This window comes from Pholcus phalangioides, unplaced genomic scaffold (genome assembly GCF_987345545.1).
Source record: "Pholcus phalangioides strain wild (caught in Gottingen) unplaced genomic scaffold, Ppha-v1.0 ptg000017l_1, whole genome shotgun sequence".
Taxonomy (NCBI): Eukaryota; Metazoa; Arthropoda; class Arachnida; order Araneae; family Pholcidae; genus Pholcus; species Pholcus phalangioides.
Window position 1 is genome coordinate 44,074,716 of NW_028301610.1, and position 144,179 is coordinate 44,218,894.

Here is a 144,179-nt window from a genome sequence, read left to right on the forward strand (position 1 = left end):
TTAACTAATAGTGACCAATTATGGCAAGTGTGATATTGATATTGACTTTGATCAAAGTAGAACACATTATATTTTTGCATTACAGAATTTTTCATTGAGAGCATCCCATTTTTCAAATGATCAAATTTTGTTTAATAAAATAAAAATATTTTGTTTAGTAAAATCAAAATCTCATTTCATAAAATCAAAATTTCTCGTTTGATAAAATCAAAATTTCTATGATAAAAGAGATTTTAATAAGGATTAGGCACTGTGTGTGCATTTTGTACCAAACAAACAATAGGCAATAATCAGTTTCAATAAAAGATTTTGACAGCCCAGAAACCCATTAATAATTTATTTGCCAAAAACTTTAGAAATAACCGATAGAGATAATTATGATGCTACGAACAGAATGATGAGTGACAAAATGGGGTATTGAACAATGCTCAATCATAAACAACATATTGGGATATTTATCGGTGAAATCTGAAAATAGTACATGTTATTTCGAAAAAGTCATAAGTTACAATAGGAAAGGCAAAGAGCCCTTGGTGAATCTGTCCACTATGATGCAGAACCAACAGGTGACCAGCGATGTAGTAGCAGCACATAAATGATCGAAAGTCATATTGTGAGTATGCTGGGTAGATGATATTCTTCAATTCTGTGAGTTTGTTTACTAAATTTATATAATGCCTCCGTGATAAAAAAAAAAATTGATTAATCCTAAATCCAAAACATTAAATGTTAGTTAAACGGAATGTTAGAAATGAGTCGAATTATGAGAATTTTCGCAATGAGCCGGTTAATATTTTGATAAACGTCCATTGTTGTTGCATTTGATGAAGATTTTCACGGCGGCTTGCAGGGATGCAGCTGTTTGGACCGCACTGGTAAAAAAACGCATCCCAGATGCCAAATCTCGTCAACTGAAGAGACGTTCCGGGACCAATCCTCATCTACTTTCACGCTTGCAAGGTGTTTTAAATTAAAATTTTTACGTCCCTCCACGTCTCCAGGTAACAGTTCTTGGCGGGGATGGAATTTATAAGGTTGAGAGAATGCAGAGTTCTCCGCCGAATTCTCGTAAAATTCAGGATTACAGCTGGGTACATGGTCAGCCAGGGAAAGCACGCGTTAGGGCAGCCCCTTGTGATGTTGAACGAGTTGTTAAATGGTTAATTTACAGCGTGTTTCTTCTGGTTCGGAATCTGGAGCTGCAGACCCACCTGCTCCCCACTAGTTGTTGCCCTGTTAGCAATTGTTTATCTAACAATTGTTTGAAGATCCAACATCCAATCGCTTTGTTATGTAAGTATATCACACTTCAATCGTTCATACCTCGATAACTATATATGAGGCATATGAAAGTTCTATTTATATGGATGAATCTTGTTTAGACAAATCCAACAATGCTTCATCAGTGTCGAATATGTCTACAAGTTCGAGTATGAAACCATATCGAAAACATGTCACGCTATATCACAGTAGGCCCTACTAGATGTCAGTGGTACCTGGTAATGGATCTCTTTTTTTCGACAAATCGTATTCCATATATGTGGATATATACTTTAGGTTTGACATACCTATTCTCGAAAATCATAGTATCAGATCTCGTGATGTAGGCTGCAGTGCCGCCTTAACGCATGGGCCCTCACGAAAATTAGATCCGGTTGAAATTTTCTAGAATTTACTAGGTAGGGCCTCAGAAAAACCACTTGGCCCGGTGGCCCATGATGCTCTTAAGATGGCCCTGGTAGGCTGCGTTCCACGAGTAATGCCCAGATGAGCCCATCAGGTGACCTTTCTTGGTTCTCTGGGCATTTCTGCTAGTTGTGATCACTTTCTGCCTGAAAGTGATCACCTATACCTATTACGGTTTTTCTCACCACTAATTAAAAAAAAAGCCTCGTATTTCTTCACATCTATATATTTTTTCAGTTTCTTGGGACCACCCCCCTCCCCGGCACAGCTTCTTCCGTGATTTTCACCCGTGACTCCTTAGAATATCCCAGAACCGCTAAAGTACCCTTAGTGCAAAGGGAAACCCGTTTATACGGCTATCATTTATATGAGTATGGCTTTTGTCGATATATACTTCCCTATACTCTTGTTTTTGTGTTTTAATCTATCAATTTGTATTTCTGTGTTTTTTAAAGTTTTGTATGTTTAGAATGTTTTCATTTCAATTTTAAAGTTTTTTAAAGTTTTTGTGTTTTAATTTGTATATTTTTATATCTTTCATTTTGCTTTTAATCTTACCTGATTAGCGTCATTTGCTTTCAATTTTTAAGTCCTAATGTTTTTGTGTTTTTATTTTTGTTAATTTACTTCATATTTATATCTTTACTTTGAAGTTTTATATGGTTTGTGTGTGTGTGTGTGTGTTGTTAACTTCTATTAAAACTCAGCGTATTGTCGGAAGTGTTGCTTATTTATATCGCGCTGTCTCGCTGCGTAATTATGATTGCTGCGCCGAACTCACCTTGCCGTATGCAAAGGTGGAACGTATTGGATATATGCATCCCTATGGATTTTAATGTCGGAATATTTCATTTATGAGACGCAAACAATTTTAGTAATTTGACGTTTTTACCTTGACGCGAGCCATAAATCTTCGATTTATCATTTCGATCCATTGAACCTACGTAATTTTTCTGATGTTAAAAACGCTTGCTGATATAGTTTTTCTTGCAAATTTTCACCATAAAATATATTAACTTTGATTGATGATTGCTCACAGATACGAAAATAATCATCGAGCCGGATTATGCCCAATTTTACAATGGTTATTTAAAGTGATTTGTTTATTGGACTCGGAAACCCCAAAAGAAAGATTTCAATTGTTTAAACTGTGCCAGAAGCATGAACGTGCAAATTTCTAAACACGGGAGAGGACATTTGAATGTTTGCTCTACCCATGCTACTCTATGAGTGTCATTTTCCTCAGATACTTTATAACATGCGTTTCAATAAGTGTTAAACATATACGTTTCTGACAAAACTTAGATAGCAAATTAAGGAATCCAACCAGCTGAATATCCAAAAAGTGAAAATTTCCATATTCATGCTTCTGGTATGAGGTGGACGATATGTTCTTTTAAGAATTTTTTCCAATATTCACAAAGTTATTCTTAGCGGGTAGAAAAGTTCACTTAAAGCATTTGGGAGGGTACAGGTACAATAGGAAACATGTGAAGAACATAGGTTCTTGCTTTTTGAAAAATTTTAAAGAACTGGACTCCATGCGTTATTTGCTTCACTTACAGAAATTAAGAAACCCCTAGAAAGGGGAGCGGTCTCATCATCCCCTATCTTTGAACAAGAAACTGGTTTTCCCACTCCAAGTGACGTCCAATAATAAAAAAAAAAACAGGATCGGGAACAGTGGTTTGCTGCAGAGATAATACTGACGCCAAACTTCACTCAAATACATAGATAAGATAGCATGGGATTTCGAGGAGCTCTAATATAAACCAATCAGCAAAACAAACAATATGATTTTTTCAAAAAAGTTAAACCTAAGCGTTGCTTCTTAAATCTTGAAAATAATACCATTTAGGAACTCTTAAAATTTGAGGAAAGGAAATATGTTATAGTTTTTTTGAGCAATTTATCTTATGGTTTTTTATAAATTAAATTCTCTCTCTCTCTCTTTCTCGTATCATTCTTTAATAACAACGTTTGAAATGTAATAAAACCATTGAATTATTTTAATATTTCCTATGAAGTTTCAGTTGTATTTAAGCATACGACATTTGACGTAGCTTCTTGACCATCGTATAATCGGCGTTTTGTATAAACCACAAAAATTTGGGAAATTTTCTCTCGAATCCAATATCGTAAATGGGGTTCAAAAAATGTAATTAAAGCTATCTAAATTATTATGAAGAAAAATATTTCATAGCGATTAATAATTTTTAGTTAAATTAGTTGAGTGGACAATACTTTATGTAAAATTAACAGAAAATGCTCCAACGTGATATAATCCAGTCGAGCATAAAAGCAAAAAACTGCATCGTTTCACTAAGCTTTTGTATCCTTTGACAAGAATTTTGCACGTATTTTCTTTTTTTTTTGAATCAATCAATAAATTTTGCAAAATTTTTGGGCGTATATTTTAAGTTCATTTAAAGAAGTCTTTAAAATAAAAATATCAAAGATATTCACTTAATCATCTTGTGTCGTTTCATGTGCGATAATTTGCTTGTTATGCATCATTATCTCAGCTTTTTATGTATTAGTCAAGAAAAAACAACATGATAGATGACGTTTTTTTTATTATGTAGACCATTTTTCAACAACATCTTGCTTCTGCTTTCAGATGCTTTATACACAAGAATACGAGTTCATAATAGCCGGTATATTAGCACTACACTAGGTACATTCACTGGGCACGTTCACATTTACAATATTTACACACAAAAATTATCCACTAAGCACAGAATTTACACTACTCATTTTTTTTTCCTTAAAGACTTGCATGTTTGTTTGTTTTTTTTTGAAAACTGTCTATGTACGACTTTTTGATTTTTTTTCCATTTCATAAACAATAATACCAACAAATACACACGTATTTCAAAAATTATACAAATATTTAAGAGAAAAAAACAAGTTTGTTTTTTTCACAGAGACACACACGCACACACATACACAGGGCTTGTAAACTTATTGAATTTTTTTTTTCCAAAATCATATTCAAATTATCGCCTTTTCATATTTTTAATGAGACGATTTTTGGAATGATATTATCACTGTTTAAAAGTACATAAATGTTACAACGTTGCGCCACGTCTCTGTCTAATCAGTGTTTGCTTTAAGTACGTATTTTCACGTGAAGCCAATTCGTATTTGGCCGTTATACACATTGAATTACATATTCGACATTTCTCATGAAGTACACAATAATGGATACTCATTGAAATGTGATGATAGTAACTCTTTCTTTCCGCATTTAAATCACACTAAACCAATAAATTTGTGGTATATTGCCGTCGACGCGCGATGCAACTAAAATATATTTTTTCCACACACAACGATTATATTCATACAGAGTATTATACATAGATCAAATTTTAAAAATATTTTACTAAAATAATAATATAATTTCATGAATTTTTGAAAAAAATTTTCATGTAGGTCTGATGTCAGTTTGTCTTGATTCTCCAAGGGGTTTAAACTTGAAATACAGATATATATCCTGATTTATACATATATATTTTTTCAATTTAATCATTAATTTCAGCAATAAAATTACTTAAGATATTTTATATCGTATATATATATTTTTGAAAGATATGCTTTAAAAATGATATTTTTGTAAACTTTACAAATATTAGTTCCAGATGGAAGGACGATGGAAAATATTCAAGTATTCGGCATGTATTTGAGTTTCCAGGAAATGAAGCAAAAAACAAATTAAAATTCATGGGAAAAGTGGAAATTGGCAGAAAAAGAAGCAAGAAACGAAAATAACAGAATCTGTGCTTGCATTCAGTTTCTATTGGAAATCAATCAGACTTGAGTAAGAAAAAGGAGAATTCTCTTACAACCATGTTAGAGTTTGAAAATGGACTGACCACAAAATTACTTTTTGGACAATGGGTTTTTCTATCTTTGTAGGTCATTTAAAATCATTGAAAATATATATTATGGATTTTAATAACATATTATGCAAATTATTATTCAGTTTGAGGTCTTAAAATTTTTTGTCATTATTGAATAGAAATTTGAAATTAGAGGATCATTTCAGCAAGAATTGGATACAGAAGATATATTCAGTGCTCTTTGTGAATTGAATTTCAATATTACAACAGTTGCCGTTCCCAAAGGCTTTTTTAAAATAATCATCAAAATTTTGAAAAGCAAAATTTTACTGAAAATTCAAAAATTCGTTCGCATAATTTAGATAATTATGATTATTCCAGAAAAGTGGATAGTTATGTTTTTTTGCGCATACTAGGAATTATCTATGTTTATAGTATTTTTCATTTCGTAGACGGTCCCCGTTATTGCTGTCTAAATTGAGACGTAAAATCTCTGGATAAAAAAATGGATCTTTTTAGCTTGACAGCCAAGGACAGGGACTTCTATTCCATCACCTTAAAGACAACTTCCGAGACTTTTCAAATTTTCTTTTACGTTTGAAACTAAATTTCTCGCTCTGTGTTTGTATCTTTTTCATTTTAGTTCATGGCAATATTTTTTCATATACATATTGCAACCGATGCATGTCATAGACAATGGTTAAATGAATTTGATCTAGAATTGCATCCATTTCAGACAATTAATCGACATTTTAGTTGACAAATATTCGTACATAAAATGAAATTAATCTATTTATTATGCTTTATAATACGAATGGTAATGACGAATGTATAGAATTTCGTCGAATATATAGAATTCTTGCAATGTATTGCATGATTACCGTGTATTATCCCGGCGTTAGCCGGCATGGCAGGAAACAGCAATGTAAGTCAGCATGCCGGGAAATTCGAAGTCACAGATTCCGGATAATTCTTGAATTTCTGGACTCCTTGCAAATTCGCTGCATTTCAGGATCCCTTTTGTTTTGCGAAAGACGTTCAGATAGCTTTATGTTTGCTTTTTCAACTGCAAATCATGATTTATTGACAGTCTCATATACTAAGCTTATTCGTTTACGTAGATTACATGAGTTGAATGAAAATATATGTAGACTGTGAAGTGTTTTTGTAATTCTGCGGAAAACTAAAGAATTGCGCTGCAAAAAATGATATTGCAAAACAAAAGTGGCAGCATATCTCTTCAATCTCTGAACATTCAGAGCAGAATACAATATCCGTATTTTGTATTGGGTTATGATTGCTTTCAGAATGATGCCTCGACCGTCATTTGTACGTGTTACGTTACAGCGTTTGCTTCTGAGAAAGCTATGCCTATTATTTTATTTGGATTCACTTATTTAATATAAATTGATTTTGGATGTATATTGAGATTCCCGCTAAAACTAAATTTTCCCGGCATGCCAGGAATGGACTTGACTCCAACATTCAAAACGCTGCTGTTCCCCATTTTCTGCGGCATGCCGGCTAATCCGGGGGAATACGGTAACTCTGTGAAATTTACTAATGGGAAAACTGCACTTTTAAACTACGCAATGTCTCGTTTAAACTTATTTTTCCAACGACAGTAAAGAACGATCTTTAACAAGCTTTCAGATGAAAAATAACAAATGTCAAGCAAGAGTCAGACACGTTGTCACTTCCGATCAATCCATCATAGCGCTTCACTAACCAGTGTTTGCTCAGTTTGCTCCATCCACAGCAGTTGCTCATTATAACTTATCCCGACACCCAAAAAAAAAAACAAAAAAACAATAATATTATTTTTCACGTGAAGTTTTCAAGTCTATTTGTATCTCCCGTCGAAAGCAATAGGTTTATTTTTACTAGATGAGTAAATCAAAAAGAATTGAAAACTCTTGTTCCGGAAGACAAATGTTTTTTTTTTTTCTCTCTCCCTTACGGATACCAAAAAAAATTTCCAAGATCAAGGAAAAAGAACTAAAATGGAGAAAAAATAGGAGAAAAAGGTAAAAAAAAAAAAATTGCAGACAAATTGGTGGCGTTACTTGTGGAGTAAAAGTAAAAGGTGAGGGAGCACCTCGCTGGTACGTTGAACACAATCTAGCTCTGTCTGATTGAATCCTGAACCCCTAATGAAACAGGAGCCAATAGTTAAAGACCTTTTCTTTCTAGCACTCATTCAAGATCTCTCATTTTTTCTCCTTCGTGCAACTTCTCCATTTCCTAAGATTTTTTTTTTTCCGATCTTTTTTTTCTTACGACGTTTAACAAGCTCTATCTTTATATATAAATGTTTTTTTCTGAGTTTTTCTCTCTTTCTTAAGGTTGATATTTCTATCCAGGGTAGAAAACAAGATCAATAAAGTTCTACTGTGTAAGGTAGACGGGAAAATACTTCCGGGAAATTAAAGCTGGAGACGAGGTAAAAAAACAAAAATATTAAAAGCATTTTTTTTTCTTGGGAGAAAGAGGATTATAACGTTTTTATGATGCTTAATGTTGCTTTTTTTGGATGGAGATATGTTTTTTTACACAACAAAACATGCATTTTTTTCCATTTTTTTTTGCTAAATTTTGAATTTAATATTTTCCTATTCAATTAGTTTTGAATACGATACATTTGAAAAAACAAAATCTTTACTGGTAGATAGTATATTTCGTATGTAAATTACAATTTGATATGTATTTCGTAACTGTATTTTTTACTTGATTTCATAATTTTCAAGAATATTTCATAATCATCAGGAGTTGATTAGAATTTGAATCTCAATACTAAAATTTAATTTTTTAATGCTTTTAGATATTTCGAGAACTTTGAGAATATATATGGTTGCTTTTTGATTTGTTATGATTAGAGCGCGAATTATATGCAAATGAATATGTGCATATGAATTTGCATGTTTGTGCTTTTTTTCAACATTAACGCATATAAATGCATAAAATCAAAGAATTTTCAGGATCCAGTGCACATTTTTGAAGGTTTATTGAAGCTCAATCATTTTTTTTATAATTTTTCAAATGAATATTGCTCATAATATTTTTGTTCCCCGCAGGTGGGATTAAAATGATTGTTATTTAGAGGATATTGCAAACATCTCTATTATTTCACGAAATCCCATCTGCAGAGGGAAAGAAACCGATTAAAATGTTATATGAGCAATATTCATTGAAAAAATAATAAAAAAAGTGATGTAGCTTCAATAAACATTCACAAATGTGCACTTATTCTGAATTTTTTTTTTCATTTTATACATTTATTTAAGCCTTAATGCTGAAAAGGACAAAATGTTTTCTAGAGACATGCCGTCAAAAGTGTTTAGCTTTTTTAGAAATAACATCGAAATTCGTTTGTTACTGGTAATTCATTACTGAGCAGCTATTACTAACTAGAAATGAAAATTTCTAAATAAAAAATATGTAGAATTCATTTTCATATGCAAATATATACATACGTGGGGATATTTTTTTAAAAATGAATATGCAGTAAGAAATAGAAAATATACATTTTAAAAACATATCTGCTTTTTTTGCACGATGATTTTTTTTTTACGCATCTTTTCTCATTTTTACTACGTATTTTGAATTTTTTAACTTTTTCGGGATTTTTAGTGCATATTTTGCATATTTATATTTCGCCACTTTTTCTAGTGCATATAATCCGGGATTTAGTTATGATCTATACCTGCGTTTCTCAACCTATGGCATAAGTGGTGGTCCACAAGCAGATTTAATAATAAATCTGAATAAAAAAAATATTCACACAGTTGTTTTAATCGATATAAATAATATCCATATGGGTTCAAATAAAGATTGAACTGAGGAAATTGCAATGCTAAATACGGGATATCAGATATCACTGTATCCATAACAATGCACGTATGACGAATTTGCTAATTACTGCAAAAATGGGTGAGCGGAAGGGGATATAAAGAGCTGCTACAAATCGCGGTGAATAAGAATGTAATTGACGGAAAAAACATTCAAATGGCTGGGTGACTATAGGCATACTTCATTGAGAAAAATAAGGGAAACTGGAATCTTTTTTTTTAAATAAGGTAAATTACGAACGACGCCAATTGCCATGAAAAAAAATTTCCATAAATCGGCAAAATCACCAACTGTAGTTAAAATTGTTGAAAAATAGAAAAATCGTTGAACCTGACAAATATGTGAGATGAATATTTCCATTTATAGCCATAATTATCATAATAAATTATGAAAACGCTGATTATTTACGATTTCAGTAAACATAAAAAATTCAAATCAGCATCACTGAAAAAACTGGACAAATGTATAAAAAAAATTCTGAGCAACTAAAAATACGGGAATGTTTCGTAATACGGGACACAAGTGGTCTGTCGAATAACTTCAGGCATTTTATTGGTCCTTGGATTCAGAAATGTTGAGAGAAACGCTGATCTACGTTATATACTTTTTTAGTTATATTATCATATACTTAGATAAGACAACTATAATTTTTTATGGTCGGTATATTATATTTTCTCATAATTGTTAGTATCAGCACTTTTATGGGTCTCTGTATTTTAGATATTTCTGACAACCATATTTTTATGGGCATCTTTTCAGCCACCTCGTTGGGCTTTTTGCCTGTTATGGCCTGTATAGTATTTGTATATTTGAGTATTAGTAACGGGGGAATATATATATGCTTTATTACCTATCGGTTTATTACTAATTGAATCATTTTTATTCAGAAGCCTGTATAGAGTGCAAATGAAAAGAATTACAAAAGAATAGTTCGGTATGCCTTTCATACTTTGAGGAAACGATATTTTAGTTTAGAAAATGACCGATAAGAGGTAAATATGCATATAGAAATTTATTGCGTGTAGCATAAATTAATGAATTTCATGATCTGAAAATAGTTTAGCAACATTATTTTACGATCACGATGGTGCTGTCATGGCGTACATGCGTAGCTGGACGTCGGTAAATTTTTTGATTAAAAAAATATGAAAATTTAGTAAGTTATTGTAATAGGTCCAAAATTGTTGTAGATATACTCTCTCTTGCACGTTTCCAAAGTTGGCTTGGGCGTAGATGCATAAAATGTTTAACTACACAGGGGCGTAAGAGCCCTAAATGCCAACCTGCGTACAAACAGTCTGAGCGAGTTTTACAAGATCGATGCAAACGTGCAATATGTCCGAATTGCAGAAATAAAAAAATAGTCTGCAACAATATTCATGAATCATCAATTTTTAATGGCATTCACCATTTTCCCATGATTTGAGTGCATATTACTCAAGATTGGAACAATTTCGTGTACACTGGTTCTCTCTCCAGTTAAATATATAGTTCTGAATATCGATACTTCTGTCTCTCAACTCAAGGGTGCTCAACATTTTAGAGAATGCGGTCCACTTCATTGGTTTGGAATCGTGTCGCGGGCCACATAAGTGATGGGTGTTGTGAAAGGAAAACTTTTTTTTGCTACGTAAGTGTTATTAAAGATATGAAAATACTGTATTCAATGTATAATATTGATTTGCTAAATATATTCATAGCATTTCTGAGCTTCTTGAGTAATCTGTAAATGTGTCGCGGGCATCATGAGTAATCTGGAACTGCGCTGCAGGTCGGTAAAGTGACCATAAACATGGTCACTTGAGTGATTTATAAATGTGCTGTAGGTCACTCGAGTGATCTAGAACTGGCATTCACATCAGATAGCCGCAACGGGGATAAGCACTGTTTAACCTAACAATAACCGTGTGAACAATAATTAAGTGCATTTTTAGAAAATTATGTTTGAGCTCAAGGGTCACATAAGATGACTTCGAGGGCCATGGATTGAGCATGCATGCTTTAATTAAATTACCCTATATATAGGAGAGAGAGAATAAAATATATAGGCCTACACTGTGGATCCCACTTATAATATAAAAAAATCCATCACGGAAAAACGTTGCAAGCGCGAACACGCTTCAAAAAGGAAATCTTAATGAGAATTAGTTAGAGTTGAGATCACGAAAAAATTAGTCGCACTAAGAGGGAAACATTCTAAGTGAGAACATTATAAACTGGATCGACTATAATCACTAATCCGATATTCTCCACCGTAAAAATGTTTCACTTAAAATAAATTCTCTACTTAAAATACCAAACAAAAGATCACAAAAAGTACGGGTAAAGGAAAAATAAACTGTTGAATCTCTCGTTAAATACTCCCGATGTTTTTCGTTTTATTTTCTTACTTATTCCTATTCAATTCCGATCTTTATTTTTATTTCTCCTATTTTTTCCGTGTAACTGACGTCACTAACACATGCCTCCATTTCCTCCATTCATTCATGAGAGACTTTTATATTTATTTATTTTATTTTTTCTACAGCCAATTTTTTTATATTCAGTGGAAGTAGAATTCATCCACGTTCTCCGAAGATTTCCGGAAACTCAGCAAAGGGCAAGAACTAGAAAGAGAAAGAAAAACATATAAGATGAAAGAGAAAAGAAAGAGAGAGAGAAAGAGAGAGAGAGTGCTGAAACGGCATAGAAGAAGAACGGACGAAATTTTGGCCTGGAAAGCCGGAAAAATGCCGAGAGAGGCAAGAATATCAAGAGGCCAGTCATGCAGAATTTCTCCTCAGGAAATTTTCGCTCCGAGTAAATTCATCACTCCACCCGGAATACCGAAAAAGGATGGGAAAAGTAGGAGTTGTCCTGGATCTGGAGGAAAAAAAATAAAAACGAAAAGAAAGAAAGCGTAGAGAAAACTGTCGAAACTGAAGAAAAAAGAAATAAAAAAAAAATGTATTAAAAGCAAACTTTTTGAACACTTAAAAAAATAAATAGAATCCTAAGACTTTCTTAGCTGCTTTTTATTCTTCGATTCTGGCTCTTCTGTCGTTAAAATTCTTTTCACTTCCTCCATCCACAAAAAAAGGAGGCGTCTGAATTTCTGAAATCGTATGGTTCAAGAATTGAAATAAAATGAAATGCATAAAATACCGATTTTCTTTAAACATTCTTTGAATTTTTGGAATGTTATTTGCACAACGAGTATTGAAATTCTAAATCCGAAAAAAACAAAAATTTAATCACCGGAAGAATTATCGAAATTTTCAAATTGTAATTTCGTGTTTGTGAATTAATTAAATTATTGGATAATCAGTTTTTTTGTTATCATCACAGACCAATGTAATTAAAAACATGAAATTATTAAAAATCTAAGTCAAACTCGGTTATGACGTGAATAATTGTCGTTTTGGGTTGAACACCATAGATAATAGTGTTAATGCACTTTGCTTATAATGTTGATGAAAATGCCACAAACTCGGTTATAATTTTTTAAGAACATATTTTTCGTGGTTTTATGACATTTTTGATACGTAACGATGGAAAAAAAGGATTTTTAAGAAGTTTTGATCTATATAGCGTTTTCCTAATTAACATGGCCAGCATATGGGACAATACTGTATTTCCAGTATAATTTTGCCCTTTCCGACTTTTTCTTTTACAAAAGTGGCCCGTTTTCTACGGGATTTTTGGGCGATATTTACTTCAATTATTAATCTTTAGTAGAATCAGAGATCGAAGGTGTTTTGCATGCACATCTCACATATTTACCAAGTTAATTTTTCCCCTGAAATGCATTTTAAATCACTGCATAATTTTTAATACTATATTCCTCGCCAAGGGTTAATCGTTAGCCATAATTGGTGATTTCTCTGATAGTTGATAATCCCAATTTCTCGTGTTTTTCTGGATCAAAAATTATCACGTTAATCTCATGATAAAATAACATAATCTGGCACAACATTTTATTGTATTTGATTACATTTTCTGTCAAAAAAGGTCTCGTAAACGCCAAAAATTCACGGAATCTTCGATATCGTTATAACCAAGTTTGACTGTATTCAAACACAGAAATGAATTACGGACAAAATATGCCATAAAGCATTTTCTATATGGATATTTTTGTACTTTAGGTTCAATAATGAATTTTCAATACCATTATTGTGAAATTTTGAGTTACCAATATGAACAATAAAGTGTTTTTCAATGAAAAATGAAAGAAAACACATCCGTCAAGATCATTGTTTTTCATCACCAAAACTGCAATGATGCGTCATCGCACACGGGAAAAATTCCAATAATCGTAACACACATTTACAAAAAAAGTAAACCACGCCCATATTACATACTAATAAATCTCAATTATACAAGTCTGCCAGTTTTTAGCAGTTCCAATCATGTAGCGGATGCACGTGCACTGACGTTATTATAAATTCTACAATTGCCACGATGTGCTTTGAAGCAATATTATGTATGGTAGCGCATTCAATTGCAGTGACACTGACGAAATACCATTTGATAAATAATAATGTTTTTTTGCAGTTTTGGGGAGGGCTAACCCAGCCTTACACAGCAAAAATGTCAATGTTTTCTCCGTAGATGTCACCAGCGTCTGGGAGAAAAAGGGATCATGCATTTGACACCTTGACGTGTTGAGGAAATAACTCGTGGACATGAACATGAACACAAAGTAAGAAATGATAAACCAGGATAACAAAAAATAACATTTTTGTTAACCGGGGGGGGGGGGGGCATCATCAGAGATATAGATAGAGATATAGAGAGTGTGAGTGTGTTGTGAGAGAGATCTCCTTGTTACCGGGGTTGCCTGTTGTTTGTTTGTTGTTGTTTTTTTTCCAAGTCAGTTTATAGCCCGAGAGGTTGGAATCTCGAGAATAAATCTACGCCTTCGTTTCACCGTGCAAGTGGTGCGCGTGGTGTTCGGCCATCACCTGAGGTATCTGAGGAGGAATGGTAGATGCCATCTTGTGCTCTTTTTTCCATTTCATGCGACGGTTCTGAAACCAGATCTTGATCTGACGCTCGCTGAGGCACAGGGCGTGGGCGATTTCAATCCGCCTTCGCCTTGTTAGGTACCGGTTAAAATGGAACTCTTTCTCCAGCTCCAGTGTCTGGTACCGCGTGTAAGAAGTTCTTTGCCGCTTTGCCTCACCCATAGAATTGACTCCATCTGATAAAGAAACAAGAAACACGGAATAAAATTAGAAGAACGTAAATCAATGATAAAACAAATATATGTGCAGTAGAAATTGGTTAATTCGAAATTTGGATAATTTGAAGTTTTACGAACTACCCTGGAGAGTTTTCTATCTAATTTAATGTTAAAATTTCTTGTTTAATTGAAATTTTTTGATAATTTTAAGTCAGAGGAAAGAAATCATGAATGTTTATGAGCAAATTTAGTTTGGAAAAATTCAACATGAAGCCCCAAACTTTGGTTTTCTCGATCAAGTTATTTCACAACAAAATTTTAAAGACTAATAAAAGTTTAAAAATTCTGTTTTTTTTTTTTTTTGTTTTTCTTTTTGCTACTCCTTTGTTTGTTTTTTTGGTAATTTTAATGTCCATTTTAGCATTGTTCAGCTGGAGTGCATCGAGATTTTGTACAAGGGCTGGACAAATCGCAACAAAATCTAGGCACCAGAACAATTTTTTAGGAACCAAAAAAAAAAAACCTGAAGGAGAAGGTCCAAAAATAATGCTGACGTTTTTGAGACGAATCGAATGAGAATTTGCTGAAGTAATTTTGACGTTTTTAGGGCATAGTGACCCTCTTTGACGTTGGCAGATATGCTGCTATAAATTCCAAACATTTTGTGCTGCTCTCAGCCAGCAATTTAGAAACAACACAAAGGAAATTTTAGGTGTCAATACCAATTTTTTATTCGCCATAGAGACCAGGGTCTGGGATTTGTCCAGCCCTGCATTATACCGATTATGCTTTCCAACCTATGGATCAAGGTATAACATTCAAAATTTGAATCATTCTGTCGTCATTAAGAGTAGACCTATAGAAACTATCGGGAAGGTTTGTGTGTGTGTAATACGTTAATGAAAGTACATTTTCCAAGATAGAATAAGAACGATAAGCTAAATTTTGGAAACAGTTTCATAACAGATGATCATGAACTGTTTCCGTAAATCAGGCTTTGAACATCGTCAAGAAATTCTGCAGTGATGCTGATTTCAAAACAGTGGAATAATGCAGTAGATAAGATCGTTATAATTATAAATTATTAACATTTAAGAAACAGTTTCGTAACTGGTGATAAAAATTTAATAATTCATAATTATTATCCTTATGTGAACGTTGATGATTAAGTTGCAATTTGCTGTCATTTTACAGATTCCGCATAGAAAAATTAGATAGTTCGAGTTTTTTTTCCAGTGACTTAAGACTTCGAATCAACCAAGTTCAACTGTATTTCATTCGCAACAGTGTTTCTTAACCTTCTTTCGCATTTCAACCATATTTTCTTCTCTTGTCCCCCCCCCCCCCATCTTATAGACCCCATTTAGATTGTAATTTAGAAGATTTTTTTTAGTCAATTTATAGTGAATAAAACTTTTATGTATAAATGAAGTCTCGAGACCGCTTCGTTGGACTTCAGTGAGGTTCTCTCTAGTTCTGGTTCTATACAGACCCGTCTCAAAATCGTTTGTACTTGGGCAAAGTGAAGTTCCGCGGCCAATACTTAGCAGGGAGTATATATATATATATAACAGCTTACACATTTTTGTAATTATTGTCGAAAATCATAGTATTATAGAACTAATCACGTAGGCCAAGGGCGCTCATCATTTAGGAAAGTGTGGTCCCTTTCATTGGCTTGAAAACCTGTCGTGGGACACTTGAGTGAACTGGAAATGTGCCAGTTAGTTTTTTGTAACAAAATTAGGTTGATTAATCACAATTTTCTGAAGGCCCATTAGTAACAGCTAATATGGTTGCATATTTACATTCTTTAAACTCAAAAACCATAGTACCAGATCTCATTATGTACTTTTCCTATAGACATGAGGACCCCGGGCCATGTCTGGATGGACCCAATTGATATGGATCGAGTTCTATGTGCAATTTCTGTTGAATTCTGAAAATAATCAACTTTCCCCACCGTTTAGAATATTTATTTCTAAACAGCTGGATTATTTAACAGCTCTCTGTTACCCCATTAATCACCTATCGTGTTTCCATTATCCTTTTGACTTTTACCCGTGGGCCCCCCTTAGAAATATCCCAAGAGCACAAGAATTCCATATTGTTTAAGGTTGAGAACCACTGGTTTATACTAATATTTATTTGAAACAAAGTTCCACCAAGAATTAACTACCAAGAATTCCACCAAATTTTAGCGCACCAAGAATTTTTTATCATTCTTGGTGATGGAATTCCATTTTCTTCACTACTCATAAAGAACGAAATATTTACCATGGATTGTGTGCTGCTCTAGAAACAAATAAATTTCAGAAACAAAAAAATTAATTAAATTAATATCTTGTATAATATATAAGGTATTGTATTATATATGTCATTTCAAAATTATTAGAAAAAAATTATTTCATAATTTCAGTGAATAAAAACCGACTAGTTTTACTATTTAAGATAGAAGTTCTACAAGTCCAGGAAATAGCTGTGTATTTCTCTCTTGAAAGTATTCGAGACCAAATGCTAATGAGTATATACATAATAATAGTCATTTCTAGAAGGACTTTCCTTGAATTAAAACAATATAATCTATGTGTCTATTTTTCCTTTTACGAAAAAAAAAAGTGCGTAGAAACCATTTTTTTTTTATTCTCACTAGCTTACAAATATGATACTATTCATATTTTTCTATTGCTAACCTCTAAAAACTCGTGCTGAATAAAACTACGTTATTTTTAAAATGATCAAAAATACTCCTCAAATTATAGGTTACCAACACTATAATCATCTCTACAATTACTTCTAGAAGAGGAACAAGGTTTAAGGAAACGAAATATCCCAGAATAAAAGTAGCCATTGGTTCATTTATATTGATGAATATTTTTGATTTTAAAGTAAACATTTCTACGTGTAAAATGTAAAAAAACTTTGTTTTTACCGATGTTGTTTTTGTAAAGCATATAAAATCCGCAATCGAAGAGATGCATTAAATTTGATTTTAAAAAATGGAGTTTTTGATGCATAATAGAATATTTTCAAAATAAAGTTGTCATTTTCTCCGACGAAAAAACCGAAGAATTTTTTAGAGAAAATCGTTTTTTTAGAGAAATTTCCGGAGCGTATTAAACAGACATAAAAATATTTAATGATTTAATCAATAACGTATCGATCGCTATTGAGCTTCTCACGAATAAAGAAACCTCCGAATTTTTTTTGGAAACATAAAAAAAAAAAGAAATTGAAGAAATCGGTTTTCTTTAGAATAAATTCCCGAATTTCTTTAAGATTATTCCATAGACATATATCGGCTAAACTGAAAGAATTATTATTAGTTTTTTTTTTTTGTTCTTAAAAATCCTCTAGAGTCGTATTGATTCATTATAGATTCCTTAAAGATGCAAGAGCCGTATTCGATAGGCTTTGTACTGAAGTACTATCTTTCCAAAAAGACGAACATTCAATCTAATTTTTAGTTTTCTTCAAAAGATTTCAATAAAATGATTTTTCTCACCTTTTAACAAATTCCTACCTGTAATTTTCACAAAGTTGTTTTGAACGAAAATGTTATGTTTTTGAAATACGTCCAAATACTTTTAAAATAAAAATATTTATACTCGAAGTACAAATATTTTTCAAATTTTATTTTGGCAGGAAACTTGCCGTTAGTTTCGGAAAAAGAAATAGAAATAAATACTGCATCTTTTTAAATTGTATACGGAATTCTAAAAAATTCAAGAAACTTGAAAGCAAAAATATTTGAAAAGAAAAATTGGCTTATATTTTGTAAGAAGTAATAATAAAAAAAATAAATATATATACAAAAAAAATGGCGCTTGTCTGTCTGTGTTTTATTTTATTTTATTCATGTTTTTGGTATTTTTATTTTTAAAAAAATGTGATGCTGTGTGTTTGTTTGCCTCTAAATACGATCCCTTCCCACGTTTTTTACTTTTTTTCCAATTTTTACTTTTAAAAGGCAAGTATTGAATTTCGTTTTGTGGAAACGTAAGTGTTTTCAGTGTTTTATTGAAAATGAAACATTTCCTTCTAAATGTGAATCGTTAGTTTTAAAAATATTTCAGTTTTTCTAACGTTATAGTACACGTTTCGATTTATTTTTTGGATATTTGAAACAAAATATTGTAAAAAAATTACATTAAAGAAATATTTCGATTTTTTTTTTTTATCGATCATAATTTCGATCAGATTATCGATCATGTATTGATCGATATCATTATCGGAAACTTCGATCTGTTTATGTTTTTTTAGTCGCTATAATTTTCATTTTTGAATAAAAATCCGACTATTTGATTAACTTGATATTTCTAATAGCAATGAAAATGTATGTTCGAATACTCGTTTATTGCTAATGAGACCAATAAATTAAAATACCGATGGTTCGTTCCTTACGTTCTACGAATCTTTGAGACTGATGATTAATATCTCACAAGTTTAATTAAAATTCTGATAATAACTCAACTACAATTTATCAATCGGATTCATTCGGATCTCCTGGCTCCTGGCAAGGATATCGATAATTTCAAAGGCTACGGATGCTTGGATTTGTTGTCGAGAGTGTGCGGGAGAAATCTAGAAACTGATAATTGAAGGGGGCGAAGGAAAGGAATTTTCAGTTTTGGGATTTCCCAAATTTTCCTTCCATTTCCAGTTAGTTCCGTGGTATGCTTATCCTTGATAATCTTGATCCTAACTCCGGTCAGTGTTGGAAGAATTCACTAGAGAGTTGAATCTATTATATCTAAGATAGATTTAAGATAGGTTTAGAGCAATCGTAATTTATCACTACATACAGCCGAAGCAAATTTTCTAGAGGTTTCGCATCTATCAATAACTACAGAATAATGTGATTCGGAAAGTGAAATTTGCTTAGTAAATTGTGTTGAGTTGATTAAATGATGATGTTTCCTCTTTGAGAATTTATACATATTCGAAAATCGAAACTGAATTCTTCTGCGAAATATTATGAGAAAATCTAGTTATTCTTAGTATAAAATTGCTAGTAAATGTTGGTTATAAAACACTTTATCAAAAATTAGCTATGGGATGTATTGAAAGACTAATGCACCTTTCGTAATATTAAACTAAGAATAGATCTCTAATTATGTTTTCAAAGACTATCTCCTGGAAATGAGCGAGTAATTGACCATATCTCCGTATAATCGTTGTCTTTAATCTATTCCAACGAATTTCGGTTCGTCACTCACATTATTCTCATTAATCCTCGTATCTCGGCCGTCAGCAAGTAATCAACTTTCTTAGAATAATCAACGTAAATTCGTTGAGATAGTTGTTTAGTGAGGGTCAACGATACGTATGATCAGTACTAGTTTTTTGAGTAAATATTGGATTATAAAACTCAAGAAAAACTGAACAGTAGTAATTCGAAGAATACGTAGATAAGGAAAATGAAATTCGACGGAAGTGATTATCCTGAAATAATTGAGTATGACCTATATATTACATTTCTAGGTCAATAGTTAGTCTGCCAGACCACACCTGTATTTGTTGTGAACCGAAATGTAATAATATTGTTGGAACAGGGAATGAATTTTTCTCGGTCTAACTGTATGACAGTTTAATTGACTTTCATAAAAATTTCCATTTGTGATTCTAAAAATACATACAGTATAGTTCTTCTTGAGAGTAAATGTTATTAATTTTCAACTCTAGGCATTTTCCCACGTACCGTAATTTGGGGCTACTTTGCACTTGGAGGGGTAACTTTGCACCACTATTGAAAAAAGGTTCATCGTTGCCTGGCAGCTATTCTAATGAAAATTTCCAAACGGTTTTGATATTTCCAGAAAAGGAGACATTATCGGTCAACTCGTGTATTTGAGTTTGTGATGGATCACATATTTTAGATATCGTATGCGAAACATCTGTGCAAACTGACTTCACCTGTAATTTTTGTCAAGAAAAAGTTGTATTTTGCTGTAAAAAAAAACGACTTGATTAGAAAGTAAATGCTGCTTATTTACATGCAGAAATTAATTGTGTTTTAAATCATAAAACACACAAAACCTATAAAGTTGGAATTCACTGATTATTTATCATTATATGCTCGATAGTAATTTGATAGTAATGTTCTTGGAGAAACTGAGGCTACTTCGCACCACCTAAAAATTCGTCTAAATCAACACCAAATTAGTCTTTTACTTTGTTTTCGGGTTAATTCAGCTTAGTATCAATCCTATTATGTTCAAAATGAATATTTCTTGTTTCTTGTTTTTTGATAAAATAATACCAAATTTTTCATTCATATATTAATTGCTTTTTTGCACGTTAAAAAGTGAAATAAGTACTTTTAGGAATTTTGACCATTTTTTCCATTCAAGACCAAAAAAATCCCTATCCTGTCAATTTCCCGCATTACTATGTGGTAGCACAATAAATTTTAAGTGGGTCGACAGTAGGCTTACTCCAAAACGTTGTCTTGCTAAGAAATAATCAATATATAAGGTGGTGTAAAGTAACCCGCTTCTATATGGGTTACTTTGCACCAATTTAAAAAAATTCATTAAAAAAAATTATGCCATTTTACGGCAACAGACTTGATCTGACATCATCTTAAAATATACTGTATTAACATCATTTTCAAAAATCATTTTACGTATTCGACATGCCTAGCATGAATTTTTCCTAATAAACTCTCAAAGACGACGCAAAAGTAGCCCCGTGTTGTTGTTGTCTCATTTAATACCGCTATAAATTTCTATGAGACACTATTCAATAATTCAGCGATCATTTTTTTAGGATGGGTTTGATTTCAATATAGAGCTTATATGAATAGAAAAAAAAAATGGGATTCACCCTCTCGTTTCGAAAATTACCCTCGGCAGTACGGTTATCCCGATTTATATGATCCCCCCCAAAAGCTGGTGGCACTCTAGGTTTTGAGCTATAATGTTGCAAGAGCAGGCGGTTGAAATTAACACATTACGCTAGAAAAGCCACTCGAGTCAAGAGTATCAGAGAGGGAGTGGGCAAAGAGCCCCCACTTCGCGATTTGCCCCAAGAACTTGATTGATGTGCTCGCGATCCCCAGAAGGTTTCGCTCACTTTACCGCTGAAGTATGTGCAGTGTATGAGAGAGAGCGAAGAGATGGGAGAAATGGGGCCCGGGTAAGAATGTACTTTCACCTATGCAGAGAACATTCCAAAACAAGTGAAGGATGGATACGACCAAAAATTAACTCCGCTAAGCCTACAGACAGTCAATTTTCTCACTGTTTCTCTCAAAAAACGTTCAATTTTTTTTTACCCTACGTAGTTTATTTCACCCTCTCTAACATTAAAACCTCCGGATTCGCGATACTGATAATTCTACTGTGATGATTCTTGTCAATGATAATTATCTGCAATATCAGTTAATTAGAAAAATATCTCTATAGTAATATTTTTTCCGATTGTTATAATTACTCACACATCGTTTTGACATTCGAGAATGTTTTGAGACTACATTTTGTTCTTCCGATTGCCTATATATATAAATCGCAATTCATCATTAACTCCCGCATTCCAAAAAATAATCCATAATTTTCATGAAATCCCAATATTTCTATAGATTTTATTGTAAAAAATACTCATAATTATATAAAATTAAATTTCTTGAATATTTACGATTAGTTAATAACTTCCAAAAACAGAGTGTGTATGTGTAATAAAGGTAATTTTTTGCACCATTTTTATGCTGTATTTGTATACTGTAATTTCCCAGCTATAGTTTTCACGTTCAAAAATATTTTGAGACCAAATTTTGTTCCTCCGATTCTCTAAATCAAAATTCACCGTCATTAATATCTGCATTCTCTAACAAAAGTTGATATTTTTCATGAATTCCCAAGATTTCTATAGATTTTAGGCTAAAAAAATATTCATAATAAAATAAAATGCTGGTATAAGATAATTCATATCTATTGTAAATGGAAAAATTAAATTTCTGAACATATAATGATTAATTAAAATTGCAATTAAAAACTACTAAAAACACAAAGGTAACACAAAGGTGTGTGTGTGAGAAAAAAATTCAACTTTTCTCATTTTGATACTGTACGATGTAGGCTACTGTAAGTTTCCAGCTTCATTTATTGAAAATATTTTGTGACCAGTTTGTTTCTCTGATTGTCTAAATCTGAATTTACCTCATTAATTTGAATTTTAGGCTAAAAAATTCATGTAATACATTTCCTCTCATAATTTTTCAACTAACATTTCATACTGTGCATTCAAAAGAGAATTGATTCAATACGTATTAACCATTTCAAATATTGAAGTTTATTTTTGGAACGCTAAAATGTGGTCTTTGTATTCGTAAATATTTATTACCGTTGTCATTGGCAATTATGTTTTTATATGCAACATTTTCTAATTTTGTGTAACACATGATCCCACTTTCCGATTCAGTTGGTGTCTGATTATATTTCCACTTTGATTTTTTTTTTCTCTTTGTTTTTTACTCTAACATCCATACTCTACAGTGCCACTGTTTTTGATTAATATTTTGTTTGAAAACATTGTTTAAATATTAACCGTATTTAATTTTATTCTGGTGGCCGGTTCGGGTAAGATTTTTACTCCTTGACCCCTCATAAAAATAATTTTCGTTTTTGTATTTGGAATTCTAATCATATTTCTGAATTTATTATTTATTTATTTGTGTCTAAAAATGAAAATATTTACAATAAAGTAAAAAGCCTATATAAAAAATTTAATTCCTTCAATACTTATTATTATTTAAAATTACAATCAAATCTACTAAAAACACAAATATTGTGTACACAAAAATTATGTGCTTATTTTTCAAAGATGAGTACATTAAAATAATATATAATAGTAAAATAATAATATTATATATAAATATATAATAATAATATATAAAGATAAATAATATTAATATATAAAGATAAATACCCGTATTTTTTTAAATCATTTCTAAATTATTAGAGTATCGAAGACAGCGATAACTATCAGAATATTGCCGATAAATGATGATAATCAACCAAAAACATCATTTTTAATCGGTTCCACGTGTATGCCAAATTGAAAATTTGAAAAAAGAAAAAAATTAAATTATAAAAAAAAAGCACAAGATCAAAAAAGGAAGAATACCTGGATTTATCTCGTTATGAGCTCAAATTGACCATATATTGGAAATTCAAAGATTAGTCGGTAAAATATATCACTTTTGATATGCAGAATAACAAATGGACAACATAATAGTATTCTGCGGTTTATCACGATACCAAATAGCAGCGCCAGGATGTCATTTAATTTGTACACGTGTTCATAAAAATGCTGACCATCACAAAAAAAAAATGCTTGCAGAGATTACAGAGCGGATGAAACACGCTCTGTTGCACGCCATGTCCATCAATGTCATTCAGTTCTTCAAGCAAAATGATACTGTGTAGTAGTACTATTATATATGTTTTCTTCAACTAAGGTAAAGTAGAAAAACAGAAATTTTCGAGTGTCATTCACAAAAGCAAGTATTATTCATGTAGCCAATTTTCACTCGAAAAAAAAGGCAATGACAATGAGAAGCGAAGCGTAGCAAACACAAAATGAGTTTCAAAGAAAATTTGCTACAAAGTTGCACACTGAACAATGTTGCTTTTTTTTCTTTTTTTCAATACACAGAGGAGTAAAACCACCACTGACAGAATGCGTGATCACAGTAAAAATTTTCCAGTTGCGTGTTGCGGCATCAGGTAAATGTACTTTGCCCTGTAAAGCGTGACCACGTTTCCAACCACGGCGCCAAGAAAATGCTTCTGAAATAATTGATTAATATTTCTGTTTAATTTTACTAGTCTTTTATTCCTATTTATTGTTATATACTTGGGAATCTAATTATAATTTGGAAGAAACAGCTGAATGAACCTGGGGCGTTGCCGGTCATTGAACAGTCATGATATAGCCCGTGAAAAATAATTCTTTTCTACAACCGATTTGTTGAGATTCGATTGATATTTTACTGCTTAAAAAATATTTCGAAAATATTATGACGTCATGATTGGAATTCTACACGGTCTGTAATATATAATTAGATAATTTTTGAATTAGGAGATGAATATAAATAACGTTCTTATCTTTTTTTTTTATCTGCTGTAAGATATTGTAGGTATAAAAATTAAATTTTTTTGAATATTTATTTTAGGGTTAACCAGTAAAATATACCACTTTCGATATGCAATATAATAAATAGACAATGTGTGTTTCGCGGTTTATCACTATACCAAAAATACATTTTAAAAATGTTTGATAAATGTCGTGATTGGAACTTTATGATTAATTAAAATTACAAAAACACAATGTGCAAAAACACAATTTATGGAAGCGGAATTTGTGCGTTATACTGTAATTTCGCAGCTATAATATTCGAAACATATTTTGAGACTAAATTTTGTTCTTCTGATTGCCTGAATTTGAATTCTGATTGTTCACACACTAATCTTCGCATTCCATGAAAAGATCAATTTTTTTTTCATGAACTTTCAAGATTTCTATAGATTTTAAACCAAAAAAAATATTCCTAATAAAATGTCAGCAGGCTTGTATAAGATAATCTGAATCTATTATAAATATAAAAATTATATTTCTCTCTTGAACATTTATCATTAAAGTTACAAAAAAACTACTACAAATGCAAGTGACTTTGTATAAAAAATGATTAGTGACAAGTGACAAGTGTGGTCTGATAAGTGACTTTGTATAAAAAACTAATTTTTGAAATACTTTGAATTGATTTCGTATTTTTAACGAATTTCTAAATGAGAGAGCATCGAAAAGACAACGATATCCATGAGAATATTGCCGATAAATAATGATGGTAATCAAACAGAAACATCATTTTTATCTTCTTCACATGGATGCCAAATTCAAAATTTAAAAAATTTTAAAAATGAAAGCATAAAACTCTGAAATTATTAAAAATGAAAAATTTTGAAATCATTAAAGTTTTAAAATTTTAAAATTATAAAAGTTGTAAATTTTCAAAATTTAAAAAAGCACAAGAAGAAAACAAATACCTCAAATAAGAAAGAATATCTAGATTTTGCTTGAAAAATTTTAAATGCAAAAAATATTTTATGGGCTAAAATTGACCACATCTTGGAAATTCAATCAGTAAAATATATTGCTTTTGATATGAAACATAATAAATAGACAATATAGCGGTACTCTGTGGTTTATTACGATACCAAAAATGTGTTTAAATAATTATTATACATAAAATTGTAATTATATATATATATAAAATTATATAAATTTTATTATATGTTATACATATATTATATTATATATAAAATATTATGATATATGTCATGATTAGAATTCTACACCGACTGTGATATGTAATTAGATAATTTTTGAATTATGACCCGATGATATATAAACTTTTTCATTTTATTTTGAATTGGCTGTAAGATTAATTGAACAAAATAAAAGTTTTAAAGTAAAAATATTTTTTAGGCTATAACTCAAATATTTGAGAACACAATCAATTAGAGTTTATTTTAATTATTTATATTAAGTCGCGTTTTCATAACGATAGAAATACGAGCAGACAAATGCAATTCAATTTCTATAATAATTGACAAAAATTTCAAAATTAATCATCTCATTATATCTCTTCCGCAATCGGAAATTCAACATAATTGAAATCCGCGGATAATTGATGACTGTCTAGAAGCATTTTCTGTGTATAACGCTTTATAACGAGCGTCAGAAAAGATTATTATTTTTTTTGAAAAATTTTAAAATATGGCCCTAATTAGCACATGCAATTTTAATACCATTATTGAATATTTTCAGCTCTTAGTAATTTTTTTAACGAAATAATTCTTCAACTAACCTTGATGAGGGATGGTCCAATGACATTATGCCCTACGCTAGGAAAAACCTGGTCTGAATAACCATAGGACACAATGAAGGGCGTTACTGAGGTATTCTTAAAATTTCCTACAGCGAAATTTTAAACCGGACTTCAGATGTAATTGTTGTAAACATGAAAAAAAAAGTTTCTTAGCTACAATATCATTATTGTTTCCATCATTAACCGGCAGTATTGGCAACACTAAAAAAATTAAACTAGAGAATTTTTTAAATTTGCATTAAAGAAACTAAAATTGCGATAGCTAAACAACAAGAAAATTTTGTGTCAGTAATATTTCAATTATATAGTTATGTAACTCAGTTTGCTTTGCAACAAGATGGGTATTTTCCCCTACTAAATAGCCTGAAGATAGGCCAAATCTAGTTGGAAAATAACGAAGTTTGCAACATTGATTACCAAAATGGAAGTAAATACTTGAAAAATAATTTATTTGGCCACGTGTGTAGCTTTTAGTGCATTTACCAAAAAATAACAATTTATCAATCTCTATCCTCTGGACAAGACTCGATATAGGCTACTTTTTTTTCAGCAGGCAACGAGCCGTATAATATTGACTAGAATATCAGTGCGATCCTTATGAACTAACATCTACTGTCTACTACTAACTAGCTTTTGATCATTTCCATCAACGGGTCAATTACAGGTAATCTTGATAATATTACACGATGTAATTTTATGCATCATGGACCTCGTAGTCTAAAAACGATTTATAAAACTCTCATCAAGTGGTTCAGCAACAACTCTTCAAAAAAGGGTAACCAGTATCTTTAGATTGATCAACGTATTTATAGGAAATTCAGCTCTTATAGATTTCGGCTAGCGTTTAAGTTGATAAAAATAATGGATAACATTCTGACAACGCCTAAATTACTTTACAAAAATACTCGCATACAAATTGACACCGGAGGGAATTAACGTGAGACAATGCGTTCGGTTTTGGAAAAGAGTGAGCGTTTCCACGATCAAAACGTATGATATGGATATTATTAACTGAACATGACAAGAAAATGTGACTCTCCATATCTTTTGTATGTTGAGACAGTTATAAATTTAACGTCGTTGTCAAGATTAACAACGCGTGTTTTCATACAACGCTAAAATCAATCTTTCGGATTTCTTGAAACATATTTTATCATTCACCGATCTTGTAAAAGTCAACCCAGCAGCCTAAAAATAATCACTTTAAAATCAGGACAAATACAGATTTTCTATATTTCTATCCTGTTGTTGAAGAGAAAGAAAACGCCATTTTCTCCGGAACCGTAGGACGTTAAATAACGCTGTGGCGCTTCCTATTAATACGTATTGTATCTGATGTTACGTATACAAGATTGCAAGACTATTATTCTCGCTTCCCATACATAACAGATAGAAAAACAGGATTTTTAAGAAGTTTGGGACCCGTATACGGAACATTACTGTATTTTCCGTGATTTTGTCCTTTCTGACATTTTCCATTACAAAAATGTCCTTTCCCACCTACCTGTTTTTTTCGGACAAAATTCACTTCACTAATTAATAATTACCAGAATCAGAAGTGAAGGTATTTTTCGTAATTTATAAATTGCGTAAAAATGAATTTCACTAAAATATTCATCTCACTCATTTGCTACGTTGATTTTTCCCCCATACATTTTAAATTACTGCATACTTTCAATTACTGTATTTCTCGCCAAGGGATATTCGTAAGCCATATTTGGCAATTTCTTGTCAAGATTAGCCGAGCGTGCTTTCATACAAGCTAAAATCAATCTTTCGGATTCCATGAAACGCATTTTATCATTCACTGATCTAGTAAAATTCATCCCAGTAGCTAAAAATTGATCACTTTAAAATAAGGACAGATACAGATTTTCTAGATTTCTCTCCTGTTGAAGAAAATGACATTTTCTCCGGAACCATAGACGTTAAATAACGTTGTGGCGCTTCCTATTAATACGTGTTTTATCTGGTGTTACATGTACGAGATGCGTATTTACATGTCGGTGAGTACATTGTGTGAGCTAATTCCAGTTCACACACACTCTTTCTGTCTCGCTCGATGAGTGACGCCATTTTGCGAAATTTTCCTATCAGCTCGCCATTCCGCTTTCTCACTTTGTTGGGAAGTCCCCTTTTGTTTCGAATTGTTGCTTGTCAGAGATAGATGACCATCCTCAGTGTTACAGCAAAGAACATTTCGACTTATTCTCGCTTTCCCTACATAACAGTGACTTTTCCTAAAAGACTCCTTTTCGCACTTTACCCTCTTACCATCCACATATCTGCGCCTGTATGTATGTATGTACTGTGCATGTATGTTTGTGTGAGTATACGTATACCTTTTCCCATCACTTTGGAGGTCTTTTCCCTTTCTTCAAAAACCTCTCTCTCGCTTATTTGGTTGGTACAAGCTCTACGCCTTACACACATTTGCCTTTTCGGTTATTTGTTTAAGACCGTTTTCTTTCATTCTACTGCCAAAATGGATTAATCTGTGGGCGCCGTCTGTTCCGGAGGTTTGACGTCGTGAAGTTTAGAATTTTGTCGCGAAAAGTTTCATCCGTATTTTCCATTAATCACGCTCAAACTCATTAATTGCCTTCAGAATCAGGATTAGCGGCGTTTTTAGTGGAATTCGTAATTTTCTAACTCTTCCCCCCCTTCTCCACCCATCTCATTCTCTCTTTCTCTCCATTCCTTTGCATTTTCCCATCCACTTTTCTCACACCCACAAGCACATTCCCAGCATCACATCCTTTTCTCTCCTATTTTCCGAGATGCATATCTTAAAACAGCAACTTTTCTCTCAAAGTTTCGAATTTCTTTTTCTAATTTTTTTCTGTTTTAGTATTATTAGTATTTTTATTTCTACCTTTCATTTTTAGATTTTATTTTTCCCCATCCCTTTTCCTTTAATTTTCCTTACTTTTTGAAGGATATTGTGCTAGAGTTGAGAAGAAAAATTTCTTAAGAGCGATTTGTTTTTTCTAGAGAAAGAGATAGATGATACACACGTTTCTAGTATTAGTGTAATATTTAAAGTTGGAATTTTAAAAATAAACGTGGTGAGTATTACAGTGCGGAAACTAAGTATGGTTATGTTTGATTTGTATGTGATGACGTTTTTCCAGTTATTTCTGTTAGTATTTTTGTATGTATTACGATTTTTACTTTAACATTTACAGCTTCTCAATAATCATCACTTTTTGGCTCAATTTTTAGTGGTGTTTGATGTTTTTGGTTGAGCCATCTATTAAATTTCGATGTCACTACTGTACTGTGGAAAGTCATCTCACCCCTGAAATTTTTGTATTTTGCAATTTGCATTCAGTTGTTACTGTCATTTATTTCTTTTTAGATTTTTCACCTCGCCAGTTTTTCGATGAAAGCAGATATGAACAAATTGCTAATAAATTTTGCTCCTTAAACGACAAATACGGGTAACAAACTTAAAACATGAATTGTGATGATAGCTTATACCGTTGCCAAAGATGATGCAGCTGTTATCAACCCGGAGCTCCCGAGCAACCTGACACCTTTCACGCTTTTCCTTTATGAATGGAAATGACTAAAAAATTGCTATGTTAAAAACAGAATTAGGAATTTTTAATATAAATTTTGGCATTTAAACCCATGCCATCGGGGGAAATTAAAACGTCTTCGATGTGTTCAAGTACACATACACATTGACAACCACAAAACTACATTATACTAGTGCCTTTTTACCTTTTTGTATGCGGAATTTACCGTTTTGAAACAAAATTTGATATCAGATATCTTTATGCAACATTCGAAAAAACCTCAATAAGAATCAACTTAAAACTGAATACAAATATTAAGGGGCTTAGGCAATATTTAAGAATACCTAATGCCATCAATGTTCAATAGATGGCGCAACAAACAAGACTATAAAAGAGTCGGCGAACATCTCGCACGGATATTGTTTCGCCTACAATCGAATTACAGATGCTAATAACTAAACTCGAAATTTATCTTAAAAGTAAATTCAAGGTTGATTATTATACAGTTTCTTATCGTGGAATAAAGTTTGGAATTTATAATCTGTGAGGAAAAATAAATGTTAGGTATATAAAGAGAGGAAAGAGGGCGTGGCTGCTGGAAAAGAATATTTTATGTCATCGTTACACCCTCTCGAGAACCAGTCAGAGGCTGTCATTCGGTAAGAAAGTCCGGTCTCTGCCCAATGCAAAAAAAAAACCAAAGTTCATATCTTGAGAAAATTAAGTCCTCACCCTTAAGATGACCTGAAGAAAAATAAAATAATATATTAAAAAAAATAATAATAATAAGAACAACAACAATAGCACAAAACTGGTCTTTGGAGTTTGCAAGTTTTTCGATCTGGTGACAATTTTGACAGTCGTTGATGATGATAGATGTATGTTGCTTGAAGAATCGATCTTCTCGCCAAGATAATAATTCTTCTTCTTCCTTCAAGAGAAGATGGGGGGGGGGGGCGAAAAAAAAATAAAGGGGGGGATGCTGTAAGAAAGAACAAGAAAACAAAAAAACACTAGATGGGAAAAATTGTGAAAAAAAAAAAAAAATAGGAAAAACAATTTTTCTTGTCCCTCTTTTCTAGTTTCTTCTTCATACGAAAGAGACTAAAACAAGCAGCGAAAGAGTGTTGTTTGTTAAGCAAAGTAAGACTTTTTTTTCTTTAAGTTTCAGTAGCAACAGTAAAAAAATAAAAATAAAAAATGTCGCAAATGCTTGTTTTTTCCTGGAATCCGTATTTTTTCCCCCCTGTTTTGTTTTTCCGTTTTTTTTGTTTTTTTTTTCTTTCTTTCTTCACCAAGTTTGTCAGTTGGAAGATGTCCAGTTCTGATCGAAGATTCCCGAGGTTAACTCAATTTTATGTCCCGCAACAGTTCTCTTGAGATTTCTCAGCTTATATAAAAATCATGAATCCAGAGAAATAAACAAAAAACTTCAGTTTTTCTTCTTTTTTTTTTTTTTCTACTTCTTATTCGCTGTTTTATTGCCATAGAACGCGTCGAAATTAATAAATACAGTCGAAAACAGCTACAACTTGCATTCCCAGCCAATATTCATGGGCAATGATATACTGTACGTCGATTTCATGTCAATTTTTTTCTCATTTTTGCTATTGCTTTATGACGTTTCTTCAAGAACTTCTTGGAGTTTTGTCTATTTTTCTTCCATTCTCAACAAAAATAAGATTTGCCATATGATTGTCAGTTTCCATCGATAGTATTAGCATTATTTGTAGAATTCCGAGAAGTCGTGGATCTCCCATAATGATATGTTTTTAGGATTAATAGCAAGCGTACTCCAAGAATCTATCTTTTGTATGAAGGGAGCCTTTCTGGAAATTTTCTTTTCATTTCTTGATATGTTTTAATATCACAGAATATACTTGAATTAAAAAAGTGCAGCCAAAATCAGCTACAACTTGCATTTTAATCCAATACTCATGAAAAATCATGTTGATGAACCTCGATTTTATGTCAGATTTTTATCATTTTTTCTGTCACTTTATGGGATTTTTTCAAAAACTTCTTAGAGTTTAATCTTAAGACATTGATATGAAATATTTTCTGTACTTCTATACAAAAACAACATTCGTCATATGATTGTCTCAGTTTCCATTTATTGTATTTTGGAACATTTTCAGAATTCCTAGAAGTCATGCATCTCGTAATGATATGTTTTCAGTTCTAACAGAATGCATAGCTCTTTATAGGAATCCAGCTCTTGGTTGAAGGGGGGCCTTTCTGAAAAACTTTGGCTCTGAAAAATGACTTTCCGGTTTTATTATCGTGAAATCTACAGAAATTGATAAGAATAGTCAAAATCAGTAACAACTTGCAGTCTCAGCCGATACTCATGGGAAATAATGTTGATGAACCAAAATTTTACGGCTAACTTTCAGCATATGTTTCTCCGAGAACTGCTGGGAATTTTAACTCAAGACATTGATGAAATGCTTTTTTGCCCTTCTCAACAGAAACAAGATTCATCACATGTTGTCAGTTTCCATCTATTGTACTTAATATCATTTTCAGAATTCCTGGAAGCCGTGGATACCATAATGATATGTTATTCAATATTATAGCTCTAGGAATTCAGAAATCCATCTCTTGTTTGTAGATGGCTTTCTAGAAAATTTTGCCTCTGAAAAATTTCTTTCAGTTTTTGCTCGATGTTTTATTATAGTAGAAATGCACCTAAAATAAATAAAACAGTGGAATTCGGCTACGACTTGTATTCTTGGTCGGCACTCATGGAGAATAATGTTGATGAGCCTCAAATTTACGTCAATTTTTCACATTATAGGTGATCCGCGATGATGTTATGGCTGGTCTACAGGCAGACTTTATAATTTAATTCCATCTCTGAATAAAAAATTATTCAGTTGTTGTAATTGAGAGAGAGAGATATGAGTAACATTCATATTATATATAGGTTCAAATAAAAACTATAGGCACCTTCATCTATTTAAGTTCGTCATTCCTGATCGAGAAAAATGCAGAAAATTGCGATCCTAAATACGAGATATAACTAATTGTAGACAAAAAATGCTATTAGCGACAAATTTGCTAATTACTGCTACAATGTCCCATTGACAGTATTTGATTGAGAAAAATACGGGGAACTACGATATTAAATATGGTAAAAAACGGGACATCGCCAGTTATCATCAAAAACGATGTCATAAGTTGGCAAAATTACCAATTCATTGTTATTAAAATTGCGTAAATAACGTTGAACCTGACAAATGTGTTTGACGAATATTTACATTTATAGCCATAATTATTATAAAATAATTTATAAGTTATGAAAATGGTATTTATTCCTGATTTTATTATATATTACAAACTAAATATTAAATATTACGCACCGTTAAAACAAAACGGAACGACCAAAAATACAGGAATGTCCCGTAATATGGGACGCAAATGCTTCGTCGAATTGTTTCAGACATTTTATTGCTTCTTGGGTTCAGAAAGATTGAGAAACGCTGAGATAATCAATTAAAATTTTTTGCTGCGAATAAATACATAAAAGCGCATTTCATGTTGGCACTAACAACGTCGATTTAGAAAAGATGTGAATAGCAGCATATGAATTTCATTACACATGATGATATTGTTGCCCCTTGATATAACGAAATTCCATCTACAACGATTTTTTTTTTTGGTCCACATATTATCGTTATATCGAGGTTTCACTGTATATACGTATGTGGTAAACACTGTTTTTCTTGTTTGATTTCTCATGAAAGTCCTTGAAAACAACTAAATTGTATTTTAACAGAAAAAATTGCGGAAGTAGGATTTCCCTAATCAGAATCATGTTTTCTACTTACGAAACTCCCTCAAGGGTAAAAAGATAATGAAAAAAAACCCAGATGGAATGATCATAAGAATTGTGAGGGAAGAGATACACAGACTGGTCCTCGATCATGGTGAACAAGATCTTAATGATGTCTAATTTGAGGCCACCCCGGCAGAAGATTCTTTTTCTCTCTATTTCTCCCGAAGGCGGCCTTAATGTGCTTCCAGTCGAAATAAATAATGATTTAGAGCTCTAATCATCATCACTAGCACAAGAATGACAAAAGACGTTTTTTTAACCAGAAGGTTTTTTTTCTTGGTTGAAATGCGAATGAAAACAGATGTGAAAATGCCTATCGCCTGGAATGGAAACCGGATGCATAATCAACCTGTAAATAATTTAGCATTTCCACCTTACTTTATTTGTAGCATTTGTTCACATACACAGATATTTTGTACCATTTTTATACCATATAAAAGAGGAATTTTGAACAGTTCTTCGATTTCCCTTCGTGCAAAAAAAACGTCAGGGAGCACCGTGGTGGTCCTTGACATTTCATTCTGAGTAATGCATTTAAGATATAAAAGTGTTTTTTGTTTTGAGTTATCGAAATATAGAAAACAAACTGGAAATCAGAATTTCAACTCCAATTGAAGTCATTAAAATTGTTATGTCGGTGCTCTTCCGGTGATTTTAGGCGTATACGGTGCTCACGACTCGACAAAGATTGAAGATTATGATCTAAGGCAGTGGTTCTCTCCCAAACTTTTTGAAGCTTGATCCCCTTCTGACAAGTTTTAATCGACGGCCCCTACCATATGTCCCGTTTTCCGGGACATTCTTGATTTTTTTTATTTTTTTTATGTTAATGAATGTGCTTTAATTTTTCCGTAATCAGTGATGAATGAAATCAAATTATTTCTTAATATTTAGTTGGCAGAACTGATCTATTATGATATTTTAACTACCCACATGTTCTTTTAGTGAACGTGGAGTGTGTCATTAAAAGAGCCGCAAGTTAGGACGGAATGCCTATCTTACTCGTCGTAATGGTGTACAGTGGTATTCAATGTCGGGGTCACCATTACCAAACGCTGGGCCCAGTGAAATAATATTTTCGCGATCCTTTCGTAAAAAGAATGTTTTTAGTTCAGTTATATTATTTGAATATATTCATATACATAATATTTTTTCGTGGTTGTGGCTCAGCCACCCTTGCTTTATTATCCAAAACATTTTTCAACTACAGGAGTATTTTCTATTGTAGAGAGTATCCGGTGTACTCCTCGCAATAATTTTAAAATCTCCGTCCTCCCTCTTCTCGATCTTTTAAGCCCTCCAAATATTTTGAATGACTTCACTTCACCATCAAAGAGCCTCATAAACGACACACTAGCATTATTAATTGTTAATAATATAAAAAAATGTAGACATGACCCCTATACATTTACACACTGCTCATCGCGGGTTCACGTTTTGTTTTCAATTTCTAAAAATATCTAAAAATCGGTTGATCTCCTTGAGTGCCCCTGTAAAAATACTGACTTGATTTATTGATTATTGTGCATGTAGAATTTGATAAAATTGCACTATATAATACATACAAACATACAAACATACAAATACAAATACAAATACATCGCCCTTACAACTTGCAGCCGGGCCCCTAGACTGGGATCTTTGACGAGCCACTCTAAAATGAATTTATGATGTGAAAAAAACAAGAACCAAAATGATCAGAATCGTCACGTGCCCTAGGGTTAGAGCCATACCAGCCCTGCCATTGTGGTCGCCATGGATATACGTAAAATGGTAAGTAACTGTTCAGCTGAGTTGAGGTATTTATTTAGTTTGAGTTGAGGTATTATGTATTTAGTTTTGGCATGCTTTCACTTACGTTGCGAAAAATAATTTTTTTTGTTCAGACATTTACATTTTTTAAAATCTCTCGTGACCTCTGGGGGAGGAGGGGGGGGGATCACGACGCACACTTTGGGAACTACTGATCTTAGGTTTGTTCAAAAGAGATGAATATTAAAAGACATTTCTTGGATCAATGGTCTTCAAACTTTCTTGCGGGTCACGAAGCCCGAGGGCCGGCAATTCATTCTCTGGTATCTAGATTCATACAGTGGAGTCTTAAGGGTGAGCCCAACATGACCCACGGCTTCGAGTCAAACAGGAGAACCTACATTGCTCGAGAATTTTGTTTTATTTTGAGATTCTTTTTTCGTCAAAAATTAATTTCATTAATTCTGAATTTATTTTTTCATCAAACATGAATCTTGATTGGTTCTGAAATTATTTTTCATCAACTACGCATTTTTATGAATTGCTAATTGTTTATGAACACTATTTTTTAACAAATTCTTTCTAACAAATTCTCCTTTCAATAATTATGAAATTATTTCTCTTCAATTCTAAGATTATCATTAATTCTGAAATGTTTATTTGATATTCATTAGTTATGTAAAAGTTATTTCTTCCAGAAATAATTATATTATATACGCATTATATTAATATTGTTAATGGTTTCAAACAATTTCATTAAATTCTGGAATGAATTTTTTCATTGAGATTTTTTTTTTTACACACACAGCATTTCTTTAAATTCCGTAACATTGTAAGTTTTTTTCGTATATGGGCAACTGCTAAAAGATTTGAGGGCTACGGGCCATGTGTTGAAAAGATCCCGTCTTATATAATAATATTATATAACACGGGATCTTTTCAACACATGGCCCGTAGCCACAAATCTACTACTTGTATTATAAGTAGTAGATTTTGATCTTAGAATTATATTATATAACTTTAAACTAATATTAGTATTTCATTTTACAAGGTTAATTTATTTGATTTAGTCTATTTTTGGGCAATAATCACGGGAAAAACAATATTTCACAATTCCATTAATTTTATCTCCAATCAAGGCCTCAACAAAGTTAGTTTTATAATAATAATCATAATAAAGGAATGTTTAGCGTGTAATTTAACATTTTCTTTTTGTCTAAGATTATTGATGACTTGAAAGACTAGTGTTAATGGATATTGGAGGCTATTATAATGTTTTCTGATCGACAGACAGAGCAGGAAAGAGAAATGCCAAGGAAAAATACTTTATCTGATTTCGTTGTTTCTGATCACCTGTAGTAATTGATCGACACTAAAGGTCACGTGAATCATCAGCGCACAATCAATAGCCTTTTCCCCTCTATATCCTCGAAATGTCGATGGAAAACAAAACGCGTTTTTGTGATCGAAACATGGTTTTCCGTGAAAAATGAGCCAAAAAATAATCATGCGCTGAATGCATGAAAAAAAAAAACCAATTAAATCTCACTAACGTTTATATTCAAGTATTATTAGGGAGAATGGTGACCAACTGTGCATTTCTGTAACCTAAAGAAATATGACCCATGACCATAGGGACAATGTCCTACATTGGACATTCAGATCAGATATCTCTTGTTTTGATCTAAACGTTTCTTAATGTTCTGATCACTAATCGAACCAATTATCTGAAGCACCATTACGGAATATAGAGCGTATTCCTATGGACCAGCAACTCATATTTGCCATTATTTGAACTAATTTGACGTTGAGAAAGAAATAATGAAAAAGAAAACATAAGCAATAATATTGTGTTGAAGGAATATTTTATTATAACTATAGGTTTTTTGTACAGATTAAGAAAAATGAGGTTTATATGCAACACACAATTATAACTAGTAAAAACGAGTCGATAATATATTGTAGAATAGTTTGTGCAAAAGTTCTACGGTGAAATATCCAGTTTTGGGTCCGAATTATTCACACGGGTTTTTTTTTCAGTTTTTCACATTGTTTTTCCGGTGAAAACGCCCAGCACAAACGAAAAAAGGGGTTTTTTTACTTTGTAAAATGTAAAAAAAAATTGACAATACCTCGTAAATATCCTTTGAAATGCAAGAAATTGCATTCCTCTTGCAAGTTTTGAGTAACATTAGAGACTAATTACCTTGTCTTAATAGGTACAATTTGTTTTCTCTCGCTGAGAAAACCAATCCAGAACATATTCCAAAAAATAGTAAAATATATAATTTTCCGATTACCCAATTGACTAAATTCTTCCTGAAGATAAAGTATCGATGATATATTATGGTATTTTTCGAGATAAGAGTCACAAACAGAATATTTACAAAATATGTTCTTAAAATTATCGTTTGTAGGCTAAATCATTTTTAAATACTGTGACGGGAAATTGTTACCAAACAGATATATTGACATTCCGATATAGATATATTCCATGGCATTCCGACTTAAATTCAAAATATAGTAATTAAGGATTCCCACAACCTCTGTGATACCCATCACACAAACTTATATACAGAAGTTACACCCCAAATGAACGAACCCCTCTTAACGAACACCCCTCCCATGAGGTTGCCCCTCGTTTACTGCCGAATAATAATTTTTCCTTGTATAAAGAAAGTATGCATTTCAAACCCCTGATTAACGGTCATCCCTCTTTTACAGACGAAATGTTTTGCCCCGCCAGTGTCCGCCAAAGTAGGTTCTACTGATACAAATGCAGAGGCGTCAGAAATGTGTTAGACCTGTGGGTGCTCGACTTGGTATTTATATAGGAGATGTTGATTTCTGAATTAATTCTGAGAGTGCTCAATCGGGTGCTACAAAATACTGTGGGTGTTTGGTCACCCACTGCGCCTAAGCTCCGACACCATTGTGCAATCGCAAGCTTTCTGACATTTCTAGGGATATGCACGCTTTCTGAAATTTCTAGGGATATGCACGCTTTCTGACATTTCTAGGGATATGCACGCTTTCTGACATTTCTAGGGATATGCACGCTTTCTGACATTTCTAGGGATATGCACGCTTTCTTAGCATTTCTAATATGCATGACATTTAGGAATTTCTAGAGTTGGACCTACGGAATTCCACGGAATACCCGTCGCGTTTTTATGGGTAAGCGCACAGAACACCTACCTCTTGCGCATTTCTAGGAGTTCGAAATGTTCGTATCTTGCGCATTTCTAGGAGTACAGAATGTCTGCTTCTTGTGCATTTCTAGGGGTACATAATGCTTGTCTTTTGCTCATTTCTAGGGGTACATAATGCTTGTCTTTTGCTCATTTCTAGGGGTACATAATGCTTGTCTTTTGCTCATTTCTAGGGGTACATAATGCTTGTCTTTTGCTCATTTCTAGGGGTACATAATGCTTGTCTTTTGCCCATTTCTAGGGGTACATAATGCTTGTCTTTTGCTCATTTCTAGGGGTACATAATGCTTGTCTTTTGCTCATTTCTATGGGTACGCTAGTATTGTTCGAATTTATAGAAGTACGCTAGTATTGTGTACGTATATGGGAGTAAGCAATCCTCGTAGGCTTTCCTAGGCGTAAGCGAGCATCTTTTGCATTTCTAAGCAGTTGTTCACAGAGCATGAAAGGCTGGGAACCACTGGGCACTAGACTATCTCTTAAATACATAATTATTCATTCTACATCCATTAAAAAATAACAACCGAGAATATCCTTCATATTTCAGAAGACGTAGTGTTGAAAAGACAAGCTTTCGTATATACATTAAAAAATAACTGCAACACGTGTTTCTTTTGAAACACGCCGGTGTCAAAAATATGATAAATTCCTAGTAAAAGAATAAAAAAAAAAAAAATTGGTCATTTTTTTTCGGAGACAGACAGTGAGAGATATTCAAGTGTTGCTTAACCTCACATAGCTAGTCAAATCTGATTTTAAGTGGCAGGAATGAATTGGAAAATGTTTCTTGGTTCCAACCTCCCAGCCACGTCAAAAAAAAAATATGAGATGCCACGTATTTCTTAATAAACATCTCGGCACTTTTTTTTCGTTTTTAGTAAGGGATTGGAACTAATACGTTGTTCAAACCCTCTGCATTACTAACTCAATTCATTCTCTTCAATATATTTTATTCATTTTTTTTTTTTTTATTCTCTCTCCTTCAACTTGATCTTAACACACAACAAGAAAAGGAATAAGAAATAAAAGAGAGGCAAGTTCTATCTCTGCACCTGGTTTGTTGCTCGGCCCTCTCTCTCTCTCTCTCTCTCTTTCTATATTCTCGTAGTAGTAGAATACAGTGAGAAATAATAATAGGAAAAAAAAAATTACTGATAGAAAAGAAATGAGGAAAAAAAATATAGAATGAAAAAATGAAGAAGAAAAAACGCGTCATTTCCCGGCGCGAAAAAGTTGATAAATGAAGACAAGGCTTCAACTTTCTTCAGACTCATTATGTGCAGTTGGAAGCCAATCGAGATCCTCTTCTCACATAAGAAAAAAGTACCTTTAGGGCCGATCTCTCAACTTCAGGCCAGAGAAAAGATCTTATCTCACTTTTCTCTCTACTTGCTGGTATTTTTATTATTATACACTACCTTCTCCCTTCGGTGTTTTTGCTTTTATTATTATTATTATTTTCAATTTTTTTCGTCTTATATCAGTGAGAAAAAAAGCGGGATTTTCCCTTTAACGAGATGTAAAAAATGCATTTTTTTTTACACACGTATAGATGTAAAAACCACAAGCCCCCCCATAATGTTGTTGTAGACTGACATGAAATCACCCTCCCACATACTTTTACGAGAAAAAATGCTTTTTTGGTATTTTTCTGGTATTTTAGAACACACACGAATTTCCTCAAGTTTCGGGAAAATTGTAGTTAGGAATCTTAGATCTTCTCCAAAGCTTCAGGAAGATATGATTTTTTTTTTTGGGAATAATTTTTCGTATGTGATAGAATAATTCTAGTCCATCTTTAGGACTTATCGCCAACGTGTATCATGATTCATTCATTTTCCTCCGCTACCAAAAAATTCTGTTTCTGGCATGTTATAAATTTTCGAATATTTCGCCATCAGTTATTGTTAAACGAAATAATATTTTGGTATTATATGGATTCTCACACTAATATTGATTTCATTCAACGATGTGTGATTTTTCATTGCCACATGCTGGCTTGTTGACTTTTGTTGTTGAATATTAAGATAATGTTTTCAAGCTTTCAAAAAAATGCGTACTGATTTTGACACTATTGATCATCAAAATTACATTGTAGAATTCATATTGGCAATGATCAATTGCAATCTTACCGATGTGACATTGACATATATATATATATATATACTTTTTAATTAGATGATCTTGTCACTCATACACGGGCCTTTACAAAATAAAGCAATATGCTAGAAAGTCTCGAGAAATTCTAGATAAGTGTTTTAGGTAGTCTTGATCAAGTATGCATGCCAAATTTTTTGATAAATGGGTACTTATAAATTTGTTTCATTGGCAGCCATAAGCAATGTATGCCTAATATACGGTATATATTCCATATTCGTAATATATTATAATATAATATATTTCATGTCGTATTCTCTTTTATATGTTTAGCGCATCATTCGCGAACGTCTGTATATTTCCTCGAATTACACAAATTATAAGCTGTTGTTATATACTGACAGGAAATCACCCTCCCACATACTTTTACGAGAAAAAATGGTTATTTGGTATTTTTTAGAACGCACACGAATTTCATCAAGGTTCGATAAAATTGCAGTTAATCTTAGATCTTCACGAGCTTCTAAGATATCCATTTTTTTTTTTTTTGGACTAATCGCGTGTGCGATGAAATAATTCTAACTTTTGCACTTATTACCAAATTGCATCATGATTCATTTATTTTCCTCTTGCTACCAAAAAAATTCCGTTTCTGGCATGTTACAAATTTTCGAATATTTCGCCACGAATAATTCGGCTTTCAAACGAAATAAGATTTTAGTATTATGGATTAACACAAACTAATATCGGCTTTATTCAGCGATGCATGATTTCCCATTGCCACATGCTGTCTTGTTGACTTTTGCCTCCAAATATTAAGTTATTGTCTTTAATATTTCACAAAAACGTTTAGGGGAGACCGGGGCTTTTTGTCACACGGGTAGGATATCACATGTATTATTTCTCAGAGCATAGACGGTGCCCAGTGTCCATAATGGTACAGTTTATTTATCTGGTCAAAAGGATTCTTCTTATTAATATCCATCTGCTTCGAACACTTTCGTAAATTTTTAGAAAGGTTTTTCCGAATTTTGACTGTATTAGACATTTTTCATTGTCTCAGTTTTTGTTATATTTCAATGGCATGCCTTTATTAATAGATTTTATCGAGTATGTTTATTATAAAGTAATGTATAAGCTGTTATTTTGCATAGTTGCAAATCTCCTTGTTAAAAAAAAAAAATGTTGGATTAATTTTTTTAGACATGGATCTGAGGGTTAGGTGTCTCTTGTGACAACACACCCCTTTGGAAATTACAGTGTGTTAGTTTGCCTTCACTTGGTTGATTTCTTTCAATATGTATTGTATAGTGAAATTATAGTACTATATTACAATGATTGAACAATTTTTTTCAATGTAGCCTGAGAAATTACCTTTTCACAGAATATTCTGATATATACCCTAAGCGTTGATTCCAGGAGAGAGTCTGGTTCCATGGGCCCCGAGCTTCTTTTTTTTTATTCTCCCTTGAATTTATTTATAAAATGTTGCATATGTGCATTAATAAAAAAAAATCGTTATAATTTGGAGGCTCTTAGTTCACTCTGTGCGGTACGAGATCCATTGTAACCCCTCCCCTCCTCCCCATGCTAAGATGCCAATGTGTACAAGTGGCAACGCTTGCCACAATACCAAAAAGTACTATTCAAAAGCGGCCATAGGTGAAATTTATACAAATTGCAGTTCAATTACGTTATCAACATTCATAATTTTTGAGTGTAACAACCAAGAGAAGCGAGATACATTAAAAAAAACTATATAAACTTAAGTGAACAATTATTTCAACGTTTTTTCCCCATTTTGATGGACAGATCGATAACAAAATAAAGTTGATCATTTGTAAAGCTCATTTTTCTTCCATTTTCGATGTTTTATAACGAGTGAATACCTAATTAATGTTATGTGACAACGTAACCCATGGTCTGTGACAACTCTCCCCATATATGGGGTTGGTTGTCACACTTGACAAAAATTTTTGATAAATTTATAATTGATAGAAAGAGTGATTTTTATGTTCTCAAAAAGATCTAGTGCAGGCCGAATGTTTAAATTTGATGTAGATATTGCAAACATTTGAATTAGTTTGAATTACATACCCGAAATTAATTCAAATATAAAAAGTGTGACACATCCCCGGTCTCCCTTACTGATTTCGTCACACACAGCGCAGATCATCAAAATTGCATTTAAGCAATGAGGAATTGAAATCTTGCAATATTTACTAAAACGTTATATTTTGACTTTTTTTTTCAATTTAAATATTTTGTAGCTTCCGATTATTTACACCAGTGGTTCTCGACCTGGGGCTACATGATCCCTTTGTGGTCCTGAGATATTCTAAGGGGGCACGAGTGGATTTTAAATGGGAGTGGAGCCATGGCCTCGCGGAGGTTAAAGACGTCACAGAAAGCTGTGAAAAAATTACTGATATGAAGACTGGTACCACGAGCCTCAAAAGAGACTGTTTTCTTAATCTAGGTCATAGAATCTTGACGTATAAGTAGCAGAGGCTTCCGAGATGGGTCATGCAACTCCACTTACAGTCCTGTTGTGAATGTACTTATGGTGTCACTAATTCCCCCCCCCCCCCGAAAAATAAACAGACCCGTGGGTCGCGAAGCTGATGTTGTTGATCTCTTGTTGTAGCTAAAGGAAGGTTAAAAACCCCCTGGTCTAGCTGAATTTCCCATCGAACCAGGAGATTACCTTACCACAGGGATCCATTCCGGCATGGCCCAGGGAGTTCCGTGTCCACAAAAAGCCTACATGACGAAATCTGGTGTAATTTTCGAGAATAAGTTCATTAATATGTAAGTCATTACTTCCAAGTATAGGACCCCAAAACATATCACTTGGCCCGACCCTTGCAAGGGTTCCTTGCAAGAAGCTCATTCTAGTCCAGGGGTCCGGAGATCGACTATCATTATTATCATTTTGTACTCAATTTAATAAGTAGAAAAAGTGCCTCGCTTTTTGATGAGGGCAGGAGGACCACGAGAAGAAAATGTTATTATGGGAGCCATGGGAGAAATAATGGTTTGTATCATACATGCTCAACCCATAGCCCACGGGACAAATATGGACCTCGGAGTCATCTCATGTGGCTGTGGGCTGTGATTTCAAACATAATTTTGTGAAAATTAACCAAGTGATACATTTTCAGATCAATAAATGACTCGCTGTGCAGTTCCACATCATTTAAGTGGCCAGTGGCATATTCCCAGATCATTTAAGTGACTCCTGGCTCATTTATAGATGACTCAAGCTCCCGCACCACATTCATAGATCACTCAAGGGACCCGCGGCATGTCTACAGGTCACTTAAGTGATCTGCGACACAGTTCCATAGCACTTAAGTGGCACGCGGCATGTTTACAGATCATCACGGCTCAGTTCCAAAAGATGTATGTGACCCGTGGTAGTGTTCCAGATCCTTCAAGTGGCTCGCGGTACATTTTCAGATCCCTTAAGTGACCCACGGCGCAGTTTCAGTGAACTTAAGCTACCCCCGACACATTTATATACCACTTAAGTGAGTGGCCCGTGATTCGTTTTCAAATCAATGAAGTGCCCCCCTCCCTCCACTCTGCTAAAGGTTGAAAACACCGTTGGTTTACACCAGTTTCCCAACCTTTTTTCTCCCATCGTCCCTTCTTCAGAAATATTTTCCTCCCATCGCCCCCAACTCAGTCTAACCCATAGAGTCCTATGTTTCACTCGTAGCTTCTACCGCCCTCCCCGGAACATTCCACCGCCTCCTCCCAGGGAGCGTTAACGCCCACGTTGGGAATCACTGGTTTACACTCTGGTAGGTCTTTGCAGAATGAAACGAATAAATTCTCTATACAAGTCTCAAGAAATACGCAGCTAGAATATACATAGAATCTCAATTCAGAAGAATAACTGTTTTTTTAGGATGCCTTGACTGAGTAAATTTACCGAATTGTCAGATAAATGGCTGCTTATGGAATCTGTTTTATTGGCAGCTGAAAACAATGCCTACCAAATATAAGGCATTTTTTTAATATATGTCCTATTTTCTTATGAAATAGTCATACCCTCTTACGTGTACCACGCTCCCACGTCCATATATTTCCTCGAATTACACAAATTCGAAGTGAAAGCTTTGTAATAGCTTTAGCATTTTTGGAGGGTCCACGATCAGATGTTTCCCATATGTAAGAAAAGGGGGAATGCGTGCTAAACATCCTTGAGGTAGGGATCTCACCGTGGGTGAGCTGGAAGATTGGTATCTACAATCTTGCAGCACACATTCGAAACCGGTAGCCTATCTTTCCTATCGCGAGATAGCATCTCAAGATGGATTTCTTGCAACATTGTGCTTGAAATATTTTGGGGCTGAATATTTTGAAATTACAAATATTCATTCTGTAGTTTGGAATGTGACTGTCTGTGAATTTGCAACCGGAAATGTGTGAATTCCGTAGGCCTACTCAACTAGAGTCATGGTTACACTGGTTCCTATTTTGTTTTATGTTAATGTATGAAAATCCCAAACTTGGCATTTACGTAGACGGCAGCAACTGTGCTCAACCTTTTGAAGACCGCGGGCCACTTCATTGGTTTGGAAACAGGTCGCGGGCCGCTGAAGCGATCTGGAAATGCTCTGCGAGTCACTTAAGTGATCTATTAGTGCTCCTCGGTTGACTTATCCTTCAAGCGGCACAGCAGAAATCACCGAACTGCCTTCGAAATGTCCTATATTTTTTAATGATTTTCAGCAGGTGTAAACTAAGGGTTAAAAGCGGAAAAGTATTCCATTGAGAAATCAGCTCTTTACAAAATATCTGTGCTTGTGAATGCTAAAGTAAAAGGCTTCTAAGGAGACGAGATAATTCGTCAATGCCGCTTGAAAGGTTAAGTGATCCGGAAATGCACCGCGAGTCACTTATGTGATCTCAGCATGTGCGCGGGCCATTTAAGTTATCTGGGACTGTGCCGCTGAAGTGGTCTGGAAATGTGCCGCTGGTCGCTTTTGCAATCTGTTGATGTTCCACAGGCCACTAAAGTGATCTGTTTTATGTGTCGCGTGTCGCTAAGTGATCTGGGAATGCGCCGAGAGCCGCTTTATTATTTGGACCTACACTCAGTGTCATCTTAACGCACGGGCCCACCCAGGTACGGCACGGGGTCTTCCAAGGGAGCCTCATCAAAATTAGATTTAGTTAAAATTTACGAAATTATCCATGTCACTCCAGGTATGGGGGGGGGGGGCTCACAAAAATCACTTTGCCTGGGGGGGGGCATGTGGCTAGCTCTTAAAACGAACCCGCATACACTGCGAGTCACTTTGATGATCAGGGAATGTGCCGCGGGCCATTTAGTCATTTAGTGATCTGGATCTGTGGCACTGATTGCTGAAATGATCTGGAAATGTACCACGGATCACTTACGCGGGATCGTAAGTAAGGGTTTTGCCACCCGGGACAAACATTATTCAGCCGCCTCGGGCAAACATTATTTTGCCGCTCCCACAACTTTAAAATTCGATAATTTTGGGACGGTGTTCTTTGTTCCCACCTAAAACCACTACCCCTAAATTTTTCCGCCCGGGGCAGTTACCCCCCCCCGCCCCCTCTAGTCCCGGCCCTGACTTAGGTGATCTGTCAATGTCCCACAGGCCATTAAATATGCCAGGGGCGATTAAATGCTCTAGAACTGTGCCGCGGTGATCTGTAAATATGCTGCTGGTCAGTTAAGCACTCTGAAACTGTGCCGCAGATGCTCAAGTCATCTGTAAATATGCCACGGGGCCACTCAAGTCACGTGGAACTGCACTGCTGGTCACTTAAATGATCTGAATATGTACCACTTGGTTAATTTACATAAAATTACGTTTCAAGCCACGGGCCGCATCAGATGAATCCGAGAGCCATATTTGTCCCGCGGGCCATGGGTCGAGCATGCTGATTCTACAGCGACGTAAATTACCCGAATTCCATTCTTGTGAGAAAATAACTACTTCTAAAAAGAAATGAGTATTTCTCTTGTGGTACTCTTATTTTGATCGGAGGACGTGATTGCAGGAGTAAGTGCTACTTTCTTCCAAGGGTTGGTCATTTTAGCGTCATGAAAAATGGAATAGGAGTCCGCGCGTCAAAGTGCAGCGATGGACGACAATCATTCACCTGTGACCGGCACAACCGGTGGTCAACATCAACCACCACAGAAGGTCGAACCAGTCATCTTCTAAGGATCAACAAAAGCAGACAAAAGAAGAAGCAAACGTTGTCAACCAAACAAAAGCTCAGAGAAATATGGAAGCCGGACAATTTTCTGGTATTTTGTTTGTTTTGTCTTTGTTTTGTATCCCCGTTGTTGTGTTTCTCGGCATTTTTCTTAGGAATGATGACACGGAGAGATCTCTCATGACATTAATAAAATAAATATTACGGTACTTACCGCTAAAATTTTAGTTTAGATATATTCAGTAATACAGGGTAGATGAGAAGTCCTGGGTGCATTTTAAGAATAACTAACAAGTCAACCAATAGTTTGCACGATACTAATTAATTTGCAGCGGTTTGCATATAAAATGCAACATAACGCATAAAATGCAACATAACGAATAAAATGCAACATAACGCATAAAATGCAACATAACGCATAAAATGCAACATAACGCATAAAATGCAACATAACGCATAAAATGCAACATAAACATAGCATAATTAATGCTATTAATGTTTATATCACGGAAAACTATCATATTTCAATAGGAGAGACCTCTTTAGCTTGGGCTACGTCTAAACGGCTGAAAAAGTGTTCATGCTGAAATATTACGTAGTTTTATGCAACGCAAATTGTCATAAACATTCATTATATTCTGTTTATGTTGCATTGTATGTGTTATGTCGAGTTTTCCGTTTCACAGCGTGACCTGTGAGTAAAAAAAATTGAAATTTATTTAATTTTTTTTAAAAAAAAGCTGTAAGCCATGATAACTATTCTAGTGCGAACCGCACCTTTTTATAACTGGGATTACACTATAAAATTTTTATAAAAATTCTTTTATAAAACTTGAAAAACGCAACCGATAACGCTATTGCTTGGATTTGCGAAGTTTTATGAAAGAACTATTATCTAACTTTTATAGTGTAATCCCGGCCTATGTGAATTGGCTGATTTGCTGTTAATTTTTGAATGTGTCCAGAACTCTCGTCTACCCTGTATATACAATGCCCTCACAACCACGGGAAACGTTGTTATAATGAACGTTATAAATGAATTAAATTTTTGACTCTATGTGGTCAAAAATCAAAATGTAATTTCACCCCGATCGTGGACTTGACAGGATCGCATCGGGATAAAACCCGATCATCATTGTTAAAACGGCCCCTTATGATTACAGGAAGTTCGCTGTGAGTTCGGTTTCTCAGCAGAACTCATGAGATATTCAAAGAAACCGCTAGAGTAAGCATGCAGGGGCCTTCCCTATTGAGGAAGGGCTCTTTTTCTAAGTACGAAGTGTACCAATGAAGTATACCGAAAAAACCTCTGGACCGCTAAAAAAATCTTTTGATAAGAAATCTTTTCGTAATCGGAAGACTTTTTCAGCACGACTTATAAGCCCTTCCCGTACTGTCAAATAAATACTCACAGTGTAGGATGACAATGGTCTGTCAGTCACTGAAAGTAACGAAAATTGAAAGTCCCATGTCCCGTATGTATTAATAAAGCTTAAGAATAGCAAAAAGAAAGCAAAAAATTAGCACAACTGTACCTATTGTTAGTTAGAATGTACCTCAGAATAATCACCAGGGACAAGTGTGATGATAAATGGTATTAATATATCCTTAAGATCAGTGGTTCTTGAATTTCTGTAACCAGCTGGGCTCCCTTGCCTAATTCAGGGTTCCTCTGCGGCTCCAAATAGAAGAGTTGATATTTTCACTTATATAAATATATATATAGAAGAACCACTCAAAACACATAAATAGGCACGCTAATCAATATCTCCAGCTACTCGCGACACTCCTGAGAAAGGATGGCGATGCCTCCAGGAGTCACGACGCACACTTTGAGAATCACTGCCTTAGATTAATTCTACAAGAGAAAAAAATAAGAAGTGGTGTTTTTTCGATAAATCACCCGACGTTATAGCGAAACTTCCTAATTTTCAACACACAATGAAACAGGCGCGGATTCACATTCAGGACGATGTGACGGGAGGGGCGAATTTTGTAAGTTCGTTTGATCGTCCCGTATTTTACGGGACAGACAAATTTTCCCCTTTTGACGGATCCCCCCTTCTGGATCCGAACCTGAGTTACGGCAGACATCTTCAGCAACGAATGAAGCCAAGGAAGATATCATCAGCTGTGAATAGAGCGGAGGTAAATTATCTTTAGCTACGAATAGATATCGGTCCAGTGTGCACCCTGTCTTTTTGTGTAGGTGCATCATATCTTCAGAACATCCCGTATTCTACAGACAGACAAATTATTGCCATAATATTCGGCTCTTGGAAGGGGGGGTTGCCCCCTCGCCCCTCTCTCTGGATTCATGCATGATATATGACCGCATATTTTTCGTAACTTTAACATTAACTAATATGCAATCACTAATAGTGACATGCTGGTTATCATAGGTGTACGCAGAATTTTCTCAAGGGCAGGGGGGTTTCAATTCTTTTTTCTTCTCAAGGGGTGTTTACGTTTTTTCCTGCCGAGAATAATACTATAATCTCGGCTTGGGGCTAACCCCCCTTTGCCTACGCCAATGCTCGTTATATCAAACTTTTACTGCATATATGACTCGCAAAACAAAACAAAACAAAAAAAAATCTTTCAACTTCCTCAGATTATAAATTTTGTCTCCCAAGTGTGAAGACCATGCTGGGTCGAGTGCAACCATAAAATGGTAAGGGTGGTAAAAAAACATGCATAATTTTCATGGTGGATTGTGTACGGGAACAGGTTCATTCGGACGAACAAAATCAACAAAATTCCACAGATCACGGCCTGACGAACACGGAATAGTAGCAGGGAGGCAGCAGCAACAACTTGTTAGCTTCCAACGTCCAACGTAGCAGAATGCATGTATGCCAAGAGTTATTTATGTCCTTATTACCTAATCATTGGATTTCATCTGGAAGGAGGATTGGTATTCGCCAAGCAACTCACACACATCGCACGCGCCCAACTAATAACCACACATCTCTACTAGTTTCTTTTCTCCTTTTTTTTTCTTATTATTCTTGTCTTATTTTTTTTTTTTCTCGTCTTTGTACATTTTACTTATTATTTATTTCACTTTTTTTTCTCTTCTCTCTCACTTTCATCTCCATTGTTTTCTTTGTTAATTTGGCATACAACGCTGAACTAATCGAACGTAATTCTTACGCCGCGTGTGAGCGGAACAATATAGATTACACAAAATTAATGATCGCGAGTGATTTTTTTGTGTTGCTCTTTTTTATTCATTTATTTAATTTTTTTTTTTTTTTTTCTGTGCTAAAGTTTTCAAGATTCCGACACCTTTTCTCTCTTATTTTCTTCTTAGAGAGATAATGTGCGCCTGCCCGTGTGAATTATTCTTTTCCTCGGCGGCGTTAGGAAGAGAATGTCAAGGATAACCTTTGTTGATAATGGGCGAAGGGATATATGAAATGCCGTACTCTTGATTCCTTGATAACTAATAACAGCGTTGTAGCTTTCGGGGTTAGAGTATCGGATTTGGCATGTGTTTAGTTATTCGGAATATTTTTAGATTTCGTGGGAAATTACAGTAAGTTGACGTACAGTCTACCAAAAAAAAAAAAAGCTCATAAATGCAACACATTTGCTGCACGTAAATACTGCAATTTCTGGAATAATACGCCATCGAAAAATTGTCTGCTGATGTCTGAAATTTTATGAGTGAAACGATATTTTTTTGGTTTTTTTATTTAACTCAGATTCGGGTGGAATCTGAAATAAAATTGTGATAAATCGTGTAGGTATTGCAGAAATCACTTAGAAATATTTTTAGTATGTTGACAGTAAAGAAGACGTCTTCAACTAGCATTAACATAGAAGGAGTATATTGTTTCTAACAACACTGTAGGAATATTGTTTATTGAACTGATTTTCTATTTATACTAATGTTTCTTTCTTAAAAACTCATTGAAAGAAAAAAATTCTTGAAAATTTTGGTTGAATATCATGATAAAGACAATAGGAGGGGTAACATTTCTGTAGTTTTTTCAAACAATTGTTAAATTGATTATTAATTATTATTGTTTATTTTTACATACTTGAATGTTGCCATGAATCTTGCAAGTTACTTTTTATGACCCATGGAAGGATCATCCCTTTGCGTTGAATAGTATTTGTTTTTTGTAATTGTCTTTTTTGTCTTGTTTGGCTTTTGGTGTTGTTTTTAGTCTTGTCTAAATAAATAACTTGTACTGAGAAAAATGTCTAAAAAAAATTGATTTTATTATTAACGCCGCATGCATTAGAGCTTTGAATCAGCGTTGCATTTTTCCCAGAAGTTACAGTTTGTATATTAATGCCAACTTGATTACCACTTTAACTGGCGTAGCAGAAATCACTGAAAACACAAAAAAATAACATATCTTTTTTTATAAAGTAGAATTTCTTCCAATTTCCGGCACATGCAATATAGGTAATATAGGGGATAGGAAAATGTATTTCATTAAGAAATCAGCTTTTCAAAATATCCAGGCTTGTCATTGCTAAAATGTTAGGCTTTTAAGAAAGCGAGGTATCTCACAATTCCAAGAGTTAATACATTGGCGTACGCGAAGGGGGTATTTGGGGTTCTAACCCCCCGAGCCAACATTATAGTGTTATTTTGCAGGAAAAAACGTAAAACCCCTTCAGAAGGAGAACAAATCTGAAACCCCTTCCCCCTCGAGAAAATTCTGCGTATGCCTATGGATTAATGTATCGTGTTAACTATCAACAACAAAAAATACAACTCTTTTATATGGCAGTTCTGGATTTCTGTAGCCAACGCGAATTCTGAGATAATCTAGGTCTAATTAAATACATGAAATAAATACGTTATAACGGACAGTTCAAAATCATGAGCAAAATTGTCATTTTAATGTACTTTCGTCATAAGTGAATTTACACGTTTTGCTCTGTCAGCATATTAAATTATTGAAAATTGCTGATTTATCCTCACTAAAATGTCTATAGAATCACTTCGTTCTAATATTAACGAATGAACAGAACTCAGTCATGAAATGGAGTTTCGGTCTCCCAGCAGTTATTTCTGTAAGACAAATTTTGCGTAGAATTTCATACTATCAAAACGATTTAGTGATTTAGTCGACTTATTAAGCAATTAAAATTGTCAGTTATATCACTGCTCACTTCCATGTGACAGTATGGCCTCATCAACATTTTTCAAATAATCGGAAAGTTTTTTAGCATGATTTTTTCAGTCATTAGAAAACGACTTTAAACTGTAAGTTCTGGTCCCGTGGTCTCTTAGTCAGTAGGAAAGACATAAGTCAAATAAAGAACATCACATACCCCATGTGTATAGCGGAGAAGCTCAAAAGTAGGAAAAGGACGTTAAACAAATTCACTTTTCTGTGCCCATTCTTTGTTAGAAGTACCTCAGAATAATTGATATGAAGAGCATATGAACCATAAGAGTCGCCAAAGAGAAAAAAGTTTTGGCGCTTTCTTTTATAGCGAATGCTTTCTAATTTCCAAAATTTACAAAATTTTCATTCCGAGAAATCTTGAGTTCCCACCCTTCAAAAAAAAACCATTTGAATTAACAGAAATTGGTTAAATTAGCATATAATAGGCATTTTTTTCCGATATTTTAATTATTTTACCGAAATATTAATTTTTTTTAATTTTTGGTCCCCCCCCTCCCCCGCGTACGTCTTAATCTATAATATCAGCTATTCAACAATCACTTGCAAATCACTCTTTATAGCGAGATTCCCGTTATACGCCGTAGGCCTACTCATTACATCGGATTCTTATACTGTATTCGAAAACATTTTCAGAACCGACTAATACACCATCAGAAATTCAAGAATACACAAGCAGAATTTAAAAAAAGAAATTGTAAATAAAACGAAAATAGAGAAAAAAGATTTAAAATGCCGGAATTGAGATTGTTTAGTCCCTAATTGAAAGAATGAACGAAAAACACCTATAGATTCCGGAGCTCTCAGGTACAGATCAACTCGGAGCGCGTTAGCAAATCAGTACACACATACGAAACTCTGAAATTCAATACTACCTCGTGTACTGCTCGATTAGTTTAACTAAGCTCCGGTCTTGCGGAACTGAAAGGCTCTCGGGAGGCAAGTATTGATTCACTCGGGGTCATCTGGTTACTGTTCCTTTCTCATATTCATCTCTCCAGGTCAAGCGGGGGATCAATTGTTGTGGGGTGGGAATAATATTATCCCGTGCAGATATACGGTTATATTTAGAGGAGGGTGCGGGAAATTCTGGGAAATACCAGCCGAATAATAATAATAATAATGATGGGAAAAACAAGGCTGAAAAGAGACAGAAATTCGCTTCTTCAAAAATACAGACATATCATCATCCACCGATCAATTGAAGGTTCTTCCTCGCTTTTGCTCTGCTTGGACAGACGCCAAAATGAATTGTGGCGTCTGTGAAGAGAGAAAGGCATTTCTCTCTTTTTCACCAAAAAAAAAAAAAAAAACCCCGTTTTCTCACAAAAACCCACCCCGTATTTTTCTAACAATTCCACTTTTTGGTGAAATACGAATTAAAAAGTTTGTGATGCTCTCTGTCATTCAGTTTTTCCGTTCCGGAATATATATCTATATAAAGAAAATAAATTCCAATATAATGATCAAAGTTTTCCGGGTAAAACTATTCGAGAAATTCTGCAGAATATTTCGGAATTGAACTAAAACTCCAAAAAAAGAGAGATGAGGAAATATCTATTATATTATTTTTCAATTGGAAAATAAAAAAGTATAAACTAAACTACTGTGGAAGAATGCGACGAAAAAAATTTATTATATATATATATAATTTTTTTTTTTTGCCAACTTTCTTTGAATGTTTTTGAACAAGTACCACAAAAAATATTTTCCCACGATGACTTTTCTAAAATAAATGATCTAACAACAAATATTTTTGGAATTTTTTAGATTCGATTAAATCCAATTCCATGTTTTTATAGATTTGTATCAATTAAGAAAGCGCGAAATTTATAATAAATACGAAAATTTCATAACCAAAATCAAAATTATCGAATTTCTGTGATTTTTTTCTTACTTACTTATTGATTCATTGATTGCTGTCTGACTGACCAAATGACTGATTGGTGTTCGATTACTTACGCCTGTCACTTACCCACCGAGTGACATAATCGGTTTATTATATGTATTATTTGTTAATTGGCTGACTGACAAAACTATTCAATATCTAGTTATTTTACTTACCCAATTTTAATGCGATTCTCTTGAGAAAAGAGGCTTGAAAAATGACAGAGAAAGAGGGTTTTCTTATAGTCTTATAGCCGCGATAATGAAATTCAATATCAATACATTTTCGTGTAATACAAAAAAGATTTTAAATTTTTAATTTTGTATTAAATTATAGTTACTTGTGTTGTGAAGAGGGACGTGCAATACGGATTATTTAATCTAACTATCATCAATTTTCAACTGAGATTAAAATAGGCTGAGAGTATAAGTCACATAAATGCAGAATACAATAAATATTTTGTCGAAAAAATGTTATTTTTGACAAAATTGGATCAATAAATGCCAATATCTTTCCTTTCTCATGCATGCAAAGTAATTATTGGAATAATTTTCTTCTCTAATTTTCCAATCCTGTAGAATTTCAATTTGTAATCAAAATGCAAAATTACGTTGTCACTGGGGAGAAAAAATGGCTGACACATTGGAATAAATTGCTTGCGATAAGATAACGTATGAACTAAAGTCAAGAGGTAAAAGTGAGATAACAAGATAAAACTCGTGTATCCATCAAATTCCTAATTTCTCAAAAAGATCCCAATCGTTATTTCAAAATAGAATTCGAAGAGAATTTTCTCAAATTGTAATTTGATGAGGAAGTGAATATTTATCACTACTCCATTACCAAGTAGTTATTAAATTTGGAAATAATGATCTAATATATATTACAGCAATAACGTTATTTCTCCAGTTCCGATAAATTTCTTGCTCTAATTTTAAAAACAAATTCAAAAAATCCGGAGTAGTTCTCACAGGAACTTTACCACGAAACCAAAAAATATGTGTTCATGATTCAATAGTCATTCATACGTCAAAAAGTGACGGAATTTAATAATATTGCTCTATGAATTTCAAGTTCAAAATGAGCAAAGTTTGTCAAAAATGCTATATATTCAACCTTAAAATTTAAAAGATGTATTTTGTTTAGAACAGTGCGGAAGAATAGATATTGGCATGTTATATCTTTATTGCAATTATCATACTCATACTCTACAGCACATATATATTTCTACAAAAATAAAAAAGTTTTTTATTTTTGAAATCAATTAATTAATTTTAAGAAATTTAATACTGAATTATTGTTAGAGTATTTCACTATAGTAATATTTGTTAGGTACTCTTGTATTATTAATTTGGATATATTTATTTTTTGATGATGTTTGAAACTCGGTTTCTTTTAACCCATTTTTGACCTCTCCTCTGAATCATGACAAAATTGCACAATTTTTTTTATATGATAGCTGGTAATTCAAGTAACATATTTGAGAAGTTTCAAAAAATTGGATGCTGATTTAGTATATTTTTCTATGCAATTAATGGAAATTTCCAAGTAATCAAAATTTTTTATTAATATAAATTCATTAACTTTTTTAATTAAAATAATTGGTAATTATCATTTTGGGAAATATCATGTTTCACATGACAAAAGAAATTTAAGAAAAACTATTTTTTTGTATTTGTAAAAAAAATTTTTCCGTTCATGGTCATGGAAAAAAAAATTTATTTCGGTAAGCAATTTTCATTTTTGAGGTATAAAAAATTAAATTTCTTTGTAAAAAACATTAAAAGCGCTATGTCTCAGATTTGAACTTTTAACTTCCAAAAATTCTAATTTCTTACGAAAAGAAACAGTATGAAAATAAATTGGAAAAAAAAAATTTAACAAAGCGTTGCGCAACGTCAGTCAAAAATGGGTTAAGATATTCGTTCATCGTCATTCTGAGAAAGTTGGCAAAACTTTTCAATTTTTGTTATTCCCTACAGAAATACAATAGATCTCACTTATAACGTATTTAAAAAAAAAAACTGTCGTGAAAAAGCGTCGTAAGCGGGGAAAACGCTTTAAACGGGAAATCTCAATGATTAATATAGTTGAGACCACGAAAATGAGTCGTATTAAGAGGGAAATCGTTATAAGTTGGACGTTATAAGCGGGATCTCCAGTAATTCATTTTTTAGTAATTTTTCAATTTAAATTTACGATAATGGATATACTTAAACTAACAAATATGAGCCCACACATTTGTAAAAAAATCAAGACAATAGAAATAATTCGAATTCAATAAGAGTCTATCGGAAATGCGCGTATTTAAAACTTGGAAACAATTTCTATCAACGAAAATAGAAGTATTTTCTTGCAACTTTAATATCAATGTCGATCCCAATAATGTATTTTAGAAAAAATACTGGTATTTAAATTACTTACAGAAAAAAAATGTAGAAAAATATTGGATTTAAAAAAGGCTAGTTATTCCACATGAAAAGAAACTTTAAACAAAGTATCATTAGTAAAAATGATGGAATATTTTCGGATTGTATTCAGAAACACCTGCTTCTTTCTTTATTGGATCAGTGCCTGATGATATTGATTACGTTATATTTATGATCTTGTGGTTCTTAATTGACACACACACACACATCTTTATTCAAATGAATGATTACAATTCTTATATTTGCAAGTAATCATTGTTCTTCAAGCATTAAACGCTGTATAAAGCCCTAGAAATTTTTGCAAGTGATAAAGGTGCTGTGAAAAAATTCCGCCAAGATAAAGGTCAACTCTAAAGCAGCGTTTCTCACCCTTTCTGAACCCAAGGTAAAATATCTGAGATGATCGTCATGAGTAGCGTGACCATGTGCCCCGTTTGTTATGGGACATTCCTGTATTTTTGTCCTTTCCGACTTTATACAATTGCTCCTTTTTCAATGAAGTTTATTTGAATTTGTAATCTTCACTTAAAATGGTGATGAAGATAACTTCCATAGTTTATATAAATTATACTACGATAATTATGACTATATATGACTATTATGACTCATCTCACATGTTTGTAATGATCAACGTTTTTTCCGTGCACTACATTTCAAGCTACTGCGAGTCCACTTATTTATAATTTTCAGCCACTTCAGCAACAATTGGTGATTTTGCCGATTTGTGGCAATGCTTAAGAAAAAAATTGGCAAAATCCCGTATTTTGTCCTACTTCAGATTACAGTTCCTCTTATTTTTCTCAATTGAAATTTTCCTTAGTCATGATGAATGCTTTTCAAGAAATAAATTTTAGTTTACTGTGTGCGATTTGCTGCAGTCTTTTATTTCCCCACTGTTCAGAATTTTTAGCTATAATCAGCAAATTTTTCGTAAATTGCATTTTTTTTGGCAACAATTTACTCCATATTTAGCATATTGTGATAAACAGTATTTTCGTCAATTAGATATGGTTACTCTAAGTGAGAAAGCAATTTCTATTTGAAGCCATATGAATATTACTAAAAAACCATAAAATTTATGGACAGAATACTGCTGAAATCTATGAGAACATTTTTCATTTAGTTAGAACTAAAATTATCAAGTCTACCTGCGGACCACCTGTACCATGGTCGTGGAACACTCTGGTCCACGGACCTTAGGTTGAGAAACGCTGAATTAAAGGACATGACTTAAAAGAGGCTCAATGTTCAAAACACGAAAACGTTGAGACAACCAAGTGCCGTGTAGATTCACAAAGTTGGCCGCGGTCATGACCGAATAACCCCTAAAGAGCTAATGGCGATTAACAGTGAGGGCATGGTCAACTTGGAATGCTAATCAGACAAAGAGAGAGAGACAGAATTCTACTACATTCCTACCCATGGCATCAGCAACCTCACAACGATTACCTAATATTCAAAAGGGAGTGAAAGTGTTGGTGGTGGTTGGTTGGTTGTTTGTGGTGTTTTAGGTATTGTGTGGTGTATGTGTGTGGAGTGAAGGCAAAAGAGAGAGAGAATGTGTGCGATGGCAACCAACAGCTTCAGGAAAAGGCCCGTCTCTCAGTATGCTAATTAGTTGCGCGTGAAATTAATTTTCTGGCTCGCATATTAAGAGCAGCAGGATGGGATTGAAGTTTGTGAAGGGGCGCTAGGAAGTTTTGTGCATTTTAATGAGGGCTTTCGTATGCTAAAACGTTTCGAGGTGGAGAACTTCTTCCTCTGCTTTACTGTCGAGAGGGATCTTAATTAAAACAGAAGAGTGTCGAGTTGTGAATAGGAATAAAAGTTTCGTAGAAGTTTGTCTTGTTGCTAAACTTTCCGGCCACGTGACATAGGTCGTTCGAAAGCCTCGAAAACCATCCTATAGCTTGTAACCACCTCGGAACGATACTCGTAAATGTTCAGGCCTCGATAATATTTACATCTAAAGTCATTATCAACACCTACTGTCGAACGGATGTCAGTAACGAGTTGGGAAGGTTTAGGAATCACGCGCATATACCAGTAACGAGTGTTGCTACAGTAATACCCTAGGACCGCGTTAGTCGAATTTGCGTAACTCGGGGTACGATAGTACGAAAACTCGTACTTTCCTTCTTACTATGAGTGTACAGCAGTGTTTCTCAATGTGTAGTCTACTTCGGGGCACTTAGGGGCGTCGTCAACCTTTTCCAAGGGCGTCGAGACGAGCTGGGAATATTGATGCGTGTGTGTGTGTCTATTTATGCTTTGAAGTGGTTCTTTTATGAGAATGCAAATACCTACTAGACCATTCTAAGGATCCGCAGATGAACCATGAATAGGCTGAGGGAGCTGCGAATTACAAAAGTTTTTGAGAACCATCAGTGTACAGTACAACTATGGTACTTTCCTATGACTTCATAAAATTTAATTTGACTTGTGCAATCCGGTCCTTAAAAATTATCTATTCCCTGAAATCTGTGGAAATGAAAATCTCGTGCCTTAAAATTTGAACACGTTGATCCATCGTGAGAAACAAGCTGTCTGTGTTTGAAAGCAAGAAAGCAACTTTTACCGAAATTAATTCAGAGGTGCAAACCATTTGCATTGTAATGAATGAGCGTCACATTGAATGAGTGATTTTATTTTTAAAATTAGCAATAACGTTGGACTTCAGGTATGAAATCGTCACCTTTTCTGCAAAATGGCAGATACCATACAAGTCTTAGAATTCCATTTCTGAACCTGAAAGTAGTATCCTTATATAGCCTACTATATAGCGTCTCAAAAATTAGTATAGTTTCATTACATATGAGGTTCCAATCGAATAAAACAATTCTTAGTTATCGCTAAATAACCTAATATCTACTATCTCAGCAATAATTCCGTGACTGCTTGAATTTGGAATTGTGAATTTTTCGCAGGAAATCGCGTTACTCCGAAATTGCTCCACTTGGAATGGCGTAAGTCGGAATGTTACTGTAGTATCATAAGGCAGGTATTTATTTATGCAGAATAACTATTTGTCCGTGTTGCTCTCAAAAGTATCATGAGTTTCTTCATATTTCTCAAATAAAAATACATTTTGTATTTTGAGATCGTTTCGGCATTGATGCTTCTAAGCAGTTCCTAAACATTCGATTTTTACTTATAAACTTTCTATGCAGTTCCTGTAATTACCAGCAATGGGGTACACATACCCCCATTTCTAATCAGGGCCGCAACTAGATGCTTGGTCACCCGGGGCAAGAGCACATTTTGACTCCCCCTTGTAATGTTGAACGAGAGGTTTCTGTGAATTTTGCGACCCCTCGGGTCAAGCGACAGGGGCATGACACCCGCCTGCTCCCCCCTAGTTGCGGCCCTGTTTCTAATAGGACATATCCATATATATACATATATATGGGCCTATATTTTCTGTCATACCCATTGGGTATTTTTCCTGTTGTGGCGTTTGTATCTGTGTTTTTATTTGTATTTTACAAAGCCAAGCAAGAACGATTTTTAACCCCTGCAGTTTGGAGGGAAATACCATGCATGGAAGAGACGTATTGCTGTGCATTCTTCAACAATGGTAGAAAAGCAAGTTGGCAAACAATAAATGCCATTTTTATACTATTCAAATCTGCAAATCGTATAAACACAATGATATGTGTGTTAAATGATATGTTCCCTTGAATGCAACATCCCATAATTTTTTAAACATTGACAATCATTTTTTGTTGTTGTCATGTATAGAATTTTTCATTTGCTTAATATATAACCCCTAAATTTTTTTCTCTTCTGGATATTTCAATACTTTCCAATTAAAGGGTTAAAAAAAGATGAATATTGAAACGAAGCCTCGAATAATCATATTTTAAATTTGATGTCGATCCCCTAAAGTTTAACATTATGGGAGTAAAGAGAGTTAAAGCTCTCTCTGTGTGTGTGCCTGTGCTGTTGCTGATGATGATGAGAGAGAGAGAGAGAGAGAGAGCGCCAACGAATGTTAAAATCGAAAATATCGACAAAATGAATGCACGTAAGCAAAGGAAAAGGGAGAGCAAAATTGGCCATTTTCCGGAAAGTAAGAAACTATCGTTGTTCAATAAACTCTCGACTACAAGCAGGGTGCGATTTTCGGGGTTAAATCTCTGGCTTAAACGACGAGGTGTTCGATGGTCAAAGTTAATGTTCTTGAGTTGTCACCTTGCGGAATAATTTTATTACTAAAGCTAATAGATCGAGCTTTCCCTCCTTAACTCAAACCCCATCCCTCTTTATAACTCCCGCAAATATTTCATCTCGAGAATCTCATGCTTGCGAGAATTTAAACTTTATGAATGCGAATTTGGGAGAGAGAAAAAAAGTAAATAAAAATCCCTGCGCCGTATCTAGATTATTGAATTGAATTTTTTTATTTTTTTCGCGGTTAACTGCGCAATAAGAAGGCATTCAGTACAAGATAATTGAGTTTTGTGCTGAAGATATACAGGCACATCCCTCGCTTTACGCGATTTATTGGTTCCGTAAAATAATCGCGTGAGACGAAATCACGTAAACTGAGTTGAATGTAACATGGTTAAGATAAAGAAGACTAATTTTGTTTGAATGAGTTGATTATTCAAATTTTTAAATAAATCTCATGAATTTGAGCCATATATCTGAATTTAATTAATACTTTGCACTTCTGCCTTCAGTAGGCCTATTTCTGATTGATTCTAGTGGCAGTTTGGATGTTTACTTTCCTGTGAAGAGCCTGGTTTGAAAGGCTAATGCCTATTTATAATGAAACAGTCGAGATTCAAGTGACAAGCTTCTTCTCTATAAAAACTTCAGTATCAAGAGAATTTTAGTTTCATTAGAATCTTTTTCTTTGGTTAGAATTCTGAGAGCATTGTCAATGTTATCAAAAAATGTTGATTAGTAAGATCTAGTAAATTCGATTTCAGTGATTGACCCACATTTATCCCATCTAAATCATGAAATCCAACGGATTTTGTCATTTAAACTGCGTCATATCTTTAACTTTCAAGATTAACATCAAACTCTAGGCCAGATTTCGCGGGTTGCGATTTTTAGAATCAACTTTTCAAAGCGAGGGATACCTGTACACGACTGAGCGGATTAAAAAAAAGTTACAGATATTTCGAGCTTTGCCGAGAGTAATGCGTACGGTAATATCTAAATTATCTTATTATATAGACCCTAAAGATCAAGGCTATGCCCACAGTTGTCGTGATCTCACTTAAGTTTTGTTAAACATAACAAGAAAACATGTAGATACAGCAGAAAACATTGCCATATAGTGGCCTAAATATCACGTAATTTTGATGATGGTCTTACGAAAATTACACCGACGTCGTGCACGTTTTTATATAGACATTTTACCTCTCATATCTAATTCAAAACTTATCTCACAGAACCATCATAAACTTGGAAAAAGAGGCAAAACATACGTAATTGGCGTACAAGTTTTGTTTTGTTATCCCCACGAAACTTATTTTAGTAATACCATAGAAAAATATAGTACAACAAAAACCATTATAATAATCTGTTTTTTGCTTATACACATATATAGAATCTAATTTCTAATCTGGTGCAGAATAATTTTTCTCCTAATAAGAAACATGATTTAAAAAAAATCTAATCTAGTGGGAAATTGCTGACTTAAAAATTAGCCGTGAAAAATGCTGAAATCGCATAAAAAACTGTAAAAAATATTTTTTTTTTTCGTGAAAAAATGAAAGTCATTCTGGAAGCTGATAAACAACCAAGTGTCTCTCCGAGGAGCATGTTAACGCATAAAAGCATGAGAGAATGAAAAAAAAAAAAGATAGAAGGAATCAGTTTGACCAATATATCATTCTACGTTTCTTATCTTGAGAGAGGACGAGAAAAAGCAAGACACTTCACAAAACCTAAATAAGTGCTCTGTTGAGAATAATAAAAAAGCTAATTGAAGAGCGATAAAGACGGGCTGAAGTACGCCTGCTGCAACTTCAAGAACGAGCTATTAATCATTTATTAAAAAATCCGTGGTAAGGCTCCTAATCTGCATAACGTAATGAACAAAATATATTTTTTTTTCTACTTTTTTGAATTTTTTTTTAAATAGTTTGGATACCAAAGAGAGAGAGAGAGAGAGAGACTAAAAAAATTGCCTACGCAGACCATGATTAAATACTGAATATCTTTCTAAAAAGTCAGTCGAACTTTTCAAGAACTTTCCCATCGATATCCGACGTTTTTGAGAATTATAAGAAAAAAAAAATTGCTTTTGAGAATTATGAAAAAAAAATAAAAATAATCTGTTGTATAAACATTGTGCTGCTGTGTGTGTTGAGGTCGATGATGAATTTATGATTACCGGCAATTAGCGGGCTTTTTTGGATATTATTGTTCGCGATAGCGCGGTCTTATAAAATTAAGTATAGAAAAAAAAATGAATAAATAAAGGGTGTCGCGTTGTGTGTGAGTAAACGCGACACACAATGGTGAATTAATGACCCAAGGAATGCGCATGCTGTTATAAAGAGATACACGGCATTTTTTTCTTAGCGTTTAGTAAATGATGTATCAGTATGGCATCTATTTCCATGATTTTTTTGGTTTTTTGTTCGACGGTAATTTTTTTTTTTAATTCAAAAATTGCTACTAAAGTGAAATTCGAACACTGTTAATACTTCCTAAATTAAAATAGAGATTAACACTATATGGTCCAGGGTATATTTGGATATTCATGGCAAACACATGTCCAAAAAAACTACATACCAATTTCTTTTCTCAATTTTGTTTTGCTTGTTTTCTGTTATTTTAGTATAAAATACGGCTAATATAAGTGGGATGATTTTTTTTTTATGTAGAAAGAGTTGATTCCTTGTTGGTGTCTATTTTTGAGACCTGCCGAAATTTTACGTGTACTGGAATTTATAAAACCGCACCAAAAATTGATAGGATTGGAAATAAAATTCAAGGTAATAACTATCTGCGCAACGTTTTATCTGTTTATAGATAAACAGGAAAAAATAAAGGCAAACGGTATATTAAGGAAAATTGTCCATTGTAACTAATTAAAAAATTTTCTGTATTACATAGCTTAACAAATCAAAAAAAAAAAAAAATTAGGCATCAGTGAAATTCCCAAGGAGCCAAGAGTATTTTTTTCTGAGAAAAACGGCCGAATAGTTTTTTTCATGATTTGCTGTGCATTCGTGAACTTTTCCCATGTTGGTGGTGGAAATGCTTAAATAAATTCCAAAAATTTTTCCATTGCCCTCAGATTTCAATTTAGTCATTACACATGGAAAAGTTTAGGAATCAACGCCGATATTTTAGTCACCTTGGTGACCGGGCACCTGGAATTTTTTAGAACCTTTAATGGATCTTTAATCCAGTGATTTTGAAAGTGTGCGTCACCAACCTTTATCAGGGTTGTCGCGTCGCGATGAGCTGGACATTGATTTCTGTGCCTATTTATACTTTGAAGTGATTCTTTTATTTGAGAGAATCTCACCAAACTATAGAGCCGCAGATGAATCATGAATTGTGCAAGGGAGCAGCGGGGACAAAATTTTGAGAACCACTGTATTAAGTTTTTGTTGTATGCACAGTCGGCCCTCGGTATTCGCGGTTTTTGTATATATTTACGGTCTGCTTCCCAGTTTTCTTGGAAAACACTGCTGTAATATTTCTCGTATCGGAACAAAATATAAGTTGGGTACTTGTGAAATACAAATACAACGCCACAACAGGCAAATTGCCCAACGAGGTGGTTGACTTAAGAACATCATGGATCACGGAGCCATTTTTTGGAGGCCCTACCTACTACTGCTACACCACAAATGCACCCCCCCCCGCGGAACCCCCCAACGAACCCTCCAACGAATCAGTACATGCGGGAATGTGCGTGTACGTGTAGTGCAACCTGACGTAAAGCTTGTTTCTGTGTAATGTTTGTTATGTGTAGTGCTGCCATCTGCCACCAGTTTTTCTAACTATGAGTGAAGTGTTATGGTTGAATGATTTATCGTTGTAGGACTGTTGCTCTCTGTGGCGAGACTTTCTAACGGGGAGATCGGCTCGCATTTGCGCCTTGAAGTTGGGAACCACAGAAAACCAACTTCAGCCGACCACCACTGTGGGGTTCGAACCCGGATCCTCGCATCGCGAGTCCGTCACTATAACCACTCGACCACCACAGCGGCATAAACGTTGAAAAATACCTTTTAAATGTTTTTCGGGTTTTTCTGAAAATATTTATACAAAAACTGTTGTTTAAATGTTTCTAAAAGTGAAACACTTGCAAGGAAAATTCGCAATATTCATAAAGGTTAGCTTCATTGCTGCAGTTTCCCGTTATTACGGCATCAATGAGTCAACAGTCAAATAGACCAACATCAAGAAATAAGAACGTAAAACTCGATCAGCCGTTGCTCTGTAGCTATACCTGCTATTATAATATAGTCCTGGATCACATGTCTCTCATGTAGAAAGTGGTTTTTTTTTTTTCCTGTGGGTGCGATAAAAACGGTATGAAGTTAGCAAGTTATGTATTGCATAAATTGCACACTGTAGTCATCCTTATTTAGTCTAAAAATCCTGAGAATTAGAAGACAAGTTAATTACGAGCAACATAGTAAAAGATTTCGTAAGTCTTAATTGGCAATAAATTGCTCCTATGAAATAGATCCATCTATGATACGTTTTTCACATGTAGAAAAATTGGTAAAGGAAGCCTTGTGACAGACTCTAACAAATTAACTGGAAGTTAGAAGAAACGACACTAACTGACATTATGCTGCTCTTTACAGAAAGCATTTCCTTGAATCGCTGGACATCCCCCCCCCCCACATCTTCCACACAAAGCAGATACTGTAAAAATGTGAGATGCCTAAAGAGAACAAAATTTTAAGGTTTGGGTTATTCACGGATTTTCCGTATTCGGGTCACCCCTGGAACGTAACTCTCGTGAATACGGAGGAACGACGGTATTGTTTGAATTAAAAATATGCCAACAGTACCAATTCATATCAGGTGCGGTAGCCCTGGTCGATACGATACTGGCCTAAAGTACCAAAGGATGTTTAGAAATGTCACGAGTTCGATACCCGCTTCGTCCTTGTTAGAACTTTCTTGACACAGGGCAACAGCCGAAACGACGACATGACCACAGAAAAAAAATTGCTACGGCTGGGAGTCCCACATCGAGGAGTTAGCGCACCAACCTCTCGGGGAGTATAAAAAAAGGCTGCCGTCCGGAATCGGCAATAAATTGTATGTCCCGATTTAATTAGCCCTCGTGTGCAGAAAATGGCCGTGGTGTGACAAAATTAATCAATGACCAATTTACATCCGTTTTTGTGAAAAAAAAAATTCAATACGTTTTTATGGGGGCCGAACCAAGTATTTGCCAAGTCAATGCTTGACAAATCCTACCCACCAGGTCACCAAAAAATTGGGATTGGTGTCTAAATGTTCTATGTATGATTATTGAATAGAAAAGTTTGCGTGCAAAACGGATTTATATGAGCATCTCTTAACTCGGAATGCTATGTAATACTATGCCTTTAAGTAATTCAGCTGGCACATAAACTTTTTTGCGATTTGTCAAGCTCTGGATAAAATTACCCTTGACATATATACAAAAACTCTTCTTTTTTTTGAAAAAAATTCCAGCAGATTCAAGACTAAAACGAGCAATATCGTAGAATTCCCAACGCTATTCGTCCTACCTTCCGTAACAATTCTCCCCGCAACAGAACAGTAAGGAAACACGACCAATGTTATAATTAAGGCCGTTTTAGTAGGGTAAAAGCGTATCTCTGTCACGATAGAATTCGACTCTTCTCGAGTACTAGAGAGTGAGAGGGAGCACCGACTCCCCTACAGGGGCTCCGCACGGATCTTTGCGTTCACTGATCGATAATCAATAACGCATATCGGGTGGTTTGATCTACTTGCTCACACTAGAATCAATAGAGGAGCGGCTATACACTGTATACTGAACGATGACCGTTTCAGTTACGAAATTATTTCGCTTCCGATTCTCTATTTCTCTCTACTTCTATTAGACTATTGTGACAACTGTCATTGTGGGTAGATATTTTTCATTCACGAACAATAGTGAAAAATCGAGTGAAAATGCCCATATTAATTTTGAGAGTTTTTAAATCAGTGGCGTATGTTTAAAAGGTATGAATAGTGAACAAACTCATGTAAAAAAAAAAGGGCATTTTGGCTTCTTTTTTTTTTTTTGGTTCTATCTCACCCTCGTATCCATTAACCAGACTGGTTATTCATTCTCACAAGATATTAATGGTACTAGTGACAGATAAGGAGGGAGGTAAGAAGAGATGGGCGTTTGCGTTGAGGTTTGACCCTCTACTCGAGAAGCAACGTTGAATTCTTAACCCCTTTTTTTTTCTTTTCTGCTCCCCACATTTCTGTGGGTCACCCTTCTATGGCCCTTGAAAAAAAAAGCATCATAGGCCCCACTGGGATCCACTCAAGTATTTATAAGCCATCCATTTCAACTTTTGTATCCCATATATATTTTCAGTTGCAAGTATCATACTCCTCAACCAGTCCTCAACCATAATTTTTCCAAGTTCCTCAATATAAAACGGCAATAAATTAAAATAATTACAGTCAAACTCGGTTATAACGTAAACTCGGGCTATAAATCCTCATAGAGAACAACGTCAATTCCCGTCATTTCTGACATGATCTAAAATGCGATGACTTCGGGTAGAACAACACATTTTCAGACTTTTGTGATGTTTCTCGAAAATCTCGACATTCGAGCTTAATATATCAATGAACTGTTTGCGGTTTTTTTATTGTTAACTATAACAGTAAAAACAGAATTCTTTGCTTCATTAACTGTTGACCACAATTAGATTCCCAACCATAGCACATGGGAACTTCGGCGGAGTTCCTAGAAGCCGTTAATGTGTTTTTTGTACCCATAAGTAAACTATAAGTATTGTTCTTTATCGTTATCAGGATACTTAACCTTTCAATCCGAGCTATTATTATTTAAGCTTAGCCTTGAAAGTGAAAAATATTCTTGTAATTTTTATCATGAATTCACATTTTTTAAAGGTACTTCATAAATTTCTGCACACAAAAATTCAACTGCGGTGCAAATTTACATTATTTATAATGGTAAAAAACCTAAACCTTAATTATAAGTACCGTATTTTCGGTGAATAAAATAAATACAGTGAAGGGGGATATATATAAGTCGCAACTAGAAATATTACCGGATAAAAAAACATTAGTCTCTAGAGATGTCGCATCTTCATATAAGCCGCACGTAATATTCATTAAGAATTACACTATTTTTTACTTTTACTTACCTTCCGTTTCCTTTGAGAATCGTTAAATGCTTTCCGTGAGTTAAAATGTTCATAAAAATTCCATAAAAGGCCAGGAATAGAGTTTATTTGATAGAATGTGGCTTTCGATTTATATAGCCACGAGAGCTAAAAAACACTTTATAAGACACGGCTTTAATATTGGAAATTTCTGCAAGAAACTCGGTGGTACGTTCGATGCCGTTATAATCGAATCTGACTGTATTTATCCAAATTCCCGTATCATATAAATATTTTGCACATTTTTTTTCCCCCATCCGTAAGTATAAGAAAATATTCTTCGGAAAATGAACGATAACAAATTAAGTGATGATAAATGAAATTAATGTAATATATTACTCTCTTCTTTTTTTTTTTTTGGTTGTTTATTGCCATTACTGTTATATCATTGTCAGTTTTATTGAAATTTAATTTTGCATTTTTAACTTACCTTTTGTTTTCTTTAAGAATTGTATAACATTAAACATTTCCTGAATTAAAAAAATATATACACGGCCGCTGTGGTGGTCGAGTGGTTATAGTGCCGGACTCGTGATGCGAGGATCCGGGTTCGAACCCCACAGTGGTGGTCGGCTGAAGTTGGTTTTCTGTGGTTCCCAACTTCAAGGCGCAAATGCGAGCCGATCTCCCCGTTAAAAAGTCTCGCCACAGAGAGCAACAGTCCTACAATGGTAAATCATTCAACCATAACACTTCACTCATAGTTAGAAAAACTGGGGGCAGATGACAGCACTACACATAACAAGCATTACACAGAAACAAACTTTACGTCAGGTTGCACTACACGTACACGCACATTCCCGCATGTACCGATTCGTTGGGGTTCATTGGGGGGTTCCGCGGGGGGGGGGGGTGTAGCAGTAGTAGGTGGGGCCTCCAAAAAATGGCTCGGGGATCCATGATGTTCTTAAGTCAGCCACCTCGTTGGGCAATTTGCCTGTTGTGGCGTTGTATTTGTTGTATTTGTTGTTGTATTTGTATAAGAATTCATTAGAATGTCGGGAAAAAATTTATTAGATGAGCCGCGGCACTCAGCTTGAAAAACCAACGTTAAATGCTATATTATCAGCGGATTTATAACTAGAAATCAGAGTAAAAAATCGGTGGTACATACCTTCAATGCCCTTATACGTAATTGAGTTTGACTCTGTGTATTTAAACAAAAAAAGAATTTACATCACATAAATATTCTACCCGAAAATATATTTTTCTCCCGTCTATAAAATAGAAAAAAAATTCTTGAGACGGAAGGATAAATTAGTGAAAGAATTTAAATAGACATGACATTTTTTGTGAAGATTACTTCACTGACTATAGGCCTACTCTTCGTTGTTTATTGCTGTTATAATTATTTCAGTTTCAGATTTGATTAACTCAATTTGTTATTTCTAACCTATTTTATTCTCTTTAAGAATCGTATGACATTAATTATTAAAAAATTTCTGGATTAAAAATATTCATGAAATTTCTTCAGAATGCCGGGAAAAAAGTATTGGATAGGACGTGGATTTCAGTTGTCCGCAAGAGCTAAAAAAACAACTTTAAATGGTGGCTATAAACTAAAATAATTAGTTAGATATAAGCCCGGCTTTATTACGTATTGGAAATCCCGGTAAAATTTCGTCGGTCTCTTCAATGCCGTTATTTATACAAATTCATATCGTATATTTTCCCAAAAATATATTTTTCTCCAATCCATAAATATAAGAAGCAATTGAAAGATAAATTGGTGAAAGAATGTAATAGATATGCCACTTTACCGACTAATTCTCTTTTTTTCTTTGCTATTGTTTATTGCTGTTATTTCATTGTGAGATTTATTAAAAGTAAATTTTGCGTTTTTTACTTCAATTCAATTGATTTCCGCGCATGAAAAAAAAAACTACAGAACATTTTATAGCTAAATAATTATAGATATAAGTAAGCATTAAAGAATTGAATACGTTGGTATACATGTACAGTCGGACCACGGAGAAAAGGGCAAATGGATGATCTGATACAAATTACCTTTTGCTTTCTTTAATAATCTTATAATATTAGTCATTAAACATTATCCTATAGTAAAAACGTTCATACAAATTCATTAGAATGCCAGAAAAAAAAATTATTGGATAAACCACGAGAGAGAGAGACTGTAAATCAACCACAAGTCGGTAGTTTATCACTGGAAATCACGGTACGAAATTTGATGGTCTTTGTTGTTTTTTTACAAATATATATATATTTTCCCTCAAAAAATACATTCCTCTCCCATCCATAAATACAAGAAAAATCAGAGAGGAAAAAAAGTTGGTAAAAGAATGTAATGGATGTGACAATTTTTTGAAATGAAGTCACTTCACCGACTATTTTCTTTTCGTTGTTTATTGCTATTATCATTATTTCAGTGCAGAACAACTCAATTTCAGAAGTGATAATCTATCAATTCGTATAGTTATTTTTCCCAAAACCTCCTGATTTGCAAGTACATGTATGAAAGAGTCGGGTTGTGTGTGTGGGGGGGTCGGTTAAGTCTCGTGTATGTGTGTGTTTCAAGAGAAATAATGCTCTCAATACACATTTGAATAATCCACAAGAGGTGGACATTAAAAACAAGCTATAAGCTGATATAATTCGCTAGCTCAGCGTTTCTCAACCTATGGACCGCGGACCAGAGGTGGTCCACAGGCAGATTTGATAAAATAATTCACCCGTTGTATGGCCGCGATTACGCTATACAAGTTTTAGAAAGTTCTTTTATAATATTTGAAAAATGTAACCAGTAAGTTCATCAATGTAACCAATAGGCTTAATGGTTGTTTTTTTTGCAAGTTTTTTAAAAGATCTTGTCTAATACTTTTTTATAGTGTATCCTGGTCTAATTGATATTAGTAATATCCATATGGATTCAAATAGAATTATACATTCATACTCGGGTTCATCATACAGGGCCGGAACTGAAAGGGGCAGGAGGGGCAACTACCCCTGGCGGCAAAACTTAAAGGCGGCAGTTTGAGGTGGGAACAAAGAACACCATATTGTAAAACTATCGAATTTTCTAGTTGTGGGGTGGCAAAATCATGTTTGCCCCAGGCGGCAAAAACGTGTCACCATACATCATCGAAGAGAGAGTGCAGGAGTTTTATATATCTTGAATAAGGAACATCACTAATTTTTACCAAAAATTGAAATTTACTGCTTTAAATGATATTAGTTAGTCACTGCTAAAATTGCTAAACGATGTAGAAATAAAGGACTACAACAAATCACAGTTTTCAAAAATGTACAGTATTTCACGAAAAAAAATATTCAAACGATATCTGATGAAATTATTTCATTGAGTATGATACGGTAAACAGGATAAACTGGTAATTATTATTAAATAATAATCCGTAAAATATGGGACATCGCCAATTGTCATCAAAATCATTGCCAAAAGTATATACTATCACCGATCATAATTATAATTGCTGAAAAATTGCGGGAAAAAAACGTTAAACCCAACAAATATATGTGAAATTATTATTCATAACTTTTGTCATAATTATCATAATATAATTTATGTAATGCAAGCACTATGCATCACGATTTAAATAGTTATTACAAATTCAAATGACTATCGTTCAAAAAACTGTTATCGTTTCAGTGTCAGAATAAGTCGGAGCAACTCAATTTCAGTAGTGATCCTCTATCAACTCGTAGTTATTTTTCCCAGTAACTCCTCATACAAGGCCACAACAGGCAAAATGCACAACGAGATTCGCTCTCATTCACAAGTACATCTATAAAAGAATCGGGAGGGGTGGTAGCTGTTAAGTCTTATGTACATGTGTGTTTCAAGAGCAATAATGTGCTCTCAGTACACATGAGCTAAAAACTAACTTTAAGACCTAGCTATAAATCCGGCTAAAGAGAGCTAGATACGAGCAGCGGCTTTATTACTGGAAATCATGGTAAAAAATTCGGCTGTCTCCTCTCTTTCTCAATGCCGTTATTTTCATACAAATTCATATCATATAAATATTTTCCAAAATATATATTTTTTCCCCGTCCATAAAAATCGTGGACGAATGTAATGGATGTGACAGACAATTTTTTTTAAATGGTCACTTCACCGACTATTATACCCGTTGTCTGTTGCTATTATCATTATTTCAGTGTCAGAACAAGTGGGAGCAGCAACTCAATTTCGGAAGTGATCCTCTATCAACTCGTAGTTATATTTTTCCTAATTAATCCCCATTTACAAGTACATCTATAAAAGTGTCAAGAGGACGGGGGTGGTTAAGTCTCGTGTATATGTGTGTTTCAAGAGCAATAATGCTATTAGCACACGAGCTAAAAACTCCAACTTTAAGAGTATATAATTCGTTAGCTGAAATGCTAGGTATGAGCCGCGGCTTTATTATTGGAAACCACGGTGAAAAAAATTCGGCGGTGTCCCTTTAATGCCGTTATTCAAACAAATTCATATCGTATAAATATTCACCAAAAATATGTATTTTTCTCCCATCCATAAATGTCATAGACAGGAGAAAAAAAAAGATGGTGAAAGAATGCAATGGATATGACAGACAATTTTTTTTAAACGAAGTCACTTTTCACCGACTCTATTCTCTTGGTTGTTTATTGCTATTATCATTATTTCAGTGTCAGAACAAGTGGGAGCAACTCAATTTCGGAAGTGATCCTCTATCACAACTCGTAGTTATTTTTCCCAATAACTCCTCATTTACAAGTACATCTATAAAAGAGTCGGGGAGTGGGGGGTGGCTAAGTCTCGTGTATATGTGTGTTTCAAGAGCAATAATGCTCTCAGCACAGAAGGCAATGAAAGCAAATTAAACGGTTTTCTCGCCCACCCTTACTTACTTACCAGCTCTCACGAGTTGGTTTACGAGTTCGGGAGAGCGCACACACATTCATTCAGTGGCTCTCTCTTGCTCTCTCTTTTGGATGCTGCTGCTCTCTTTTTGGAGGTTGTGTGAGCTGAGCTCCTCCGATTTTATGGTGGCCCATAAAACTGTCGGGAGTAAATGCGCCCCACTCTACTACTTCTTCTAACTACGTACGGCCACTGATTCTCATTCTTTTTCTTAGGGGCCCCCCACACCTCGCTCACAACAACCATCGTAATGTAGCACCAATGTTCGCTTTATTATTATTATTATTATTATATATTTTATTATTTTTTTTTTTTCCTCACTCTCTTTCACCCTTCTCCTTTCCAGCATGCGTTTTTATAGCCCTACGCACACATACATGCGAGAGATGGGAGGGCGTAAACGGGACTTCCTGGCTAAAAATTATGGGCCCAGTTGGAAAGTTTTATAGGCCCAGTCTGGACCGTTTTATGGGCTTGCTTGGTCGGGCGGGTAAGGTAAAAAGAGAAGAGAGAGAGAAAAAAAAGAGAGAATAAAAAAAAGGAACCCCCCCCCGTGACAGCCGAAATTTACGGCCTCCTCGGAGCGCCTTGAAAAGCGGCCGCCGACCGGAGCAGCGCTTCAGACGGCCAATGTAAGCCGCCGTGGGCCGTAGTGCTGCGATTCTTACGTGTGCGTTTTCGTGATTTTTACTTTCAATTTCTGTTTTTTTCGGAATTTCTAACAAGAAATTTAGAATTTTTTCAAGTATTTAGTGATTGATTACATTCGAAAATTATCGTAATTTACTCGAATGGTCAGCATAAAAGTGCGTGCGCGTTTTTCTCTTCAACATCGGAAATACGTATTTACGGCCGTAAAAAAAAAATCATTTGACATCATTTTTTTTTTTTGTCCGTCATTATTTTCAATAATGATCAAGTGTGCGTGTGTGTGTGTTGGATATTGATGACCCTCGAAAGGAATGACCAAGTATTTACTCGGTATGCTTACAATATGCTAGTCACAGATCTCATAAACATTTATATAGTATTTTCGACCTCTGAACCAGGTCGAATAGGAACGTAAATATGTGCGTGAACTCATAAGTCATTTATTATTTTATTTTTTAATATTTTTTTACGTATTTTTCAAATCCGTTGAAAGAAGAAAAATGACGTCTACGTATGAAAGAGACCGGCTATAGTTAGGAATGTCCGACGATGATTTATTTATTATTTTTTCGGTGTTTCTTTCTCTATCGCGTTTTTACTATTCGTAACGTGTACCACAAAACATTGGGTCTGAAAATATTATTTATTATTTCTGTGACTGTTTCAACTCGTGACGAAAAGATAATAAAATAATGAATTTATATCGACCTTCCACGTGAAGAAGAGTTTGAGGTAAGTCTTGAATTTCCGTATTATATTGTGGATATGAAATACATTACTATATGTTTACAAACGCATTATTTTCAGGATATAAATTTAATACAAATATTATCTCTATGTTATAAACTAAAACAATATTTATACGCAGGAATATAATGATAACATTTTCAAAATATATCAATGAGATTATAATGAGTGGAAGATTCTCAAGAATTTCGATAAAAATTCAGGAATATCCCAAAGAAATCTATCGTTTATCAATTAAAATATCTGCGATGATATTTGATTAAAAAATAATATATGAATTTTTAGCGTAGTAAGTATTTAATGTGTGATTTTTTTTTTGTTTGTTTATTTTCCGTATAGATAGTTGATGTGTTTATTTTCCGTATGATGACAATATTATTATCGATATGATGTTTATAATATTTATATATTTGATCATTTATGATGTTTTCATCATTACTATTCAATATTTCACATATTATTATGTTTATAACTACCTTTCTACGGTTTTCTTCTTTCCAGTTATACACATAGGCTGATTTAATAATTTATTTCTAGTTTTTAATTATGTTTATATTAGATATTAATGTTTTCATTATGATTATGTAAGTAATCAAAAACGTCGCCCGCTCGCGATTTAGATAATATTACGTAATTACAGGCTTTAAATAATTATCATTATAAAATTCAAATTGTGTGTAAATGTATCGGCACATGAAAATGCTAAAGTCCGTATAATTAAATAAACTTACTCCATATAAACAAATCAGCAGGACTTATTAATAATGTATTGACGATATTAATTTTTGATCGGATATCAATCTTTACACCGATTCTGGCGATCAATATTCTCGTCCTTTTACAAAACGGGATTCGAACCAAGTAATTATAAATACAACACGCTAATCATTCGGCCAATTAAATCGGCTTTATGATAAGAAATAAGATTTTCATCAGAAAAACTATGCAAAAAAGTATTTCGGAATTGGAAATCGACTAAAATCTGTAATCATTATCATTTCAGAGATGCTAATATATATATATTTTTTTTCGATTATGTTAAAATATTCGAATATTCGTAAATGTAAATTTATATTTGAGGAAAAAGAACGCAACAATTTTTAGGTAAAAAATATATATTTTATTGAATCAATTCAATTGGAAACATATAAAACTATAAACCACAATCGAAATTTTTTGATAAATGACGCGTGTTGTAGAGAATATTTTAAAATAATTAATATGTGTGGTATTATATATTGCAAGAAAAAAACTAAAAAAAAAATACTGTTTAATTATAACACTAATCGGACGTAGTTTATAATTTGATTAATTTATATATTTTGTAAATCTAATCACGTTGCCTTTATTTCTTCTCTTTTCACACACACAAAACACACCCAAGATATTAATTATCATATTAAATTTTTCAAGAAAAACAAACAATAACATGAAATTATTAATCTATTATTTCGATTGGTTACGCTATTCAACAAGCAGCACGTGCTAATGTTGTTTTTTTTTTGTTGCGAGCGTAACGCGTGGGTGGGCGTGTATAACATTAATAATCGCGTCCACCTTGGAATTCAGTACATGTTCAATATGTTCCTGTGTGCTATTTAGATCAAAAATAATTAATTATAAATATCTTCAACGATAATTTCGAGAAAATAATTTCACAATGAATGTAAATGCGTAAAAAATATTACCATTTTTTTAATGATAAACACTGAAATGCTGCTCTCTTGAGAAAATATTTGAAAATAATAAGAAAATAATAATTATAACATGGTGTTTTTTTAAATATTTGTAATAATTATGATAATTATATGCATCGTCCCTCTTTGATTTTAGTGAATGTCCGTGTACCTGTTGGGCTTGTAATTAGTATTTTTAGGTGTTATATACACTGTACCGTCTCCATTTTTGAGTTTTAAATTTATTTATGTATTGGAAATAATAAGAAAATTGATAAATTTCAAATTAAATTTTGTTTTTGACCGTGGAAAACGGTACGGAGTATATTTAGGTACATTAAAAAATATTGTAAATAATAGGAATATATATATATAAATGCACTTACTTTGACCGACGTGTACTTTTCTCATCCAGGGGTATATCTGCGGCGGGTTTTGAAAATTACTAGCCTTCTGACCGCTGTTGGAGCTGGTGCTGTTGGTATTCGTTTGCGTGCTGGGACCGTTCGGGACCGCATGCTGGGACGTCGGTGATGACTGCGGGCTCGGCTCGTCGCAAGACGATTCCGGACTCAGTGGGCCCGATGACGACAGACCATGCCCCTGTGAAGTTGTTTTGCCGCCCGGTTGCAGATGCCTTGGTGGTGGTGACTGGCCCGGATCCGGGCTCCCCGCCGGCTGCGAACTGTTAGAGCTCGTCGTACTCAAGTCCTGGGGAGATGCCACCGACGGTGGTTCGACGTACTTGCAACTCGGTACCGGTGTCACGGATGGCGTCGGAGTCCTCGGACTCTGACTCGCTGTTATCGGCAACGTCAGTCTCGGCTGTGGTTGCTGCTGCTGTTGGGAGCAACTGCTAAAATGTTGCTGTTGGTCACCGTTCTGGTGATGGGTCAAATGCTGACCATAGTGTCCGTAATTATGCGCCTGTTGTTGTTGCTGTTGCTGCTGTGGTACGGGCGATGCGGGCCCGCTGTAACAGTTCCCGTAAGCCTGCACCGGAGGCGTGTAGTAATCCGGAGCAGTTGCATCAGGCCTTCCCTGGCCGTAGCACGAAGTCAGGGAGTTCACAAACTGATACGAACTCATGGGTTCGCCTCTTTTGCCTCTTTCCTCAATAATCTGCCAGCCTCGTCGTCCCCCTGGCAATTTTTGATGAATTATGACTCTTACTGCTCACTCGGTTGCCGCCGCCACACTTTTAATAGCGCATTATTCCGAATATGGTTCGGCCCCAGCGCGCACGTGACTATCGTCGACCAATCAGAACGCTCGTGGAGTTCAAGTCCATGTCGGAGGACCGGCGGGGAAAAGGAAAAAAAAAAAAAGGCGACTAGTTTTTTAGGAATTTTTTTTTCGGTGCCGAGGAGGTAAATACTAGGCGAGAAAATATTTTTTGTGAGCGCTTGCCGCCGGTGCCGCCGCCGCTGCTGCTGCTGCTGGTGGTGGTATTTTCTTGCGTTTTTTTTAATATTTATTATTAATTATGAATTATTTTTTTTTACGACGGAAATTATTATTATTATATATATATATGTGAATATCAAACGAAAACAACGGGAGAAATTCTCAAGACGGAGGTGAAGACTTATTTTCTGGAGTTTTTCTCGAAGACGGAATACAAGAGAAATGTTGGGGTTTTTTTTTTCCAAGGAGGTAAGTTAGTGTATGTCGTTCCTTGACGATGTCTGCTCGTTGAGTGATGCTCTGTAGATCGTTCTGTGGCGTTTGTACGGCTCCAGTAGCGCCTCCTTCCTTCTTACTCTTTGGTTCTCTTTCCAGGAGGATCCTCCTGCCAGTGTTGGCACCAACTACCACCAACTCTCTCTCTCGCGCGCTCTCTATTATATATAATACGTAAAACTCTTTTCCGATCTAGTTTTGAGTTTGTACTTGTCGTTTACTGCCAAATACACGCACGCGCACCCGTAACAACTAACCAACCCTTTTCTCTTTACAAGAGAGAAACTGCAGATTTGATTGATAAGCAATTCCAATGTATGTTGCGTTGCGTTGGGGGGCCCCCCAGAATCATGTACAACAGTTTGTATATATATTCATTTTCTCTCCATCATAAGCATAGGTTTGTGCAATATAAGTGACTGAGGGGGGAGAGAGAGAGAGAGGGGCTGAGGCTTTTCCACCATCCTAATTAATTTTTGCCTCTCGGATGAGAGATCACATAGGAATCGTTTGCGAAAATGTTAGAGGAAAGAAGGGAGGTTTGGTGTTTGTATGTGTCTGGTATGGCCAGTCAGCAAGCTCATATTTTATAGACTTGGAGAAGAGGCTGCGTTCTGTTACACGTGAATTTATGAGCGCATTTGCGCGAGTTTTCTCCTACTAACCCGATTATAATACTGAAGCCTTTAGTCATTAATATGAAAGGAGGGTATTAGTCTTCAAATTTCAAAAGGAGAAATTATTCCCTGAAGTAATTCATTTTGAGTCTCTTAACGAGAGGAGTAGCAAAAAAAATATATTTTCGTATAATATTTGTTTGATTTTTTTTCTGTCTTCCTATTTTCAACTTAATTTATCGTGCATTTATAAAGCATTTATGTTTGTGAAGAGAGAAAAATATATTTATTACGTCACGGAATTTAATTTCGGGGTATATTAATTTTTTTTATTCAGATAGGTTTGTCTTTGTAGTTGTTATTCGTGAAAATTTTTAGACATTTGTACGTTTTATAATAATCATATTATCGGAATGATATTATTTACAATTACATATTTTTTATAATACAAAAATGAAATAATTTTTTTCTGATATGATTATTATTAAATATAAAATTAAGGATATAAAGGAATATTTTGTATTTTTGTGAATAGTCAGTTCATAAATATGTATAATATTCGTTGAATTATTATTTATGATAAAATATTCAAAACGATTTTATTCATATATTATATTTACTTTTTAAAAACATGCAGAAAGTTATTATCATATTTGTTTTTTGAAGAAACGTATGAAAATAATAAAAACATGTAAAATTTCGTTTCGTAATAATAAATATTTGAATCATATTTTATGCGAGCTCAGAAACGCATATCAAATAAATTACTGATATATTGGTGAACAAAACATACTGAAAATAATTTTTATTTTACAAAACCACTAATGGTTTTTTGTTATTTCAGGTATTGTTCTTAATATTCCGATCGGCATTATCCGATAATTTTTCACAGGTTATTGGTACACCGAAATATGAATCTTCGAATCAGTTGAGAAATCCAATTGATTATTAATTTGATTTTAGATTTTTCTTCAGTTATTTTAGTTGAATTTTAGATTATTAAAGCTATATAAGAGCAATATTCATCATTTATATTCACATAAACTTACTGTATTGATTCTTAAAACTGAGAATTGTTTTAATGATATTTCACATAATAAGTAAAATAACAGTATCACAACAACACAAATAATAAGATGTATAAATTTTAATTTTTTGACTCTCCGATCTAGATATAATATTGAAATTTCACATTTCAGTTAAATACTGATGAAAATCTCGAGAGATAAATGTAAAATATAGCTAAATACTTTGAGTGAAGTATTTAATACCGATATTTTTTTAGTTTGTTTTGGCATATATACTATCTAGAGACAGAACAAGTCACAGAAAGTACTTGAAATACAATATTCAATATTTTAGTTTTCTATTAATGTTATTAAAAACATATTACAGGAATATTCAGCCATTTATTATCTATACAGTTGTCGTATTGATTCCATAGAAGCAGATAATTTTTTAAATCAGATTTCATGACCAATTTCGGTACACAACTAGAAAATAATCGATAATATCACAATGATACAGACACTAAAATGAATTTTTACTATTACGACTTTTTACTACTGAAATGAATAAATACTATTTTTTTACCTTTTAGACTAGATTGGTATCCCAATTAAATACCGATAAATACCTCGAGAGATGAGTGCAAAATATATTGCTAAATAATTTTAATGAAGTATTTAATATATACTATTTAATCTGTGTTTGTTTAGGCATATAATATCTCGAAAAGGACAGTACTTGAAATACAATATTCAATATTTTATTTGACTCTATTTATATTACTATAATTCTACTAGAGTAGCTAATATTATAATTAACCTAATCCTTTATAATCTTATACTCCTGCTATAATTATTCCCAATACTCTGATATTATTTAAATCAGATTTCGATATATAATTAGAAAATAATCAATCAATATCACAAATAATTGAATGAAATACTTGTTTTTTGGCACCCCAGAAGTAGATATACAAATAAAATTTCACATTTCAATTAAATACCGCTAGATATGTCGAGAGTTAAGTGTAAAATATATTGCTAAATACTTTGAGTGAGGTATTTAATACGTGTTTGTTAAGGCATATACAGTAATATCTCGAAAAAGAACAGGTCAGGATTAATATTGAAAACATATCAGAGGAATATTCATGCATTTATAATCTATACAGTTTCTGTATTGATTCCATAGACTCAGATAATTTTTCAAATCAAATTTCGTGATCAATTTCGGTACATAATTAGAAAATAACCAATAATATCACAATAGTACTGATACTAAAATGAATCAATCTATTTTTTGACCCTCCAGACTAGATTTACATTTCAATTAAATACCGATAAACATCTCGATAAGTGCTAAATATATTGCTGAATACTCTGAGAGAGGTATTTAACGCCGATACACCTTTAATCCGTGTTTGTTTAGGCATATAATGTCTCGAAAAAGAACAAGTCAGGAAGTATTTAATACAAGAGCGGGTTATTTTATTTTTTTTTTTTTCTTACCCAATTGATTTATAGGTTCAATTATCTCATTTATTTATTGACATGCGACCCACTGACACTCTCTTTTCCCTCTCTCTCTCTCTCTCTCTCTCTTCCATATTTGTTTTTTTTTTAGTCTAGAGAGGGAGAGAGAGAGTTATTCAGCGATGGCTCAGAACGATTTTTCATAACACTAGATATGAAGTTATTTCGCTTTATAAAACTTATTTTTGGTTAAGTCCAGGAAGTTTTTAATCCAAATTTGTTATTATTACACGTATGTGAATTTTTAGTTGTTATTATTTTTTTTTGCTTATAAATGAAAAGGTTCTGAAAGAAGGACCTCGAACAGTCGAGATTGCATTTTTTTGGGGTTTTTTTTTGTATTTTTGTATTTTTTCTTCCACCCCCCCCCCCCCAACTTCGTACAACTCATTTTCTTGAAGAACGTGGAAGGTTCGTGAGGTGGTGGACGACGACGGGGGGGGGGTGAAATAGATCAATAGCTTTGCCAGGGCGAATGAAATGCTACGAACATGGCGGGAACGGGCAATCGCATTATAATTTCGCTATCCTTCTCCCAAACCCGACCAACATCTCCTCTCAACCCTCTGTCTCTCTCTCACTCTTATACCACATACTCTTTTACCCTCCATCCTTCCCAGGCCAGAACAATTAATAACTGTCAGTGCCTCCATTCTCTTTTTCTTGCTCTTTTCGACGGGGGGTGATTTGTCTTTTTCTTTTGGCGTTTCTACCAAAAAAAAAAAAAAAATACCAAGAAAGTAATAGAAGAAAAGAAGACAAAAGAAAAAAAAAAGAATTATATAATATATATATGGGGCTTTTTACCTAATAAGTCGGAAGCTATACGTACTGTAGGTAGGTAAGATCAGTCAGTCGTTCGGTCGGCACGTGACCCAACCACTTGACTGTTCGTCTCTATCTTGAACGCCATCAATAGTGATTCGAACTGTAGACAAGTTGATATCTGGTATCGGATACCTTTTTTTTTTTATTGAGAGATAGCTACCTACATACGCGAACCTTCGATTGGTGTTGTGAGTGATAAACGCGTTAATCTTACTTGAATCCTTGAATTTTGAAATTACATGCAAAATAGTACATTGAAATTGACAAATTTTCAAAAATATTTAATAACGAGTCGGGGAAACTGATATGATGAAAGGTATCGTTTACTACGGACCAGGAAATGATCCAAATAAAATTAAATTTATGAAAATTAAGATCATCAAATTCATGGAAACAACGAAATATGTGGGTATAGTTCGAGTTTATTTTGAATATCACGGTGCAAGTAGAGACTTGTTTTGGAAAAGGGGTAACTATTAATGAGTGGAATCTCTGCCATACTGAATCAGAAATTTTTGGAAATTCATATCTAATAAACAATTTATATATTAGCTTTCACTGAGATTTCTATTAGCTAATTGTTCAACTTGAAATATCAAACATCTTATATCGGTACAAATTACATACTCAAAATAGATTGAAATAACAAAAGTTTGAAAACTATTCTAGGTCATTTCTACAAGCAAATCGTTAATGAACCATTTAATCTCTGTAGTGAAATGTTTCAAATATAGCTAGCTAAATGTGAAGAAATTGATGAAGTTAGAATACGTGTTAAAAAATACGAAACAAAAATTTGTAAGAGGCAAGATAATATATATTAAGAATGGTATAAAACTTAATATATCCAAGGACCGAATCACTCATAATGACTCGTGATCTAGATCAATAGTTCTCAACCTAGGGCCATGTGACCCCCCCCCCCTTGTGGCCCTGAGATATTCTGGGGGGGGGAACACGGGTGAAAATCAGACGAAAGGGGAACCGTGAGAGGTAGTCACTGGGCCACAAAGAGCTGCGAATAAATAAAGTTTTGAAGTGAAGTATATGGTGGGTAAAAAAATGTGACTACTACCAGAATCCAGCAGAGCTGTCCATTAGAACCAGGACCATCTTAATACATGGGCCCATCCAGGTATGACCCGGGGGCATCATTCCCATAGAGGGCATACATGATGAGATCACATACAATGATGTTCTCAAGTAAGTAGGCACGAAAACAAACTGATATTGCCAGTTAAGTATGCGACCCCAGAGCATCAGTTTCCCCGGTTACTACCTGATGTTGAGACGGCCCTGGATTCATGCCTAACTCGCAGGTCCAGATCAATTTTCATTCATAAAATTTATGTTCATTATAAAAATTTAGTTTTGACTAAATTCCATTCAATAAGTAAAAAGGGTCTTGCTCCTGGATGAGAGGGTAGGGAAGGGGTTTATAAGACGGAGCCACGAGAAGAAAATATGATGTAAAGGGGGCCATATAGACTAAAAAAAGTTAAGAAACACTGATCTAGATGACCAAGATCTACGTCAATTAAACAAGACACGCTTGTTTTCAAACCATGCAAAGTGATGAAAAAATTACCTTCCCAGTAAATAAATTTTGAATGGACAAAATCATCTAGGACAAGATTAGCCTTAGCCTATGTGAAAGAACCGTGTGAAACCCCGTAAAAAAAATTCGGCATTATTTTGGTTCGGTCATCGTGGATTTGATCCAACTTTTTAAAAAAAATGTTCTTTTAGGAAATTTCTTTTGGCTGTCACATACACTGTACTTATCAACGATACTGCAAGTCCAGTGGCATAATTTACATGAGAATCCATGTTTATTGTCATTTCTGGCAATAAAATTTCACAAATATAATAACACTTCTTTATCGACATTGTAAAGATAATTCAGAAGACGTAACCACAAAGTAATTAAACGTTCTAGAAACGATCTTCTACATAAAATGCATTCAATTCATTCATTGATCCATGTTGCGCAATTTTATGTTTCTATTCATATTATACACGATATGTTATTTTTCCATCCATAGTTGGAAAAATATACAGGTAAAATAATTTTAAATTAGTGTATCCAGCTTTTTCGTTTTCCTGTGCCACATTAGAAGAAAAAAATACATGGGTCATACTCAAAATAAATGCCCAACTTACCCTTCAAAGCCAAATCACATTTGGCAACCTTCCACTCCTTGGATGCAAAACACATTTTAATCTATCCGAAATAGTATAAATCCTATTTTTTAATTATTTATTCTTGTAATTTGAAAGTTTAGCCGCATTAATAGCTGACTTAGGCTGTGGTTTTTAGAATGAAAATGCAAATACCGGAGACATCCAAGAAAACTTTTCACGAAACCGGGACATTTCTTGGCTTTTGCCTATAACCAGTAAATAAAATAAGCTTGAAATCTGACGAAACTTTCTAACTATACATAAAATTGATACACAATCAACAGAAAATATTCTTACTCCTTTCCGCAGCATAGTAGAAATCACTAAACCCTCTGTAAAATGCCATATCTTTTTAATGAAGTAGTCCAATTTTCAGCTAATGCAAAAGTAAGGGATATGTTCTTCATTGAGAAATCAACTTTACAAAATATCTTTGTTTGTCAGGTTTGTCAGTGCTAAAATAACAGGCATTTAAGGAGGCGAGATATCTCGTCAACGCGGTTGAGAGGGTAAATGTTTATAAGGAACAAAAAAACATGAGCAATATTTTTCTTAAAAATAATGAAATCCCAAACAAGATTTCGTAATTTTGGAAAACCCTTTTGGACAGTGCTACTTTTACACACATATCTACTGTATACTATATAAATACACCAACAAGAAAGAGTCAATCTATTTCTCTACAACGTTACATTCTTTTCTTTTTATACATACACGTATTACTCTTCTTACAAGGACAAAATTTACTCTTTTTCTCAAGAGCATTTTCTTCAGAAGACGAAAAAGAAAAAGAAAAAAAAAATAGAAAAAGAAAATAAAAACTAGAACTTTCAATTTTTTCCTCGTTTATCTGAAAAGCGTCACAAAATCGGATACATTATTCATTTTCGTGAACGGCAGAGACAATACCAGGCCACTGTAACTTGTATGGAGGAGATGGAGGAGGCCTATGGGGAGGCCCATGGAAGTAAAAGCGAGAGAGGTGGCCCAGTGCTGCCTGGATTCTGGATCCGTTTTCGATCCACTAACAAAAAAAAATTTTTCCCTTTAATATCTATACTTTGTATATACATACATAGTCATTTGTTGTATGAGAGAGAGAGAGAGAGAGAGAGAGAAAGAGACTTTTTTATGGTACAGTAAAAACTCGGTTATAACGAAATAGAAGATTTCACGAAATTTTTTCGTTATAACAGAAGTCGTTACAAGAAAAGTTGACGTTTTCCCGAATTCTATGGTGAAAAATATAATTAGATGCTGTTAAACACTGTACGAAGTTATTTTTTAATTATACAATACTTAAGTTGATCTTATTTGATCGGGAAAAATACGAGAAATTGCGATGAGAAATACTCATCACCGGTCTACTACGGTCTTGCCAAAAATAATGCCAATCGTGAGAGAAGTTGCCAAATATTGATTTTCTTTGGCGGCAAATACACGGCTACAGCCTATCTGCAATGATTTAAAATGTATTTCATTGAAACTGGAAAAAAGAAAAATAGTTGAGATGAATATTTATAATTATAATTATATTCATCAAAAGAAAATTGATAAATTGTGCAAATAACCTTGATCCATGATTCTAGTGAAGAATTATAAATTAAAATAAGCTTCGTTGATTTTGTTTACAAAATGGGACATTTTTGCAAAAAAAAAAATGCCAGGAAGGACAAAATAACTGGAAAATACGGGAACGTCAATAATGAAGTCTGACCGCGCGCCAAACATGTGATAACTCTTATTTTTAGCTCAAGTTAGAACAGCAGACAGACATTTCCATAATGCAGGGGTTCTTAACACTTTTCAACCGCGACCCAAAACCAACAACAAGATCAGCTTTGTGACCCACGGGACTGTTTTTCTTCGAAATTAGTGAAACAAATGCATTTTTATTATACGGTTCTCTTTTATACGGGAAATATTCACGAAAATATTCTGGGGAGCCGCACACTGGGTAGGGGGAGCCACGTTTAACAAAAGTTTGAGAACCACTGGTATATACGGACAGATGATATTAACCCATCCCAATTCAACAATAAATAGCGAGGCGTAATAATGCTTTCTTGGACAAATAAATATGGACCGGGTGTTTTAGGTGAGTTGCTTTCCGTTCGGTGGCGACTGTTAATGATGGTGTAAGTGAAAGCGGTGGGTTTTATGTGAAAAGAGGACGGGATGATGTGTGTCAAGTTCCGGGGTTTTAGCTGAACTTGCACGAGTCCAGAACACAAAAGGCCGAAGGGGTTCAAGTCTCGCTAAAATGTCGTTTAGCTGTAGATACAATCTTATTGTTGGGTATCGTAGTCGAGGGTTAGCGCCTAACGACAAAACGCGAAACCCCGATTTACGTTTTAACGCTCTCTTAATGGAGTTTTGGCTGCATTGTTTCTGGGAACGATATTGTTCCAAACAATTGTTGCTGCTGCTGCTGACCTCCGAATGAACGATGATTATGGCCGATTACTCACCTCGTCCAATAGTCTCTTTTTCTTTTAGCTTGGAGCTATTTTCTAAAACTGAATAGGAATATTAATTCTTACAATGAATGGCCGTGAAGGAAATGATGCAGTAGCGAGTCTTCTTTGATTTGATCGGATTATTTTTTGAATGTTATATTGTGTTTTAGTCGATTGTGAGAATCATTTAAATTCAGTCGGAAAATACAGGGTTCCCGGGCTGAAGGTACTTATAAGAAATGGCTCATACCAGCGTTTCTCAACCTTTCGGAACCCAGTGACCAGTAAAATGTCTCTGAAACAACTTAAAGGACCACTTAAACACTGCACGAGTGCTGAGATCATATATACCGTAAAAGAGAGCATGCGGATACAAGAATTCCCCATTTATTACGTGACATTCATGTACATGGGCTGTCCGGACTTTCTTATATAATTACCACGTGTTTTTTCAACGAAGTTGATTGAAATTTGAAATATTTACTAAAATCATGAAAAAAATATTCATCTCACATATTTGTAACCATGTTAAACGTTTTACTAATTCAAATTCACTGCGATTTCCAATAGCCACTCATTTCTTAGCAGCGTGGTTAATAAAAATTGGCCGCATTTTACCATGTTTAAGATCCTAATTCCCCCTATTTTTTTAATGAAATATGGTCAACTCATCGATGGATGTTTTTTTTTTCGTGAAATAAATTTTGGTTTACTGCGACTTGAAGGAACCTTTTTATTTCCCCACCTTTCAATTTAGCACTAATTTGCAAATTTGTTACAAATTGCATTTTTTTGCCAACAGTTAGTGAGATCCCGTATTTAGTATAGCTACTTCCATGGCCCCCACAAGGGGGAGGCTGACAGGGCTCCAGCCCTGGGGCCCGGGACGATTCTCATAATTTTTTTTGTTTTTTCATGCCATAAATTCACTATAAAGGGGCCCGTGAAAAGTCTAGTCTGGGGGCCCGCCAAAGGTCCCATCCTAGGGGCCCCGCATCAGGATGTGGGGGCCATGGCTACTTCCTGTATTTTTCTCGGTGAGATAACTTTATCTTGACTATATATAGAGGAGTAATTGAGCATATATAATATTTTTTATTAGGAACCCCCCATAAGGTATCAGTAATATTAATCACAACAATTGAATAATTTTTCATTTGATTAGAATTAAATTATCAAATCTTCCAGCGGACCATAGGTTGGGAAACGCTGGCTTAATACTGAGAGAATCAAATATGCTTTGCAATGAAAGTGCTGCACCGTTGATAAGGGGTTGCTCTAAGTTTTTAATCCAACTTTTCTACCAATGTCGCGCATGGTCACTGCTACTATGAGATACTTTTCACAGCAGTTGCACTGATTGCCACATTGGTGTCACCGCGGTCAGCTGGAACTAGTTTCCCGTGGTTTTTCAACTCCAAAATACAAATGAGAGCCAATCTCAAATTGAAAATAGTCTCTGCACCGAAAGTATGATTAGGCCTACAACATTTAAAATTCACACATAATATGTGATACAGACAAAATATGAGTTGCGTGCTGAGTTGTTTGCTTCCCGATTCGGAAGCCAGATTGCAGCATTTCTGGAACACACGACAGGCATTCCTGAGAAACAAACTTGACAATTGGTGCACGACACAGGCACCAAATACAAATACAAAGGCCACAGCACGCAAATTGCCCAACGAGGTGGCTGAAAAAGATGCCCATAAAAAATATAGATGTCGAATATAATGAAAAAACATCAACAGCATATACAGTTGACACCGCTTATTAGAATCACGGATAATGTTATTATTCGGTTATTATTATCGCTCTTGCAAAGATTAGAATGGACCAACTATGGAGGACGGAAACTAGAAGGTTTAATAGTAGTATATAGCAGTGATTCTCAACCTTTGGAAGCCCGCGGCCCGAATTTGTCTACTTTTGTAAGTAGAGGGCCCGGTCAAACATACGACTAACGAGAAATGAATGGGAAAAAATAATCGGCCAATCACTTGCGGCCCGGTATGAATGATGCCAAGGCCCGGTGGTTGAGAAACACTGGTATATAGCATGTGGACGCCACAACATAAGAGCTTAGTTGCTCTATTGTTGAGTTCGTGCTTAGGCTAGCTGAATTTAAATCAGTCATGCACACTGACGCTGCGTCTAAACTGAGTAAAATGTGAAGACTCCCACATCCGTATTAACAGCGTATGTCTGCAGTAGTTGATTTATTAACACCTCAAATCTAGTAAACAGTTGGCCCTCTTAATCAGCTAAAATGTATTAGTAATCATCTGTGGTTCTGTCACCATAAGCCATTGGTTTTCAAACTTTTGTCATCCGCGGCTCCCTTGCCCGATTCATGGTTCACTTACGACTCCCCGGAATAGTTTTATACTTATTTAACCTTATAAAAGAACCACTTCAAATCACAAATAGACCCACAAATCAATATTTCCAACTCACCGCGATGCCCCGAGGAGCCACGACTCGCACTTTGAGAAACACTTTTGAATATCTTTAGCTCGCACACCCTGTATTTACGGAAATTCAAATTTCTGAGAAAATTTTCAAAGATATTCTCATCAAGTTAATTACTGTAGAATAATTTGCATAGAGAGTTTCTGTTTCGAACTTCGACCACAAGAAATATTCAATGAACCAACTCCATTATCTCACAAACATTCGTTATTTTAGTAACTTTTATGAGAAAAAACGAGATGACATTCCATTAAGAAACTCATGCATCAATGACTGAATATGGCTACGGATGGATTATTTTTCTATGAGATATTTGCTTCCCCGTTTTGCACTCATGCGATTTAGTGAAAAAGGAATAAAATATGGAAAAAATAAAATAGGTATATGATTATTATATATGTATGTATACTCATCCTCCTTAAGCGCATTTGCATATATTTTTACAAGACCGGTAGACGGGTTTTTACATTCGAGATAAACATCTTTGTACTGGCGGTATAGTTTCTTAAAAATAAGTATAGATGCTACTGTTTCTAATGATAATAATGATAGTAATAATGGTAATATGAAATTTCCATAAATGGAGATTACGTTCCGTTCCAATGATGTCTTAGATTTAATCGACAAAATTGTTTCGGTTCGAGAAAATCATTGTTTTCGCACATAAATAACACGTTTTTATACATCCATTCGATTTTTTAATGAAAATATTTTTGCATTTTTGAGGTATCAGACTATTTTTTCTTGTCATTTTTCTGCAAAATGTTACTGGAGTGAGCTTTACTAATATTTTTTTGATAGAAAGTGACTCGAAATAGCGAAAACAGTAATAAATTATGGACTATGTAAGTCATGTCAGTCTGCGAAAGTCATTTTTTTGTCAAATTTAAAAAAAAAATTATGTAATTTGCGAAACACGATTGCAAAAAATTCTCTGAATGAATTTTTTTTCACAGTAGACTTAACTAGTGATGGTGCAGCGGCTTGGTACCAAAATTCAAAGGATTGTATGGTATTCTCGTTACACCCAAATCTGTTGTTGTACATCAGAATTTTTGAAATTTTATTCTACAGATCATGCATAAAAAACTGTAATTAGACAAATATATGTGGCAGATGTATGTACCAAAATATGATTTTGGTACAAAACGTTAACATGATGTAAAAAAATATTATATTAAAATTTTGTTATATCAATCAATATATTTTTGGAAATCATGTTTCAAACTAGAGTAAAAATGTCGAAAATAGCATTCTTTGTTAAACAAGTTTAAAGTTTTTATTCACGGATTACTTGTACGTAAAAACTCAACACTAATGTATACGTAACTTTGGTTCTAAGCGTGATATAAACAGCACAAGGCCTATTTCAGAATTATAAGAGATGGGACTTTCATAAAATATTGAAAAATTAAAGTCTATATTTTCTTCCAAAATGACGTTTTAAATGTAGTCAGATACATTAAATATCGAGGTGTTTTCACATATAACACTTATTTTGTCATGAAACGTAATTTTTTTGTGTGCTGGAAATATGTTAGAAAATTTATTTTAGTTTCTTTGTTGTTGACCGTAAAAATGAAATTGGATCTTCGTACCCACGGCTATGTAATTACATGGACTATGTTATTTCAGGACTCTCTGGTAATGATACATAGAGGACACTGACCTTCAGAACATCATTCTGTAAAGAAATGCAAGCAATTTTCTTTTGGTGGTTTTAGAAGGTTACAAGACATAGGAAGTGTGCTTGACTGGTTAAGTATCAAAAGGCTTTTTTTACATGGTGAAACAGCAAGAGCTGGTCATCTAATGCGATGTCTTTCTGGAAATTGAATAGAATAATATTTCATTGTTTTTATAATTAAATTAAATTCCGTTTCAATAATAAACATTTTATTAGATTTTAGTCCAACAATGAAATTATTCACATTCTAACACTCTATGCGGTCTCGTATATATTTCACTATACACGACGAATTAATGGTCAAAAAACCCATTATACCGAATTTATTTTCTCAATTTCTATTGGTATTTTAAAAAAGTGTCATTTTCCAGTAAAAAAAAGGCTATATCATCCCGCTGATTCCAAAAACAGGAATATGAAAAAAATCAAAACCTTAGGAAATGACGTTTCAATGTTTAATCCACCCATGTTACTCTATGGGATGTCATTTCATAAAATGTTTTGCAACAAGAGGAGATACATAATCACGTTTCTGGAAAAACTTGGATGGCAAAATAAGATATCCAACCGCAGCTGTTAAACCCAAAAAGTGAAAATTTTTCGCATACATGTCCACTGGCATAAATTGGATGATACAAATGCAATACATTTTCATATCTAGAAAGAGTTGATTCCTTGTCTGTCATTTTTTAAAGGCTACTGAAATTTTAAGTGTTCACAGATTTATAAAATCGCACCAAATTTAAGGAATTGAAAATAAAATTGAAGGTAGAAACTATTCAACTTTACTGAGCAAGATTCTGTTTACAGATAACTTGAGCCTGGATTATACGTGCTATAAAAGTGGCGAAATATGCACTAAAAATACTGAAATATGCACTATAAAACGCTGAAATATGCACAAAAGAATGCTGAAATATACACTAAAAATGAAGAGAAATCCGCACTCAAAAATGCCGAGATCATAAATATGTGCAATAAATCAGAATAAATCCATCTGATAATGCCGAAGTATGGCACTGAAAATAAAAAGTAACGCAAAAAAAATATATACATGCAACTGAGAGTGCCGAAAATGAAAAAAAAAAATCATAAAAACAGTGGAAATATGCATTTAAAAATACCGAAATGTGCATAAAATAAAAAAGATGCCATGAAAATTTATCAATATGCCGCCCTGAAGCTCATATATATAGAAATATTGAAAACATAATATCATGAATAATGAAAAAATATGTATTTAAAAATTTTGAAGTTTCCCTAAAGAGAAAAAATATGTGCAAAAATGAAAAAATGCGGAAATAATGGCATAAAAAGGAGAATATTCCCTAAAGTGAAAAAAATTCTGAAAAATTAAAAAAAAATATATATATATACACAAAAATGAAAAAAAAAAAGATTATTAAAAGCACTGAAGTGTGGCCTAGGAGAAAAGAAAAATCAGTAGTAAAACTAAAAAAAAAAAAATGAAGAAAACACTCATTTAAAAATGTAAAAATATGCATTTTAAAAATGCCTAAAAATATGCCCTTAAGTTATCAATACCCAATGCTGAGGAATTTTCTTGAAAAAATTGAAGAAATGTGATTAAATTTTGAAGAATAAAAAGATGAAAATATAATCTTGAAAGAGAAAACATTAATACAATGCGATTAAAAGAAAAAATGCTGCAAATATGAACTTATTCTAAAATATCGGTGATATTATGTATTTATATGCACTAACTATAGAAAGTGTTAAAATATGCTATTGCATACGCACTTATGCATTTGCATATAATCTGGGCTCTATAAATGACATTGAAATTAAGGTAAAATGTATAATTTACCCCAATTAACCAGATAAAAATATACTCTAATCATAGGTGCCTGAACCTCGGGGGCTGAGCCCCGCAATAAATTTTGTGATTTCGGAGTCCCCAAAAATTCATGAATATACAATGGAACGCACCATTCCGCCTCCTGCGTACGGGACGAGTGGCGATTTTCAGCCCCCCTCAATGTTTTCTTCATGTCCGTGCCTCTGACTCTAATTAGTTATCATGTCGTATTGATGTATTGTTCGAATTGAAAATATTCCAACACCACCAATTTTCCCTCGTTTTTGCGAAAAAATTCCAGTAACTTTTTATGAGAGTGAACCATAGAAGATTTTAAATATTAATATTGTATCATAATATAGTTTCGATGATTTCAAAAGATCCCATAATATTAATTGATACCATATGCTTTCCTTAATCCATTGAGAACCTTGACTGGAAATACCAAACGTTCTATACCGGAATTCAGTAAAATTTAAATCTAATGCACGCATTGAAACTCCCTCTCTACAACGAAAGCTACGGCTCAATTACTCTGACACGCAACGTAATTGATTTACGTTTTGCAACTCTGGGCTCGAGACTATCGAGGTTGTCGAGGCAATCGATAAATTTATTAAAGCTAACGCCTCTAAACCTTATATTGATTAGTCTGCTTACTGGCCTCATATTTGTGTACTAGTTCATTTTGTAATTAACACTGTTTTTATGATGTCTTAAATATTTCGAAGTACCTTTCACTAAAACGTATCGAGCCGCAAAGAAACGGCGATGATATTGAAATTTCTAGCTGCTAATATTAGTGTCTATTCAAAAATTTTCTATCAAATTTATTTGAATATATGCTAATTTACAGACTCTTGCAAACGTTTAGTATTATCTGTATTAAATATATTAATTAAACCATTTTTGACGGACGATGCAATGGACGGATGTGCAACACTTTGTTTACAATTCTTTTCCAAGAAATTTTTGTACGAAATGAATATTTTTAGGAATTAAAAATTTAATGACTGTCACAGTATTTTTAAAAAAAATATTTTTTACAAAAAAGAAGTTCGATTTTTTATGACTTTTCAAAAATGAAATTTTCAGAAATTTTTTCTGATTTTTTTGAGAGAATGTTTTTTCATCACCATGAACCGAATTAAAAAAATAATAATTTTTCCCAAATTTAATTGTCAGAAGGTACATAGTTTCCTAAATTCATAATTACTGATTATTTTATTAAATTCGGTTAATTAATTTATATTAATTGAAAAGTTACATTAATTAAAGAAATTAAAATTAATATATACCTTATTCAAATATATTAATTAACGAATTTTTAACTGACGTTGCGTTTGTGCATCGCTTTTTTTTTTCAAGGAATTTTTATGAATTTTTTTGTACGAAATGAATATGTTTAAGAATTAAAAATTTAATGAGGGCCATAGCATATATTTTTTAAAATGTGTTTGCAAAGAAATTTGATTTTTTATGAATTTCAAAGAGGAAATTTTCAGAAATTTTTTTGTTCTGATTTTCAATTTTAATATTTTTTTCCAATGACCATGAAGAGAAATACTTTTTTTGAAAAATAGGAAAAAATAGTTTTATCTTTAAAGTTTTTTTCTTTACCAAAAGGCACACAAAATTTCACAAAAAAGTTAAATTAAAATAATTAAAAAGTTAATTGATTTCAAAGTTACTTTAATTACAAAGAAAAAATGTTAAATGAATGCTTTTTGTTTTTTAACTTCTCGAATGTGTTATTTAAGTTACAAGTCATCATATATATATATGTTACGGCCAAAGCCCGAAATCAGCCAGTTTACGAACTGTCCTGCCAGTAGACCTGGTGAATGTCCGAAATTTGGGCTGTGGCCATTCAGTTCGCGAAGTGGCTGAAGATCCCTGGCCTAAGAAAAGGCCTGATTTTGGGTCACCGTCAAGTTGACGAATTTTTTTGTGACAATTATGGTCGTTTATAATTATGGTTAGCTATGGCAATTCTAACAATCAAAGGAGTCCGCACTATTTCGATATCTTAGGGCAGTGTTTCTTAAAGTTTGCGTCGAAGCTCCTAGGTCTGTCACCAATCTTTGTCAGGGGCATCGCGACGAGCTGGAAATATTGGTATATACGTCTATTTATGCTTTCACGTGCTTGTCTTATTAATGCAAAAAATATCTACTAAACTCTCCTGGGGAGCCGCAAATGAATCATTAATAGGGCAAAAGAGAGCTGCGAGGAACAAAAATTTGTAAACACTGTCTTAGGGAATTCATATACGTATTATAGGGAAACCCCTTGCCACCTTTAGCCAATATCCGAAATTCTACAAAATTTCGGACATTGGCCGGTTTAAGTGGCCAATTTCGGGCTTTGGCCGTAACATATGTAAAAAGTGTGCGATTTGTTCAAGAGTTTCAAGAGCGACCAAAATAGTTAATTAGCATCATTCTAAAATGGCTTCTCTATTACCAGAGAAAGATTAAGATCGGTTGAGGCCCCGGGGGTAGAAGAAAATATTGGACTTCTTATATTAGAAAAAGTGTAAATTTACGGTTTTGCGGGACCTCATCAGAGTCTGAGCCCAGGGCATGCGCCCGGTGCATCGCACTTTAAATCCACCTCTGTCTATTACACGCTTACAATCTATTAAAAACGAAACAATTATTTTTTTTTGGTTTCTCACAAATTTTGAAATTTTCGATGTAAATATATCGCATATTGAGTAATTACGAATTGTCATAGGAATAAATTTAGTCTCGTCTCAGCTATTATAGCTCGTTAATTGCTAAATTCCATAGAGGAAGAGACAGATACGTGACACTTCCATGGTTTCTTCCTGGACGTATTTATTTCATAAGCATAGAAATTAAAATTTTAGAATTGCTTGAAAAGGAACTGTTAGAGTAATCAATTATGGGGAAAACGCCGGTTTAAAATCATTCATTAATTTAATTTTTCCTTCTCGTCGAAGTCTCTATGGAATAGAGCGTTTCTGTGAAATCTCGCGAGACTTCTTCATAGACAGTAATTATCTCAGCGTTGCTTTATCCCATCTCAAGTTGGCAGCAATGACGAAACAAATGAGACTATCTCTGTCACTGGAAGCAGCAACCAATGGAATTTCTCTGAAATTATCTAGGAATTTAGAGAATGTTTTATTTGTTTACAGAATAATTAACGTATCAAATAGGGTAATAACGAATATCAGAAAAAAAAAAACTATATTATATCCTCTAATCCGAGTCTAGTAATAGCCAAACAATGTGCCATAAAAAATTTGGGGTAAAATTATGTTTGAAAATATGATCGAGACAGTGATTATCTAAATGTGGCATTTAAGGGTGCCGCTAAATTCTTCGAGATCAACAGAGGTGCCTCAAAATATTTGAAATTCAAAATCTCATTCCCAAAAATACTGTGAACAAATAAAATTCGGAAATATTTTTTTAAAGGTATTTCACAACAAACTAAATCAAGGATCTGAATATCACGTTAATACTTGGTTTACATCAAAAACATACATTATTTTCAACAAAAACATTTAATCATTCTTTATCATGATAATTTACCATCTCCACTATATTTCATGATGATTTATAATTTTTTTCTAGTGACTACATCGTAAAAAAATTATTAAAATTCTTTTCTGTTGCCGATTAAATGGAGTAATTGATTATTGATTGAATGCAGCTTATTACTACATGAGTATTGAAAATCTAAAATACCAATTTTTTTAATTATTGGTAATATTTATAGTCAACGTTCGTTGTACCGACCCCCATCGTTCCACGAGAAACGGGCATTATATAGAGAGGTCGTTATATCGAATGTTTCAAAACAAGTTATTTGTTAAGAGAATTCCATATTTAGACTGACTAAAAAAATATAATATCAACTTTTTTTAATGTAAGCAATTGCGATAAAATAGAATCAAGTTAGAAAATATGTGATAATAATATTATAATAATCAATCGCATGCACGTACTTATGTACCAAATTATCCAATTTAAAAGATCAAGGACATACACAATTTTGCAAAACGAAAACCACGGATTTTGATTATTAAATAAATAAATTTTATTTGCAAGAAAAGGGGGGGGGGGGAAGCTGGAACGGAATTCGAACGTTGCATTGAATTAGATTATCTTTGTAAGTCTTTAGTACATTGCAGCGTTTCTCAACCTTTTTGATTCCAAGGACCACTAAAATTTCTGAGAAAATTTGATGAACCACTAATTGAGAATAATTTTCTTAGATGCAAATACAAAGCCCACAACAGACCAAATGCTCAACGAAGTGGTTAAACAAAGATGTCCATAAAATAAATATTGTATATCTAAACTATATCCAAAATACAGAAACCCAATAAGAGCAATAAAACAGCAATAATTATGATAAAATATTCCGCAAAATTCCGATAAAATATAAATATATTACTGCCCATAAAACTTATTACTTATATATACTTACTATACTTATTCGAACCTATGGTGAATATCATTATATCATTAATATAAGTATAATTAGTATAGTGATATAGGAATAATAATAATAGTAATAGTAATAATTAATATAGTATTTTATAACAATAGGTGTAGTAATACAGGTACAATTGAAAAATTTCCATTTCATTAGAATTAAATTTCCAAGTCTGCCTGTAGGCTACTTATCCCATCTTCACAGACCATAGGTTGAGAAAATGAGAAACACTGGTATACTTGTTGAATATAACAACATTCGGGACCTACCGTATCGGTCGTTATAACGGATCGATACCAATAACGCACGGCCCTTATAACGAGCGCCCACCGTATAAGGAAGGTTTTCACACAAATATCAAGTTTAATAGAATGTAAAAAAATTAAATAATATCTTTTGATGTGAAACTATTGGCAGCAATTACTTAAAACTATCCGCAAAATTCCGAAAATGTATGCAAATCTTGTATATATCCCAGACTTAATCGAAATTTAAAAATAATAATAATAATCTGAACATGTTCGAGGCATAAATTTTAATCTCCGAAGTACGTAATGTAATCAAGTTAATGTAAAACCGATTAAAAGGATGCGCTTTAGGAGCTTTAAAGGGTGCGTAAAGACAAGCTTTTTTAACATGCGCTCTGTTAAAGAAACCGTAAACAATCTATTCTCATTTTCCCCCCACCCATGCTATTAGATCGGCATTTATCACGAGGAATAAACGTATAGGTAGGTTTTTTGTTTTATTCTCCTCGTACACGGGGGCACTCGTAATTTAGTAGCGAGTCCCTTTCCACGAGTGCACGCCCGCTCACGAGAGCGAGCACCAAAGCCATATTCAGGTCGAGCAACTTGACGACGGTGCTGCGACGGACCAATGCACACCATTCACTTTAATACTCTCACACCCTGCCATTTCACTTCCATTCTGAGTCGTTCAAATCTCTAAGGATCCAACCAACGACGACGAGCGTAAACGCCAGAAACACAAAAAAGAATGATGAGGCCTTAAAGAAAAATAAAAGCTTAGACATATTCTCAAAAAAAAAAAAAAAATTGAAAAAAAAAAAAAATATATATATATATATATATATATATATATTCACATAAAAGATGATGCTTTCAACAAATTCCTTTTCGCACTTTTGAAAATTCCTCATTTATCCATTTTATTTGAGCATTTGCATTTATTTCGTATAGATTTGTCTGAATGACAATAATTAGGGATACGTGATTTTGTATTCACGAATAGATTACGAAATAGATGAATAAATACAAAAATTTGATTTTCTGCGAGAACTTGATAATTTGCACTTTTTGAAGCAAAAGTAGGTAGTAATTTTGCTGAACTTTTGAATTCTAGAACTTTCCAGGATGCTGATTATACTATAGAGAGAAATTGTCGTTAGTTTGATTCATTCTTTGAGAATAATTGCAAAATTTTTGATTTGAAAAATATTTTTGCGAATGAATCAACTTTTTTTTTTTTTTTTTGTGGATGAACGCAAAATTTTTTGATCAAAAAAGTTCTTTTGCGAAAAAGAATGCAAAATTTTCAACTTGATTTTTTTTTGCTGCAAATAAATGCTATATTTCCGATTTGGAATTTTTCATTTGCAAAATTTACGTATCTCTTAAGTAATTTATTTACAAGTAATGTGCTTTTATTACCCGATGTGATTATATTACAGTATGTAAATCATCTTTTGTACAGGGTGATTGTAAACTCATAGTACAAACTTTAGCGAGGAAATTGAGCAGCAATCTAAAAAATGTAGGGTGCACAAGTGATGCGTTTAGGCTCTAGCGCTGTGGTTCTCAAACTTTTATCACCTGCGACTCCCTTTCCCTGTTCATGGTTCATCTGCGGCTACCCAGAATAGTTTAGTAGATACTGTGCATTCACAAAAGAACGACTTCAAAGCATAAATAAACACGCCCACATCAACATCTAAAGCTCTCCGCGATACCCCTGACAAAGGTTAGCGAGTCACACTTTGAGATAAATTGTTCTAGCGGTTTATTCCGTCGCTATTAGTGTCTTGTTAGGTGAAAACATTAGAACTGAAATAAATTCTTTTAGCATTTCTTAACATTTTTTTATTAAAAATGTGTGCGTGTCTATCGTTTACAATATTTTTCGTTTAGAATTTGTTTTCAATATTTCGCCTAAAATACTTAGAAATGGCGTGTCCGTCTTTTCGAAATTCTTAAATGAATTCATAAATTGAGAATTCATCATGTGTGAAATCAGTTTTTAATAATCGTGTCTCACTCGAGGTTTCCAGGATGAATATTTCATTACAGATACAATTTTAAGCATGTCAAACCAAAAAGTGCCTTCTACCGATGAATAAGAAATCTTGGCAATGCTATAAATAAGTCATTTGTTACTTCTTTTTTTTTTACTTCACAGCACTAAAATCACAGCCTCTCTAATTGAATAAGAGAGTCCCAAGACTCATGTGTGTCCATCGGTGTAAAGTTATTAAAAATATTCCGCGGGAGCTAGGACTCAATATCGATGGTTTAGTGCACAAATGTGATAAGTGACATTTTCTGCAAAATTGAAATAAGAGTTGGAAGCCATAGTTACAGATATTGTAATGAACAAATGTAGTAAGTGATAAGTAGACAGGAAAGCTGAGTTTCAGAATTCACTGATGTGCTATGTGAATGTATTTTCATGCAAAACTAAACTTTGTGAAAATGCTCTCCTGAAAAATCAGCAAAATGTCACTTACCACATGTGTGCACTAAGACATCTGTATTTCAGTATAAATTATCAAGATATTCGTGAATACTGGGGGCCTCAATCCTACGGGCCCTACAAGTTTATGTCTGCGATTGCACTCATACATATTACGCATTATCTCTAGTGTGTTTTACATTTTCAAGCACCATAACTCAAGAGGGGTTTTGCTGAAGCCTAAGATTCCCAGAGACAGCGCTAAGGGTTCCACAAGGTGATCTGGAACTCCCGTACTTATCTCGAACCGTTGTCGTTTTTACATACTCACTCTCGAAAATAATAGACCAGATCTCATCATGAACATGAGGATCCGTGACATGCCAGGAAGATCTCATTCATTGGGATGGCCCTGATTCTATGGACAGTTCCTTTTGATTGTGAAAGTAGTTACACTCTTTTGCCTTCATGTTTCACTCGAAAATTTTACCTTTATGTTTAATATCATCAATGATTTTTTCCAAAGCTCTTTTTGTGTACCACTTAACTACTTTTCGCGGCTTTCCTCCCACTCGATTCTCAGCTGTGGCTCCTTAAAATATCCCAGGACCTCAAAAATGGAACATATTAAGAACCACTGGTCTAGAGTCTGGTAGATCATGGATATTTTCCAAATGATTCCTATAACGCGTACATAACTTCAAAGGTTTCATGGAATTTTGATATAGTTTCAGTGATTCCTTTGATCATGGATATTTTTTCAAGGACTCCCTATGACACAGTTATTGTTTAGAAGGTTTCCCTAGAATGTAGAAATTTTTAGAGGGATTTTACAAGGCCAAAATTTTCAGAAACGCTGATTTGAATTGAGTTCATATTCATTATTTTTTGACTAAATTTAGTGATACGCCGTATTTATCACATCCGTAGGATCGCAATTCCGGACATTTTTCACGATGATGTATGTTGAACCAAAGTATGTCATTAGAACTAGGGCTGTCTATCTTGAAATATTGTCATATAGGGTTTAAGGGGAACAGCCACCCAGACAGATAAAATACGGGATCTAAGGTCTATGTAGAGCTTTTGCTCTCACTTAGTTGACCCTTTGACACATGGACCTGCGACCGCAAAATGCATGGTCGAAAATAAAATGCGATTCACCTCCGTTGCTTTGCCCTCAAACGCACTCTGGCACCTATGTGCCTTATTTTCCACCAAGTACTGTATTTGTAAGACGAAAAAATAAATTATTTCAATGCATTCCTCCCCCTTATAACAATTGGCACACCTTTTTTGTAACACCCTATATGTTTGATTACTACTGAAATGTAACGAAACATGAACGATTTTACACCCTAGTTTTAGAAGAGAAAATGAATAATTTTATATGGCCTAAAAAATGCATTCATACCATGTTCAAAATTTTTTTGGCAACGAAATTTTCAACTGCGGTCAAAATGACCGCGCTAGATAGTAGTTTTTAAAAACCAACGGAATAATTTAGTTTTCGTTTTTGCTGCAAAAAATTCCTTCCGACGAAATAGGAAATTTTCAAATTTCGAATAGCGATCAAAATTTGAAAAACGGTCAGAATAACCGCGCTTCTAGTGTTAGGCCGGGATTACACTATAAAAGTTTGACAAAAATCTAATAAAACTTGAAAAATGCAATAAACAAACGTATCGGTTGCATTCGCTCAAATGTAACCGATGCACTTATTAGTAACATTTTTCAGGTTTTATAGAAGAACCTTTATAGTGTAATTCCGGCCTTGATGCGAAAAATGTAATATTTATCTAATGCGCGAGTGGTAATCATATATAACATGATAAATTGATCCATCCCAGTATATCCAGCGTAATATTGTGTGTATGTGATATTTCTCTCGTATACAGTTTTTGGCTCTGGGTAAAGATACGGTTATTTTTGTGGTAAACCCCTAATCTCACGGCAATATCCCTTGTATCCCAGTGGTCTTCTCCAGTCTCTTTTCGCCTCGGCAGTTTCTCCTGTGCATCTCGAGTGATTAATTTGAAAGGAGCCTTTTGTCTCAGGCAACAATTGCGGATATTAAGAGAGGGAAAAGAACCTGAAATAAAAGGTATATACGGCCGAAATAAAAAAGAAATATATATAAAAGAAAGAGAAGAGACATTGGTGAGTGGTGGCAACACAAAGAAAATATATAAAAAACACCAACAAAATAATGAAAAAAAATAGGATAAAAAGAGGGCTGGGAAAAAGGTCGATTATGTCTTCCTAATGCGTCCCTCTCCAGGATCAAGGCAAATCCCCCCTCGGGATGATTGATAGAAAGGGTTGGAGATTTCTCGGATTTGTCAAATACCCTCGAGGGCTCAGGTTTCTCGTTAAGGAGCTTCTACACTCTTTTACAACAAGAAACTTCCTCAGGTTACCAACAATTTAATGCGTGCATACATATATATACGCGAATCTACAACATGTATCGTCACTTGGAAAATAATCTGGTATTTTCTTAAACATTCTGATACTATGTGATGAGTCAAATGTTTTAGTCCGACGGTGCTCAACCTTGAGGAGAGTGCGGGCCACTTTATTGGTTTGGAAACGTGTCGCGGGCCACTTTATTGGTTTGGAAACGTGTCGCGGGCCACTTAAGTGATCTGAAACAGTGTTTCTCAACTTGGGATCATATGGTCATGGGATATTCTAAGGGGACCGCGGGTGAAAATCCGATGAAAGGGGGAGCCATGTCAAGTTGTGAATGGGGACGGCCATTGAGAATTGTGAAGAACTAGCTTCCGAGTGAAGTGTAATGGGCGAAAATTCGACTACTTTCAGAATCTTGCAGAGCTAGATCTGTCCATGGTACCTTAACCCATGTGTCCATAGCTCGGGGCTTCATGTCCGTAGGGTCTACATGATGAGATCTTGATGATTCTCGAGGGCAAGGATGCAAATATGTAAGCTGTTACAAGAAAAAGGATGAAAGGTGGGGGTCCACGGATAAGACTGTGGGGGGGAAGGGGAAGGGGCACGAGAAGAACATATGGTCCAAAGAGGGCCACAGGCTGAAAAAGGTTCAGGAACACGGATCTAGAATGTGTCGCGGGTCACTGAAGTGATCTGCAAATGTGCCACGAGTCAATGCTTAATTCTGGAAATGTGCCGGGGGGCCAATTAAGTTATGCCAAACGTGTCGTGGGTTACTTGAGTGATCAAGAAATGTGTCGCGTGCCACTTGAGCGATGTGGAACTGCACCGCGGCCTGCTAAGTGCTCTGGAACTGTGCCACAAGTCTCCTAAGTAATCTATAAATACGTTGTGGGTTACTTGAGCGTAGGCGTATGCAAAGGGGAAGGTTTTCAGATTCTTTTTCCTTCTGATGGGGGGGGGGGTTACGTTTTTCCTGCAAAATAACACAACAATCTTGGCTCGGGGGGGGGTTTATAAACCAAACACCCCCCCCCCCCCCCCCCTTGCGTACGCCAATGCACTTAAGTGACGTGGAACTTTACCACTGCCCATTAAACCGATTTTAGATGTGCCGTGGACCACAGAAATGTTTTCGAATTGCATCTGGTGTCACTCAAGTGCTCTGTAAATGTGCCACGGTCCACTTATAAGTGATCTTTTAAATGACTTTTTAAGTGATCTTTCGGCATATGAAAGATCAAATTACCTGTAAAATGATAATTTGAAGAAATATAAAAGTCGATTCATAGTAAAGTGTTCACCGCAACAGTTTAAAGGGGTTCTTTTACTTTTTAACATGGTAAAAAACTTTCTTATGTAGAAATATTATTCAAAATACTATTCCATTGATTCGTTTCAAATTTTTATTACATATATTTGAATGTCTATCTACGCTATTCTATGACAGTAGTACATATTTTTAATACTTAATATTTTACAAATTTTCAGAAAAAACGCATTAGAAACAGCTTGCGCGCATGATAAAATAGCATGACATCAATACAATTGAATAGAAAATTGATTCAAGATAGAGGAAACTGTTCAGTTCATAAAATGACGAAAAAGTTTCGAGATCCATTCATAAATACTTGGGTTATAAATGTTTTTCTAAAAACTTTAAAATTTTAAACTTAATTTTGAATATTATGTATCTAATAAAATCTCAATTTTTTTTCATAATTTTATGAACTGAACCATTTCTTTATTTTGAATCATTTTTTATTCAATTATATTGATTTTCTGCAGTTTTATCATTCGTGTGAAAGCTGCTTTTAATGCATTTTTTTTGAGAATTTGTGAAAATTTAAGTATTGAAGATACGTAAAATTTTGTGTACTGACATAGGATAGCATACACATTCAAATACATGTAGTAAAAGTTTGAAATTAGTCAATTGATAAAAATTTCAAATTTTTTACTAATTAGCTCGTGAGCCATAATCAAGGTGGATGACATTAATTATCATTATTATTGTAAAACATTATTTATCAATTGATTTATCAAGTGATAAATAATTTTTCAATATTTCTAGACCTGTTAAAAGGCGACTGCGTGACTTCAAATGATGAATTTCGCCAAAATTTACGACATTTTTATCCATTTATTTGAATGTGTAGTTGTTCTAAAATCTAAAACTGTTTCATTTCTGTGTCAACGATAATGTGTCATTCTGTGTCAATTAAACATTACAAATGCATGCAGGCTTGAGTCCAGAGAAGACGAGAGGTGGACGGAAAAGGTAGTATTCTCAATCCGTGTGACTTTTTTTGATGGGGTCACCTTAAATCACTCGTTTATGCGACGCCTGTGGACACAACGGAGGATCTCATAGCGCGGATTGTCGTCGCTGCGGCAGACATCAAAAGCGTACCTGGTATCTTCGAACGCGTCCAGGAATTAGTTGTTGTAGACTGTGCAATGACGTCAGCGCCCGCCACTTCCAACAACTCTTGTAGTAATTAATGAATGAATATTTTTGTAGTTATTATTGTACTTTTTGTCGTTCCAGCGTCGAAACCTGCATGCGTTTTCCGCGATTTTCAACCCTCTCAACGTGGTTTGTGACGCCATGTTCCATTGCAATTTTCTGTTCCTCTTGATGTCTACTAACAACCCTTTGAGTTTGTCGGTCCATTAACAGAACACCCTGTATTTTATTAAATATATGGACACTAACACATCCTCGTATTTACTCTCATGATGCATTTGTGGTGCGTTCAACTTTTCATTGATTGGTAGTCTGCCTAAATAAATCCAGTTGAACGGGTCTCATATAATCGACACATATCTGCGAAGAAGTCGTAAATGCGACAAACCACAGTGGACTATGAGATGTCGATATCGTTTGATAATCTCAGAGTACTAATCATATGATTCGCCTGTATGGCCTGGATGAATGTTTCGGAATCCACAGTTAAATAAATCTTTCGTTTCTTTCAAACCGAGCACAACTCAGGTCTATCACCATTTATGGGCGATTTACTACCTAGTGAGTTGCACCGGAATTGTAACTGTGTGTGTGTGTACCTAACAGTCTTGAGTACATATGTAGTGCTGCCATCAATATTTCAGAAGGGAAGTGAGTGATGTGTTATGATTGAATTACATTTGCACTGTTTGTAGGTCTGTTTCTCTCTGTGGCGAGACTTTTCAAAGGGGAGATCGGCTCGCATTCGCGACTTGAAGTTGGGAACCACAGAAAACCAATTTCAGCCGACCACCACTATGGCGACGGTGGGGTTCGAACCCCGGTCGAGGATGTCACTATGACCACTCGACCACCATAGCGGCAGTTAAATAAACCGAGCCTCCCGACAGATCACCTTGGGTCCGCATCTACCCTGGGCTAGTGTTGAGTGAGCTTCCTTCCAAAATCCTGGATACACGGACAAAACAATGTTCTGGAGCCTAATACTTAGCTGGAAGTAAAAGCTTACATATTTTTACATATTTATATTTGAAAATCATATTACCAGATCTCATCGCGTAGCCCCCCCCCCCCCTATGAATATGGGGTCAAGCCCACATGGCTCTATGGGTTAAGATGGTCCTGGCTCTATCGACAGCTCTGCTGGATTCTGAAAGTATTCACATTTTTCCCGCCACATTTTACTTGAGACTTACTTCTTCACAGCTATCTGTGGTCCCCTTCAAAACTTGTGAATCCTCTTTCATCTGATTTCCACCCGTGGTCCCCCCTCAACATATTCCAGGCTCACAAAGGGTCTATTGTCACTGATGCCTCTCACATCGAACTAAACAATGCGCAATCGGCGCGACATCTAACACAATGTATAAATCTTATAGTGGTGATTTACTTCAGTTACATATGATATACACGACTTAAATTACGCTCGTATACTTGAATATTTTAAAACTTTCGACTCCTTTTATAAATGTAAATACAAATGCAAAATGCCCAACAAGGTAGCTGAAAAGAGATGCCCATAACAAATATGAATGCCATATATTCTGAAATACAGCAACCCAATTAGAAGTGTCAATTATATAAACTAAAAATTATATATGCATGATAAAATGTAATAGACTCCCCATAAAAAAGTTATGGTTGTCTTTTTAATATTCAAGTAGTTCCAATGCATTGTATTAAACACAAAAAGTTTTAGACGCTGATTAAAAAACATTCCTGTCGGAGCACATGGTCACACATCAACCTATCTTCAATGAATATTATTTCACATTGCAAGTCTCAATTTTTACGAAAATTAGGCATATCATTTAGCAACTTTTATGGGGGGTTTTATATGTACAAATTTTATTTTCTAGAATTTTATTTATATATTTTTTTAGAAAAGGCGACGAAGGGATTTTTTCGGAGGAAAGAGAGACGAATGATTGATTGAAGAGGTTGGATATCCCTGGATATCTTAAGTGTCCCTCCTTGCGGGATTCAAATGTAATCATTGATTTCAGCGTGTGTCCTACCGGAGAAGACGAAAATGGTCCTGGAAAATAGAAGAAACTAGATGGATTCTATCCCATTCCCTTTAAGCTGTTTCTTTCTCCCTTTCCCTTGATTCTTTTTACTCTATTTCATTTTGTATCACTCTTCTCGTCTATTCAGCCAATACTTCCTGACTCAAGCATTTTTCCTCCTTTTAAGAAAAGACATAAGACTTTTGATGCCAAAAAATAGTCACTTACTACGTAAGAGGGATGTAAAATTAGCTCTTTCAATTTAGATCCGATTATGATTATCATTCGGACAAGAATGTCGTTGAGAAATCGAACGGATATGATCCGAGATATGTACTTTAATATTTGTTTAAACATTGTTTCCATTTGGTATGTATATTCACTCCTTGTGAATGGATTTTGGCGTAGAAGAGCTATTAACATCGCATGTGGGTGGCTAATGATGCGGCGCTGCTTTAAGAAGGCATAAAGATGATGATAGGAGAAGTAAAATAGTGATCCACGGTATATCTTCACGGAATATATGAAATTTTTCTTTTTTTTAAAGAGTCTACCTCTTGGCTATATTCCCAGCAGGTGAAAGTAGTATGACCAATGAAGTCCTCAACGTACATATCTCGGCAAATTAAATGTCATGTTCCCGAGAACTCATTGATTTAAAAAAAGTTATTCAACTAATCAAACTCAATTAAAAATTAAATATAGAAAGAAATATACTTCTTCCAACAGAAATTAATTTTGGAAGCTTTAACTAAATTAAAATAATGAATCCAAAATTGAAAATTTTTAAGTTAATTAAGAGACACATTATAGACAAATAAATCCATTTTCTTCCTTCTTAGTGGATAGGAATCGGAGGGGGGAGGCCTGCAGTGCTGGCCACATGAAATTTCTGGCAGAAATATTTGATACTCGCGCGTGTGCAGTGAATGTATCATATATCGATGCCAAAAAAATAGTCACTTACTACATAAAAGGGATGTAAAATTAGCTTTTTCAATTTATATCCGATTTTGATTATCATTCGGAAAAGAATGTCGCTGAGAAATCGAACGAGAATGATCCGAGATATGTACTTTAATATTTGTTTTAACATTGTTTCTATTTGGTATGTATATTCACTCCTTGTGAATGGATTTCGCGTAGAAGAGCTAATAACATCGCATATGGGCGGCTAATGATGCGGCGCTGTTTTAAGAAGGCATGAAGATGATGATAGAAGTAAAAATAAATAATAAAGAAATGGCGGAGAGATATCGTGTCGAGAAAAATAAGGAGTTTTTGGCGTCGGGTATTCTTATACCATGTATGTATAAGATACATATATATATATATAGAGAAGACGTGTATGTGTGTGTTTCTCCTCATGACGATTCCGAACGCTTTTTCATAAGGCTCCGGAGACGTGCGTGATGAACAGTATGATGAATGGTCCTCTCTTAAAGGAATCTCATCACGTCTCTTTTCCAGGAATATTTTCTTTCTGTGGTAGGAAACAAAAATATTTTGTTTTCTGGAAGTAAATGTATTGATCGTTTTGGAATGAATACATCTCCTCTTATAGGGAAAAAACAAAACGTCTCCTGTGACAACCTGTTTACTCTTTTTTGGCGTTTCTCGTCAATTTCTCTTCGGCTTTCAGTGGTGATGTCTTTGTTATAAATGAATTAAACATTACTTTTTTTTATCCTCTCTCGACTGGATCTATTCCTATACCGGCCTAAAAATATCCCTTTCCTCACTTAATGTTGTAAATGATCTTGCTATGTCACTATAGAATGTACGTACAATGAGTGATTCGTAGTATGCTAGGCTCTATTTGCTCTACGAAATGCACAGTCAAGTTCAGGGCCTGTTCTTCATAAATTCTCGCCAAACATGCATTTTTGCACCCCTACATATAGCGTTCTTTGGGGAAAAGAGGCGTGCGCATATAAGTTCATGCCCTCCCCCAAATACAATAAAAAATTAAAATATCGAAAGAAAGTACCTTTGTATGCTATCTTAATCAATTATTGTTAATTTAAAATATTTTTTGAACGTTAGCAACTCAAAATTTCTCTAAAAGAGAAACCGTGTCGCTCCAACCTTGTTGTGTCCCCCTCCAAAGGTCAACCCCTGCTTTGAGACATAGTTAGAAAATATTACTATATTATTTAACAATCACGTAGTTGCAGAGTAGGATTATAATTACTATCAAAATAAATTCTGAAGTATGCTTTGGAATTTGTTTACGTTACACCTCCATCAGGGCATTTAATTTCCCATAAAAAATTCAAAAGATGAAAAAGTAAACACTTTGAACCAGCATATTGTATGTTTTAACACTCTTCACAATGGTGACACTTCTTCTGTTTGAAAACCCTTTCACATTCATGGATATCATCTTCAATATATATCAGACTTTTCCAACTAAACTACCTTCACCTTTTCAGATACTCGTATAATCAAATTTGGGGATATAAATAGGGCACTGTGATTCCACTTTTAAGTAATGTTCTACGAAAAGAGGGGAAAGAGACTAAAATGCAAAAAACAATCAATTTCGGGACTACGTGTCCCGTTTACCCGTGCAAGAAACGGACTGGTCCAGTTACGTAAATGTGACCACCAACTAAATGTAACACACTTTCTCACCACTCGCATCATTCGCACTTGGTGCTGCTGTATTTACTTCAGTTAATTGCAATGGTGCCATTTGTCAAGTTATGGTACAATTGAATGGCACCAGCACGCAACGCTGCCCAGTTCCAGACATAATATGATGATTTGTTGAAAAGTCAGCAACCGTCAGTATTTTAAAATCTGATAAATAGTTGTTTTACATTGTATTAATAAAGTCTCATACATTTTCCGAATCCTTATATTCGCCCCAAGCCAACTTACGACTTTTGCCTATTTCATTAGCTGCTTACAGTTGATGTTAAAATATGATGTGGTTGAAACAATGTGACTGGACTATGTGTATCCTATGTGTCCCTATTTATTTATGTAATTTATTTGCCTGCTCTTTAAATATCATTCGTGAAATACAAATATTTCACTACGAACCAAAGATATGACGGTGCTATCCTAGTCATTAGAAAGACATATCACCGATGAAGTTACATTAACGTTGCTGCAATCCACACCGGAAAACATTTTCGTGGCAAATAATATCGCCATCCCCAAAAACAATGAAAATGTTACCATGAAATCAGTTTTTTCCTCTCCAGAAAACATTTCTGGCTACGACCATGCCAAAAAAAACCTTTTTCAACCACGTATTTCAATTTAGACATGTGTTCCATTGTTATAAATATATAGTAATTTAATTGTTAAGTTTTGGCTTTTAACGGATTCTGATTTATTTTATTTTTTTATTCAATGATGTTTATACACGATGTTTAATAAAATATTATTTCTAGAATGATGACTCAACACAACTTTGGAATATTATCCACATTTTAAGGAATCTTTTAAATATGTTTTCCTAGAAAAACCATTTTAAAACTGCTATATTCAGTATTGTTCTTCAGTGATGTCTCGCGGAACACCACTGAGAAATCCTGGAAACTCTATCTGACTTATCCGGGGGGACGATACAAATTATGCTCCTCCCTGTTATTGGTACCGCCCCTGTAGATCATTTCTAATGTTTTGATAGTTAATAATAAATAATTTAAGAAAAACAGTTTCTTAAGATATCCGACAACGTTTAAAACGTCATTTTGGAATAAAACATATCGATTTTTTGCTTCAATTTTTTTGTGAAAGCCCCATTTTTTTGATTCAAGAACAGGCAAAGTTTTGTTTATGTGATGCTTAAAACCGAAGTTACGCTTACTTTAGTGTTGCATTTTACGTACAAGTAATCCTTGGAATAAAAACTTTAAACATGTTTTACGAGGAATGCTATTTTTTTGACATTATACTTGAGTTTGAAACATGATTTTTGTAAAATTCTGTTGATTGCATTACTACAAAATTTTAATATAATATTTTGTCATATATTGTCCAGGTTTTACACCGAAATCTAAGGTCTATCGCACGTATTTGTATAATTACAATGTTTTACACACGATATGCCAAATGAAATTTCAAAAAATTCACGTGTGCATTCACAAATTTAAATGTAACTTAGGCCGGCATTCACCGACATGGTTTAAGCTATAGTCACAATTTTTTGATAACAGATCGACACGGATTGGTTAAATTCAGGTTTTTAACCAATCTATGTAGATCTCTTATATAAAAATTGTGACTACAGTTTAAACCATGTCGGTGAATACGGCCCTTATGAGCATACCATACAACCCTTTAAGTTTTGGTTCATAACCTGCAGCATTACTAGCTGAATGTGCTAGCAAAACATTTCATTCATAGAACTTTTTGCAGTATTGTTTCGAATATTACAAAAATTTTGCTTAAACTTCAACATAAAAATTACATAGGTACTTCAAAATTTATTCTTGTTTTCACCATTTTGAGACTTCCTACGAAATAAAATGTTATTACAGTTCACTCCAGTGCCATTTTATAGAAAAGTGCCAACATAGAAGGCAGTCGGATACCTTTAAATAATATAATTCAAAAATTAATGATATATTTCATGAATTCAAGTCATCCACATGATCATCCTCTCAGCAATAAATTTACTGACAGTAGCCATGTTTGAACTCGGAATTTACTCTTTTTCTGGGAAAATAATAGAAATCTTCTATTGATATTAAATATTTTCCTCTAAATTTAGCGTTATGAAATAATAAATCGAATAATTAATTGTGGTTTTTTTTTTTTCTCAGGTTGGATGATGGATTTTTCACGTAAAGATGCTCTCGGATTAATTTCATTATGAATTTCCAGTCACGTGGTAAAGTATCAACGTCTGCCACATCTGGAATGCAGCATGTACTCATTCCGATGGCAATCTTCCAATTCAAGAGAAGTTCATTGGCTAAGAAAATAGGATTTTTCACCCTTTTTTCATGATTTCTATTCATAGCACACAGATCACTTAAATAACAATCGATGTCTCGACTCATTTATGGTTGTCTGATCAACAGTCGAATAAATACGTTATTTTTCGGTGTTTGCTCTTATTACACGGATGTTTATTTTGGGAATAATAAATTCTTTGTATTGATTAATTCGACTTAATCAGGGCAAAAAAGAAATTTTGTTGCTATATTCATCATTGGTAAGCGCAAAATTTTTAATAATAAATTCGAGATTCAAGGCGGAAAAAATGTCTTTTTATTGTAAATTAATAAACAATAATAATTGTGATTATTATACGTGTATTTATTACGTTATATTTATTTATTACAGTCGATCCCCCTTATAACGATCCCATTTAGAACGTTTTCCCGCTTTTTACGACTTATTTTCGTTGTCCCAACTATACTTAATGATCAGTAAGATTTCCCGTTTAAAGCATTTTTTTCGCTTAGAACGTTCTTTATGACGGTTTTTTGAAAAAGGTTACAAGCGGTATCCACTGTATATTACATTACATAAAAAAACTAATTTTCCAAGATTCAAATAATTTTTCAATAAAGAATTGGAAATATTCAGGGCAAGAAATGTTATTCCTATGTTATTTTATGATTAGTAACAATTTTATATAAACCTCCATTCATCATTACGTTGCGTACAGTGGATCCCGCTCCGTAAATAGGAGGGGGGCAGATAAGGCTATTGCCCCGGACGGCAAAATTTATGGGGCGGCAATGCTATTTGGGAAAAAAGAACACCGTTATATAAAATTATCAAATTTTAAAGTTGTGGAGTATGGCAAAATAATGTTTGCCCTGGGCGACCGAATCATGTTTGTTGCGGGCGGCAAAAATCCTAGTTACGGCCCTGATCCCGCTTATAACGTTTTTCGTGAAAATGTCATGATAAAACGTTGTATGCAGGAAAATGTTTTAAACGGAAAATCTTAATGAGTAGCCTATTAGGAAGAGTTGGAAATAAAACCACGAAGTCGTACTAAGAGAGGGAAAGTGTTCTAAGTGAGAACGCTATGAGCGGAATCCACAATAATTCAAAAACTTCTGCGGCAACAATGTCGTTTCGATTCCAAACTCACATTTCATAATGAATTTATTCAAATTAAATTTTCATTCAATTTTTTTGCATTGATGAATTCAAAGGCATATTTTCATATAAACGTTAAAAAAAAAGCGTATATATTTTACTATTTTCAAAAAATTTATTTATTATCTAATTATTTTTGTTTCCAGGAATTGCTGAAAACTATCCGGTTTTATTGAGGAAAAAAAATCCCCTAAAGTAAAAGGTAAATTTTTAGTTGTTGCAATTTGATTAATAAAATATATTTTTTGAAAAAAAAAAATTGTTTCTCTATATCTCTCTCTCTCTCAATTTTTTTCTTATTCACGGAAATATTTTCTACCGAAATGAATTTTTTCGTTGCAAGTTTTTCAAATATCGGAAAATTCGAAACATTTTTTTTCTATGTTATTTCTATTAAAAATTTTAATGTAATTTTCCTCGAATTCAGCTCACGTTTTCCTTTATTTTTCTTTTATCGCTTCTTTCTTTTATTATATGCCCAGCGCTAAATTCCCAAGATAAAGACGTAAGATAAAAAGATGTGAAAAAAAAGAAATGCTTTGTTACATTATGTATCGTGTAATAACCGGAAGCCTTTGGAAAAATGATGCCTGCTCAGGTCATAGGGCGCAGTTTCCCCGTCCTCTCATGCGCAAAGATCATAGCCTGCATTGCATCATCAGCACGTGGCCGCTGTCTACAGCCACTCGTTACTGTATGCCGACCATAAAAAAAAAACACGTAAATACATGGTTTCATATTTCTTTAGAAAGAAACGTATTTATGAAAAAATGTATTTTTTTTAAATACAGTAAAAGTCCATTGCAACGACAGTTCACAATTCTTGTTATAACGGAATTCTCGTTATAAACAAATTTAAAATTTTTGCTCTGTCAGGTTATTAAAAGTGTAGAAAATCGATGTTTTTCATTTGCATTTGAACGTGTTTTAGATCATTTCGTCCTAATATTACAATGAACGGAACTCTTCATGAAACTGATTTTTGGTTTCACCCTTTTAACAGCCAATGTTCCCAATTGGGAACATCGGTTTCATTAATTAAAAAAATAATTATATTTTTCTCTTACATGAAAGCACTTGATTTTTTTTTCTCTTCAATGCACGAGATTCATAACTTAATTCGCAAAACAAAAATTTCATTCATTTTCTGCACTTATGCCATAAATTTATTTTTTTTTAATTATCAATTTTTCAGTTTCTGTGGACATGGCCAAGTCCAGAAAAGATACAGGGAATTTTTTTTAATGAATTTTATGGTTGGCATCTCTGAACGGAAGAATCAGAAGTAGAATTAAAAGGAAAAATTAAGAAATTCCGCTCTTCATCTTGTTAAAATGAATTCCTCGCTAAAATAGCAAAAATATTAGACATGGATCAAAACAGGATTAAACACATCTAACATAAATCAGTAGAAATCGAGACGAACATCACTGTCCAATAGAGAAAAGACATTGCAAAGGATGTACAACATTATAAGGACCCACATGGATCACGACAGAATTAAACATATATATATATATATATAACTAAAATATATTTTTAGACCGATGGTCGCAAAATTTTGCAATTTTGCAAAAAGTTTCGCAGAACCGGACAAATGCCCGAAATGGGCAAAAATCTATCTGCAACAATGGTTTCTGAGCCTCAATAATGACTTTTAGAATGTTTACTTTGGTTACCGTGGTTCCCTAGCAATGCGTTTCAGACATGCCTTTACAATGTCTTGCCACTTCTTTAATCCTGCCAGTATATATGCATAATCGCTTATACTTTTATAATGGTTTGTTGCTTTTTCAATCCTCTTAGTAATTGAAGAAAACGCGGGCAACGCCAGGTATTAAAGCTGGTAAATAATAACAATAATAACAGAAAAAACTCTGGTATCAAACTGGGCAGCGGCGTTAAGTGACGCGTAACCGTAGCGATTTATTGAAACGCAGCTGAGGAATGAAATACAGTAATTCACCAGCGGTACCTAGGCGTCAAAAAGGCGTTTGGTACGCAGCCACAATGTATCATCACGTGCCGCTGTCTACAGCCACTCGTCACTGTGTATACCGACCATAAAGAATACATAGATCGTTTAATACTTCTTGAGAAAGAAACACATTTAAAAAAACAATGCTCGTTTTTTTTCTCTCAGATATTCCAATTATCATGAACGTGGAACTTTAGTTAAAACGTCTTTAGAAAAACACCTTGACAGCAATTAAGAGAAACGTGGAAGTAAAAAAAAAAAAGTGCTTATTGCGTAATTATGAGTTTTCTTACCGTTCTAATTTTTTTTTTCTTTAAAAAAAGTGAAATAATAATAATAAAAACTCGGTATCAAACTCGGCAGCGGCGTTAAGCGACGCGTAACGTTAGCGATTTATTAAAACGTAGCTGCGGAATGATATAATGCGCCACTGTGCCTTTGTTGGCGCCCTAGGTGTTAAAAAGGCGTTTTATTAGCACAGCCACAATACATCAGGGACAATTTTTACAGCGCTTGTCAGCCGCAGTCTCCCTGCCACATATATTTTGTGTGTGTGTGTGTGTGTGTTGTCCCTCTCGCTCTCTCTCCTCAGTCTCTCTCTCTCTCTCGGCTAAGTCTCTCTTTCTCTCAACACTACGATAGTTACCTTCACTGATTTTTAGATTTCTTCAGCTTCTTTTGAGCTTTTCTTAAAACCCTCTCCAGGACATCGTTTTGCGGTATCTTCATTCGTCGGGTTCATTATTTTAATCTAGTAATTTACGTGTTAATCGCTTTCCCGAGGAGAAAATTACGACGACATTCCGTAGTGTGTTTGTGCCGCAAAAAATAAAAAAAGTTTCTCACTCTTGGTTTGAATAATTGCGTCAAAAATATAGTGTGTTTAACAACTTTATTATGGGCCGTGAAGTTCTGAAGACACATCGCGATGGTTTTTGGCTTCTTTTGAGTGTTTACTGGATCGACAAATCCCACTACTATTTAACCACATATTGCACTGTCATTTTATGATGGAATCCCGATCAACAGTGAAATTATAATAGTCGTCTTCAATAATTCATGATATCTGAGTGTTTAAGGCAGGGGTTCTTAGCCTATGGGTCGTGACCCAATCACGGGGGCTTCCGAGATGGTTCGTATAAATCCACCTACAGACAGGGATTCTTGAGCCAACGGTCAAGACCCAAATTCACTTATTCCTGTTTTAAGTGTTTAAAATGGGCTCGTTGCGTGGCTGGTTTCAGTACTTTTGAAAAACAAACAGTACCATTTGTCGCGAAACTGATCTTATAGTTGATTTTGGGTCACGGCTGAAAAAATTGATTCTTCAGAAATTTTAATCAACTTTATTGGGAATTTAATGTTTAAGATTGGTGCCATATAGACAAATTGTTTGTCTTAAAAAATAAAGGGTAAACATTTTCAAGAAGTAAAATATTCAAGGAAGAAAAACTTCTCAAACTGCGGTTTTTGAAGTTGTTCATAAAATTTGGAAACGCTACGGCACCAAAATTGAGGGAATTTTGTAGGAATGTTTAAAAGACACGTGTTAGTAAAATGAACTTCCATTTCGAATGACCGACTATTTGTTAAAATTCCGTGAATTCTAAAGAGTATAAAAATGATGGAATTTTTAAATATTTGAATTAAACTTTACAAAAAAGTTATCTTATTATTTATCAGTTTATTTTATTTAAAGCATAAATATAAATTTATTTCATTCAACAAGATTAGTTGTATCTGCGGTTATTTCTTCAGAAATCCTATGTAAAATAAAATTTTCACAAATACAGTGGATCCCGCATACGATGTGTTTCAAGAAACCGTCATAACAAAATTGCAAGAGAGGAAACGCTTTAAACGGGAAACGTCAATGAATATTAGTAAGAGCTGAGATACAATAATGAGTCGTATTAAGCGGGAAACGTTGTACGTGGGAACCTTATAAGCAGAATTCGCTGTATTTTTAAACTCAAATACAAATAGAAATTATAAAAACATAAAATTATGTACGAAAATCCATGCTATGTTCCCTACCATCGATAAAACATCTAAATTAATTGGAGTAAATTTATTATGCAAAGAATATATTAGAATATATTTTACTCAATTTTATTAACCGTAAGAGTCACGAGACATTGAAGCGCTAAATTTAGCTTACAGGAGCTCAGTTCGAGTCTATGTTAGAAACAAGGAGGCATAACTGTTCAAAATCAGCATTAAAAGTATAGGTCCAGGTCTAATTAGGCCTCAACATGCAATAACCGTGTAACAAAGTGAAAACAGAATTTTATATCAGCGGCTCTCTCGACCCGGGGCTATATGACCCCTGTAGTCCTGAGATATTCAAAGAGGGCCACGGGTGATAATCAGATGAAAGGGAAGCCACGACAAGCTTTGAAGGGGGCTACAGAGAACTGTTTAGAAATAAAGCTTTCAAGTGAGATATGCTGGGAAAAGGTGAATACCTTCACTATTTAGCAGAGCTGCCATAGAACAAGAGGGCTATCTTAGGTATCACCTGGGGCCTATACTGTGAGATCTGGTGTTATGATTTTCGTAATTATGTAAATATGCAACTTCCAGCTAAGCATTCCCAGAACACCACTTTGCCCGGGAGCCCCATGATGTTGAGACGGCCATCACATACCTATTTTTCTCATATAATTCAGTTAGTCAACTCAGCTTACTTTCTGGATCCGTGCTGATCTAACGATTCCAAGATCTTATTTATAAAATTTTTGTTTATTATAAATTTAGTTTTGATTAAATTCGATTCGGTAAGTAGAAAAAGTCTCACCCTTGGTCACGAGAATAAAATATTGTCCAAAGGGGCCCGTGGGCTAAAAAGATTGAAAAACACTGCTTTATATAACAATTGTTGAAAATTAAGCTCACAAAAACCAAAAATTCCAGGCATTCATTTTGTCGAAGTAAAAGCATAAAACCTGTAAATTCCACAATAAAATATTTAAAAAAAAACGCCAGAGAATAAGAAAAATACCCCTTCCCCAATCACAATTCGATTTTTTCTTCTACTTTCGATCGGTAGAGATCTTGGAATCGATTTCCGAAATGAATTCAGCAAATAATCTTTGCAAAAATCTATGCTTAGTTCGAAATTTTCTGCAACGGGAAAAGCTTTATCCTGGGTAAAAATGGAGGAAAAAGTAAAAAGAGGGAGTGGGGGGGGGGGGCCTTGATTCTGTAAAAGTGGAGGGGATGTGGAAGACGGGAGGGGGAGGGGGCGAAGAGATTGGCAGGCTTTAAAATCCAATAAGTTGGTGATCGTTTTTTAATTGGTTGCAGCCGATATGTGGATCCCGTCTCGAAATGACGTCATCCCTCTAAAAGATTCGTATCGGCTCTTTTGGGAATTTTATATATATTTTATTTTATTTTTTTACTTTTATTTTATTTTTATTTTTCTTTCTTCGACACGGAATTTAAAAATAGGAGAAAAATTGGACCCGGAAATTTTTATTTATATTTTACCCGGCTTTGTGTGCCGCGTGGACCAAACGATATTTTGATTGGCCGATTTTAAAATGGCCTTCGAATTCTCGTGAGTAAAGACACAGAAAGAGAGGGAAAAAAAATTTTTTTTTTTTTTTGTGATAAAATTTTTTTTTTGGAACTGGTCTTTCCGAGTGGGATTATAAATTTGACAGTGTGGACAAATTTTTCGTGGAATAGCACTGTTTGTGACATAGATAAGCAATGCATGTACTGTGAATTCACTGAATAGAAAAGAATGCATCCAATATTTATATATGATAGCTTGTATCTTTTTGGTTTAATTTTTGACACGAATTTCGAAAATATCGTATGATCTTCTACTTGAATTTTTCTCTAGGTGTAATGTATAAATTTCATGTCTTTTTAAACTTTTAATTATGAACCTGGGAAATGATTGTATTGTAACATGGAAAAATTTGCTGGAAAAATTCAAACTATGTTGCATTTTAGGGAAAAAATTGATACATTCGCCAATGTTTTGCAAACTTTACGCAGATATTTGTCATATTTAGTGACAAATTAAAATATTTGTAAATTTTTAGCGAGAAATTAAAATATTTGTAAATTTTTAGCGAGAAATTAAAATATTTGTAAATTTTTAGCGAGAAATTAAAATATTTGTAAATTTTCAGGAATATTTAATTATTATTAAATATTGCTTTTATTATATTATTATTCAATTATGTTGAATATTTGTTATATTTCAGTGAAAAATATTATGGTATTAGTGAAAATTTTTAGCGAAATATATTGAGGAATTCGTAAAAATTTAGCAAAAATTATTGACATATTTGTGAAGTTTTAATGAAAAATAAGTAGATTTAAATTTTTCATAAAAATGATCAATATATATTGATACATTTTATAATATAATACATATAATACTTGAGATAAAATTTGTAATATCAGGAAAATCTTAAGTAAAATTCAGAATTCAATGTTTAATCAATTTCGGTAAAATAAACTGACATTTTAAAAAGTATTGAGACAAATCGAATTTTTTTTTTAAATTCTAGAAAAATAAATCAAAATTTTTTCAGAAAAAATTTCAAATTCATCGTGGTTATTTTTTTAATTTTTCAAAAAACTAACGGGGATTTTTTAGACAAAATGAAAAATAAATAAATTTTAAACTCTTTGAAGAAGTTTTTAAATAAATTCCGTTTTCTATATAAACAAAAAATATTGAATATTGAGGAACTTCATGAATAATTTAATACCTGATTTCTACAAAATGCAATTTTTTTTGGAAATGTGAGCAAAAAAAAGAAATTTTATTCTTACATAATAATAAATTTTTGTTCAAATACAACTACAACAATTTATTTTACTTGTACCACGTTAAATTTTGCAGCCACGGCGTTGGAGCAAGGACATTATAAACAAATTCTGAAGAATAAGTTTCGTTTTTTTAAGTCTCTTTTAATAATAAATAAATATAGATAAATTCATATATATTCCTTATAAAGGTACTCTATTGCAAAATATCCGAACAAATGATTTCTTCCCCAGATCATAATAATATTTTCCAACTTTTAGTTAAACGATGAGGTTGATTGGTCATGAGAGACTAGATCTCAACGCTAATGACTTAGAAATAGCTCGAAAATTGATAGTTACGAGTTTTTCCTTCCATGAGAAAACAGACCGCGATTTTTCGTATATTTGACCTTGCGAAAGCAATTAGAGAGAGTTCTGTTGAATTTCGGGTCTCCTCCCTGAACAAACTCTCTAATGGACAAATGTGTTCGACGAAAAAGCAGGACATGAGAAACGCCTCCTCTTGGAGTTTCTAAACCCTATAAAAGTCGGTTTTTATATACGCTATAGAAGAATCACTCCAAGAACTTGGTATCAATTCCGTTTAATATATCATTGAAATAATAATAATAATGCAATTTATTAGAAATTACATGTGACCACACTCCATACCTGATTTTCGATAGTTTTCATTACAAGGGTGCTCAAACTTTTGGAGAGTGCGGACCGCTTCATTGGTTCACAAATGTGTGTCGCGAGCCTCTGCATTGGTTTGGAGAGGGCGTCGCGGGTCGCATAAGTCATCTGTAAATGTGCCGTGGACATGGCCCCCCACAAGCAGGGCCGTCTTAAGAGTATCATGGGCCCCCGGGCCAAGTGGTTTTTCGGAGGCGCTAACTGGTAAATCCTAGAAAATTTCAACCAGATGTCATTTTTGTGAGGCCCCTCTTCTCTTGGGGGCCCCCGGGCAGTGTCCGGGTGGGCCCATGCGTTAAGACGGCACTGCCCACAAGGCCGGGGCTGACAGGGCCCGGAACAATTCTCATAATTTTTTTGCTTTTTCACGCTATACATGAACTATAGAAGGGCCCGTGAGAAGTCTGACGAGGGAGCCCGCGAAAGATCCGAGCCTAGGGGCCCTACTCCTGGATGTGGGGGCCATGGCCGCGGATCACTCTAGTGATCTGTGAGTGCACCACGGGCTGCTTGAGTGACCTGCAACTGCACCGCTGGTCACTGACGTGATCGTAAGCTGTGCCACGGGTTAATTGAGTGATCTGTAAATGCACCGCGATTCACTGGAGTGATGTGTATGTGTGGTACGAGCTGCGTGAGTGGCCTGGAACTACGCCGCAGATCACTAAAGTTATCTTAAACTGTGCCGCAGGTCGCTTAATGGATCAGTAAATATGCCGCGGGTTACTTGAGAAATATGGAACTGGACCACATGTCGCTACTTCATTGGTGTGAAAATGCGTCAACAAACCAACTTCGTTGGTTTGCAGAGTGTGTCGCGGGTCGCTTTAGTGATCTGTAAATGTGCCGCGAGCTACTTAAGTGATCTGTAAATGTGCCGCGAACTACTTAAGTGATCTAGAACTGCTCCACCGGTCACCAACGAGATCTGAAGCTGTGCTACGGGTCAATTGAGTGGTCTGTAAATGTGCCAAGGGCGGATCGGGGGGGGGGACTTGGGGGTCTAATCCACCCCCCGAAATGTGAGAAAATGACGGAAAAAAGGAGAAAGATGGCCGAATCCATTGTTATATCAATCACTTCGGTTCGTCCCCGAACGAAATTTCTTGCTACTGGCCTTGTGCCACGGGTCGATTGAGTGGGTTGTACATGTGCCACGGGTCAGTTGAGTGATCTGTAAATGTGCCGCGAGTCACTGGAGTGATCTATAAATGTGCCGCGAGTCACTGGAGTGATCTTTATATGTGCTATGAGCTGCATGAGTGACCTGGAACTATGTCGTAGATCACTGAAGTTATCTTAATCTTTGCCGGGGTAATGGAAATGTGTCGTTGGTTACTTGAGTAAATTGGAACTGCACCGCAGGTCGCTAAAGTTATCTGATCTGGCATTCACAGTGAAAGGCCACAATGTACAATGTAGATAAACACTGTTAAACCAAACAATGATTTAGCTCATTTTTGCAGAACAATAATTATTAGGTTTGAGCTCACGGCACATTTAGCAAGCGGGTAATAGGTTGAGCATGCGCATTTTATAAGATAATGGGGATTATATTTCAACAAGTTTTTGAATACAGGTTTCCATTACACAGTCAATAATTGTTGGTCCAGTCCGATTCCTATAGAAGACAACGTTAATGAATAGGGTTAGGATTTTTATGACACGAAAACCGACAGAACATGCTCCATAAAAGGGCATTTATGGCCTAAAAAACTAAAAATATAAACTAAATAAATTAAAAGATGCACTAAAAAAGTTTACTTGCATTATTTTGCTACTTTTGCGTGATAGAGCATTTTTTAAGGGTTTTTAATAATTTTAAGACATTTTTTTTCATAATTTTCACTGGTTCTGTGAAATGCATATGCTTGAACGGACATTCCTCGGTTTATTATTGATTTTAAATAGTATTAATTTTGCCTACCTCGACGTTTTTGTAAATGTCATTTTTTTTGTTGAATGCACGGTTTTTCTGTGCATTCAACGAACCCTACGTAAAATAATTTTACAATGAAATCAAGGATTAAAATGTTTCTTCTCAACTTATTAATCACAAATTTTTCAACACTTTTTGAAAAATTATAATTATTATGATTAAAAATATAAATATTCATCTTGCATGCTTGTCATGTTGAAATTCTTTGCGTGCAGTATACAAGGAATATCTACTGCAATTTACACACAGTAGTGCTTCACACATTTCTCGACACAATCGGAGATTTTTCATCAATATTAGCAATAATGGGCAATTTTACTTACCATTGGCATCATTTTTGGCAATGATCGGTGATTTCCCGTAATTTTCCGTATTTAAGATCCCAATTCTGGAGGAAATATGATAGGAATATTTTTAGGTTTTTTACGTAATTTTTTAGTTTTTTTAGGACATATTGTATTTTTAGGGCATAAATTCGTAAATTCGTCTTTTATATATATGTTGCTGCCAAAGCCCAAAATTAGCCAGTTCGTGAATTATCCAATTTCGTTAAATATTGACCCGGCCAATTCGGACATTGGCCGAAAGCTATGTATCTTTGTTATTGTACAAATACTTTCCCCTCTTAAATTTCTTTTTTTTTTCCATCTCGTGACATGGAGCTAAACCAATTCAGCTACTATTTATAGTCATATATCACAGTTGGCAATGAAAAAAAATGGATTTGTTGTCTACCGGACCATCTCATATCAGCACATCGAACTTTGGCCAGGGGTCTCCGGACACTCCACGAATTGGCCGGCCAAAGTCCGAATCATTTCTGTAAATCGGACTTCGGCCAATTCGCGATTTGACCGGATATTTCGCGAATCGGCAGCACTTCGGGCTTTGTCAGTAATATATATAATGGATCATATTTTTTCTGTCGGTTTTCAGAGCATAAAAATCTTAGCCCTAGTATTTACAATGAAATAACGACTTCATGTATAGTGTTTGAGCGTCATCCGATTATATTTTTTGCACTTAAAAGGTCTTCGAAACGTCACCCTTATTTGTAAAGATACTTCTGTTATAACGACAAAATTTCTCAGAATCTTCGATGCCGTTTTCACCGAGTTTGACTGTATTCGTTTGCAGCTGGATAAAAAAAAAAAACGGATGAAACAAGTGGATAAATAATAGATCTCATTGGTCAAGAAACATACGTTTAACTAAAAGGAACGCGCTCTACGAATATCCCAGATGATATTCTGATATTTTTTTTATATAGCTTAGATATTTTATTCTTTCTGTTTTTTTCCCATATCTTAGACTGACTATCCATTCCGGAATGGAACAGATGACCGTACGTATGAATGATGAATAACCAAGAGCGAACGTTCGGTCTATATTTTATGTTCACCCAAAGCATTAAAGGACAAAAGCAGATTGAGCATCTATGCTTTATATATATCATAAGGCTGAAGAAGCAAGAAGCTTTTTCTTCATCTGTTTCGTGAGCAAAACATCAGTTCCGTTGTCCGCCATATAAACAAAGTTTGGAATTTATATCCTGACATAAAAAATTTTGCGATGAAGAGAGACCTAGTCTTTGCGTATCAATGTCCCTTTTCTTATTTTTATACAAGATGTCGTGTAAGTCCTGATTTGGCCTTTATCTCATCAACCGTTCGTCGTACATGTAGGGTTTCAATTTAAAAAACGCTCAAAATGTGTTCAGAAATCACTCTGTACCAGTTTTGGCAGTGGAAATACAGTGTGTCACAAAAATAAAAATAAAATCATTTTTATACTGACATCTTGTGTTTTAAAAAACCCAGTTCGAAAGTTGTTGCCCTGTCTTTTCTGAGCCCAACAAAAAATTCTACGTTTTTATGCGCAATATTCACTGAGATATTGGAATTTGTAAATTGGAGAAAAGTTTGGGGAAAAACCGCATAAAAACCAACGTTTCTCAACATTTCTGAAAATAAGGACCAGTAAAATTTCCGAAACTATTGTGTCCCGTAATACGGTACATACCTGTGTGATTTTCATTGTTGCGATTTTATTTATAGATTTGTCCCGTTTTTCCAACGATACTTATTTGAATTTGTAATTCTTATTAATGTAGTATATAATACACAGCGTTTTCATAATATAAATTATATTAATTATGGCAAAAATTATAGATAATATTCATCTCATATATTTCTCAGGTTTAACTTTATTTTTCTCCACAATTTTAATTACGATCGGTGATTGTGCCTACTTTTTGTAAAGTTTCTTGATGACAATTGGTGATGTCCCGTATTTTACGGATAATTATTTGAGATCCCAGTTTACCGTATTTTTCTCAATGAAATATGGTCATCAGCTCATTTGAATATTCTTTTTGTGAGGTAGGCCTACTGTACATTTTTGTTGATGATAAGATTTGTTGATAATTTCGATTTATTATAGCGCATTATTCACACACCTTTCAGTAGTTTCGGCAGCAATTGGCAAATTGCATTCAAAAAAATAAATTACAATTTTTTGGCAAAATTTAGTGATATCCGTATTTAAGATAGCAATTTCCTGCATTCTCCTCTATGATATGTGGTGAACCTATGTATGAACGTATAATTTTATTTGAACCCATATGGATATTACTAATACCAATTACAACAGGTGAATAATTTTATCAAGTCTGCCTAAGCACCACTCATGCCGCCGTCATGGACCACCTCTGGTCCGCAAACCATAGGATGAGAAACGCTGGCATAATCTAACGGGAATGCTTCATTCCCTCATTTGTGCTGTTCTTTCTGCACTTTTCTCCGATTTTTGAATTGGAATTACTCAGCCGAACTCGCACTTCGAAAAATGAAATTTTATTGTTGGGCTCAAGAAAGACAGGCCAACAAATTTTTGATTGGAAGTTAGAGGACAGGAGAACTGTAAAAAATTTAGTGTTTTTTTATTTTATTTTTATTTTGCGACACGCTGGGTGACTCTAAACTCACTCTAAAACTGGGTGATTTCTGAATATATTTTAAGCATTTTTTTAAATTAGAATCATACCGCTACGACGTACAATTGGTGAGATAAAGACTGAATTTTAGCACTTACAGGACAATCTGCATGCTCCGTTGTTTTGCCGTAGGGGTCTTTAACGCATGGCCAACCGAAGAAAAGGCTTATGCAGTTACCAAGCTGATAGAAATGCTGAAAAAAACACTGAAATAAGAAAATGCATTCCGAAATTGGGAAAAATATTTTCAGAACTAATAAGGATTTTAATGTAAAAATAATCTCAGAATAAATTAAATTCTCAAGAAAGGTCTTGTTTGACTCGGAGCTCTGGGCCCCTTCGGGCTCACCCGTGTTAAAATGCCACTGCATGAAGTTAAATGCCACATGTGATGGCGTTTAGGCCATCTAAATGCGACATCCCTGTTCGACCTGTGATTCAAGGGAATTGTCTTTTGACCCGCAAAATCCAAAAGACTGAAGAACCCTGCTCTACATTTATCAGGCAAGGTTCTTCGAAAATATAAATTAAACCTTAATAAACAACACGGGCAATTATTTCAATGGAATTTATTATCATCATAACAAAAGATTTACAAAAATAATTCTTGCACACAACATGAATTTTTTTTGTTCATGAAATTGTCCAGAAAATCACCATGCAATATAATCATGTTCACATCACACGTATATATCATTATAACTGGCCTTGAATCACATTAATCACGACGATAGAAATCACATACCACTTATATAAGCAAGTTGAGATCGATACACAACATTATATACATAATTAAGACTCTTGTAAATAGTCCGAATATTTCTTTCTAGTATATTAATGTATACCTGAGATCAATATCATCAAAAAAATAAATATTTAAATATTGTTTTAAGCAGGGGTGCACAATCTCTGTCCCGTGGGCCAAATGCGGCCCGTCAGCGGGTTCCATCCAGCCTGCGAATGTTGTTCTGGTTGAAAAGTATCAATACACACGCAATACGATAAACAACTTGGCTGACCATATTTCTTTTATAAAGAATAAGAGATATCGCGAGAAAAAGCTATGAAAGAAATTACGTTGCCAATTACAGAGAAAAAATTTGCAAAAATAAATAAAGAAGCAAATAAAGTTGCCAATTACGCCCTGAATGATTGTCGGAGGCGAGTAAAGTTACAGCCAAAATAAATGTCAAAAGCAAGTGAAGTTCCTAGTTACAGCCAAAAAAATTTGTTAAAGGCCATTAAAGTTGTCAATTACAGACAAAAAAAAATTGTGAGCATTGTCAAAGGCAAGTGAAGTTGCCAACTATCCCTGAGATTGCTGGAAAATCGCCAATCGTGAAAAACTTTGGATACTGCAAGTCAGAATGTACAGTTGGGGCGTCCAAAATTACGGTAATATCCCGTAAAATATGGTTCATATGGTCATTATATATAAGTTTTTGGCCCACAGACTGAAAAGTTGTGCACCCATGGTTTTGAGTAACCCTTTTCAAGTGATAGTTAATGATTAATCGTTTTAAAATTCAGACCATTCACAGAGTCAATTAATACTGATAATGTAAAATACTGTTTTAACATTGAATTTCAAGATGGCCAATCTCCCTGAGTTTTGAGTTCGTATTTTTCAACGGCAAAATTCTTTTTTTTTTTTCAACAAAATTTCACGTGTTTGTACTCTCATTAACAAAATGAATCTAGAACTCTACTAATGTATTTTTGATCATTTGCTCGAAAACTCATACGTGCTGAATTCCACGTACAAAAAAAATGCAATACACTAACATATATGTACATAATTTCCTCTATAATCTATATTCATCATTGATCAATATCCCTGAATTTTTCATAAGAAATTTTGTTTTTGGTTACGATGTGTATGACTTTGGCTTGACATTAATTTTTGTTCAAAACAAATTATTATGGAATTTTGTGTTATAATATTCCAAACTCACACAACACCAACAGCAATACAAATACTTATACAATCACTTCACTAACACTTATATATGTATGATTTTTTTGGTCTGGTCGAAACAGTTATACCCGTAGTAATATTTTGATTTTTCACATTGAAACATGTGAAATACACATTCAAAATACTCGTAATTAGAATGAAAAAAATTGATCGGAATACTTAAAAGCATAAAATTACGGAAATAACTCTAAGATGTTCGTGAATGACTCTGAAATGAAAAGCTATTTTTTTTTGGTATTTTTCCGGTGAAATTCGGTATTATAAGTGGAGTATACCCCCACTATATTACGCGCATACCAGGTATTGTTACCAACAATACTCCTCGCTTCCATTCTAGGATGAAGCGGCTTATGAGTGGAACTCTATTAGTGGCGTTGCATTTCTCCCCTCCATCATGAATAATACATGAAGCACCCAAAAAAAGTACGTGTAATCGCCGGAAAAAATGAAACATATTGTAAAATAGAGAAATACTTTGCCCACGCACGTCCAACAGCAAAATAATATTCAACATCTTTGAGACCGGGAATGAAAATCATACACGTATAGCATTACGTGTTCCTATTATCTCCTTTTGTGATTTCCATTTCTTCCATTCTATATATACGAAAATGTTATAAAAAGTATAAAATGTTATAACTGTATTCCTTTATCACCACCCTTCATGTCTAATGTTCATACACTGAATAAAATTCTCAAATAACTTAAATATTCATTCGAGCTACATTTTCATCATCAAAAAATGTGAATGGTTGTATTCTTTGGAAATTCAAAGTGATTGAAATTTTTTCGGTACTGAAGGCCTATATGTTAAAAACCCATTTTTGACTGACGTTGCATTTGCTCAATGTTTTGTTTAAATTAATTTTCATACAAATTTTTGCATGAAATTAACGTTTTTGGAAATTGTAAGGTCTAGAGTGCCATAGTATTTTTAAAAATTTGTTTACAAGGAAATTAAATTTTTTGTGACATTTTTAAAAAATGAAATTTTCGGAAATTTCATCCTGATTTTCGATCTGGAATTTTTTTTTCTATGACCATAAACAGAAATATTTTTTAAAATATATAAAAAAATAGTTTTTTTTTGTCACGTGATACATGACATTTCCCAAAAAATCATAATTACAAATTATTTTAATTAAATGAAAATTTACATTAATTACAAATGAAACATGCTAAATTAATTTCTAATTTTTTAAACTTCTTCCATATGTTATTTAAATAACTAGTTATCACATACACAAAAAAATTGTGCAATTTGGTCATGAATCGGGTGAGTGGTTAAAAACGGGTGTCAAGCCCGAAGACTGATAAATATTCTAGTTATACCGAATCTATAAAATTTACGAACTGGTAAAAATCCGAGAAATGCTCGTGAACGTTTTTAATTTTTGGCTTAAACTGAATCAATTACCAAAACCCATCAGTGAAAGCTCTGTTGCAATTTCGGGTTTTTACCATCACTTCGGTACATATTGTTTTTCCCCAATAAAACCTACAATTTACCTGTCTTGGGGCTTTTTATCGTGAGATATACAATATACAAGCGTTCCTCAACCTCTCTCAACCATAGGACCACTGTCATTTTTTACCTACGTTTGTCACGATCAAATGTCTGAAACAATTCAACGGATTACTTTTATGCCCCGTATTACGGTTTCAATGATTTTTCTGTAGCCTTTTCTCTTTCCTTTTCTATTGGTAGTTTTTTTTTTTTTGCAATTTTAACAATAATTGGTGATTTTGTCGGCTAATGGCAATGTTTTTTACGACAATTGGCATCCCATATTTTACAATATTTAGAATCCCACCTTCCCGTATTTTTCTCAATGAAGTATGACCACCTTGTCGCATATGAATATTTTATTGAGGTTTTTTTTTCTCGAAAATACATGTTTTTTCACTATCGGAGCAGAAATGAGTAAACTTGTCGTAAATTACATTTTTTTTGGCTACAATTATTGATATTACATACTTAAAGAATCGCAATTCCCCGCAATTTTACAATGAGGAATGGTGAACCTAAGTATGTGTGAAAATGAAATTTTCATTTGAACCCAGATGGATATCATCAACATATCAATTACAACAACTGAATAATATTTCATTCGCGGACCATGGGTTGAGAAACGCTGCTGTATACTGACATGCGTCATCTTTTATAAGAAATTGGACTTGCTATATAGGATGTAATAAGGTCCAAAATGCATGACATTCCTCAAAGTTACATCAGAATCTGGAATCATTGATCAATCCTTGAAAATCCTATATATAGCAACAGGTAAATTTTAACAATACCAAATTTAACGTTATCTTTAACAGTTGAGGTCAAGGAAACTAAATTTGAGTGTTTCCCAAGAAATTCACGGAACAAATATTGGAAATTATATACTCCATTCCCCGCAATATACGATGTAGTTTGGTTGAGGTTGATGTCAAGAAAACTGAATTTGAGTGTTTTCTCAAGAAATTTACGAAAAAATTTCGAAAATTCGACTCCATTCCACGGCAATATCCGATTTATTTTGGTTCCCTGCGATGTCTAGAAGGGGTCCCACTCAGTATCTAGTATAGATGACAAAAGGAAAGTATTCAGACACCGACTATATACTAACAAAGAGTACGATAGCAAACAGCTCCAGGGTAAATTGTTATACTGAAATAGTGAAATTGCTACCTTGGGTACAACAATTGTCTGTCCAACAAAGCAGCATAAAAAGGGTAAATTACAGGTTAAATAGCGGGACGGATTGTCACGAGACAAGCCTGATCATAAACGTGTCACCTCAGGCATCTCGGAGTATTCCATTCTTTTTGACTAGCTTTTAAAGACAAGACAGGTGATCGAAGAAACCCCTCCTATAGACACCACTAGAAATGGATACCAAACCAAGGGTGATTGTCAGTATAACAGAAAACAAAATAGGAAGTTTTTGGTGCATGAAGGGTTAAGAGGCAAAAGAGTAATGGCTCGAAAACGTTTTAAAAACGCCGATGGCCATGAGAGAGGTGTGCATTGGGTGGTGTTTGGGTGTTGGACTGCTTCGGGGCGGGTTTCTAAGCCCTTTTTTTGTATCATAACCCTTGCAAGGTTATAAGACCGTAAATTTTCGAGTTTTCAGCTTTTTGAGAGAAAGGGCAAAGTGGGTGGCACAGAAAAAAAGGGTTTTTGAACTCTTCTCTATGGATCTCTCTCTCTTTCTCTTCAATATCCCCCGCTTATCCTATTTTTCTGTTCACTTTTTTTTTTATAACCCTGGCCTTGAGAGTGCTCAAAGCATTTCCTATCTTGACATATGTCATCCGTGATCAATGGTATCCTGAGATTTGCACCTGGCCACACTGTGCTATTAATTTCTGTCAATGTAACCAAAAAATGCGAACAATTAAATATAAAATTTCATTTCTCTCTTTTTTTTCTTTGGTAATCAATCTTTCATTGAGCCACATTTCGGTGTCCAGTGTCAAAAACTAATTAGTAACACAGTCAAACCTCGTTGGGGGGGGGGGGGTCACTCGGATAACGTGTCATTCCGTTTACTGGGTCACATTTTCAAAATCCCGATTGTCATCTATGGCGTTCTCACGTTTTTAAACTCCCTGATTATATGAGTTTCCACGCTCCGGTTAAGGAGTCACTTTTGTGAAAGTATGCCGCCAAAAATGTTCATAGAAATAGGAAACTCTTCATACAATGCACAAGATCAGCTCAACGCTCAATTATTGATGATTCTCCTGCCGTTCGACTTAACATGGGAAGATGATAGGCTTCAAGCCATACATGCTCAACCCATGGCTCTCGGATTCATTTGATGCAGCCCGTGACTTTAAACCCAATATTGTAAAAATGAACTAAGCGACACATTTTGAGATCATTTAAGGGAATAGACATATTCATAGATCACTTGAATAACCCACGACAGAGTTCCAGATCAATTAAAGAACCCGCAGCATATTTACCGACCACTTGACTATCTCGTGGCATGGTTACAGAGCACTTAAGCGGTCCGTGGTGCAGTTAAATATCACTCAATTTACCCACGGCACAGTTCCAGATCACTCAAGCAGCTAGAGATACATTTATACAACACTTAAGCGATCCGCCGCACATTTACAGATCTTTTGAGTCAGAGGTTCTGAACCTTTGGAAGCCCCAGCCGGGTTGATTTATTTGTTTGTGAGTGGGGAAAACGCGGTCTTGCACAAGACCAATGGGAAATAAATGGGTAAAAATGAAACGGTGAATGTGTGGCTTAAGGCCCGGTTTAACTGATATCAGGGCCCTGTGGTTGAGACACACTGTTTTAAGTGACGCTTGGTTCTGTTTCACATGACTTATGTTACCCTGCGGTACAGTTCCAGATCCTTTAAGTGATCCGCGGCACATTCACCGATCACGTACGTGACCTGCGGTGCTATTCCAGATCACTTGAGTGGCCCGCGACATGTTTTGAAACCAATGAAGTGGCCCGTACTCTCCTCAAGGTTGAGCACCCTTACTCCTTTCGTAACGAAGAAACGATAAGATAAAACGTTTAGGGGTTCCGAATATTTGAAAAATGAACGCAAATCAGTTTTTATATATAAATTCTTTGTCTTTTTTATCGAATTTGGATAGTTGTTTGAATTATAATTTCAATAATTAATCACTGGACAAATAGATGCCATTTTTATTCTTCGCAATATACTCTAATGAGAACTTGAACTGTCTATTTTTTTTAAACTACGTATTTTTAGAGTAGTTTTTAACATAAAAACTATAAAAATATCTATTGCAGCCAGAATTACTGTATCTTCGGCTTTTGGATTGGAGAGAAAAATGAAGATAAATAATGTAAGTTAAAATATAATTAACTTGAATTTATAAATTTTCAAGACCGAACTCATTTAAATAACTAAAAATTGGTTTTTATGTACATGAATGCATCACAGGAGGACGGTAAGTAGCGAGGCCATTGCTTACTCCGTTTATCGGGTCACTCCGCTTACGGGGTCATGTTTTTGCTTTTTCAAGAGTGGCCCCTTAACGAGGTTTGGCTGTATTATCAAAAAAATTCATCACTTACAGAATCACGTTTATCCTTAAAAATATATAACACTGTATTTTCACAAAAAGACATTCCTTTGGATCTTGACATTCTTCGACTCACAAACAATTTAACTTCAATCATGAAAAAGAAAATTCTATAATAAATAAATATATTTTTTTAATTAATCACCAGGCATTTTTTAACTTAAAATGAAGGTTTGCCCAATCGAATGTCTTCGATTGTTGTACTAGCAACTTGCTGAACCATTTCGTCTTGGATCAATTCTGGAGTGTCTGATGAATTGCTGTTATGGTTGCAAAGTTGTGAACTGAGTGAAATGGTGTGGCTGACTGGTGATACGAACTTACCATCTTTCTTGGCTTTCATTCTCCTGTTTTGGAACCAGATTTTTATCTGACGTTCCGTAAGACCTAAGGTATGGGCGATTTCGACGCGTCTTCGTCTTGTTAAGTATTGATTGTAGTGGAACTCCTTTTCCAGTTCCAGTGTCTGATACCTGGTGTAAGTTTGTCTCGTCCTCTTTGGTCCGGTATTGGTATCTAAAAAAGTAAAATAAAAAAAAAATACGTGTGAAACCCCACGTATTTTCTCAACTTACGTTTTCATAATACAGTGGATCCCGTTTATAACATTAAAAAAAAAACCACGACGACAAAACGTTGTAAGCGGGAAGACGCTTTGAAGGGGGAATTTCGATGCATATTACAGTCAGACCTCGGTATAACGTCACTTCTGGTGACAGAATAAAAATGACTACATATATATATATATATAAAAGCGGGATGACTTAATAATGAGAGCATTACACAATTCACTAATTATGCTGGCTTGGACCTGTAAAAATTACGTTATAGGCCAAGAGATGTTGAAAGTGATGACGTTATGCCGCGGTCTTACTGTAGTAACAGTAGGGACCACGAAAATAAGTCGTACTAAACGTGAAAACATTTTACTTGGAAACGTTATAATCGGGATCCACTGTAGTTTATTATAGTCCTATGATGTGTGTGTGTGTTTCTTCATTGACAACATGCACATGTATTCGAATTTAGCTTAGTATTGATAACGAAATAATGTTACGAAAGTTATTTCGAAAATATGTATTTTAGAATCTGTAGATTGAGATCTACTTATAGAATTGGGCTTTCGAAAGTTACTGATGTGAAATTAAGATGAAGTATCAGAAATAAATAAATTTGCAATTTCAAAACATGCAATAAAGGGTTATTTATTTAAAATCATACATCTCTCAAATTGTTGTTCCCGCTACATGCACATTATGAAAATTTCCAACTTACCTGATGTAGATGTCAAAGGTTAGTTGGAAAATTCGGCTTATTGCAATTAGCTTAGATGGCTGTTTTAGTAGAGAATTACAATTTTTTTGATTATAAGGTGAATGGCTTTTTACGCCTAAAAAATTATAGGCTTATTAGAAAGTTCTACATAATTTTTCAAATAGTCCGATGCTTTTTAAGTGACCAGGCTCTTTGCAATAAGCCAGATTTTCCAATTCAATTTATGGCATGGTCATTGATTTTTAAAAAGCATAATTACTGAAAAATAATTACTAATAGCAACAAGTTCTTGAAGCTTATTCCGAAAATCAGCTGATTAGTGGACATTTAAACTTTGCTATTGATGCAGTATTCAAATAATTTATTAAATTGTCTAGAAATTGAAGTAATAAAAAAATTGTTTTTTGCCTACTTGAAAAGATCCTTTATTTTACCAGATCATGGACATTTTTGGATCATGGAAGTTTATTAGATCAGGGCTTGTAATTTATTCTAAATAAATACAAATTCACGTTTTTCACCATTTTTTCCTATTTTCGAATTATTTTATGCTTAACTATGTATCGCATTATATCAAATATAACTCAATCTGTATCATCTTTTGATTGATAGCAATGCAATTATTAATTTGTAACTATAATTTACTTGGAGGTTTAACTTTCCTTTACTGTTGTATATTTTAAGTATTTCACCTGCTTGATGACTCTTGTTCTTTCAAAGATAAGTAGAGCTAAACTTACTTGCAATATATACAGTATTATCTTGCTTGAAATCAATATATGCGTACGTTTGATGATTTACCAAGCAACAATTGCTGCACACTTTTTAGGTTTACATTGCTGCACAATGTAGTAAGACCGAAATTATCCTGAGATTTAGTTACATTGTGATGAGATAAATACTCAGAAAATTAAGAGTTTGAAAAACTATTGTTTTGTAATTTGAATGCTATGCTAATTTTGTTTCAAATATAAACTGGGGTTTTTCTTAGAGTGATTATAAATGCCCAATTATATGGCAAATCTGCAATTTTCGGGTCAATTTCCAAATAGGTATTTGAGCATGCGCAGTCTGAATGATCAAATGGGCAGCTGTATTTGGTTATAATAAGGCTGGAAAAAATGGCTTTTAAGCGTCTGATGTGTCGCTGTTGGGGTCAGGAAAAAGGGTCCAGAATTCATTCAAAGAAAGGCAGCTGCTCCACTACCATTTATACATTCATTCAGACGTTTATTTATTTATTTGCTATTCTCACCTCCTGTAGGTCAGATGGGACGAGGGGAGCCAACTCCTGACCGACGAGAGGGTTGCCTGCAACAGGACAGCAATTCGTCTTCTAAATGACATTTGGGGAGGGAACATTCGAATTCAAATGTTAGTAGTAGCCACGACTTGTTATTATAATATAATGGCACCGAATAACCACATAAAACATTGGTTTGCATGATTTAACATACGCAGTACGCCATATGCTCTCATTTTGTTGGTCTGTGTATATGTTTGACCGTAAAATTTCATTTTTTTATTGTGATTGTTCCGTTTTTAATAAAGAGTATTACCACATGAAACATATTTTGATTTTTATGACAGGCACAAATAAAATATTTAATATCCGAATTATTTATTGTTTTATCTCTTAATGTTGATAAGGCCATAGCACCGGGGTGCTCAAAAGTTTTTGAGAATGTGGGCCATTTGAATGATTTTGTAATCCGTCGCGGACGACTCAAATGATTGAGTAACCTGTCGCGGGCCACTTAAATGTGATTCGGTATGATCGTTTCTAGGCCTTGTGGTTTAATAAATAGTTGCGGGCCGCAGTCAAATAAAATGTGTCATGACTTGGAATTTTTTTTTCACTTTATATTGATTAGGGCAGTGGTTCTCAACCATTTTTTGACTCACGGAGCCCTTTCTGGAGTATAATTTCTTTGACGGAGCCCCGTGAGCGAGGCTAATTTTTATTTATTCATCAAAAAATTACTAATTCATTATTGTTATTCGAAAATATTTATTATTATTATTTCCGAATTTACTGCTTTTTTTTATTTCCCTCGAGCGGCCGCGGAGCACCGGTGGAAAACCGCTGGCTTTATATAGGGGAAATTTCAAAACCATAACTAGCATAATTTTTTTAATATATGATTTACGAGTATCTACGCTGATGTTGATGCAATTTTTACCATTGGAACCTTGGCATCCATATTGAAAACTACAAGGCCTCAATGTTGGATAACCATTGTTCAATGAACATTAGTCCTATTTATGGAAAAAAAGACCAAACAATACTAGGGTGTACAAATTTACAAATTTTTATAGGGAGTCAAAATTTTAGTACTTTGAGAGTCAAATTTTACAAAATCAGGTTTGAAGTCGCGGGCCACATTTGAGGAATCCGCGGGCTACTGATTGAGTATGTATGTCCTAACATCCTGGAACAGAGTCTCCAGGCCAAGACTTATTTAAATTTAGTTAATTTTCTGCTATTTACTGAGTGAAAAATTAAAATGAGGATTATTTCTCCGCGCTTCCAAAACTACAGATTGACGATTTTCCTCATTATTTGTAACTTTCTCTGATAATATCCGATTTACTATTACTAATCTGTAATCCTTTGCAAAATTAATTAGGGTTATACAACTACGTAAGACAGCGTTTCCCAAAGCCTGCGTCGCGGCTCCTAGGGGCGCCTCAACATCTGTCAGAGGCGTTGCAGCGAGCAAGAGATATTAATTTGCTTGCTTATTTATGCTTTAAAGTGGTTTTTTCATAAGTGAAAATAACTACTAAACTACGCTCGGATTTCGCAGATGAACCATGAACTGTGCATTGGAGCAGCGGATGACAAAAGTTTGAGAACCACTGGCGTAAGACGAACTAAAATTTTGGATTTCTAGATAATCTGGTATATAGAATCTGAATGTGTGTAGTTTATCGAGAAAATGCACTCTGTATCAAGATAGTATTTCAAAATGCACTCACCTTGCGTCTATTTGATCTAAAACTAAACTTGAACAATTAAAAAAAAAGTTCTTAAAATTGAATCTTAAGTAGACTAATCTCGGGCCAATAAAGCACCCACCTAATGGATCGAACAACATTCCTTTTTGGTAAGTTTTCAGTCCTTGTCACTTTCCTAGTCAGACGTAATACTTAGTTAGACCTCAAAACATACGGTTATCGCAAGAACCCTCCACACTGAGCCGTCCGCGCGCCAACTTTCATTCAGAAACAAAAACAAATTGTCTGTTTTCCCCCGTCTGCATAAAATGCGACCGCGGAAATACAAAAACATCTTATTCAAGTTCAACAAAAAACAAAACAAAAAAAAAACTCATCAGTATTCACTTCATATTTAAATTTGCAAAACAAATTTGAATACACGCTTCAATGCCATTCCCCCTTAAACGGTTAAAAAAAATTCCGTATAGGAATTCATAATGTATAAAGAATGAACGACTTGTTTAATCAGGCATGATGGAAATCGAAACATCAAAACAACCTTAAAAGATTTTGATTGATGAGTATTATAACTGATGGATGCACATGTTTTGCCGGAATGAGCTCAGAATAGACCTTTAAACCCAACATTGATAGATAAGAAATGGGGTATAGGAGAGAACAAAGTTATTCAAATTAGTCGAGAAAGCGGAGAAAAATCTCTCTCTCTCTCTCTCTTTCTCTCTCTCTGTTTTACGAGATGGGTAAGAAGAATAAAACAAAAAAAAAATGTGGAGAATACAGTAAAAAAGAATTGAGATAATTAATGGTCTTGGTGAATTCTAGGCGGAGTTGTTGAGTAGAATAAGAAATTAAAAAAGAGATAGAAACTTGAGAGTTTTTAAAAGGAAGTAAGGAACGAACTACGTCCATGATACGGTCGAATATCACACAAGAAAGATTTTAAGAAACAAAAAAATTTAGCCTTGTGGAATGATGAGAGGACTTGGGTAAGAGAAACAGATTAGAATGGAATGCGGAGGGAATTATATACATTTTAAGTGTAAAAATGCAAAAAGAATGCATTGCCGTTGTTCTTTTCTATTCTCGTGAATGTAGTTCGTAGGCTGTATAAATACGGAAGACTAGATGACTTCGCCTAATAATACTCTAAAATCGTCAACGAATAAGGCAAATACCAGGAAATACTAGAAGGGCTTGAGTACTGTATAAATGCTCAAAAAAAAATGTCCATTCAAGTCCACCCAAGTAGGCTACCCAGAAAATATCATCATAAAAATTCTCAAAATTTGAAAAATTAATGGTCATTTCGAAACCGAAACTTTTCTTACCGAAAATCTGTGTACTATACGGACGTCATACAAATATAACGCTATAATTTGCCAATAATTCAAAAATCGCTACTCAGATACTTACCAGATAACCAGGTCAGGCTTAGGCATTTTGCGGCCCTTAATAATATCTATATGCGTGGCATCCATAACAGGGTTCTCTAGAGAAACCAGCCTAGAGCCATTGAATCGATAATATATTTTAATTTTTTACTATAAAACTACAAAAACTCAATGAATAGGCTCACTGAAAGTCCTGCCTCCGGGGGGGGGGGGGGAGGGTCGTCTAAAATTTCGGCTCACGATCCACGGTGGCCGTCTCTCTCTCCCTGTGTGTTGGTTAGATTCAAGCCCGTAATTTTTAAATAAAATATCTATAAATTGATATAATTTCAAGCTAAGTTCTGGTTTAGCAGTAAAAGTTAAAATCAAATTACGTAGTCAGTATATATTTTAATTTACGGCTCAATGAAACTGATACATTCTTGCCCGTTACGGCCCTACTGATATACATATATGACAATAGTTAATAATACTTATAATATGCATAATTATGGCCAAATCACAGTGCGGTTACATATAATGTAGTGCAAGAATTTCCATAAAAATCATTCCAATAAGGAAATTAGATATCTGAGAAATATTTAAGAAATCTGTAAAATTTGCTGATATAATTATATAATTATACATATTGGCTTGATATTTATTATCTCAATGCGAATTAGATAGAAGTCTATATTAAATAATTCAAATTAGTTCGGAATTCGAAGGAATTTCAAAGAATTTGAAAAATATTCAAAGAAATTCAAAGAAATTTGAATTAAGAACTTTATTAACGTATCAAAAAAAATCATTTATATTATAAAATTGCGATTTACTTATAAATATATAATTCACAAATGTTTCAAGAGCACAAACGTCCGTGTGTAGAATTGAAAGAATTTTTCCTAAAATATTATTAGATAACGTATAGTTGTTTTCTCCTCATTGGCGTGGAAGAGCGGAAACTGAAAACGAAACATTCTATACTCAAAGTTAGGTCCGGAAATTTTCTAAATTCATTTAATATTGAGGGAAAAAATTTCAGGGAATTAATCTATTTTATCTTCCACATTTTAATTTTTTGAAGGATTTTCTTTATTCAAATATTAGGTAAATTCTTAAATTTTGTTGCATGAGGAATATTTTTACGCATCCCAATTACGATGCTGTTTGAAATTGATCAGTGTGTAACAATTTAATTTTAGGCGGAAATTTGATTGAGAATTTTACACACACAGGTAGATGTGTTTTCTTATAGAAAATTTCAGTTAGAATTTTTCTATTGAAAATTAGGGAAATCGAAACTAAAACAGATGATTGTTTCACGTGAAATTTAACTCATGTAACATATACTTCTGTATGATTTCATCCGTTGATAAAGATATCTTTCATGGTTAAGGAAAAAACTTTATAGCCTATTCAAAGTTACGTCTGGAACGCTCTATTTTGAAGAGAGTTCAAGAAATTTATCTGAAAAATCTTCCACATTTTATTTTTGGGATGATTTCTTTCCTTCAAATATTTGTTAAAATCTTAATTTTTTATCCCATTAATAATATCTTCACGCCTCTTGGTGCGTACGATAAGTCAATTACGATGGTGTTTGAAATTGATTGTGGTGTACGTGACTAGGTTGAACAATTTATTTTTAGGATTTTCTTTTGAAAGTTTGATTTTGAATTTATATACAGGTGATTGTCAGCTTTCCTCATTGGAGCTTCTAAGTGAAAAAATGTAATTCAAAACTAGGGAATCAAAATTAAAATAGGTCGATTGCTTCATGTGGAATTTTATACATGTAACATACCCGTACCTGATTTCATCCATGGATAAAGATTAGTCTTTTATGGTAACGGAAACATTCTATATACTCATGTCAATTATGTCTGGAACGCTGTAATTTTGAGGAATTCAAGGAATTTATCAGAAAACTCTCCCACATTTTAATTTTTGAATAATTTTGTCACATATTAAGAATATTTTTACGCATCCCAGTGCATACGATAAGTCAATTACAGTGCCCTTGAAATTGATTTATGGTATGGAAATAGATTAGAATGTTTGATTGAGAATGTTTTTCACAAGTAGACGTGTTTTTCACAAGTAGACGTGTTTTTCACAAGTAGACGTGTTTTTCACAAGTAGACGTGTTTTTCCTTATATGAATTTTTAATTGGAAATTTTTTATTGAAAATTAGGAGAAATCGAAACTAAATCAGCTTGTGATTGTTTCACGTGAATTTAACTCATATAACATACCTGTGTATGATTTCATCCATGGATAAAGATTAGTCTTTGATGGTACAACTGGTTTTGCTGGTACAGTTTGGTCCTCTTGCTGAAGTCCTTGTTCAAAGCCACTGCTGTCGCTATTCTGGCATGACTTGGTGGTTGACTCGTAATGACCAGTTGCTGGTGGGCTGTACGCCACTGGTGATGTTGACTCGCAGCTGCTGCTCTGGAAATCTGGGCTCTCACGGACGTTGATGTCCCCTCGGTATGAATTGGAATTCGTTACGTGACCATGGAAGTTCTGATTACAATGTCCATAATTGTCATAAATGTTGGTAGGATAAGGATGGTTCAAGGAGCCAACAGCGAACCCATTAACAGCCGGTGGGTTAAAAGCCTCGTAAGGTATTGTTTTAGTCTGAGGTACACACGAGTTGTCATACCTGGCGTAGGTAGAGTCAGTGGCGTACTTGTATGAGGATGGTACGGCGGGGGCGTACTGCGAGTAATAGTTATCGCAGGCATAGTTGACTGTCAGTTTACCACCGTGCATGTAGAACTGTTGATCATACTCTACGGATGGATAGATATTAGTTGTCGAAGTCATTTTCTTCTGGGTGTAGGGTGCAAGGGACTGATGATTTGTGATGGCTCTTTACGCCGGGTCTTCGCTACACGTTTACGGCGGATATAATCATATTCGGTGAAAACAACCCCACGTGACGGACTCCGTCCAATAGCAGGGTGACTGGCCGGGGGTGTAAGAATCAGATGGGAAAATGGAGTAGATGACGGAGGGGGGCGACTGCACAAAAAAATGGTGTATTCCGCCCCCTTCCTGGTTTTTCGCTCTTTTTTGTGATTTCGAGGTGATTGTGTGTATGTGTTCCATGGGGGGTAAAGGACAGCGGAAATTTCCCTACGGACAGGGATTTTCGACGCCTCCATTCATAAAAACGGTGTATCTATACTATGGTGGGGTTGCTCTCCTTTTTTTTTTTTTTCTGTTCCCTCCGTCTCTCTCTCTTTCTCCTTCCATTTCTCTCATTCAGACAGTCAATGTGTTCGCGAGTAATTAACGTTTACGGCCGATTCAACGGGCGGGAAATTCTAATTTTCTGGTGTTAAGAGGACGCGATATTGAGAGAGAGGTGGTCGGGCTCTGGTTTCTTTCACTCGGTGAACTCGTGGCATTCCAAAAAACCAGGAAGAAGATTCAGCATTTTTGCTATTATCAATGAAAGGATGCATGGATAACACGTTTTTCACATTTAATTTCTTTTGTTGCTCCTAGTAATGTAGTCTTTGTAATAGATTCCCGGATTTTGATTCGCTGTTGAAGAATGTTTCTATTATATCTGCCTCGGTCCTATATGCCACCATATTGCAGAAATTTCTATAGTTTTACTTTGCATGAAACCCTTAAGGATTACGAATTTGTTTCACGAAACGTGAATACTCTCCTAATGTAGGACTATAGTAGATAATTTTTATTGCAGAAATAGTATATTTTACAGCAAGGGTGCGGACCACTTCATTAGTTGAAAACGTGTCGCGGGCCACTTAAGTGATCTAAAACAGCACCGTAGCAGGTCACATGAATGATCTGTAAATGAGCCGCAGGACGCTTGATGATCTGGAACTGTGTCGTGGGTCACTTAAGTGGTCTGGAATTGTGCCGCGGGTCACTTAGATGATCCGCTTAGTTCTTTTTTGCAAAAATAAGTTTGAGGTCACTAGCCACATCAGATGACTCCGAGGGCCTCATTTGGTCCACGGGCATGTATGTTTCACAGGCACTGATACTGTTGAACCTAGGAATAACTCTTGTGGAACCTTGGAGTTACGGGGATTACAAGTTGGAAGCTGCGCCGTCTTAACGCATGGGCCCGCCCGGGCACGGCCCGGGGGCCTCAAGAGAAGAGGGGCCTCACAAAAATGAGATCCGGTTGAAATTTTATATAATTTACCAGGTAGAGCCTCAGAAAAACTACTTGGCCCGGGGGTCCATGATGCTCTTAAGACGGCCCTGGTTGGAAGACTATGAGCCTATACTCGTATACACCTATGTTTTTGACTTTCCTTTTTTGCATTCAATGTTAGCAAAAAATTTAATTTATGTAGCTTTAATTACTAATTAAATAATATGAAATGATGTCATTGGCCTAGATTTTATACCTCGCACTTTTCCGAGAAACTTGAGAATAAAAAAAAATTCAATATTTTGTGTGTGAAAAAGTTATCATTTTATTGTTTCTTCATAAAACTTCTATCATTTTATTTATAAAATTAATTCAAAGAATTCTATGCATGTAAATATCAGTGAAAATTCTATTACGTATCAGTTACACATACGTCATATCAAAAATCCAAGTCCCACACCTTATTATCGAATACTCATGGAACACCCACTACACAGACTTAGGGTTTCTGGACTTCCGCCCCAGGCAGGCCCCTACATTGATTTTCTAGTAAATTTATAGCTCAAAAAATTAAAAATTAATGGAATAATTATTAATTAAATTAAAAATAAAATTACAAGGTTGATCCCTGGATACATAAGCATGAGCTCTGTCAGCCTTTCGATTATGGGGGTAAATGCGAAATTTCATTTGGCATTGGGCAGTAAAATACAACATTTCGTCGGCCATGGTTTTATAGTAAAAATTAAACCCTTTAAAATATAAAACGCCCAACCGACATGGACCGCGGGGCCAAATGTAGCCCCCGTAGTCATCTGATGAGGCCCGTCACCTCGAACCTAATTTTGTGAAAATAAACTAAGTAGCACAATTCCAGAGCACTTAAGCGGCCCGTGGTACATTTACAGGTCACTTAAGTAACCCGTGGCACATTCACGGATCAATTAAGTGACTTGCAGTGCAGTTCCACATCACTTAAGTGACCCACGGCACAGTTCCAGAGAACCTAAGCGGCCCATAGAAAAGTTCCATATCACTCGTGGTGCGCGGCACTTTACAGATCAATTAGGTGACGTGTGTCACAGTTCCGGAGCACCAGTTTCACATCACCCGATCTACCCGCGGCACAGTACCATATCACTCAAGTGGTTCATGGCATATTTACAGATCAATTAAGTGACCCACAGCACTGTTTTAAAGCACTCAAGTGCCCCCCCGTGGCACATTCCAATATTACTTAAGTGACACGCGCCATATTTACAGACCTAAAGTGGCCCACGACACATTTCCGGATCTCTACGGCACGTCTTCAAACCAATGAATTGGCTCGCACTCTCTTAAAGGTTGAGTCACCATTGCCCTATAACGGCGGTTCACAACCTCTTTTGACTCGCGGGGCACTTTTCAGTGTATAATGTTTATGGCGGAGCCCTACAGGCCTGTTTTATTATTTATAAAATTTTACTGATGATTTATTTTATTTTCCGCGAGTCACCGCGGAGCCCCGGGCTCCGTGGAGCACCGGTTGAGAACCGCTGCCCTATAACATCATATCTATTTTTTAAATTTTTAAATTAATCAATGTAGAATCAGTGACTTAAGTACGGGGTACAAATGCCTATATAATTGAAACCCACGTATGTAATATCGATTCATTTTTTTTATTAATACAGGTTATTTTTGGTAGCGAGTCAAAATCGGACGGGACATATGCGGACAACATGGAAATAGGGTCAAAATCGGACAAATTTTGCCGCGCCCTCCATGTTGGCGCTGTATCTCCCATTTGTTTCTCCAACTTGTTAAATGGCGACAAAATGGATGCAACAAGAAACCGGGTCAAAATCGGACAAATTTTGCCTTAAAATGTTGGCGGTTTATCCCTAATTTTTCCACCAAGCTGCTAAGTGGCGATTTTCTCTTTGATGGACATTATAAAGACATGCGGAGAAACTTTTGATGAAATTTGAACAATGAAAGACGTGAGTCGTCTACCAGTCGCCAGAACAAGTTAAAAAAAAACCCGTCCTCTTTGAACCACTGACAAGTGATGGATTGCTACACGTAAAAAAAAAACGCCGACATAACCAACACTATAATAATATATAGCTTCAGTAGAACTATTGTCATTATTATTACCGGGCTCGGCGCGGAGGTGATCGTAAGTCCTTATCCCGAGGGATTTCTATCCTAGGAAGGGTCTCTACAACTAATCTCGCCTGAGTATTATTAGCACAGTGCATGGACTACGGCATTGTCAAACCAAAGGAAGTTGATTGTTTCATAAGAGGGAAAATTAGTAAAATCATACATAAATTAATGAGCACTTATACGATCATATACATAAACGATATTGATTGATCGTACGTGCAAGATATATCGTGGGAAAAGAAAAATAACTACATCAACTGAACTAAATTTAATCAATAAAAATCACGGCAACTCACAGATGTCACACGTGGATAGAAATATGATAATATAGAAAACATGTGAACTAGTTCGACAGAAACATTAAAAAAAGATTTTATTCTAATGAAGTGATCTAAAACTATGCACAAACACACTTATTCCGATTACAGTCAATCCCGTTTTTAACGTTCCCGCTTAGTACGACTTATTTCTGCAGTCTCAACTCTAAGTACAGTGGATCCCGCTTATAACATTTTTCAAAAAACCTGTCACAAAAACATTGT

The 144,179-nt window shown here is 34.3% G+C and overlaps 2 protein-coding genes and 1 long non-coding RNA gene across 4 annotated transcripts; 1 reads left to right on the forward strand and 2 right to left on the reverse strand.

Annotated features, from left to right (window-relative positions):
* Window positions 1-4,245: 4,245 nt before the first annotated feature.
* LOC149073495 (uncharacterized) lies at window positions 4,246-77,177 on the reverse strand. The gene is made up of 2 exons (XM_089246170.1): window positions 76,234-77,177; window positions 4,246-14,559 (listed from the first exon to the last, which is right to left on the reverse strand). The coding sequence occupies exons 1-2, from the start codon at window positions 76,934-76,936 to the stop codon at window positions 14,270-14,272; spliced, it is 993 nt and encodes a 330-aa protein (XP_089102296.1). The 5' UTR covers window positions 76,937-77,177; the 3' UTR covers window positions 4,246-14,269.
* LOC149073496 (uncharacterized) lies at window positions 73,326-111,281 on the forward strand. Of its 2 annotated transcripts, none has more exons than XR_016194336.1 (3): window positions 73,326-74,156; window positions 90,266-90,387; window positions 110,985-111,281. It is a non-coding gene; the product is annotated as an uncharacterized LOC149073496 (long non-coding RNA). The 2 variants fall into 2 exon arrangements; XR_016194337.1 differs by lacking the exon at window positions 73,326-74,156 and adding an exon at window positions 77,238-77,503.
* Window positions 111,282-131,433: 20,152 nt separating this feature from the next.
* LOC149073497 (uncharacterized) lies at window positions 131,434-140,230 on the reverse strand. Its single transcript, XM_089246917.1, has 2 exons — window positions 139,592-140,230; window positions 131,434-132,239 (listed from the first exon to the last, which is right to left on the reverse strand). The coding sequence occupies exons 1-2, from the start codon at window positions 140,169-140,171 to the stop codon at window positions 131,884-131,886; spliced, it is 936 nt and encodes a 311-aa protein (XP_089103043.1). The 5' UTR covers window positions 140,172-140,230; the 3' UTR covers window positions 131,434-131,883.
* Window positions 140,231-144,179: the final 3,949 nt, after the last annotated feature.

Coding starts and splice junctions, on each gene's coding strand:
- LOC149073495 (XM_089246170.1), bottom strand. CDS start 76,936: ATGAGTTCGTATCAGTTTGTGAACTCCCTGACTTCGTGCTACGGCCAG. Junction 14,560..76,233: donor AAAAGTACACGTCGGTCAAA/GTAAGTGCATTT, acceptor TTTCTTTATCAG/ATGGAGTCAATTCTATGGGT.
- LOC149073497 (XM_089246917.1), bottom strand. CDS start 140,171: ATGACTTCGACAACTAATATCTATCCATCCGTAGAGTATGATCAACAG. Junction 132,240..139,591: donor ATGGATGAAATCATACACAG/GTATGTTATATG, acceptor TTACTTTTTTAG/ATACCAATACCGGACCAAAG.